The following is a 144,179-nucleotide window of genomic DNA, read 5'->3' on the forward strand; positions in this document are numbered from 1 at the left end:
CATTGGAGCGTATATCATATTTCCACTTGACGCTTCAATCTATTTTCCTCCAAATCTTTGTAACAACGACACAGTGTCGTGCACTTTGATGCCATTCCAATTTCAGTGATGGCAAAGGGGCAATGGCCAATGAAACCCACAGGAATTGTTGGCAGATGTCAAGTCATGTCTGTGTCATAAACCAAACATATTTATGTATTTATCTCTTGAACTTTTTCTACCACTAAGTTCTGAGCAGATGCGCCCCAAAGAGATTTGTAGTGTGCAATCTTTGCTTTTTCCTGTGGGATGCACACAGAGATTGTCTCAAATAACTGTAAAATAAATTCCATCAAACATGAGTTTGTTGTTTTTTCTTTCAGCATTTATCTTCATAAGGGTGAACAGAAGCCTATCCGGACTAGCTTTGTGTTAGTAAGACAAGAGCCCATTTTGCCCACATTTTGCCATTTTGACTTTGGGCGCATGAGGCCAAGTAGATCCCGGATTGGACTCCAATCAAAATTACTTCTGTAATGCTACAGAAAAGGAGGCACGTTGTCGATAGAAACTATAACAGGGACATTAGGACAAAAGCGCAATTTGTCAAATTAATTGGATGTGACTAAAGTTCACTGTTGGGATTTATGCATTACAAGAATAATGTAATTACTGTAATGCATTACATTTTTGGTGTGATGCAGTAGTGTAATGCATTACACAGAAAAAAGTAGTATTATACTCGGTAGAAGTGAATTAACGCAATTCATTTTTTACCTAAAAGTGGTGTTTTTTTCCGCAAATTCGCCAAAAACATGGAGAAAAGTCTGGGCAATATGTTTACTTCCTGGATGAGTGAGGCAGCAACAGACGACCTATTGAAAATGAACAAATATGTACACAAGTTGGCCATACGCCCATCACTTTCAGTTGGTCAGAGATTAAGACAAGAAGAATAGAATAGTTAAGTGCACTTTGTGAGCGACACTGCACTAAATAGCACCAGTAATTTGACAATCCATTTAGAGCAGTGAATTAGAAGCATATTATTAGTGAAAAGAAAACATGTGGAGGATTGAGAGTGGGGATTATACAAAGCAGGCAAATACTGTATATAGTTCTTTCACCCAGGGATGCCACTTTTGCTACTGTTTTTTGGCTGGAGCTAACCTTCCACTGGATGTGTAATGAGCGTAATGAGCTACATATAGAATGGCAAATCCATATGTCCAGTTACATTGGTGAGAGTAAAATGAAAGTAATGCATTAGTAGTGTAATGCATTACATTTCAAATACAGTACATTGTAATATTGTAATGTCACTAATGACTTTGTAATGACAGTAATAAGTAATAAATAATGCATTACAGTTTCGAAGTAACCTGAACACTTTTTCAATACACTCAAATCCATAGCATAATACTTGAATGCACTGTAAACTACAATGTCAGTGGTCCTTTGACGTTTTGACATTTGCTGTTCTTGTTGAGAGAGAATCTAGTGAAGGCAAAAGAAATGTGGTGGCAAGAAGCAAATACAAGAGCAGTCTTTACTGGAAAAATGCTGGTTGCCCTTCATACTGTAATGGTAAAAGCCACACACTGTGGGTTACAGTGGTGCCTTAGTCATGTGTGGTTTTTAAAAGCTTTCAGCTGACTGGTCAAGTTGAAGTATCAGTCAGTGGCTGACATCTTTATTCAAAGCATTCAAAGTTGCCCTTTTTTCAATATATACGTACCATTTTTCATGTTTATATTATTGGTACAATTGTAGCTCGAATCAAAAGTTGTTCGCATTTATAGCGAGAAAAAAAAACGCATGTTCTGATATAAAATTGTGTACTGATTGCAACAATTCATCACATTTGTAGAACATGGCAAAAACAAGACATTGTAAGCATTAGAACTCATATTGATCTCTTGTTAGTTCATGGAAGAATGGCATAAAGACCAATCTGTGCACATCTTATCTCTCACATGTTTGTGCTGGCTTTTTAATTCATAAACTGTCAAATTTGAAGCACACTAAGCAGCTTCACTTGCCCTCTGACTTATATTAAGCATACTTATAGTGGCTCACAAAAGTATAGTATTTTTTCTTAAATGTACTGTCCCTTTAAAACAAATCAACATAACCATTAATGTCTAAACCACTAGCAGCAAAAGTGAGATAATTCACTTGGTGTACAGTACTTTGTATGATCTATTTTAAAACACTAACTTCATGAGGAGACAATTACAAACAATTCCGATGTTGTCAAATGAATGTGCCACCTATTATTTTTTGTTCTGTGGTGGTGACCAGTGATGGTTTTGGTAACTAGTCTATTGTGCTCCACTGCTATATGTCATATTTTGTTGACATCGGGGTAAAGTAAAATCAGGTTGTTAAAAAACCCTCCTCTGATTGGCTTAATGATCATTAGTCGAACTTGTAGGCATGTTTTGATGCCTCTTCAAAATAGATTGGTGACGGTGAGAGGGGGCAATAGTTTTTTTTTTTCTGTATGTATATGCAGGCATGTAAATGTGTGCATGCATGCATGCACGTATGCATATATGTATGCATACATGTATGCACACATGTATGTATGTATGTATGTATGTATGTATGTATGTATGTATGTATGTATGTATGTATGTATGTATGTATGTATCTATGTATGTATGTATGAATATGCATGCATGTAAATATGCATGCACTCATGCGTGCATGCTTGCACGTATGTATGTATGTATGTATGTATGTATGTATGTAGGTATGTATGTATGTATGTATGTATGTATGCATGCATGTATGTATGTATGTATGTATGTATGTATGTATGTATGTATGTATGTATGTATGTATGTATGATATATGCATTAATTAATTAATTAGCCAAGGCAAATTTATAAAACGTGTCATACCTCCAAGTTGTCATTTCAACAAATAAATATAACATGGAGAATGTACAGTGGTTCTTTCTCAAAGGACAGAAACTGTACTGTACTTTATCTACCCTCACAATCCCTTGTAAGTGATACACACATAAACACATACTTAATATGCTGTGGTTCACAAGAAGGTAAGTGATACACACATAAACACATACTTAATTTGCTTTGGTTCACAAGAAGGTAACGTCTATCCCATTGCTTATCTTGAGCTTCATTTTCCCCCTTACATACCGTCTTACAATTGCTGTTGATGAATTCAGCATTTGATGAATTACAACTGTGTTTTCCTATGCCTTTTTATGCATTCTCTAAGCATGTGTGTGTGTGTGTGTGTGTGGGGGGGGGGGGGGGGGGGTAATACAGCAATACTGTTAATAGGTGAAGGTAAAGGTAGGTAGGTAATAGGTTAATAGGTAAAGCCACAAGATCAGCCACTAATCTAGTTTAGTATTGTGATCTAGAATCATATCCTTTTCAAAAAAATACAGTAAATGTGACCGTTTTTGTGTATGTGCCTAGTACTCAGGTTTGTTAATTAGGCTAACAATATTTCTGTCATCTGCAACTGCTCTCATTCAACTATGCTGTCAATGGCACCTGTCTTATTGGCATCAACTTCGTTCCACCACTACTACTATTTTCATACATTTTCTTAACTGGTTATTGTAGGCTACTGTAAGACTCAATCACGGACATTATTTCAGTTCCCATAAATAAGAACACATCCTTTTTTCTATTGTCAGATACCCACTCCAAAAAAAATAAGAAAACATGAGTCCAAAGCGTATTTATTCAAGTTCCAAAAAAGGCAATTGCTTCAGCACCTTGGACTGAAGTCTGATATGAATCCAAGGAGCTCTCCTCTCTTTCCCTGTCCCCAGTAGCCTTTTGTGTCTTTAAACATTAAATTGCAGTGTCTGCAGGTGATGAGGCCACATGGGATCCTGTATGTTTCTCTGAAATCTGAAGAGAAATTTCACAAACACAAAAAAATAAAAGCAAGATGGAAAAAACGTGTTGAACATCTCCCTTAAACTAAAAAAACATTCATTTTCGTGTCGGTAATAATTGGTTCGCATGACAATAAGATATTGTTCCAGTCACAAGCTCTACTTGAGTAACACTGGATTTAAAACTCAGACTCTGTGATGAATAATTGACTTGTTATGAGTTTGCATATGTGAGACAACATATGCATACTTGCTGCTTTTGGCACAGATGCCGCAATAATATGTTGAACCTTGGATGATAGGCACTGGTGTCCGCCCATCTTTATATATGGTTGATGGAACCTGAGAACAAACAAAATGAGGAACATGTTATTTTTACACACAACTGAATTTAGTCAAAAATTCAATTATATGTGTGTTTTGGCTCAGGGGGTGTATCATTAGTTGCAAATTAAATCAAAGTGTTCCAGATAAAAGCAGAAATAGGAGGATAGCACGACTGCTCAGAATCTGCTGAGAAAGGCGCCAGCTTTCCTGAGACCCAAGTGAGGATAAGTGGTACAGAAAATGGATGTATGTATGTGCATTGCAGAGTATGCTAGATGCATCAGTTTCCTTCTATAAGTTAGTTGTTTTCCTTTTGCAGAGTGACTTCTATCTGTCAAAGTTATACGAAAGACCTTAACTTTAAAATTAGCTGTCCTCCCTGCTTCACTGTAAATTTGCACAATTCAAACTCATATCACCTTAACAACAACAAAATGCATTTGAACATTTTAATCCACCGTTTAAAATCATGTTATTCATGTTCTATTGTCACATTAAAATAATGTGAATGAGTAGCTACGCAAAAAGTGATTGCGACCACACCTGTTGTAATATATAACTCTACAATCCTATACTCATAGTTACACCGTGCTAGGAAATACAATCTCATAACATCCACTGAATTGTATTGCTAAATGACCCATATTTATTAATATGCCATTTAAAATTGTGCAACATTCCTGAAGTCCAAACAATTTTAACTTACAATGCGCTCCCGTTCCGCTGTTTTCGGAACCACATGCCCCCATCCTACATCCTGCAATTAGACCCCTCTCCATGACACAGATGTGCTTCCACCATATTGAGCAGGTTGCATTTATAGAAAACTTAGGTTGAGGAAATTATAAAGGAAGGAGGATTACATCGGAATCCTTCATGAAAATGGAGTCTGCTAAGAAACTCCAGCTTAGCCACAATGTGGATGGTCCAGAAGGACAATTATCCAAAAAAAAAACTGCCAGGGAAGAAATGGACAAGGACAATGATGTGAATGTATTTAAATGGTCAAGTCAGAGTCCTGACCTGAATCCGATCAAAAAATTGAGGTGAAACTTGAAGATGAGAAAGGTGGCTCGGAAAGCCACCAACTTGACCCATCTTGAGGCCTTTGCCTGTGAACAATGGGCCAATATTCTACAAGAGGAATGCAGAATGATGGTTGACATATAGAGGAATGCAGAATGATGGTTGACACATAGAGGAATGATCTGTGGGTAGTTTTAAAAGACAAAAGCTATGGTATTTGATTATTAATTAAGACATTTGACTAGGGTATGAATAATTTGGAACATACCGTTGTTTTGGTTTTCCATCAATAAAATACCTGTTAGATTTTGTGTTTCTTCAAATGTTTGTTGTTTTCATTCTTTTGCTTGTTTGTCACATATAACTCATGAAGAAACTCATAAAGGTTTTGTTACAAAAATGAAAAAAAAAAGTCTAGTTTATGAATCATTTTGAGGACAAGCCTAGTCATACTATGTATCCATAGGGCTGGTGCCACTGAACATGTGGATGTGTTGAAAGTAAACATATATTTATATTTGACAATGTTATGACCCCTTCAAAGTCAGTCCAAGTTGGGTGATAATAAGGCCAGGCTAGTGAAAAATCCGCGGACACCCAAGGGTTAGTCATCTCGTCATATTTTTACATGTCCAGTGCACAACAAAGTCAAAGTCAAAGTCAAGTTTATTGTCAATTTCTTCGCATGTGCTTAACATACAAAGGAATCGAAATAGCGTTTCTCACTATCCTCTGCGTTTTACATGTACAATAACAAAGTGCAGGTGCGCAAGATGAGACAAACCTAAAAAACTAGATACTTATCTATAGTAATGTAAAGTGCAATATGTTTGATCTACTTTGCCTAGTGTTGCTAAACTACTAAACAACTAACAACTAAAACTGAAAACTAAATACAAAAAAAACAGGTATGGCAAGAGTATCCCAAGACAAGACATAAGTAGCAGCGTATGACAGGACAATCCAACAGTACGAGACAAAGCAGGACAACTCTGGCTGTGGTTGTCCCAGTTGTGTGCATTGAGGTAGTTGTTATAGTTCTAAGTGTAATCGCTAGTGCAATAGAAGTATAATTATAAATTAAACATGGCAGCATCAAGTCTGTGCAAATTTTGCAAGTGCATGAGTAAAGTTTGAGTTTAGGTGGGGGGGCCAGCTAGGTGTTTCTTCTGGCTGGGGCTGAATGTGAGAGAGAGGAGTGGAGAGAGAGAGAGTTCAGCAGTTTCACGGATGGGAGGGGGGAGCGGGGGGGAGTTCAGCAGTCTCACGGCCTGGTGGATGAAGCTCTTCCTGAGTCGGGTGGTGCGGGAGCGGAGGCTCCTGTACCTCTTTCCGGAGGGCAGGAGGCTGAAGAGACTGTGTGCAGGGTGGCTTGTATCGGTGACAATCGTGACGGCTTTGCGGCCAAGGTGGGTGGTGTACAGGTCTTGCAGGGAGGGGAGCGGAGTACCAATAATCCTCTCAGCTGTCCTCACGATGCGTTGTAGAGCCTTCCTGTTGTAGTCGGTGCAGCTCCCGCCCCACACAGTGATGCAGCTGGTGAGGATGCTTTTGATGGTTCCTCTGTAGAATGTGGTCATGATGGGCGGCGCGGCACTTGCCCGCTTCAGTTTGCGCAAGAAGTAGAGACGCCGCTGTGCTTTCTTGGCCAGAGATGCAGTGTTGGTGGTCCAGGAGAGGTCATCGCTGATGTGCACCCCCAGGAACTTGGTGCTGCTCACCCTCTCCACTGCAGCACCATCGATGGTCAGTGGGGGGTGTTGGGTGCGGCCTCTCTGGAAGCTGACGACCATCTCTTTGGTCTTGCTGATGTTTAGCAGGAGGTTGTTGTCTTTACACCATCCGGTCAGAAGCTCCACTTCTCTCCTGTAGTGGGTCTCGTCGCCGTTGGAGATGAGACCCACCAGTGTTGTGTCGTCAGCAAACTTCACGAGGTGGTTGGAGCTGTGGGTTGCTGTGCAGTCGTGTGTTAGTAGGGTGAAGAGGAGGGGGCTGAGCACACAGCCTTGTGGGGCCCCCGTGCTCAGGGTGATCCTGCCTGAGATGTTGTTGCCAACTCGCACCGCCTGAGGCCTCTGGCTGAGGAAATCCAGCAGCCAGTTGCAGAGTGAGGTGCTGAGGCCCAGTTTGTCCAGTTTGCAGGTGAGCTGTTGGGGTATTATGGTGTTGAACGCTGAGCTGAAGTCTATGGACAGCATTCTGACATATGAGTCTTTCTTGTCCAGGTGGGTGAGTGCCGGGTGGAGGGCAGAGCAGATTGCGTCGTCTGTGGACCGCTTTGCCCTGTAGGCGAACTGATACGGGTCCAGGCTGGGGGGCAGGATGGATTTTATGTGTGACAGAACTAGTCGTTCAAAGCACTTCATGATGATGGGTGTCAGTGCCACCGGACGATAGTCGTTGAAGCAGGATGGGGAGGATTTCTTTGGCACAGGTATGATGGTGGCAGCTTTGAAGCCTGATGGCACAATGGCTTGCCTCAGGAAGGTGTTAAAGATGTCTGTAAAAACATCTTTCAGCTCCTCTGCACAGTCTTTCAGCACCCTGCCAGGGATGTTGTCTGGACCTGCTGCTTTCCGGGTGTTGATGGCGGAGAGTGTCCTCCTCATGCTGGCAGCAGACAGGCACAGAGGCTGGTCGTGCGAAGGTGGTGGTGTTTTCTGTGGGAAGGTGATGTTCTGTTCCTCAAAGCGTGCAAAGAAACTGTTTAGGTTGTTGAGCAGAGTGATGTCGCTCTCACAGCTTTGTGGTGTAGGTTTGTAGTCTGTGATAGCCTGAATGCCCTGCCATAGGCTGTGTGCATTCTTGCTGTCCTTGAAGTGAGAAGTTATCTTGTTTGTGTATTCTTGTTTGGCTTTCCTGATGCCACGGGACAGGTTGGCTCCTGCTGTTCTCAGGGCTGATTTCTCCCCAGCTTTGAAGGCCTTGTCTCTGGCCCTCAACAGCCTGTGGACATCTCCTGTTAGCCATGGCTTCTGGTTGGCCCGTGTGGTGATCCTCTTGATGTGGGTCACGTCGTCCATGCATTTGGTGATGTAGGAGGTCACCGTGTCTGTGTACTCCTCAATATCTGTGATGCCGTTGTAGCTGGCTGCTTCCTTAAAAATTTCCCAGTCTGTTGACTCAAAGCAGTCCTGTAGGGCTGAGGTCGCCTCCTGTGGCCACACCCTTACTTCTTTCAATGCAGGTTTGATGGCTTTCACTCTTGGTCTGTATGCCGGCATTAGCATAATAGTGAGGTGGTCAGAGGCGCCGATGTGGGGGAGGGGGGTGGCTTTGTACGCTCCTTTGTGCTGAGTGTAAACACAGTCCAAAATGTTATGTCCTCTAGTTGCAAAGTGGATTTGTTGATGAAACATCGGGAGAACAGTTTTGAGATCAGCATGGTTGAAATCCCCCGCGAGGATGATGAAGCCGTCTGGTTGCGCTGTTTGTTGTTCACTGATGGCCTGGTACAGTTCGTTCAGCGCCGCACTTCTGTTGCTGTTGTTAGTTGGGGGGATATAAGTAGCGACCAGCAGTATTGAACTTATCTCCCTTGGCAAGTAGAAGGGGCGACACTTCACGATCATGAATTCCGTCAGAGGTGAGCAGTGTTTGTATACTACAGTGGCATCCCGGCACCACGCTTCGCGGATGTAAACACACACGCCGCCACCGTGCGACTTCCATCCCTCTGCGAGAGCCCTGTCGGATCTGTAGCATGTTAGCTGCTCTAGATGTATAGTGGAGTCCGGAATGTTACTATTTAGCCAGGTTGCCGTGAAAACTAATACACAACAGTCACTCATTTTTCGGTTTGCTGATCTCAGAAGTCGGATATCGTCCATTTTGTTGTCCAGTGAACGAACGTTCGCCAAAAGGATAGATTGTATGGCCGGGCGAGTTGGGTTAGCCTCTAGCCTAGCTCGAATACCTCCGCGCTTGCCCCGCTTCCTCGTCCTGGCGCACCGCTTCCGGCGCCTCCTTTCCGGGGGAGGGGCAGCAGGCGAGTCCGGTGAATTAGCAGGCCGGCGTAGCAGTCCCAATTCCCTTAGCGAGTTCTCCAGTTCCGCGTTTAAAAGTTGGCAAATGTTGCTTCTCCGGATTTGTAGGAAGACCCGTCGACTGTACACGTATTTTGGCGTAAACTGACCGGAAAAACTTTCAGACAAACACTTGTTTGATGAACAAGACAACGCATTGTCGGGAGAGCGAGTGGCCGCTGCGTCTACACGCGCCGACATCTTGTGACGATGATGTACATCTAGTTTCCATGATGGATGGATGGATGGATGGATGGACGGATGGATGGATGGATGGATGGATGGATGGATGGATGGATGGATGGATGGATGGATGGGCAGACGGACGGACGGACGGGCGGGCGGACGGGCGGACGGACGGGCAGACAGGCGGATGGATGGATGGATGGATGAATAGGCAACTCCGTGTGCTTTCCACTCCGCTGCCTCCCATGATCTAAATCAAAATAAAGGACAATCCATAGGGAATCATGACAATAACCAGAGAGGTCAATATGTCAACGTGAGAAGAGCCAAAAGAATAAGCCACGTCCCTGTAGGATTCAAAATGAGAATAAGTGTTGCAATCAGCCACAACGGAATGAGAGTTGCTTGCTCAGCCAAGTATGAGTACAGAGGAGTAAATGTTGGTTTTCATTGCAGGGTGACAGGAGCAACATTAACTAATATTACAGTAACTGAATTGGTACACTATATCTTTGATTATAATTGCATGTCTGGCCACAATTGAATTCAAGTCCAGTTATATTAAATTTGGGGATTTGATGAGTAAGCTTTGTTTTATGCGGGGAAGATGTGAAGCATGGCCTCACTTAATTTTGTGTTGATAACACAACACAAAAAGACCATGAAACACACACGCACACACACAGACGTGTGTGTACTTTTGTGCACGCTGTAGTTGCTAGGTGTAATTCACTCATAAAACATTTATTTTTATGTGATGCCCTGGTAAAATCAAACGTCATAAAAAAATGATTAAACTTATATGTGAATATTCAGCATTTTTGGGTATAGGCTATTTTATTTCATCTGGCACATTCTGCTCATTATTGGGAATGGATAAACTGAGTGGCTTGTGGCAAATGGAGCCTAATTAAACATTGCTAACTGTTTTAATAACAATGTGTCCTAAAAAAATAAAATAATTAAATAACATGAGATACTAGACTGATTGCAGTAATACTGTGAAGCCTGACCACCACACCACCACACCATCTAACTGTGTAATAGATTCTATCCACCAACCTTTGGGCCATCGTAACATTTGTTTCTATGACATTGTCCCTACCTCTGTAATGGCAACTAGGCATTGTGCCGGTTAAGGCGTACCGGCGCACATGTGGTTGCTCCCATCTGACACATCGGTAATTGGGTCACAGAAAGTAGACTGCTTGTCAGAAAAATGGGCGCATCCTAAATTTTGTTCCAATGTAAGACTAATTAGACATGTTTGTGAATTTGGTCAATTTTATTGAATCTATCAATTAAATTAAACAAAAACAATCTGTAAAATTCAGTTAATTGAACTCAGAAATATTTGAATGACGGGCACAGTGCTACTATGGGATGGGATGGGGTAGGGTGGGGTGGTGGGACACAGATGTGATTGCAAGGGGATTTTCAAAGCATGCACTCGTCAGATACTCAGTCATCAGCCACAAAGGAATACACCAGGTATTGGTAGTTTGTGCTCTGTGGACAGGAGTGAAATCCTGCTGTAAAATATAATTGCATAGCTTTGAAAATGCTCGTCGGCAGTGGGAAGGACAACGTGCTTTAAAATTTCCTGGGAGACCGGTGCAGTGACTGTGGACTCAATCAGACGATAGACCCACATGTTATTTTATGTGGTTCACTGAATCAAATGAATTGAAGGCAGGGGTGTGGTGGCCATCAGGAATTTCAGGAAAATTTAACAACAGACTCTTAAAACAGGGCTAGGGAACTTCAGGTCCTTGAGAGCCGTATCTTGGCTGTTTTCAATGTGTCACTCTCAAGGAACCAAAGTTCTCCACGCATTATTTAAAGGCATACCAACCTAATTAAGCATTTTTCAGCCGTTAAAAGTTCATATTTTATCCATACTTAATTTGATTGAATTTGTTGTAATGTACAATTACACCTTGAATTTGATTGAATTTGTTGTAATGGAGCTACAAGTACACCTTGTATTGGTTGCCAGCCAATCGCAATAAACCAAAAATGATTTAAAGACCTATATACATGTGTTTTTAATTGCAAAACAACTGAAAAAATGTTGTAAAAATGTGTACGCCATTTTATCAGTGGGATTTGGGTCCGTGTTCAGAATTAACCACGAGCAGACAAGCTCATGATAAGATCACTCAACATATGTCTTTCCCTATTTACCATTTAAAATGCCATTAAAATAACTCCATGGCAGACCAGTGGGATAGAGGTTAGCATGTACGTCTCACAGTCCCAAGTTCAGTTCGAGCCCGCTCTCGCCTCCCTGTGTGGAGTTTGCATGTTCTCGAGATTATACAAAAATGTTTCCTCAATTTAAGAAACTGTTCATACCACTTGAGGAGAAAGAAGTATTTCAACTGAGCCGACTAAAAGCAATGAGCAAAAGCCCATTGTTTCACATGATCTATCGATCAAACCTTTCTAATGCATATCTCACAGCCTGCCTGTCCAGCTAGCTCATTCTCACTCACCAACCTTTTTGACCACATTCCATTCCATCAACCCAACATCAACAGGTGCAACCAATCACCCAACAGGCATATATACTTGCCTCTTCCCGCCAGATCATCTTGCCCACTCTGCCAATTCTTTTAGCAGTTACTCCTGCCTTGCCTGCTCGTGATTCAACTCTGCCTGTACCTGACCATCTGCGTGCCTGCTGTTTTGTAGTGTTGGTATGATGAACCATCAAAACTCTCAGCCAACTGTGCTGAAACGTGGACCAATACACAGCGACATCTGGTGAATGTAAAATTCAAACAGGACACTGTTTAAATAAGGAAAGTATGACTATTTTACACATGAAGTCGCATATATATTTTGCTTGGATATTTAAGTGAATAATTTTGCTCATTTTTTTTTCTTTCCAACAGATACAGAAAACACAAATAACAAAAAAAAAAACTTTTAATACAGAATCCTTGCATCAATTAAAACAAAACAAAACAAAACATTTATTTGTTAATTTTGTCTTTGTCTATTTTGAATGTGACCCTCGAAGGACTTATATCACTGTCAAAAACGTGCCAAATCCCCCAGCTGGTTGATTAATCAGTCACATGTGCTCTTCTTCCAAAAACAGAGCTTCTGACCGCGCCAACCACGGCTAACTCACTGTTTAGGTGAAACAGACAGATGCTGAGGACACTGAACACTCCAATGGAAAAAAAAAACGAGCTTGACTGTCAAACTGGCAAACTGTCAGAGCCATATTAGGCTTTGATCAATATAAATATTAAATTGGGGTTATGGTTAATCATTTCTATGTTAAGCTTGTGTTTTCTTTTACAATGTAACTGCAGGGAGTGCCAATATTTGGGTTCATCTTCAATATAATCACATTCAAACAAATTACAGCATAGTAAATTATTTTTACAGTATGGAGGGTGCCAAATCAAATCTTGCCTTGGGCCCCACATTGGCTCAGGCCGGCACTGTAGCCAATTAAATGTTTTGGTTATGAATTAGGCTTGTCCTATCATGGATCACCACAAGTAGACACTCGTACCATTTGTTTGAAACGGTCTTTACGCTGGATGACCTGGTGTTTGGGGCACTGGCCAGCAACTGAACTACAGTAGTGGGGTCCAAGTAAAAGGCAGCACAACATCAATGCTGCTTGTCTAGGTAAAAATGTATTTTACCCCAAATAAACACAATTACTTCATGGGATTTAACCCCCCAAATGGTACAGACAGTCTTGTAGTCGTATCTCGTCGTCCATAGTAAGTTCCTGTATGAGTTCCTGAGAAGCGCAAAAGAATCCAATCATGTCACGGCTCTGAGATGGCGGACCCAAAAGCACACACAGGTAAGTGAAGGTAAGGACAGCATGTTTATTTTCTGAATGGTACTTGCAGGGGCGAAGACAAATGAGGACGGACCACGGTGGCGGGGCTCTCTGGGTCGTAGAAGAGGGGACGCGGTAGCCGAACGGATCAGAGAGGAGGCGGATAGGACGGGATTTCGAGCAGGGGGCTTCTTTCGGCAGGACGGATAATCTGGTAGGAAGTATTGCTGGAAGGCTCTGCTGGACGCATGGAGACGATCTGGCAGATTGTGAAGGGAAAAGGCCGGGCTTAATACTGGGTGGTGGATCGGTGACAACCGATGCTGTTCAGGGCTGATTGGCAGGAGGGGTGAGCCGGTGAGATGTGTTGGGCAGTGATTGGCAGGAGGGATGAGCCGGTGCGATGTGTTGGGCAATGAGTTGCTGGACCGATGGCTTTGTGACAGATCGCTTTGTGACAAATCAGCAATATTACCGAGCAGTAGAATCTCATGTTGCATTTATTTCAAATGGGGATTTTGTGAATTCAAGTTTTATTTTATTTTCTTTTCTTTCCTTTTTATGCTAAGTAATTTTCCTAATATGAAAAAAAAAAACTGTACAGAAGCGACCGTGTCTCAAGGTTTCACTATTTTTATAAATTATAACAAGTTCCTTTTGATTTTTGCCATATTTTATTCACCAACACAAGCGATGTCACTGATCAGTTTGATTTACAGTTGAAGAGCAAAAATGGCAGAAAAAGAAGAGTACAAAGTGGTGCGCAATAGTCATAATATTCCTGCCACATCAGTGACATGCGAAAGACTATTCTCAATTGCTGGGTACTGTACATATTAACACAGTGAAGGGCATGCTTGAGAAAAAAAAGTGGACGTTTTTTTTTTTTTTTTAAAGAATGTTTAACGTGTACGAATAGTTGTCATTGGTGTATGGATTCTGAAAAAGAATATGTCTGTTCTAATCATTTCCTTTTGTTTCTTTCAGTCATTGTTACTATATATGCCATTTTAAAAACATGGCCCAATATATTGCAATACGCCTTTGCTATTAAGACACAATACCCAGCACTAATTGGCAAGACAGTAGCAACAACAACTGCTGATATGTTGGTTTGGTGAGAAATAGAGGAAAATAGGAAAAATAAAAAAATAATTCTTCTGTGCCTTTTTCTTTTTAAATAAATGGTGCGGTTCTGATAAAATTGCACTCACTGGCTTGCTGATCTTTGTTCATATAAAAGTTGATACTCTGTGTGTATGCACTGACTGTTAAGATGGACAATGAGAGAGGAAGAAAACCAATGTAAGACCAAAAGGTGTATAATAAATCCGCTCTGACACTTGTCAAGAGTCACTTCCCTGTAATAACCAAAAAAAAAAAAAACGAACGAAGTACACACACGCATGCACGCACTCATGGTTTCTCTTGATAGTTTGCTGGTACGATATCCGTAGGCAATATTGATTCCAATATTTGCAGTATTATTTAAAGGAGCTAAAAAAGGATCAGTGTGCCTTTGCTGGCACAGTACAAGTACAATTCATTTAGTCACTGTGCTTCTTTTTTGGACAGCTGTTTTTATTTGCAATGGTTGTTCTAAAACCTCTTGAGCAGGCTGTTGTCATGCTAAGCTGCTTTATTATTCAACATTTTTACTTTTTTTACGTATTACTACTATGTAAGGCAATTGCATGACCTGTATTCATCTAATTTGACAAATAGTTTTATTAAATAGTATCATGGATGATATTGCCCACGTTTTCAGCCAAAAAAATGTTTCTCGACCTGCTACAATACACAACTGCAATAAACAAATGCTGAATCTCTCCTCACTTGGGCTCCTTGAAATCCACAAGTTGTTCCATGTGATTGTTTCACTTCCATTTGTCTTTTACCACCTGACAGCTTCCATGATGTATTATGATTTGCCATTGCGCAGCTGACTATGTAATCTCCTCGGAGAAATCGTTAGGCATGCTGCCAAGTGAGCAGTGATTTGTCTCAATACCATTGTGGCCTGACAGTAAGGCATTCCAAGTGGAATTTGCAACTTTTTCACATAAACAAAAGAGTGGTGTCCAAAGCTGTTAAAAAAATGAAGCTGTCCTTTTTGTAATTTCTGTTGGAGTATTTCAAATGAATTTTAAAATCTCTATTTGACAGCTTTAAAAAAAAAAAAAAAAAAAAAAGATTATATGGATATTTGCGCAGGGGAAATTATCAGTTGCTTTTGTCATTTTTGTGAAAAGCTAATGACCAAGTCTGTTTGAACCCTGTCATCCCCCCCCCAAAAAAAATAAAAATAAAATCATGGCATAAACTGTATCCCTTGTTTATAAGTCTAGGATTTCCACCAAATGAACACCACTGGGACTGTATATCCCGTAGACACTTGTACAAAAAACATACAAGAGAGGTTAAAGGGATCCCCAAATGTCTACAATACATAGAAATCCGTGTAATCTATAATAAGACACATATATAGCTCATATCAATACTTTTGTGCAGTACTAGAGTACTAGGTACTAGGTTAACTCACAATGCAACCTACCTTGGTGACAGTGGGCCCAGCACTGACTTGCTGTGTATGGAAAAGTTGCTAAGTAACATCTAGAATGTGTAGATAAGTGTGTAATGAAGCGCTGGGATGCCATTTCATCTTATTGCTCCAATACCCACTGCCATTTTTTTAAAAGCGCAGGGACGAATTGTCCCAACAGGAGTGCAAGGATTAATGACAACATTCACTTGTCAGGTAATGAACTGACCCCCTGGCCAGTTCACAGATGCAAACAAGTAGCATCTCAACTCATGAAGGCTGTCAAATGTCCAAAGATGCAAGTTATCATGACTTACCCTACAGTCAAAACAATTTTGGCATATGGAGCCTCACTTTGAGTTAAAGATGTTCTTTCACCGTGATTGCATAGATCACAGGTGTCGAACTCCAGTCCTCGAGGGCCGGTATCCTACATGTTTTCAAATCTTTTCCCTCAAAAACACCTGATTCAAATGATTGGGATCATTTTAAAGCTCTTGCAGAGCCTGCTAATGAGCTAATCATTTGAATCAGGTGTGTTGGGGAAAGAAAACCGGAAAACATGCAGGATGCTGGCCCTCGAGGACTGGAGTTCGACACCTATGGCCATAGATATTTGGTATGTTTACCCTCTGGGAATTAAATGGATTAGAATCAGTAAATATTACATTTATTGTAACTGGATAGTGTCACGGTCTGTTGGATTGTGGGTGGTGGGTTTATTTTGAGGGTTTCTGTTCTTCCGGTTGCGTTGTTCCTGTTTCTGTTTCCAAGACATTCTGTGTTAGCTTTGATTAGGTCCACCTGTCTGAGTCTACCCGCCTCTCGTGTTTCCACCAATCCGCTTGCCCTGCTCATTGTTTCCTCCTCACCTGTTGCGCGTCAGTCATTAGTTTGTGTTTGTGTATTTAAGCCGAGAGTTTATTACAGCCCGTGTCGGATCATTGTCATATAGCTCACGTCTCTTCCCCATGTGACTCTGCCTGCTTGTGATTTTTGCTATCCGGTTTTTCTGCTTTTGTTCCTCCCTGCCCTTCAAATAATATATATGGACTACACGCATTCCCCGCTTCGAAGATTTCCTGGATTTGGGTCCTCCACCACCTCTAACATGCCCTCTATCTCCCTGCCCCGCCCGACCGTGACTGAATGATCTGACCAAACCAGGATCCAGCGGGAAGCTCGCGGCAGCGGACATGACGCCGTTGCCTCGCCCACATATGCACTCAGCCCGCCGGCCAGCCCCGTTCCCCCCGTGTAAGACCTTTTGTTTTTTCCTCCTTATTCTTTCCATCCAAGCCCATGACTGTCCCTGCTCTGGGCCCCTCCCCGGCGACTGTTTCTCCTGCGTTTCCCTCGTGCCCCTCTGCCTCTGAGCTCCCGTACGACACCATTCTGCCTCTGCATGTTTTTCACGATTCCGACTTTTCAGATATAGATAGTTCAACTTCCGTCCGTCCACCTGAGCACTCCGTCTCTCTTATTCACCCCCCTCACTACATTTTGGATTCCGATTTTTCAGATTTTGTTTATCCGCGTCCCTTTCCTGCTGACACTTAATTTAGATTATGATATTCCGTTTTCTAGCTCTTGCACTTATGACTATGATTTCCATTCAGATTTCGATTATCCCTCTTGCCAGTCTGTGTCCACTTCCTCCTCGTACGATTCTGATTCTGAGCCCCCCATTAGCAGTGACCTTTTCGTGGGCACCCGGTTGGCATTTCATGGCTGCCGGTGGGGTGGCCCGCGAAAAGGCCACCGCCCAAATTTTTGTCAAAACCCACCTGTACAGTCTCCCTTCAATTCTGGTCTGCTCCCTTCTGGGTCAGTGTCCTCCTCTTGCCGCGCCTGGTCTTCTTGCACCCTGTCCTAAGTTCCTGTCGCATCCGTCTCTGCTGTCTCTGTTCCTCAAGTCTCCCGCCGGCGGGCTGATGCGGCGAGTACACCTGTCCCAAGGCAGCTGTCCGCCCCTGACCCTGCTAGTCAGCGCCCGACCTCTGTGAACCCTGCGAGTTGGCGCCAGACCTCTGTGAACCCTGTGAGTCACCCGTCTGCCCCAGTCTTCCCAGCCAGTCGCCCGTCTGCCTCAGTCTTCCCAGCCAGTCGCCTTTCTGCCCCAGTCTTCCTAGCCAGTTGTTAGTCTGCCTCAGTCCCACCAGCCATGGCGCAGCCGCCAGACATCGTGCTGCAGCAGTTTACCAAAACTCCAGTCAGCCACCAATGGTCGCCTCTGTCGCTGGTCAGTCTCATGCTCTCATTACTATCTGTGGATTGCTCCCATTGGCCATTTCCTGAGGGCGTCAGCCGACGCCTCCGTCTCTGCCTGGCGACGTCCTGCCGACTCCTCTGCTAGACGGCCTCCTGCCGACGCCTCTGCCAGAAGGCGTCCTGACGAGGCCTCTGCCTCTGCCTGACGACGCCTCCTGGCGCCCATGTCGCCCGCCTGATTCTCCCTGCCGGGCGCATCTTGTCTGGTGCCTGGGTCGCCCGCCTGACTCGCCCCGCCGGTTTCATCTCTTCTGGTGCCCGGGTTGCCCTCCTGACTCCCTAGGGTGCATTCCATTTAGTGCCAGTGACACCTTTTGGACTGTGCTTGGTTTTTTACAAATTGGTGTATTTTGAGAGGGAAGAAAGAGAGAGAGAGAGAGAGAGAGAGAGAGAGAGCGAGAGAGACAGAGAGAGACAGAGACATATTTTCCTTCTTGACAAGTGTATTATTAATGAGGCTCATCTATCGCCACACATGCACATTACACGTTACCTGCAATTTCCACTGCATATTATCATAATGGTTTCCTGCGAGGATGGTAAAGTTCATTAGTAATAAACCCAGGCTCATAAATCACAAGTGAACTTTTATTTATGATAACAACTCAACAAATAGTCTTACAACATGTTTCTATTTGTAAAACAGAAAATATATGAGCTGAAAATAAATGGGGCAGAAGAAACATTGTATTATTTTATGTGGCTATGACATCTGCTGTTATTGACTGATGATTTCATACGTGATCAAGCACACATGTATTCAACAACAAATGGACTGGAAATAATTTGAGTGCCGCTCTGGATATGTTGCAGTGATATTTACTGTCTCTTAAGTCAGATATACCCACACTTTTATGTTCAAATCTACACAAGACATATATGAAATGTTAATATATGGAAGCAAATACTGTATTTCAGACTTGAACCAAAAATGTCATAATGTTATGACACCTGTACACCCACTTGAGTAATCAAGCCAGACCCATAGCCAGACCTCACTCTTAAGGAAAGCCCAATTATTCAAGTCAATTATTACCTCATTCACTGTTGGCCCAGTTTATATGTCATTTGACAAATATGCTATCTATGTTATATATGTGTTATAATTGCATTAAGGTTACCCCGTTTGTAATGCAATCACTTAATACAGGGGTTTCTTCCTCCTCCTAAGAGCCTGAGTGTTTTCTGGTTGAGATCGGCGCGTGTCTCAAACAGACATGGACATTGGGGCAGAAGTACATTACATTCCTGCCCTCATGGGTTGATAGTCAGGCCGGGAGCTGATCACGTGTCATATAGAAGTGCCAATCTCCCTCCTGAAATCACGTTTGAGTGCCCTGCAAGACGCACGATTGTCCCCCAGCGCGACCATCGACCAATGAAGGCAGGGGTTGTAATCTATTCCCGCCCCAACTTCCGCTTGTTATGTAGACGAAAGCAAACAGCTTGATTTAAAAAAACACCCAGGCTCTTGGGAGGAGGAAAGCGGCTTCACCGTGCTGTTGGAAATCTCTTACCTAGATTTATTTTGTAATAAATTTGGGAGTTAAAGTATAAACGGCGACTGTTAGTCATGTTTTTTACAGCGTTCACTTTAATTGGACTTTGCCGCCGTGTATATATACATACACACACACACAGTAGACCCCCAGGTTACAGCGTCCCTGACTTACGTTTTTGTTTCATGTTGCGATGTGGAATACAGTGGTCCCTCGCTATATCGTCGTTTGCCTAACCCTAACCCTTTGATGTCAGCGGCAAAGTCCAATACATATATATATATATATATATATATATATATATATATATATATATACAAAAGCAGTTAAGAAAATGGAGAAGTGGATGGATAGATGGATGGATGGACAGAAGGATGGCTGGATGGATGGATCTTTCAAAGTACCACAGCAACCAGTAGCATCGGTTAAAGATATTGACATCAAACTTTCAGGAAGTGTTGAAAGACCATTGGAAGGGAAATTCCAATATATGTGCCAAAAGGATCATCATGTGTGAAAAAATTAAAATGAGTTATTCATAGCGGCTCAGTGGAGCAGTGGTTAGCACGTCCTCCCCACCAATTCTAAATTAATATAGAGGCCTTGATGAAGGTATATATGGAGAAATCACCATTTTTTTTTTTTTTTGTCCACAAGATCTATCGGTGTCATTGAAGTGAAACTTTATCCACCGACTTGCAAACTTTTTTGTCAGTGTAGGTCACATATGTTAACATCTCTAATTATTCTCATGTTCCATCCATCTTCTAGAGCCGCTTTTCCTCACAAGGCTCACAAGCTTGCTGGTGCCTATCCTAGCTGGCTTCGGGCAGTAGGCGAGGGACACCCTGAACTGGATGACAGCCAAATGCAGGGCACACAGAGACAAACAACCATTCAGGCACCCAATCACACCTAAGGACAATCTAGTGTGTCCAATAAACTTGTCATGCATGTTTTTGGAGTGTGGGAGGCAGTAGGAGTTCCCACAGAGAACCCACGTGGGCTCAGGGAGAACATGCAAATTCCACGCAGGACGGCCGGACCGAAATGGATTTGAACTCGGGTCCCATTAACTGTGAGGTGGACATGCTATTCACTGCATCACCAAGCCACCCTTTTCTCACTTTAAACTGAAAATATGCACCCAATATTTTGGATTTCATAGGCAAAATGTGTTTTGCACTCACTGCTGAAGTTTATGTTTCTTAATGAAACAAACCCTTCGTCCATAAAATCCAAAATGACAATGCAATTGTTTTGATATTTTCAGCGTTGGATGTGTGCATAAATAGAGATGTCTAGATCTGTGTTGTGGTGATGAGTGATAAATAAGATGAATAAGTAAGACTTTCTCCAGGTGTAAGTTAATGTAGTGACCTCAGCGCTTATTATTTTTTCAAATGTGTCTTCTACTTCTTTCAGCTTTTCCCTTGAGGAGTTACCATGGCGAATCAATTACCCCCATCTAAGCCTGTCTCCTGCGTCCTCTTCTCTCACTCCAACTACCTTCATGTTTTCTTTTACTACATCTATAAACCTCCTCTTTGATCTTCCTCCAGGCCTCCTGCTTAACATTCAAAATTCAGTATCCATCTCTCTGCAGTATCTACTGTATTCATTATCTCTGAATCGATCTTTATGTCAAAATCATCTCAATCTTGCCTCCCTGGCTTTATTCTTTTTTGTCTCTTCCTATGAACACATCCTCTTCCCTGAACAGTAGCAGAATTTCCACCCGCACCTTGTAGGGTGAACAGTGCCAATGGCGGTTGCTGTTAACCTGGTCCTTGACCAATCATGTATGGAAGTCATAGGTTTGATTTGTTAAAAGTTTTATGTCAGATGCCTTTTTTTGAAACAACCCTCTGTATTTATTCAGGCTTGGGACCGGCTACATTTTATATACAAATGTGTACATAGCCTATTCTTCGAACGGCACTACACATTGTCATACAAAAAACTCCACTGATTCACTTCGAGAAATGTAGAAATGTGACTGCTGTAGGCCATCATTAACATATTTGTTACGTATGGGCCAACTAAAATTATTTTCAGTAGTGCTAGTAATGGAAAGTGAGAGTTTCTGTCACTGTGATTCCATGCACATTGAACCTTCCATTTATCATGGGCATTACGTTCCAGAAATAACCCACAGTCGGCAAAATCCATGAAGTAGTCTGTTTTTTTTTTTCTACAAATATTAATATAGTAGCAGAATTTTGTTTTTAATCTATGCTAGCCGTGAATTAACTCACGGGGAACTGCGACCAGATGACAGGGGAAAAGGAGAGACGATGGGGTAAACATAACAGCAACACAAATGGGAAATGAAGAAAAGACATCAGCAAGGTAAGATATGCAATGGTGTGTGAAATACTACAAGAAGACAGGGCCTTAGATACAAGTAGACTAAGTAGGGAAAACACACAACAGTTGGATGGGAACAAGAGGCAGAGGAACCGGATTGGCTAACACACGAGGATAACGGGCGGAACAAAATATACTAACGAGACCGACATAGGAAGACATAATATGAACCCAACCGAAATGAACCAAAACCCCACAAAAAAGAAACCCGACACTCATAACAAAACCCCAACTAACCCACAGTCCCACATCTGTCATTTTCAGTTAGGGTTTTTGGTTGCGGGTTTATTTGGGGGAGTTTCTGCAGCTTTTCATACGCCTTCTGTTTCTGTACATCTCGCATCAGCCCTCGTTAGTATGATTTTGTCCACCTGTCTGTGTTACCTGCCCCCCTCCCATGTGTCTACCAATCAGCTTCCCCTGCCTATTGCCCTTTTCGCTGTTGTGCGTCTGTCTAATTTGTGTCCTTGTATTTAAGCCCCAGTCTTTGTTGTCGATCCATTGTCTATATCCAATATAGTTGTCCCTGTGTTGCTGTTTTCAACACAGTATTTTGCCAGTCCCTCGTTGTTCTTAGTGAGCTATATTTCTTTAGTTTTTTCTGAGCGTTAATACTAGTTTTTTGTAGGAACTTTATTTTCGTATTTTTGCTTATTACTATGCATTCTTGTCTGCTACCCTGATTTTAGTCCTCTTTTCAAATTAAACATCTGTTCTTGAGTCCACCATGCTTCCGGCTTCCCTGTCTTTGGGTCCACCTCCGCACTCCGCCATCCCTTGCATTCCAGACACCTTCACCTTGAACTCCTCTATAAAACCCACAGCACATCTCACCACCGCTTGCGTTCCTGACACCTTCACCTTGAACTCCTCTATAAAACCCACAGCACATCTTACCATGGATTTACTATCCTCGTACATGTACTGCACCGTTCTAACATTCTTCTCTGCCACCCCAGACTTCCTAATACTGTACCACAGTTCATCCCTGGGCACCCTGTCATCAGCATTGTCCAGCTCTACAAAGACACAATTCAGCTCCTTCTGACCTTCTCTGTACTTTCCTATCAAATCCCTCAATGCAAATACTGTATCTGCTGTGCTCTTTTTCTGGCATGAAACCATACTGCTGCTCACAGATGCTTACTTCGGCCCTCAGTTTTGCTTCAACTATTCTTTCCCATAATTTTGTATGGTTCATCAACTTTACTCCTCTGTAGTTACCACAACTCTGCACATCTCCCTTTTTCTTCAAAATGGGCACCAGCATGCTTGCCCTCCATTCCTCGGGCATCTTCTCGCTATCTATGATACTGTTAAAACAACCCTACCTCTCTAAGACACTTCCATATATAATCAGGGCCAAGCGCCGATCTTGTCTTCATTTTCTTCAATGCCCTCCTCACTTTATCCTTACTAATCTTTGCTACTTCATGTTCCACAACAGTCATCTTTTCTGCTCTTTGTTCTCTTTCATTTTCCTCATTCATTACCTCTTCAATATACTCTTTCCATCTTATCCATCCATCCATTTTCTATTAATATGTTGGTGCTAAACATGCAGGCATGTTCAGTCTGTTGATGATAGAAAGTTGATGTAAGCAGGCAATTACAATTAAACGTTTATATTTTTTAAGCAACTTCCTTATCAAAATCATTTTCATTTACTTGTGTGAAAAACATTGAACTTCATCACATCTGAACTACATAGATGGCCTCAACTTGTTCAGATGTGATGAAGCACAATGCTTGTGCAGCAAATAACGCAGCAGATGTGTGAAGAGTACAATGAAGGACCCACCAGCTGCTCAACAACAACAAAGTGCCAAAAGCTTAATCAAAGACTGTGTGTGATGGAGAGTCTGCTCTTGATTTGCAGCGTGCTTGTGCATAGTAACAACATTCAGGAAGTCAAGTGGCAACACAGAAAAATGCAACAAATAGTAGTTTATGTGTGTGCGCGTGTGTGTGTGTGCGCGTGTGTATGTGTGTGTGTGTGTGTGCACTCGCTAACGAGTGTGTGTGCATGCGCACGCACACGCACACGCACGCACACGCAGACACACGCGCACACACACACACTCAGTGTTAGCTAGTGCCTTCTGTGGTTAAGGATAAACCCATTTCCAGGTTTTTCCTGTGGAAGACGAAATTGACAGGGTGGATGTGAGCTTGTTCAGTTGTGGATTCTTAGATGTCATTTGAGGTTTGAAAAGAATGTCCCAATCCAAAAATGAGAGGCAAAGGTAAAAAAAATCAGACTTCCTTTATGCTGCTAAAAGTTACTGTCAAAGTGTACATGTCTTAGATTTTATAATTATCACAGCCCTCAGGAAGATAATATGGTGTAATCTCAAAAATTGAGGGTGTGAAATGTCAAATTCTTTTGTTCACATCTCTGTGACATCTCTGTAATATCATGCTGCAAAAGAAATAATTAAGGGAGCTCATTACAATAAGTCCATCCATGTCCTATTTCTATAGTGCTCCTTCTCTTCATGGATCATTTGGAAACCAAGAGACTATATGAAGTAAAATGAAAGTTGGACGCCCCAAAAGAGTTATTGTCCTTCATTGATGCATTTCTAAGAATCCCTTACTTATTGAGTGCTCTCAGTTCTGGCCCTGCCCGAGCAGATAAACATGACTTGCGAGAGACATGATGAGGATAACAGTGCCTTCTACCCCCTCGACATGGCCCCCTTACTACCCATCCATCCATCCATCCATCCATCTTCTACCGCTGTCTTCCGGGATCGAATCGCGGGGGCAGCAGCTTGAGCAAGGAAGCCCAGACTTCCCTCTCCCCGGCCACTTCATCCAGCTCTTCTGGAAGGATCCCCAGTCGCTCCCAGGCCAGCCAAGAGACATAGTCTCTCCAGCGTGGTTTGGGTCGTTCCCGGGGCCTCCTTCCAGTGGGACATGCCCGAAACACCTCACCGGGGAGGCGTCCGGAGGGCATCCTAACCAGATGCCCAAACCACCTCAGCTGGCTCCTCTCAACACGGAGGAGCAGCGGCTCGATGCTGAGCCCCTCCAGGATAACCGAGGTTCTCACCCTATATCTAAGGGAGAGCCCGGACACCCTGCGGAGGAAACTCATTTCGGCCGCTTGTATCCGGAATCTTGTTTTCTTGGTCACGAACCACAGCTCGTAGCCATAGGTGAGGGCAGGAAAGTAGATCGAGTGGTAAACAGAGAGTTTCGCCTTTCGGCTCAGCTCTTTCTTCACCACGACATACCAGTGCAGAGTCCGCATGACAGCAGATGCTGCACCAATCCGTCTGTTGATCTCACACGCCATCCTACCCTCACTCTTGAACAAGACCCCGAGATACTTGAACTCCTCCACTTGGGGCAGGACCTCATCCCCGACCCAGAGAGGACATTCCACCCTTTTCCGACTGAGGACCATGGTCTCAGACTTGGAGGTTCTGATCTTCAACCCAGCTGCTTCACACTCGGCTGCGAACCGCTCTAGTGAGAGTTGGAGGTCACGGCCTGAAGAAGCCAACAGCACCACATCATCCTTAAAAAGCAAAGATACAATGCTGAGGCTCCCAAACCGGACCCCCTGAACGCTTTGGCTGCGCCTAGAAATTCTGTCCATAAAGGTAATGAACAGAATTGGTGACAAAGGACAGCCTTGGCGGAGTCCAACCCTCACTGTAAACGAATTCGTCTTACTGCCGGAAATGCGGACCAAGCTCTGACATTGGTCATACAGGGACCGGACAGCCCGTATCAGGGTGTCCAGTACCCCATACTCCATACATTCCCAAGGGACACGGTCGAACATCTTCTCCAAGTCCACAAAGCACATGTAGGCTGGTTGGGCGAACTCCCATGCACCCTCGAGGACCCTGCCGAGGGTGTAGAGCTGGTCCACTGTTCCACGGCCAGGACAAAAACCACACTGGTCCTCCTGAATCTGAGACTCGACTTCCTGACGGACCCTCCTCTCCAGCATCAATGAATAGACCTTACCGAGGAGGCTGAGGAGTGTGATTCTTCGGTAGTTCGAACACACCGGTTCCCCTTCATAGAAAGGGGGCCCACCACCTCAGTCTGCCAATCCAGGGGCACTGTCCCCCGATGTCCACACGATGTTGCAGCATCACATATAATGTGTTTTGTGTAAAAGGTTTTAATGGCTGATGCGGGTTTATTGACGTTTAAAAGCTACGTAAAATTGCCTCTGTAGCCCTGTAATGCGTTCGTGTGCGCATGGGCGCTATTCGAGAGTCTGACATCACAGAAGGCGTACGTGTGAAAGTCACGGCCCGCCACTGGTTTTTTGCTACATGCAGGCATCTTGTGTAGTGTCCTGTATGTATTTATTTGTTGTGGATTTACTTCAAAACGAGCTGCATTTCAGATTTACACAACCTTAGGATTGTTCCGCTTCAAAGACACCATTGTATTTAACCCTTTCGTCGCCGTTTTTTTTTTTTTTTTTCAATAATATGTTATATTTTCGTATCACTATTTGAAAAGGTTCTAGCTTGAAAATGGTTTGCAATAAAGGGATACTGTGAAAGTTGCTTGGTGCGATGTTGCTACTTCGGTGTTTAAAGAGTTGTGGTACCCTGCATTGTGTTCTCGCTGGTATTGTGTTTCAGAAAACGGAATAATATTCATATAACTTGTCTCGCTGTAAAGCCTGGTAGATTTTGTTTTACAGCTCTGAGATCTGAGCTTTGACAGTTGAATATGACCCTCCTGTGTGGAATTTACATGCCACTGGCAAAGGGGCAGAAACCTCATAATTTTTTTTTAACTTTTCTGACATATTCTGCATGGCCTGATTTGTGTTATTGTACACATAATTACCAAGATGTTGCATGAGAAATATTATTTACAAAGGCTGAGCAAATGTGGACAGATGACTGGAATTTTGATAACATTATTGCACAGCACACCATTAATGTTACATCATCAGAGTAGAACCACAGGAGATGGCACCATAAAACACAGCACATGATGTTGACATTTAAATGGTCAAAGAGAAGTGTAGATAAGAAAACTAATGTAGTGTTATCACAAATATTGTACTTACAGTAAATAAAGGTATATTGTTCAAATTAATATTGTCCTGACACTGTCAAAGCCTTTGTAAAGCTGCCTTTGTGGGAGAGTGCTTGCATTTGATTCCATTAGATTGTCTAACTGTGCCGAATGTTACGGTTGCTGAGTGTATTTGTCTTAATGTGTTTACTACTTGCCATCACAATGCCAAGTGTGCAACCTGGCAGCCGTCTCCAACATGACGCTACCAACATGATGTGAGGTTGTTGGACAAATCTATCAAGTGGACATAGTTACATATGCAGTGCACATGAAACAGTGGAGCAAAATATTAATTATTCTATTCTCTGTACTTTCTACAAATGTGTTGTGGATAAATAGACTCATTCACTAGGATGCTAGCATCCATTGTTCCCATTAATTTTTCATGTAGTTACTAAAATAATCTCAGGTAATGAGTTGGTTTCTTTGCTGCTGACAGGTTCATTCACTCAAAAGGATTTCATGAAAAATTTAAAACGCACATACAACATTCAAGGGTTTTATTGTAATATGCATAGTGAAACCACACAATGAAATTCTTTTTATGTTCACTTCCCTAAGCAGACTACATTCCATAATTGAGCAAATAATAAGGTAGTTATTAAACAATTAAACAAAAACAAAAAAATAGAGCAAAAAGGCCAGTAATAATGAACCACTAATAAATGGACTTACATTCAGCATATTACCGAGTAGACTGATCGAATAAACTGTAAACATGTGAGGAAGATAGTGTAAATGAAGTGTGAATGAAGTTAGAGAAAATTAAACTTAAAATTTAGTGCCAACATCAATTTTCTGAGTAATAATGACAGTTTACACACCCCCCCACCACCACCACGCACACACACACGCACACACGCATACACACTCAAATGCACAAAATCCCCTTTTTGCTTACTGAATTATAATTTAACTGACATGAATGCATAGCTGCTATATTTCTGCATCTTTATTGTACAAACTGCTATCAGCCTGCAGTCAATGTGACAATAGTCACTTTACAGCACCACCAAGCAGTGGAGAAATATGTTCAGTTGGGTGAATAATCTTGGGTTGGTTCAGTTCACTACTTGTCATTCACAGCTATAATACGATAGATTAGTTGGGGGTTACTATATTTTTTTTAAACGTGTAAAAGATCCATTGGTCAACAATAAAAGAAGAAGCAAACAACAAAACAACAACATGATTTTGTTTCCCGTGCAAAGGGCTATCCACATGCATGCATGAAAACATTCAACCATTCAAGTATGGCAAGATACCTGCTGAACAACAAATTACAAGCGCAAGAACTTATTGTGTGAATTTATTCACAAAAATCAATTCATTTTTTCAAGGTACTCACTTAATCCTGCATGTCCTTTCAAATTTGGCAAAAATGAGGCCGACCCAGATTGTAGTACATGGCATGAGACCTGATCCAAGCGCCAGTAAGCCTTGCTTGCTATCTACTATGAAACCACCTTTCTACTATTAATACTCTTAAATCTTTTTTTTTTTTTTTTTTAAACAACAATATCGTAGAAGTCTGCCATTTTGGGGAGATCGGGACTGGAACAGCCCATGAATAGTAGAAATCTGCAAATAAATTGGAAATTTAAATGTGTAAAAGAGATTTAAAATATTTTGTTTTTGACTGTTTTTTTGACTCAAAATGATCTTTTAAAAAATGCTAATAAACTTCCATAGCATTTTTTTTTGTTCTTTTTTTCATTGTTTTTTTTTTTTAATATATCAATGTTTTTTTTTTTTAAAAGAGTGTTGTTGTGAGCCGCATGAATTAGCCCATTCTTGATTTAGAATCTTCAAATAATCAAACGAGATTTTGGAATGTGAGATGAAGCCAGACAAAACCCACGCAAGCACAAGAACCACAGCTAGGAATTGCACCGGCAACCTTTAGAATTATGAGCTAAATGTGCTGACCATTCTCTGCGTCTTGCAACAATCTCACTTCATGTTTAATCTTTTACAACAATGACATGTTTATTTCTTTGACACCCCAAGCAAAATACAATTGTACTTTATTGTACCCTTTTCAATTTGGAGTCGGCAGAATCCCAGTAATTTAATAGAAATAATGTTAATAGTGGAAAGTGTCATGTGGACATGAAATGGGAAGAGTGCTGCTCCGACACACAATCTCATTTTGTTGCCCCTCCAGGACGTGCCACTAATGAATGTTTCTACTGCAATAAACGGCATGGGATAAATTGCAGGCAGTTGTCCTGTTGTCTATCAGGTTACCAATAATAAAACAACGGCAGTTTTCATAACATTGGATAATTCAGGCTGAATCTTTTATTAAGCGCATCATCATACTGCACATTCATGAGAGGATGGTAAAAACTCATAGTGAGACTTGATGTCAGTACATGACATGTCTGCTTTTAATCTTTTGCAGACTCAGAGATACAAGCCAGTTAACATTCTTTGAAGGCTGCCATGTGGCCTTTTGACTTTCTGTTGGCATTAGACTCATAAAAACACATTTGTAGTTCAAAAAGTGTATGCTCTATCGCCATCTCAACATCTTCCAGTTATGTCTAACTAACCCTTATTTTGTTTTTCAACTGTTTTACATGAAGAAATTGCTTGCTGATAAAAGCATTCTGGGATGTGATTCCACTGTAAGGTGGTCAGTCTTTCAAATAATCACTTGATGAAGAACACATTTTTTATTTTTTCTCCCTTTTTCTTCCCTAATTAAAGACGTTTTGAGTAAATTCAACCTCAGCAATACTTTGATTTACTTGTAGTGTATGCAATAGATGAAATTTAGAAAATTGTCGACAAATATGAAGTTTTGAAAACCTTAATCGAAAAAAAGTTAGCCAAATTGCAGTACCAACGTATTATGTGCAAAAGTGCTGCCCTAATGAAAAATACAAATATTTTTCAGTATATTTATGACAAACAAGGTATGAAAATCAACTTTTTCAAGTGAGCAGCTAAATTGAGAGCATGGACCATGAAACGTGTGCAACTGCGAGCATGTCGTGAACATTATCAGTTCCAATTCTAACGTATTATTTAGTACAGTCAGTATTTTCTTTCAGGCATGTATGTTAGTAATGTGCTTGTGAATTGATTTGGGGTTTCCATACATTGTTTTACATTTATCTTGTTTTAGTTTGTGAACATGCTGAAGTTTTGTGTTGATTACAGACCATTTGATTTCTGTTCAGTATGAATATTTGTTCCTGGTGTTCGCGCGTTTAATTCACGTGAGTGTGCGGGATATATAAAAGTGGATTAGAACAAGGATAGTCACCCGCGAGGTGAAGAGGAAAATTAAAGACATAACTAAAACACTATTCTTGTCATTGAATCTGTTTAGTAGGAAGATAGCAAAAATATGTATCACAGCTTCCCCACACCAAGGAAAAGCTTCTTTGAATGCTTGCACAATCAACAGATCAGTCCAACTTGGTTGGTGGCGGTGTGAAACATTGCACTCACTTTCCCACTGGCTTTTGTACATCACACAAGACTGCTTTCAATGAGGATGGTGCCTTTGAAATTCCTCCATTGTATTGTGTGTCACACACATCGTTTTGACTTTCCAAAATGGGCTGTGTGGTGCCAGTGTGCCTTTGACATTGTAAAGAAGCAAAGGAGTAGATCAATTTCATTTCTAAATTATGCATAATATCGATTTACAGACATTGATTTAAGTCATAATACAGTCAATGAGAACCCCGATTCTGATGAAAACCTAGATTGTAGGGACAGTGTGTAAGATTTGACCATTTTTCATTAAGAAGGAATAAATTAAATGATTGTAAATTTCAAAATCTTGCAAATGATTGTGTTCTTAATGACTAACAGTATGTTTTAAAAATAATCATAGGTCTAGTTATCATTACATCTGGGGTGGCACTTCTCTGGAGGCGGCCATGTTTGTTATAGCTACGGACATTGGAAAACGCAGCCTCTGCAGCACCTCTTGCTGTCGGTAATGAAAAACTGTCTAAATCTTACACACTATCCCCTTAAGAAATTGCAGCATTTGTATCACTACCCCACTTCTCCATAAGTTTATAATATTTTTGTAATATAAACTAACTTGTTAGATGGCCTTTTTATGATTATTCAATGATATGTATGTGCATGCATGAGTGCGCTCAAGCGTGTGTGCATACATTTACTTAAGTACAGTATAATGCACAAATATTTACATACAGTAGCTGCATATTACTTTATAATTGTGTGTGCTGGTCAAGCAATAAATGCCTTTTTTGTGTTTTCCCATCTAGCGTATAATAGCAGCTATGAGGCCAACTGGAAGACAACATGAAGACTTTACAAGACAATCCTAGATGGCTGGGATGAGGAGCCCATTGGGAGGTTTGACTCAGGATCTGACATCTCAGATGCAGAGGACCCAGATGATTAACATGAATTCTCATGAAATACTGATGTAATTATTTGGTAAGCAAAACATGTAAATCAAAGTGATGTACTCTCATTTAGATTCTTTTGTGCAAGTACTGTACATTTTGCACATCTTCGTATGTTCTCATCTTTCTGATGTGGATGATGTTTTATGACCTGCAATGACTTTTTGTTCACAGCTGTGGATTTTCAACATTTTATTGATTAAGTTTCTTGGCATAGTCGGTCACCTCACTCCAGTTAGTTCGCCTTTACCGAGAAGCCTCACCCTCCTGTTCCCGTTTGACCCCAGTGAGTTTGTTCTTGTTTTTGTTGTATTTTGTAATTTTCTTGTTCCATCTCCACATGCCTCAGTGTGTGATTAAACCTTCATTATTTGAGTCTCATCCCTCTCAGTCCTGCATTTATTTTCTTGGTTACACCTTTCCCATGTCCCCCACCTCCTCACGCCGCTATGCAGAATCGTGACAGAATGACCCGACCAAACAAGGAACCTACAGGAAGCTCGCTGCGACAAACCAGATGCTGTCACATGACTTGACCCACTCTCAGCCTGCCCGCCAACCCTGTTCCTCCCCAAGTAAGTCCTCTTACTGTATATGGTCCTCTTTGTACCTCTCAAACCCCACCCCCCTCTCCAACACTGCCCTGTAAACATCCTCCATACCTCCTTCTTCCGTGTCCACTAGCCCCGCTGTATACCCGTCCTCCACCCTTCCTTCTTCCGCGTCCGACACCTGCGTTTCCGAGCTCTACTATCCCACAATTTTTCCAACCCACGTCTTTCGCGAGTACGATTTCTTCGACCTCGAAGATTATTCACCGCCCTTGTTTCCATCTGTGCAGCCCCCATCACCTATTAACCCTCCTCACTGCACTATCGATTCAGATTTTTCTAATTTAGAGGATTGTTCCCTTTTTGTTAAATTCAGTTCAGAGTCCGGTTCTGAATTCGTTTATCAGAGTTCTTTTTTGTTTGACAATTTTGATTTTGACGCTGATTTTCTTTATACTAACCCTTGCCTTTCCATTTATAAGAGTGATTTTGATTCTGATTTAGAAAATTTTGATTTTGAGCCTTCCGTTAACCCTGACCTTTACTGGAGCACCCGTTTGGCTTTCAGCCCATCCCAGGGCGGCTGACGGGGGCGCCCGAGTAAAGGTCACCAGCCCTCATTTTTTTCACACAATGCACCCGTCCCAGAGTCCATCCTGTGGCGGTCCCCATGTCACCTCGCGTTTCTTCTTCTTCAGCCCATCTCGAGCAACACCCTGGTCCGCACACGGCGCACCTCTCATGGGTCCTCCGTCCAACCGTGGCACATGCTTTCCAAGTTCCCCACCCAGCCATTGCTATTGCCTTCCGAGCCTCTGCAGCCGCCATCTCCCAAGTCCAGCTGCCATCTCCCGAGTCTCAAGTACGAGCTGCTGCAGCCGCCGTCTCCCGAGTCCCAAGTCCGGCCGCTGCAGCTGCCGTCTCCCGAGTCTCAAGTCCTGCCGCTGCAGCTGCTGTCTCGGGAGTCCCAAGTCCAGCCACTGCAGCCACCGTCTCCCGAGTCCCAAATTCGGCTGCTGCAGCCGCCGTCTCACGAGTCTCAAGTCCGGCCGCTGCAGCCGCCGTCTTCCGAGTCGCCAACCAAGCCACTGCAGCCGCCACCCGAATGGCCAGCCATGACACTGCTGCAGCCTCCCAAGCCACCCATCAGCCCTCGGCAGTCTCCCTTGCTTCAGGTCAGTCCCATACAATTATGAAAGTCTCTGGTCCATCCCCAGCAGCCGTTGTATTCAAAGCGTATTGTATTCACGTTCTGTCAGTTTTGTTTTGTTGTGACTTAAATTTTGTGTAGTTTTACTTGTAGCTTCTCATTGTGCTCCCCCCGCGTTTGTTGTTATAATGATTTGCCTCACTTGTCATCCATGTGTTCCAGCCTCGTGTCTTAGCCAGTCAGTTTTTCCATTGCCTCTTGTTGCTTCCCAGGTATTGCGCGTCTCCTAATTATTTCTGCTTGTTCAAGTTTAAGCGTTTTGTTTTGTCCTTTGTTGGGTAATTGTCTTCACCTCGCTGTCCTCACTCTTTCGCCTTTCCCGAGAAGCCTCACACTCCAGTTTCCGTTTGTCCCCAGTGAGTTTGTTCTTGTTTTTGTTGTACTTTGTGTTGTTTTTGTTCCATCTCTTTTTGCCCCAGTTTGTGATTAAACCTTCATTATTTGAGCCTCATCCTTCTCAGTCCTGCATTTTTTTGTTCCACCTTTCCCACGTCCCGCACCTCCTCATGCCGCCATGCCGAATTTTGACAAGGAATATGTTTAGACTATTCGAATTTAAAGATGTATCCATATTTGACTAGTACAGTATATACTTTGAAGCCTATTTAAGTTGATTGAGATGTTTTTACAGCGTGAAAAAGTTTCATTCCTTTCAACTAAAATCTTCTTAAATGTACTGATTTTTTCATCCTAGCTTGTCCAAATCTCTTCAACTTTCTTGCGTCTTCTCTGGGTCCATCTGTCTCCTCTGAGCTCGTTATCTAGGAGTCAAGTTATTAACTGTCCCTTGGAATACTTATATATGGACGAATAATTCCTTTGCCGCGGGAACTTAATATCAATGTACTTCATAATGTTAACGTAAAAATTGTGTCTAAATGTTTAAAAGAAACAGTAATATTATTCCTATAATACACAAAGAGACAGAAAAGATCTTGGAACATTGAAAGCAGCCAGACTGAGGGATAAGAGGCGCTTTGCTGGCTTCCTTTTGTGAGCCAAATTTCACAATCTCGCTGTCTTGCCGAGTTGCACACGCTCAGCTTTTGGACCAGCTGGGTTCACTTTGGCTGCCGCACTGCCTCTGTGTGGATGAATATAATCATTGCACGAGTAGGTACTAATGGAGTTACACAATTTCGGTTTGATATGTTCGGTAACGGTGGACCTTTACCCAAGGATGTTTGTCTTACTTTTGGTAATAGGAACACATTTGCTGAAGACGCAATTAACCATGAGGGACGAACATGATGCAAGATGGTGTACGACAGGGGTGTCCAAAGTCAGGAAAAGAAACCTGGAAAACATGCAGGACAGCGACCATCGACGACCGACTTTTGACACCCCTGGTGTACGGTATTACAGTTAAATTGGCGGAAATGCAACGCGATCGTAAATTGCTTCCCAGGAGAGGGTTAACATGGACGTTTTCAAAAAGCACCTGGTCAATTTGTGGCCCCGCCACTCCAAAATACGAGTGAGGTATGACTTTTGCGCGGACGAAACTTTGGTAGCGTGGTGTTTATTCATTCCCCCGCGACCTTCAAATCCCGCTCTTGACACACCTTTTTATACTTTTTAGATGTTCACGAATGTTTATATTTTCTTGCAGACAATAGGGAGTGGAAAAAGGCCGCTTTGTTTCGCGTGCGTATTGATTAACAGGACAGTTAGGCAGTTTAAGAGTTACACTCCAGTTTGCTTGAGACGAATCTGTTGTCAACAATCGACCAACATCTGGAATCGGGAGCCAAACGCCAGGTGTTGTTATAGGCCGCTAGGCTAGGTGGCGCCACAGGACCACTTTCTAACTATTATGTCAACTGTAGTTATTAATTTGTTATTCCATCGTCTCATGTGAGCTTCTTTTCACCATTGTGCTTTTTCGTTTACCTTTACCGAATGCATAATTAGACACACACAAGACCTTATAATTCAACTAATACTATCGTTCAGAAAGACTTGAAATAATGCTTAACTTTTATCTTCTCCAAAAGCCTAGTGAATTACCTTCTCAACAAGCCTTCCATCAATTCTTCAAACAACAAAGCATATACAGGAATGCAACATACTTTATGTCAAATGTTTGCTTTGTTATTGCGTTGTGTTGTATATGGAGTTAGACACACGGTTAGCTCTCCAAATTCCCAATTCCATTGTGCACATGCTGGACAATTACAAACCTTCATTGTGTGTACATTTTACTCCACTGCGTTTTTTTGTTTGTTTTTTTTTTTACATTTAATGCATAATTAGGGTCAAAAATGACCCAAAAGGTTGTTCTCTCGAAAATCTCTAAAATGAAAACTGTTTACATTTTCATGTTCCAGTAATCCCTCAAAAAACATGTTTATAACATATTACCAATGGATTATTGTTTAAATTCTTCATACAGTTTATATGGACAGTGTGTAAGATTTGACCGTTTTTCATTAAGAAGGAATAAATTAAATGATTGTAAATTTCAAAAACTTGCAAATGATTGTGTTCTTAATGACTAACAGTATGTTTTAAAAATAATCATAGGTCTAGTTATCATTACATCTGGTGTGGCACTTCTCTGGAGGCGGCCATGTTTGTTATAGCTACGGACATTGGAAAATGCAGCCTCTGCAGCACCTCTTGCTGTCCGTAATGAAAAACTGTCTAAATCTTACACACTATCCCCTTAAGAAATTGCAGCATTTGTATCACTACCCCACTTCTCCATAAGTTTATAATATTTTTGTAATATAAACTAACTTGTTAGATGGCCTTTTTATGATTATTCAATGATGTGTATGTGCATGCATGAGTGCGCTCAAGCGTGTGTGCATACATTTACTTGAGTACAGTATAATGCACAAATATTTACATACAGTTGCTGCATATTACTTTATAGTTGTGTGTGCTGGTCAAGCAATGAATGCCTTTTTTTGTGTTTTCCCATCTAGCGTATCATAGCCCCAGATTGGTTACAACTGTACAAGTTTTAATTACTTTTAAAAGGCTTCACACACACAGTATACAGTATATGTTCTGAATATTTTGTTAATGCAGGGGTCTCAAACTTCAGTCCTCGAGGGCCGCAAAACTGCATGTTTTCCATACTACACTCTTAAACACACCTGATTCAAATTTTCAAGCTCCTGCAGAGCTTGCTGATTATGGCGTTATATTTGTGCCACAATTGCGCGCGCGCGGAAAAACATTTTGAGCGTTGAAAATAAAACTGAGCGAGCGAAAACAGATTTTGAGCGCAGAAAAAAAGTTATTGAAAAGAAGTTTCTCGCTCAAAATTCCTTTTTGCTCGCTCGCAATAGCATTCTCGCGCTCATCTCGCTCTCGTTCGCGATACTCCTCCCTCCCTCGCTCAACATCGTGTTTGCTCAACATCGAGCTCTCGCTCGCTCGAGTCGTCCTCTGCGCTCGCTCAGTTCTGCTCACGCGTTACGTTTGTGCCACAAAACCAGCCAATCAGAGCTTGTAAAAGCACTTTGGTTGACAGCTTGGTATCCAATGAGATTGCTTGTTGTGTTCACCCTGTGTTAATGTGTTTAAATGTAGTCAAGCTATCAGAACAACTTAATTTAAATGCCATCAAATAAAATGTTGTTCTCAAAAGAACTTTAGGATTAAGGATTACATGTATGCAGCAAGACACAGTGCCCACAAATCGAAAAAGATTCCACTTACGCATACTTTCAAATCAATTTGCGTCCCTCGGACGCATCCGCTGCAAAGAAACTGCACTGTCGGTAAATTGAGCCACAACATGTTAGAAAGATTATTATGAATTGAGTTAAAGTGTAAGTCCAAGATGGATATCAGGAAGTTATTCGCCTGCAGCAGTGAAGACTGACAAGCATCACAAGCCTGTTTTTTTAAGTTAGCTAACGTTATTTCTTGTTGTCCGAGCTGTCAGGGGGAATTTGCAGTGAGTTTCAACAGCATGAAACGATGATCATTTTTGCATTAAGCTCGTCTTAGTTGACAGATAATGCGTCTGGATCAGGGGTGTCAAACTGTTCTGGCCCGCAAATGGGTTTAATCCGGACCGCAAGATGGTTTTGTGATGTATAAAAATGAATTATTTTTTTTTAATAAATAAGTAATTTGAAAAGGTTTTATGATCAATAGTAACGTTGACATTTTATTATTAGTATTCATGTTGTACTTGTTTTAGACAGTTTTTTTTAATTGAAGTTGTTTTAAAATTACATAAATTGTTTTATTGGAATAGATTTTCTTTCATGCGCTCGCAATCTTAAAGAGTCTGACACTCCTGCTCTGGGTAGTGCAGTGGTTCTCAAATGTTCTACCTTCAGGAGGAAAAACATTTTTCCCTATCATCAAGTTGTGGGCCAATTTTTTAAACCAGTCACATTTATTTCACAGAAAATTGCCCAGTGTCCTGACAACGATTCTGGGATCTGTACCCCCTTTTCTAAAAATGCTTTCTAAAAAGTATCTTTAGGCCAAAACCAAAGTAAACACTGCAATGTTTTTACTATCAGTGACAAACTAAATAAACGAACACTCAAAGTAACACTCAAAGTGGTTGTGATATGAAGAAAATGATGGACACTACATGTACATTCATTCTGTCTAAATACATTTTCCTGTGATATTTATTAATATCTGATGTTCGTTTTTGCTCACGTCTTGTAAATGCAGTTTGAACCTTGGCCTTGCTTTGTTGTTTTCACTGCGCAATTTTTGGGACTCCAAATTGTATGATTTTTCTTCTGCAAAGTAAAAACAGGCACCATTCTTTTCCAGAGCAGACATATTTGTATTTCAGTCTTTATTATTATTTTTTTTAAGAGAGTACAGTTCTGTAAAATACTATAATCTCTCCCTGAAAATAGTTTGCTCTCCTTAAAACAAATATATACTGTATGTATGAATTCTTCATACTTACAGATCTTCTTCTTCTTTAAATTAACATGAGTAAATAAACACATTCAGTAAAGCACACAGATGTACGTACCTTTTTAACATTGTTCCCGAATAGGTTTTGAAATAGACATGACAGACCAAATTCCCCGGAATAACTTATTACTGACCCAGAAATAAAAATATTGCTAATGTGGTATTTTGAAAAACAAAAACAATACAATTCATATCATTTTATAATTAGTCTGTACAATATTCTATTATGAGCATTTATGTACTCCATAGAGAGTACTCGGAGAGTTGTAACTGTGGCTCTGAGCAACACAACTTTTTCAACTTTTTGATGCCCAACGTATTCAGTCATTAGTACATTTTATGCTTTCTTACCAGCATCCTAATTCTGTCATAACATCACACAGTATTGTTTTGCATTGAAATGTTGGATGCCCTGGATGAATAATTCTGTCAATTTCAGACATAGTGCTGATTTCCCATGAACAAATTTCAAAACTGAAGATATTTTGTACAAAATAGGCTTCATGACACATTCAATTTGAGGCATAATTAATACAAACAATGCAACAAACCAAAACAAGTCCACATAGTTAACAGCTACAGTTGTTTCGCAACAAATTGTGTTCATCAGGTGTCCTGCTCCCACCAATCAATTATTCAACTTTTACAACAGAGACACTGTTCAGCTACATTTGCGAAATCTCCATGCAGTTGTTATTCTGTCTATTAGTACTACAGACAACTTTTTTTAATACAATTTAAAAACGCAAGACAGTCAAATATTAAAACAAGTTAACATATTTTAGGCACATACGAACATTCAATGATAGCAAAGCACCCACACTAAAACAGCCAACCTGAAGACAATTGAAGACAATTCCCAATCAAAACAACAAACAAAAATATTGTTTCCTCAGTGGCAAAGAAATGTTTTTGTCTACCAATACAGCAGAGTGACATCAATTATATAATCACACCAACCAAATGGCCTGAATTTAAAAATGACAGGATCTCAACTTTCTGTGTTTTCTTTTTGCATATTTATCACTCGCAAAGGTACACTCACACCAGCGCTCACACACACAGTGACAGTTACTGTGACTAATCACAGTTTTGGGAAAGCAAAATCGCAGGCTAGACCCAAACTTGATTGCCACAACATTTGCTGAATCACTTAAATAGAATGTTGGACAAAGTGCAGTAGGCTACACAATCCCGAGGACAAACACATCATGCCACCATTAAAAAAAAAAAAAAGAGAGCTTTTTTTTTTTTTTTTAATTGAAGTCCATCAGTCGAGAATAGGTTAAAAAGCCACATCCATATGAGGATCGAAAGGGCCAAAATTAATAATTAATTAAATGTGTTATTTAATTTATGAAACATTTAATTAGTTAATAAAACATTCATTTAATCAATGACACTTTTAAGTAATTAATGAAAGATTTATTTAGTTAATGACTTTTAATTAATGACACACTGTTGCCACGTTTCATGTATTTAGTTTATTTGCCAACCTTACCCGTCAAAGTTTGATTGGTGGGCTCTAACACCTGATTGGTTACCTTGCTCTGTCTTGTTTTAAGAGAGCAGGGTAACTAATCAGGTGCTAGGACCCACCTTGGCTTGAAGAGCAGGGTAACCAATCAGGTGTTAGAGCTCGTCCACCCGCCCATCAAACGTTGACGAGTGAGCTTGACTAACTAAATGCATGAAATGCCACAACAGTGAGTCATTAAGTAAATCTTTCATTAATTAAAAGTGTCATTCATTAAATAAGTGTTTAATTAATAAAATGTGTCATTAAATAAATGTCATTAATTTTAATGTATTTATTTATTTAATTAAAAGTTTTATTTAATTGATCAATTAACAAATTGATCCGTTTTATTTTTTTTATGCCACTTTTAATTAATTAATGAATCATTTAATTATTTAATTACACTTTTATTTAATTATTGAATGGCACATTTATTCATTGAATTTTGGCACTTTCGGTCCTCCATATTTCCAAGGTTGCGAGGCTCCAGCAAACCATTCTTAGAGCCATTAACAACAAACTGGGAAAACGATGAACCGCGGCAAACCTTTCCCAGGGGCAGTCGACCAACTGTGCAAGAACATCTCATCCAGTCACAAAAGACCCAATAAAAACATCTAAAAAATACTGTAAGGCCTCACTGGCCACAGTTAAGGTCACTATAAGAAAGACAATGGCCAAAAATGGCATTTGTGGGAGAGGGTTCTCAGGCAAAAACCTCTGCTGTCACAAAAGAACGCAAAGGCTTCACTCATATTTGCCCCAAACCATCTGCAAAGAGCATCGGTCCAAAATTCCTCCACAACTGCAATTATAACTAATGTTTGATTTCAGCTATTGCTGTCAAAGGTAAAGGTGGCACAACTGGCTATTAGGTTGAGGGGGCAAATACTTTTTATAAAAAATTAATAAACTCATCATTTAGAATCTGATCTTATTGGGTTGTCTCAATGTGATATTATTATTGGAAATGAAAAAGAACCTTTTGTAGGTGATAAATATGCAAAGAAATAAAGAAATCAATAAAGGTGCAAAAACCTTTTCACAGCATGGTAGACATAAACACATAAATCAAGAAGACCTTAGCAAACAAATCAATGCGTAGTGTCATACTTACAGTGAAGGGAAAATGAAGATAGAGAATAAAATGATACTGGAGGCATTTAGACACGTATACACATGAACCCTAATTAGATGAATACGTTGCATGTGTGCTCGATTTGCTTGAGGGTTACTGGACTTGAACAATCCAAAAGCATTTTGGGATTGTAAGCAACACGTAACTTGGCACTTTAATCTTACCTGTGCTCCAAGTCAGTCATACTCAGATCAGAATGGACATTGGAATCTTTCTTTTTAGAACTAGTGCAATTGTTCAAGTTGAGCAGGTAAGTGTGAAAAATGAAATTCTAAAATGAAAAGGTATCACTGCGTTTCATTGGATTATAGCTCTTTCATCAATCATTTGTTTTGAAATAGTAAACTGCACATGGAAAGGAAACATTCTTATGATGGACAGCAAAGGACACAAGAAATGGCCCACATTGTTTTGCCACTACAATTTACTTTACTTGATTTGGACTCCAATAGTTATTCTTGGGGAAATTCATCATATAGGCGGGATGGGCTTTCAGACTTCATCTTATACATTCGTACTGAAGTAAGGTATCACGGGTCTTAGAAATACAATAAATAGGTATTTAAAATAGTGTTTATGCAGTAGTTTCATCATCACTCCCCATTGTTAATGGCTTGTGCCTGGTTTGTGGTTAGTGATGAGTCAGTGCTCAGTGCTTGTGTCAAGACAAGGTGATTCATTTGTGTTTGTCTTTTGTCATGTACATGCACTACCGGTGGAGTTTGTGGGCCTTGCCCTGAATGTGGTATGAGGATGTCAGGAGGATGGTGGCCACCTGGATCTTTCATAGCCATACTGGCTCCTACCATGACAGGATAGCTTCTATTCCTCCTCAGTCCCGTGTTCAAACCCAGCGCAGTGCTCCCAAGCCCAGTAGAGCAGAACGGGGCTAACAAACTACTTGCAGGTGCGAGGGAAGCGGTGTGAGGAGGAAGAGTGCGGAAGCGTTTCAGTTTTTCCACGAGTTTCAGGTTCAACATCACAGACTGACCTTGGTCATCCGTCTGGCCGCCTCGCTCTCTCTCTGCTTCACTTAGAATTTCCCTCAGAATGGTGCATGCTGGCTTGGAGGCTAGGAAGGTGTCAAAATATGGTGGATCATCATCAGTGGGGCTGAAATGAAAATCAGGGCAGGCAGTAGCAGATTTGGGACAGGAATGGGGGGAATTTGGTGGCGTCGAGGGCCCGCGGTCCCAACTGCTCGGGTCGTGTGCTGACGCAGAGATACCGTGCTCTAGCAGGAGCTGTCCCAGCCCAAGTGACATGCAGGTGGTCTTGGTGGAGTCTCGAAGGTTGGTGGAGGATTCAGCCAGGGAGAGGGACAAGGAATGGCGGCGTGGGGTGCAGCAGGGTGTGTAGGAAGGTGTGTGCGGAGAAGAGAAGACAACCGGAGTCGACAATATACTGCTTTGACAAGAGGATAAAGTTGAGCTGCAAACAGACAGGGCAAAAACGATGGAGGAAGGGAAAATATGTAATGGTGTAGGAGTATGTGTGGAGGGACAGAAACAGACAGACATAAGATCAATTTTTAGAGCTGAAATCTAGAAAATGTAACAATGTGGAATTAGTAATCAGAATATTAATCACCCAGAACCATTTCAACCTTCTGCAAACGTTGATTTTAAGGAAGCTGTTCTTACATTGTTGTGACTTCCAAGAAGCGATATTTTCCTGTTTATCCCGCATTGAGCATCGGTTTTTAGGCAACTACAAGCTTTGTTAATAAAATGCCCCTTTGCATTGCAGTCATTTTGACAGAAGAGTTACTAGTATGACAGGTACAAACAACAAAATGTCAAAGACAAACTTGAGGTCCAGAGAAATGTGTTGTCAATGGCTTGAATGAAAATCAAAATTGATGTCATCCATCATCCTAAAAGATGGACAGACAAAAAAATAAGAGGCTGAGGACATATCAAACAGCAGCCTCAGCATTTTGTGCAGTGCTGGACAATATCAGCAATGAAAATATTCCATCTCTTAAGCAATGTGTTGTATTCAACAAGAAAACTGAGTTTCTCATTCAAATTGTAACAATTTGTTGCGGTCGGTGCAAATTGAATGGTAAAAGAGTCGTTAGTTATTCAACTGCTGACAACCCAGAGGCAAATTCCAACATGCAGCTCTAACCTAATCAACATTTTAACATGATTTGGGATTTCAAGCTAGTCTGGGTTGTCATCAGTTCCCATCTAGATTTGCCTCAAAGGGTAGAATCACACAGCAAAACAATCCCATGCCTTCTCTCACGCACATGCGACCCAGGGGGTGCACTCATTGGGTCTGGTCTACGCCAGCCACGACAACCATATGATACAACTCCACTTCTTCTTCTTCATTACATGATCTGCCAAAAGCAGTAAAAATCACAGAGACAAGGTAAGCGAGATGTACAGCTTTGGGAATTTGGGAGAGGGGCCCTTAACTGATTCATTTATAGGTACTGTACATTTTCAAGTGATTTTGTTTTTGTTTACCTTGAGCTTAGCTGATCAGAAGGGTGGAGAATCCTGCAGGTGGTGAATGTGTAGGTGGAGCTGGTGTGGGACATACACTTCCCGGGGAAGTTAACTAAACGAGAGAAAAGGCGAAAAAAGGGTTGGGGTTCAATTTATGCGTTGTTAGCATATAATCTAACCAACATCCCCAAATACACAGGGTTGAGCAAAAAGACCCAACACTCAGAGCAGAAACCCAAAGCAAAAGCTGCAGCATTTGTGTAACCCTTATAGCATTTTCAGTATGTTATAACAGCTCTTTGAATTTGAGGTCCATGTTCAAGTCATGTAGTGACACAGCAATACAGTGATGGTGGGATAGGGGAGACTAATCCATTTGGAAATTTTGCATTGTGTGTGGTAAAACAGGTGCTATTCAATTGGAATTAGGAACAAGGACTGTGCTTGTGCTGGTAAGTAAGCCACAGAGCAAATTTACAAGGTCAACTCCAATATTAACCAGCAATGAGTGTCATGCCTTCATGTGACTTGGGACAGCTGCTTTACAATAACACCTGATATATGAGCTCACATGACACTGAGCAGTGTCTGTGAGCTGAGACTTTTAAAACTATGCTATTCAAAAGCTAGTTGCTCTGACATTCATACATACAAAGGACATTTTGGCTTGAAGATTCAGAGCGAAGATTTGTTTTCCAGTACACCTACATGTACCTGCACCTACACATACATGCATCACTGAACATCACTACAATGCTAGTCTGTTAATGGTCGGCGTCACGACTCCCAAAGATGCTGACCTGCTATTGGTCGGCGTCACTCGCTCCAAAATGGCAAAATGTTAACGCTTTGTTCTCCTGTGAGTGCTTACAAAAACGTATTTATAGTGCATTTTAGTGCTTAATTCAAATTTGAATTGGTTAGCCATGGGTCCAAAGATTGCTGGTGATGTTAAAGAGAGAAGTAACACTCATTGGCTGATTAACATGGATTTGGATTGCCCGCCACACAGCGAATCAGCGTTACGATCCCAACTGTGGAACGGATATAAATACTGTGTGTGTGTGTGTATATATATATATATATATATATATATATATATATATATATATATATATATATATATATATATATCAGTGGTTCTTAACCTTGTTGGAAGCACCGAACCACACCAGTTTCATATGCTCATTCACCGAATCCTTCTTTAGTAAAAAATATAAAATATGATTTTTTTTTTCTGGTGCACGAAATGAATCGTGCATTAATATCACCTTGTTCAAATAACAAAACCAACACACAGCAGGTAAAAGTACCAGTTCCCCGCCGCCACGTCGTGAGTCCGTACGGCGTCGACCCTTTAGATCGCCGGCCGCAGGAGCTTATTTGCCTGGATCGGCGCTCAGGAGATAACGGGCTAATTCCGGTGTGTGTTCCCGACTGAGAAGGAGGTCTCACTCCGCTGCTTATCCAGCACTCTCAAAGCGGACCGGTAGGCAGTCTCACTCAGACACATATACAGCCCTCTCTAAGCGGTCTAATAGGGAGGTCTCACTCTGCTGCATAAACCAGCGACCTCAAAGTGGACCGGTAGGAAATCTCAGAGCAGGACGCTTTCAATGACTGTGCCCATTAGCTGCAGACTAGACTGAGGGGTGGACCTCAGCAGCGGAGGCTCCACCAAACCCCTGAGACCGACTCACCGAGCCCCTAGGGTTCAATCGAACCCATGTTAAGAACGTAAGTATGTGTACACATATATATATATATATATATATATATATATATATATATATATATATATATATATATATATATAGACACATACATACATATATACATACACACAAACACACACACAAAATTTAAACCGTATACAGTGAGCAGTAACCAGTGAGCGTAGATGCTTCTGCTTCAAATAACAGTAATAAAAAAAGATTGCATCAGAAAGGAAAGTATGAAAAAGAATGAAATGTTTGAAGTTAAGAATAAGGTACAGAAAAAAAAAGTACTGTGTTTTGACGGTTTTCGACGGCAGCACATACTCTGACTGCAGGTGGGATGGACTGGGGTGCTGATGTGAGTGATGCACAGAGATGCTGAGAAGTCCATTGTTCCCTGAATGCTTCCCTCCCACACCATTATTAGATTATACCCCTACCCACTGACCACCCCATGCTCCAGGAAGGGACGGGTGAATGCTAAGAGGCTACCTCACCAGACATGTGGTCCAATGTGCTGAGTTCCTTGAAGTCCACATGTGTGTTCTCCGAGAAAGGTGTCGAAGTAGAGGGCGGTGGGCTTGGAATACCATCTCTTGGCTTAATTTTCACCAATGTCCCTGATCTTTCACCATGCCCTGTTTCAGAGTGGCTTCCGTCTTCAGTGGTGCCATTTTTGTTGCAGCAGATAGATAGTGAAGAATTGGAGTACAATGGGTCCAAAAGGCTCTCGCCTGACAAGCCTGCACATGAGTCATTTGAGACATCGTCTTCCTCTGGCTGGTCCAGTTGCCAGGTATCGTCTTTGTCCTGCTCATGTAATAAAGTGCGGAAGCCCTTTGTGACCACGCCGGGCCGATCATCCAAGAGAGCCCCCATGTGGGGTTGAGCTAACTGCTGCCATGCATAAAGTGTAGCTGAACCTGGGGGTCAGAAAAAACAAGAAAATGTTACATTTTGCAGAATCAACAAAACAGCAGATTAATCAGCAATGGCTACTTCCACCCGATATCACCAGCTTTCCCTCATTGTAACAATTTTGATAACGTATGCTGTTTTTTTAAAAATCAAAATTCCAATACAGTATAAGTGAAACATCAAAACTACCCAAAGGTCCTTGAGAGTTTAAAAATAATTATGACCACTATTTATTTGTACCAACAGAGGCTATGGTAAATATTTTTATCGCAGTAGGTCTGAAGAGTATGTGTAATTTGGATATATTTTCATGTGATGCCCACAAATTTTAAAAGATACCAAAACACAATACATCGTCACAAAGGAAAAAGAGGAAATGAAGGTATAAATATTAGGAACATTTTATTCAAGTCTTTCACAAACAGAAGGGTAGGACAGAAAAAAAGAGTGCAAAGACAAACTTAAATGAAGAAAAAGAAAGAGCAAGGCATGAAAAGGACAGAAAGTGCAAAGAAGGGCACTAATGTAACACTTTTTTTTTTCAAACACTAGTGCAGTGGTTCTTAACCTGGGTTCGTTCGAACCCTAGGGGTTCGGTGTGTTGGTCTCAGGGGTTCGGTGGAGCCTCCGCCGCAGAGGTCCACTCCTCAGTCTAGTCTGCAGTTAGTGGGCACAGTCATTGAAAGCGTCCTGCTCTGAGATTTCCTACCGGTCCTACTGAGCTAAGCTAACGATAGCGCAGCATTGTCAGCACAATAATAATTATCAGCATGGTCTCGGCCACTGCGAGTTTGCGACAGCCATCCCCCCACGGTCCACAACATAAATGTAAGGGTTCGGTGAATGAGCAAATGAAACTGGTAGGGTTCGGTGCCTCCAACAAGGTTAAGAACCACTGCAATAGTGGAATGGTGCACTTAATAGTAAAGCAGACAACGATGTGGACTGTTGATTGGTCACAAAAGCAGTGTTGACTGTTAACTTTGTACAGTCAAGAAAGTGTAAGTTATTATAAGCTGTGCTTGATGTTGTATATTGTTTTTGGATTTCTATATCCGTGTCATGAAACCAGTCCTGGGTGTCCCCTGCTTACTGCCCTAAAATGGCTGGCATAAGCAGGATAAGTAGCTATAGAAAATGGACGAATGGATGGATGAAATTTGACATTGTACAGCTGTACAACAAAATAAAGTATTTGAAGACTTCAGAGACTCACACCTGTGGACGCCACCATCCAATAGCGCTACTACAACACTGTAATAAAGACATGTCCAAAGTCCGGCCCAGGGGCCAAATGCGGCCCGTGGTCAATTTCCATCTGGCCCGCAGCCTCCGTCATAAAATCAATAACGTCTGGCCCGCATGGAGAATTAATACATTGTGCAGTAGCGCTGTTACCTGCGTGTGCTAAATGCTGCTATCTATAGGCTCAATTAGGAACAGCAAATTAGTATATGAGTAATTTGACTGTATGAGACCCTAATTTTCTAAAATGGCGACAATCAACTAAAGGAGGAAAGTTGAGCTGCAGTGTGACGCAGTGAGCTGCGATCAGCACCAGCAGTTTTACTTTTACCAACAGCTGGATAAGGACAAGTACCCGAGAGATTCCAGCATTATGATTGTTACTTAGTTTGATGGGACCCAGCGGGGAGTTTTGAGCATTTTCATTGTCTAGGGGAATCAAATTGTCTTTGTCATTGTATGGATTATCGGGATTGTGACTCTGTGAAGAATAATCACCTTCCAGCGGCTTCACAATCTGCAGCTTCTCTGGGAGGTAGGATCTGGTGGTGAACGAGTATCCCGACCACATACTCCCCAACGATGGATGCGAGCAGAGCGAGAACAAACCCTCTGTTGGTGTCCCAGGGCCTCCACTACATTCGCTGCCTCCTTTTTCCTCCTCTTTGGCCAGGAAGGCCAACTTCCTCTCCCTTTCCTCTTCAAAGAAGAGTTTTTCTGAGAGGTAGTTGTCACGGCGTAGAGACAGACGCCGCAGGGCAGCCTCCAGGTCCAAACTGCCAGGAGTGCCCGGGGTCCCATGGGGTCGCTTATTTGAATCCTCTGACCTGGATCGACAGACACAAGTGATCATTAAAGCTTGTCATTACAATGACATAGAGCTGGGTGATATGGCCTAAACATATATTTTTCCTTTTTCTTCAGCCATTCTGGATGACTGATGACGACTGTAATTAATTTAAATCTGAGGCATAACCCAACAAACATCTATTTTAAGTTGGGTTTTTTTCAAATATAAATATTGTGCAAAATGCAGAGACAACAATAATATATGCATTTTTTTAACATCTGTTTTAACATAAACTTAACATTCACAGATTATAGAAAAATAGCAACTCATAGCTTGTATGTAACTTACTCAAATGTCACAATCAAGTAGTTAGTAACTATTGAAAACCGCCAATCCAGTATTTTGTCATGTGTAAATCCCCAATGTCAAAATTTTGCTCATTTTCAAACCATCAATTTTTAAAATAACAATCACATTCATTTGATTCATGGCCCAGTACTAAATTGAAATAGAAAGGTACATTGTTAATTACAATGTTGTCATGAACAATTACGTACATCTAGAATTTTCAGAGGCTTTACACATTAGTGAGTAATTTCTGTCATAACTGAGAGGACTGAATTGAAAAATCCCCCACCAAAATTGCAGCTTGACCTAATTCTTTAAATGGTGTAACATCAAGAGAAATATGACCAATATGACCTAAATTTTATAAATGGAAAAAAAAAAAGAGTTACTGACAGATTTTCCATGATCTACAAATTTAGTACCTATTATCTGGGGTGTCCGGGATGCAATTACTTCTGTTATCCAGCATGATTCCACTTCCTGTTTCGCTGTCATACATGGAATTGGAGCAAGGAGTGCCGACTCTGCTGGAACGGCCCGAAGTGAGGCATGATGACTGATTGGAGCCTGGGATGTTGAGGGGTGATGGGACAAGTGACGATCGGTGTTGACGCATGAGGTTGAGGTTTTTCACGGTCTGGAACACACGCTTTGGCTGCAGTCTAATGTGAAAATCATGTGGAAAAAAATTGATTACTTTACAAATTACAGCTATCATTTCAGACAAAGCAGATTTTTGATTGTACCTTAGCTCCTCAACATCTGGGTCATCCATCTGAAGTTCTTTCCTCATGGTTCCCTCTATTTCTGCTGCCAGAGAGTCCTAGAACAAAGCCACTTTTTATTGATGTGTTATTACAAAAGACATGCAAAGCTTATATGGCGCTATGATTTCAAAACTTACACTAAGACAAACCTTAAATTACGGTAACTTAAAATTGACCTTTTTATTTATACACTATACTACATTACACAAATTACCATTGGAAACAAGCCTAGAGAATGGAAACGCCTCTGTGTGTTTGATGGGACAGCTTTATTTCTCAGGTTTTTCAGTTCCTCCTGAGCCTCATGAAGCATCTCCATGCACTCTGCATACTTGTCCTGCAACTCACGCAACTGGTGGAGAGGCAAATAAAAGTGACATGAAAAATAAAGTCATAAATTAAAACAGACAACAGAAATCGTGATACAGTGGACCCCAGGTTACAGCGCCCCTGGCTTATGTTTTTTTCATGTTGCGATGTGGAGTTTTTTTTGTTCCCTTTAAGCCTTAAACCTTAAACCTTAAACCTTAAAGGTTAAGGTATTTTCCCCGCTTTGCAAAAAAACAACTGTCATGACCCTAGGGGGTTGCCTGTATTTGTGTTGTTTTGTCTACATCTGCAGGCATTTTAAGGTAATTGCACTTTCTTTCTGTTGCCGTCAAACTGCCCCCCTGCAACGCATCACTACAATGCTGGTCTGCTATTGGTCGGCCTCATTCGTTTCTAAAATGACGGAATGGTAAAACTTTGTTCTATCGCGAGTGGTTACAAAACCATGTTTAGAGTACATTTTAGTGCTTAATTCAAACTTAAAAAGGTTAGCCATGGGTCCCAAGATTGCTAGTGATGTTAAAGAGAGAAGTAAGAAGATGATTTATATGGAAGCGAAGCTGGAGATAATCAAAAAATAGCTAGCCTAAGAAGCTAGCCTAGCCTAGGCTACCCTTAATAGTGAATATGGGCATAACAAGTGCCACGCAAGCCCTTCTATTTTTTTATTTATGATGTTTTCTGATTTTATACATGTATATTATATATACGTAGCACTTACTATACTGTTTTGGTACCATTTTTTAATATGTATGAACAATTTTGATGTTTTTACCTGGTGTTCTAAACGCATTAGCTATTTAACATAGATTTGGATTGCCCGCTATACGGCAAATTCGCCTTACGAGCCCAACCGGGGAACAGATTAATCTCATAACCCGGGGGCCCACTGTGTATATATATATATATATATATATATATATATATATATATATATATATATATATATATATATATATATATATATATATATACAGTGGGCCCCCGGGTTACGAACTTAATCCGTTCAGCGGCTACGCTCGTATCTCGAATTGCTCGTATAGCGGGCAATCCAAACCCATGTTAATTCGTGAATGCGTGCAACGCGCGCAGTAGCCTTAGGTAAAAACATCACGCTGTATACATATGTTAATATTGAGTGACATAATCTACTGTACAGTTGCATTATATAACAAGTTCAAAGTTAAAATGACATTTACCTTTGGAAAGACGTGACTTGAGCTGAGATAAGCCGAGAGGAGCAGAAATGAACGCTCGAAGTCAACACGGTAAAGCCGATATGCTATTGGTCTTACAGTGTCACAGTAACTTTTTCAGTCAGGGTTTTCTCTACTGCTTTCCATCCCAACCAGCTGTGCCATCAAGCTAGATAAAGGCGTTCGGCCAATAGCATATCGGCACTTCTGTGATTGACGTGTGACGCCGGCCAATAGCATCTCCGTGAGTGAGACCGGGTGACCTTAATCGACCAATAGCATATTGGCGTCTCCTTGACTGACTGATACTTATTGGCACGTTTTTATTAAACTTTAAACGGTTGGAATGTATTGACATCTTATTGATTAAAACACATTTAAACCTGTGACGATTCTTTGTCCTGCAATCGGCACGTTTAATTTCATGTCAGCTGTTTTTCCCGACGTGAATTGAGCTGGGTGGAGGCGGAGGGGAGGGTATGTGTGTGTTGTATTAACCATGTGTGTGTTGTATTATCCAGGCGCCACACTTATAGCTTGTTCGAGCAACAATGCACTACTGGTTTCAACTCACAGAATTGCAACAATGGCGCTGTCCCAAAGCATGCCGGGAGATTGCCGTCTAACATGAGATGCAGTTATGTTGAACAACTTTTAGACAGCACTGTAATTTCACTTGTAACAGGATCAGAGATTAACTCGGCAGGCTATTGGTCTTACAGTGTTACAGTAACTTTTTCAGTCAGGGTGCAAATCACGGAGATACTAAAACATCATCCTCTTATTTCTTCCTTTACCGCTGCTAGTAATTTTAGAAGCTATGTCTAACAGATAAAGTTTGCAAAGTCTTCAAAACATTCCGTTTTTCACCCATTTTCTCTACTTCCTTCCATCCTGTCCCATCAAGCTAGATAAAGGCGTTCGTCCAATAGCATATCGGCATTTCTGTGATTGACGTGTGACGCCGGCCAATAGCATCTCCGTGAGTGAGACCGGGTGACCTTAATCGACCAATAGCATATTGGCGTCTCCTTGACTGACTGATAATTATTCACACTTTTTTTTAAACGGTTGGAATGTATTGACAATTAATTTAAAAAAAAACACACATTTAAACCAATGACAATTCTTTGTCCTGCAATCGGCACATTTAATTTCATGTCAGCTGTTCTTCCCTTTAGCTGTACAAACACTACACTTAAATGGTAATTTATTTAGACACCGTGAGTGAGACAGTCAGTGTGACGTTGTAAGACCAATAGCGTTCACGTTACCGCCACAAGTATCTGCTGATGATTTTAGATGACGCAACTGCTAAATTTGTTGACGCAGTTAGGCGAAAACATTTCTATATACTCGAAGGCTGGATTGTCGGAATGCTCGTAAGGCGAGAGGTTTGTTTGTAAGCGGAGGACAAAAATCTCCCTGATCCACGCTCGTAAGGCGAATTGTTCGCAAATCAGGGTGCTCGTAAGCCGGGGGCTGACTGTATATATATACATATACAGTGGGCCCCCGGGTTACGAACTTAATCCGTTCAGCGGCTACGCTCGTATCTCGAATTGCTCGTATAGCGGGCAATCCAAACCCATGTTAATTCGTGAATGCGTGCAACGCACGCCGAAGCCTTAGGTAAAAACGACACACTGTATACATATATTAAAATTGAGTGACATAATCTGCTGTACACTTGCATTATATGATAAATACAATGAATAAATAGCTTTTACCTTTGAAACGACGAGACTTGCGACGAGCTGAGTGTAAGCAGAGGGGGGCAGAGTTTAACGCTCAATGTTAATACGGCGATAGATATGCTATTGGTCTTACAGTGTTACAGTAACTCTTTCAGTCAGGGTGCAAATCACGCAGATACTAAAACATCATCCTCTTATTTCTTTCTTTACCGCTGCTAGTAATTTTAGAAGCTATGTCTAACAGATAAAGTTTGCAAAGTCTTCACAACATTCCGTTTTTCACTAATTTTCTCTCCTTCCTTCCATCCTGTCCCATCAAGCTAGATAAAGGCGTTCGGCCAATAGCATATCGGCATTTCTGTGATTGACGTGTGACGCCGGCCAATAGCATCTCCGTGAGTGAGACCGGGTGACCTTAATCGACCAATAGCATATTCGCATCTCCGTGACTGACTGATAATTATTCACACTTTTTTTTTTAAACGGTTGGAATGTATTGACAATTAATTAAAAAAAAAACACACATTTAAACCAATGACAATTCTTTGTCCTGCAATCGGCACATTTAATTTTATGTCAGCTGTTTTTCCCTTTAGCTGTACAAACACTACACTTAAATGGTAATATATTTAGACACCGTGAGTGAGACAGTTAGTGTGACGTTGTAAGACCAATAGCGTTCACGTAACTGCCACAAGTATCTACTGATGATTGATGATGTCGCTACTGTTAATTTTATTGACGCAATTAAACGAGAACATTTCTACATACTCAATGGCCGGTATGTCGAATTGCTTGTAAGGCAAGAGGTTAGTTCGTAAGCGGAGGACAAAAATCTCCCTGATCCACGCTCGTAAGGCGAATTGTTCGTAAATCAGGGTGCTCGTAAGCCGAGGGCCGACTGTATATATAACCACTTCATAAAAAAATAAGTAGAAATAATAAGAATGGTAAAAAACAGTCCATTAAACCATCCATGTATCCACATGGGCAAACAACCATAAGTGCGCTCAAGAGGGTAGGACACCATAATATTTATTCAAAGGGGGTTGATACTTCAAAAAATACAACGTACCTCAGCAGTGAGTTGTCGCTGGGCATCTTTGGCAGCTCCTAGGTGTTGTGTTAGTTCTTCATTTTCCACAGCATACTAGAAAATGTAAATAAAATGTGAAACTAATACAATTACAAATATTGCAAGCTGGCTAAATGCAGTCAAGGAATGCACACCATCTTGGCCTTTTTCTGGAGGTCTACTATCTGAGACAGAAGATGAGTGATCTCCTCCTGCTGTCTGGAAGCATCCTCAGACTTCCTTGCCAGTTCTTCGGCCAGAGAGGATATTTGCAGATTGGCAAGACCTATGAACATCAATGGGTGTTCATCAAAAGGACATTACTGTCGCCAAACTAACAAAAGGTAGCACAACCCTCACAAAACGGTGACCATACTCTAACTGACTCAAGGTGCTGAAACACTCACGAAGTTCTTTGACACAATCATTGACCAACTGTTGCTCTTTTTCTTCATAGCAGAGGGTTTCTGTCTCCAAGTGACTGGCCTGGAGCAGAAAACGATAAGAGGAGACAATCAAAATTAATTACTTACACCAGAGAGGATGTTTCTTAAGAAATGCACGCAAAGCTGAGCAAACCTTCCTGCATTACTATCTGAATCATTAGTTGATTCAGATAGTTGATTCAAATACATACCATACATACGTGTAAGTCGCACAAGCAATACAATGCACAGACTTATCTGGTAAAAGGTATGTAATGAGTAATGAGGTTGCACAAATAATGCAGAACATTTTATATTTTCCAGTGTGTGTGGATGAACCTTAAAGCGCAGAGATTTATTTTCTTCCTCTAGATCTTTCAGTTTCTTCTGCAAGGAGTCCAACGGGAAACAAGTTGGTGTTGACACACTGTTCTCACTGGGTCGAATACTATTTAAACACATGCATGCACATAATTAGAAATAGTGCAGACATGACATTTTATTACCCTTAAAATACATTATACCAGGGGTCACCAACGTGTTGCCCGTGGGCACCAGGTAGCCCCCAAAGATCACATGAGTAGCCCGCAGACCTGTTCTGCACAAAGCTTACAAGCGATAGAACATTGGTGATTATCTATGAATTTTACAAACAAGTATACATGTATACATTTACATTACATATTACACTTGATTTACATATTTACTACAGCAGTTATTTAATAATTGTGCAAAATCATTAACATGATCGGTGTCTTCACATAAACTGGTAGCCCTTCGTATTACCCGGTACCATAGAAGTAGCTTTTAGTTCCAAAAAGGTTGGTGACCCCTGCATTATAAAGTGAATTGAGGCTTTGTCCTGGAGATTTCCAAATAGAAAATGCCTTGACATAAATTTTGTTGTGAATTAGTTTTACAAGTACAAAATGAAACTACCCCCCCCCCCCCAAAAAAAAAAAAGATATTTACAATACATTCATTACATTTTCAAATTTTATAGCAAAATCACACATTAGAAGGAAGGCAAGATGTGATTTGACGGATGATGAGCAGAAAAAAAACGGATCTAATGAAAAGAGCCTCACGGTGTTGTAGCAACCGACTCCCCCTCACTTTCCTCAGCAGCGTTGGTATAAAACTGCAACAGCTCATCTTTCATGGACACGTCATGACGCAACTGAGAAACCTAGTAGTGTAAAGGTAGGAAAAAAAACATTGATTAAGTGTTGTGAAATCCCACCATTGCAATCTAATGCTGAAGAATATCCTTGAATTGCAATCTATTCTAAAATTGGCCTTCATAGTTTGAGGGCACTGTATGGAATTGACTAATGACTTTAACAATGACAAATATGTTGATAACAATAAAAAGGCTTGACACTTTGAAACATCACACACCCACCTCCTCTCTTATGTGCTCAACTTGCTCTTCCAGCAGTTCATTTCTCTCACTAAGGGCCTTGTTTTTCTTTAGTAGTGACTGACCAATGCGAGCTGCTAATTCCAAGTCACGCTCTTTCTGCAAAGGATTCAACACAGATTAACAAACAATTCAAAAGTCAAAGACAAACAAATAATTTAATTAAAAAATACAAGAATTGCTGATATGACAATATAGTCAACACTCCCTGATTAGGTAGTTATGCAACACTCCTTGGCTTAATCATTTATAATGAGTGCCAAATGGATGATAAACCACTATAAGACACAAAGCAATAACCTCCTTTCATGAACCAAAACTTAATAGAAAGTCATCCTTATGTTGGTGGAATTATTATTATTATTATTATTACTATTATTATTATTATTATTATTATTATTATTATTATTATTATTATTATTATTATTTTATATGAATCAAGCCATTAGAGATCTCAACAAGTCGACAATGTGGATCTATGTGATTTGAATAAAAAGCAACTTAAGTTTCTCACCTCTTCCAGCAGTCGAGTGACAGCGTCAATGTCACTGTAGGTCTTTGTCATCTGTCCAACTCTATCAGCACACAGCACTGCACAAACAAGGAAGATTTTACTCGTCTTTTAAACACAAACCAATCCCAATGTCAAAGGAAATCGCTGCAAATAAGAACATACATGTATACTTTTACAACATTAATTAGGACCTACCAGTGTGCCCTCACCTAACGCCCAGCTACAATGAAATTAATAAATATAAACAAAAAAGCAGAACAATTACATTTTAATGATGCCATCCATCCATTTTCTATCGCCGCTTACGCTCACTAAGGTCACTGGCCTGTACAAGCCAAGACAAACAGGGACCAACAACCAGCACAACTATGGACAATTTCCGGTTACCCACCGTGAATTGATGGCCTGCCAGCAGCAATATAATAATACTCTTTACTTTATTAATGTGTTCTAATATTACTTTTGTTCCTATTTAAACAAATATTGGGGGGGGGGGGGGGGTATGTATGTCTAAACTTGCAGTACAGTATGCTGGGGCTGGGACATAAAAATAAATAAAAAAAATCAATCAAAATAAAATCTAGATGTCTTTTCAGTCTTTTTAAGTTTTCAGTCTGTGTAACCCTTACCCCAAAGTACTGTACACTGATTTTAAATCATTTTTTACATCCATAGCTTGTACTAAACTTACTTAAATGCCACGATTAAGTAGTTCCTATTGTAAACCAGTCTTGTCCAACCATCCAGGATTCTGACACTGCAAAAAGCTTGATTGATTACATGATTTAGCTAATTTTCAAATGATCCATTTTTGAAATGACAGATTTTAGGTTTAAAATGAGTCGGAGTAGTTTGAGTACCTCAGTTGCTCAAGGCATTTTTTTCTTGCCCCGAATACATGCTTATTAGTGTATCCGTCAGAAAATGTCAAATTAACTGCAGAAAAACTTGTTAATGGTCAGCATTACAGTAAAACATGGCAGAAACACACTGAGAAGACCAGGTAACAAAATAAACCTTAACAAAATATTTAATAAAACAAATACCATAGTATAAAGTAATCCATCGTTTATCGAGGGGGTTATGTTCCAAAAATAAAGTAAATCCATGAAGTAGCCAGGTTTTTTTTTTTAATTATTCTACAATGCAATACTAAACTATAGAATAAAGCCAAAAATCAAAACATGTTTTAAAGCCCCAAATTTGTCAATCATTTTAATATAGTAATACAAAGTTGGAATCATTGTTACTCGCGTATTTCACAGTCCCAGCTATGCCTCTTCTTCCTGAACCCGCACATTGTTATGAGTAGTTGTTTGAGCTCTTTCTTTTTCTGAGCAAGAAGATTTTTGCCCGGACATCGAATTAAAGTGAAGCCTCTTATTTCATAACAATACACTTGAAAGTTCAATTTATTACAAAAGAAATCTAGGTAAAAGTCAGATTTCCAAAGCTGTGCATTTCTCCGTTGCTCTCTATGTAGGCACACAGACCTGGTGTGTGCGTTTGCTCTCGGCACACCTACGAGTCACATGATCGGCTCCCAGAGACCAAGGTGTCTATCAATGTGCTTACTAGCACGAAGTTAAAGAAAATGAACATTTATCGCGTGTCTCGTCGCGTCAGCCAATTAGCTTCGGGAACATTCAACGTCTGAAGCAGGGGGCAGAAACGAATCATGGTGGCTGCTTTGCGGTCACCGGGAGCTATCAAACACGGCCAGCTGAGCTTTCAATACAAAACGGAGCCAAGCAAGAGCACTCACCTGGCTTGTAGAAAGGCGGAAAGGAGAACTTGGGACAACTGGTATGTGCAGCGTTTGCTTCCTTGTTTTAACAGTTTTTGAACCGTAGTTACGGTCCTAAGCTAACGATAGTGCAGCAGTGACAGTACAGTATTTAACACGGTTTTGGCCACTTGATTGCGACATTGAAACTTTTTTTTTTGGGCAGACGAGTATTGCCGTGAAGCAAGGGACACGCAGTGTAAAAAAAGAATAATAAAAGTGCTGTCGTAGAAATCATTGTCTCTGCCATATCCCGGAAAAGAGATATGGCAATCCTTTCCGGATCCACTGTAAAGTGCACAGCAAGCTCACTCCCCTCCCCTCGCGTGATACTGTTGTGTGAAAAGTGAACTTCATCTTGACCTCACGACAAAACGGCACGCGTAGAGCGTAAACGATGTGCTCCATCTGAACGCAACACGTGATCGGGGCATAAAAGTGGACAGTTTTGTATTGTAGTCAATGGAGTTCGGCGATGGATGTGTATGGAGCAACGTGAGACGCCTCGCGATGGCACGCAAAGCTGCATGGCGAGTAATTTCGCCTGTCGCATGAAGTTGAAAAATTTGAACTTTTGACACGTATCGCGTCGCGACAGCCAACCAACTTCAACGTTTTGCACATGGGGCAGGAATAAATCATGGAGGTTGCTTTGCGGTCACTGGGAGCTATCCAACACGGCCAGCTGAGTTTTTAATACAAAAAGTAGCCAAGCAAGAGCACTCATCTGGCTTGTAGAATGGCGGAAGGGAGAACTTCGATCAACTGGTATGTGCAGCGTTTGTTTCATTTTTTAACAGCTGATGAACTGTAGTTACTGTGCCAAGATAACGATAGTGCAGCATTGACAGCTCAGTATTTAGCACGGTATCAGCCACTTGATTGCGACATTGAAATTTTTTTTTTTTTGGCAGACAAGTATTGCCGCAAAGCGAGGGGACACGCAGTTTTAAAAAGAATAATAAAGGTGCTGTAGAAAATATTGGCTGTGCTACATCCCAGAAAAGTCAAAGTTTTCAACAATGCTGTTCTTTCCTGATCTACTGTAAAGTGCACAGCGAGCTCACTCCCCTACCCTCATGCTACAAAAAGTGACTTCACAAAAGTGATCATCTTGACCCCGCAACAAAACACCTCGCATAGAGCGTAAAGGACACTCACTGTCACGTTTGGTGCGCATGTAGCAATAGACCAAAATTTAGGGGTCGTGATTTGAAAGATGAGGAAGAAAGTAGTGTGCCAAGCACAGTTAAGTAAAGTTAAAGTACATAAAAATAATTAAAATTTAAAAAAAAAAAAAAGGTTGACCAAAAATGTATAAAAGTTGGTCATCTATGATGTGTTATTTGTCCTTCTGTGCAAATAAATATTATTCAGCAATGCCCTTATTCCCAAAACTCAATAGTCAATTGGAAACTGCTGTAGGATATCCCAATGCCAATAGTTGCCTCACTTGTCAAATTACTGTATTTTCCGCACTATAAGGCGCACTGGATAAGGTGCACCCTCAATTAACGACATATTTTGAAACTTTTTCCATACATAAGGTACACCGGATGATAAGGCGCACCCTCCATTAATGACATATTTTAAAACTTTTTCAATCACAATATAGTAATACTCAAAGTAATAACAATAATAACAAGTAATAACTCTAAACTCTCAATAGCATAATAACTCAATGTCAATATGACCAACCTTGTTCAACTGTAAACACACAGAAGAAACAGGTAAAGCTTACTTTATCAGTTCATTCCCCATCTATGAATATCAATATTGATCTATATATAAGGCGCACCTGATTATAAGGCGCACCATAAGCTTTTTTCTTTTTAAAAGACTTTTGGGTGCGCCTTATACTGCGGAAAATATGGTAATTCAATTAATGCGTTTCGTTGCCCAGTCACACAGTGTTCCGTAGTACAGTATATTGTTGACTAGATAACAGACCTTACCCCTGATAAGCAGAAGAAAATGGATGGATGGGTACTTTTTTAACGGGATATGTTAAGGTGGAGATCTTCCATAATGCAAAACAGAAGTAAACAATGCAAATAAACCATTTCATTTGCTTGTGTGTCACAGGTGGCCCAGAAGCACTTTCCACCGGGACAACGCAGAAAACATTCAGCTTGAAAAAAAAAAAAGAACAAATATGTGAGAAGGGAGTTGACACTTCATAATAAAAGAACATTTTGGGGATTGTGTATTATACTTGCTACTTGTAACATATGAAAATAAAGATTGTAGTGTGTTTGTTTATATGGCAACACTTTAAAGTTAGAATGAAAAAGTTGAGTAGAACAGAAACTGAGCTAGATGCTACTACAAAGAATGTCTGGTCAGTTATAAAACTTACAAGTTGCATTGATTTCATAATAATGTATTTATATGTTTATAATAATAATAATAATGATTGATGATGCAAAATGTGTGTAATATAACATTCAATTCAGTTAATTGTTAGGCTGGATGATTTCATACAAAAATCAACACGTGGAAGCCAATAGACAAAGAACATAAATATACAGCAATGTAGATACACTTTTGAGTATGTTTTATTTTGCCACACTAGTTTATCCTGTTTAATAAAAGTTCTAAATATGGGTTATTCTCCTCATTGCAGACACCTGTGACTTAATGAATGATGTATGCAATTATAATAAAATGTAAATAAATTATCATATTGTATATTATAATGTCATGTAATAAGTATGTAAGGGGTAATGTTTTTTTGATGATTTTACACACAATATATATTAAATTCTATACATTTGCAAGTTGGACATTACTTTGGTAGACACAGTAATAATTTAACAGTTAATCCAATTCAGTTAATTGTTAGGCTGGATGATTTCATACAAAAATCAACACGTGGAAGCCAATAGACAAAGAACATAAATATACAGCAATGTAGATACACTTTTGAGTATGTTTTATTTTGCCACACTAGTTTATCCTGTTTAATAAAAGTTCTAAATATGGGTTATTCTCCTCATTGCAGACACCTGTGACTTAATGAATGATGTATGCAATTATAATAAAATGTAAATAAATTATCATATTGTATATTATAATGTCATGTAATAAGTATGTAAGGGGTAATGTTTTTTTGATGATTTTACACACAATATATATTAAATTCTATACATTTGCAAGTTGGACATTACTTTGGTAGACACAGTAATAATTTAACAGTTGGGATCATATATTTAGTTAAGTCTAACAAAAACGTAAAATCTTGTTTGTTAGTACATAATTAAATTCTAAAGTAAACGTTTCAGCTCAGCTGACTGCTTCACAACAGAAAATCTAAAAGAATGAAAAGTTTAAAAATGGTGCAGGCTAAAAATTTGGGTGCTGGGCAACAGTCAGTTGCACACAGTATACAGTACAAACCAAGAAAGCAAGTAAATGAAAACACGTCATTTTACGGATTATCCATTTGGCAATTCCCTCTGACTGATAACGGTCATGACAGTGAACGACAAAATACAGATATTGCTTGTAAACCAAAGTGTCAATAAATGATTATACTAACTTATCACTGCCATGATTAAGTCAGATTTACTCAATGCACTGCTCATGATGTGCTTATTAGCACTGCACTAAGCTTTACGAAGAAGTGAAATGCAATTCTTTGTCTAACCACATTCAAATTTTTGAGAGTATGTATAACAACATCCTACCAACTCAACAGCTCGATGAGTGACAAAGTGGAATAACTGATAATTAAATACAATACATTGCACTTTGCACAAAGAGACAGTGAGACTCAAAGTTCCATTTAAAAATTGATTAAAATGTCAGAAGCAGAACCATGGCCAGACAAGCCAAAAAGCTTTATTGTAGCAGGAATTATGATAGTTCAATACAAGTGCAAACTACCTTCAGAAAGAACTTGTTGCTCTTCATCCATCTCCTCCAGCTCTACCTGCTCTTGCTCAGTCTGACTTACAAGATGAACAGAATCCATTTCCTCCGCTTCTCCTGTGTTTCCTTGTCCAGGCAAATGAACAAATTCTGTATCGCTCCCATGCCACCACTCGGCTGCTTCACCAGAACCATCAAATGGATGAAATGCCATCTTCAAGTGTACAGGCTAAAACTGTTGACGTACAAAGGCTGAAGGTGCAATTCCATGGAACCTACCAGTGTTACAGACATTCTACTTCTTGATACACAAAATGTGCCAAGTCCATAACAATTCCAGGATTAGTAGAAAAAAGGGCATTTATTTTGATTTGTGAGGTCACAATGACTCTGGAGTTGGTCCGTGAAATAGAAAACAACAACGTCAGCTCTGTGAGCTATTAAGCCTGTCTGATGGCATTTGTATCCTGTGGTGTGTGTGAGTGTGTGTATGTGTGTGTGTGCGCGTGCGTTGGTGACAATCAGACAATCCAACTCCTCCTCTCCTCAGTGATTGGTCAGTCAATGGCCCAAGCTATCATCAGATAACACATGGGTTTCTTTCAGCTCGCTATCAAATGTTGAAGTTTCTGAGTCATATGAAATATAAAAAAGAACACTCCTTAACCCCCTCTGACTGAAAGTAACTTGGTACAGTCTTGTTCAGTCTCTCTGGTGACAATAGTGCCAGCAAACAATAACAGTCTCACACCTGTTTCCAGGTCTAGGGTGTGGCCACAGTCTTAGTCATAGTTGAGGTTTTGCTACATGCTGCATAAACTGCACACCATAAAACGAATGTGGGTCACAAACAACAAGACCATGCTCATGCTCATTAGTGGCTGCTGATTACTGAAATTTCTCTACAAACTGATGCCATCTTAGTGAGTTTCTTTTTGGTTGAGTAACTCTACTTATTGGAGGTGAACATGTAATGGGTAACAAAAGGCAATTTGGACAGTTTCACCTTGCCATATATTTTTACGGCTGCTTGTTTTGCCGGAACACCAACGAATGACAGGAACTCTTAAAAATAGATGTAATACTAATGTCAGAAGTGTAATCATTGCAATCGGCGGCATAGACATCTAGGCAGATGTCCGTTGAGAGGTGCCCCTAAATGGCATTATTTAGGAAAATCAAGCTCGGCAAAACCTACATTTAACTTGTAGTGTACTGTATGTGACGGATGACATTTAGACACGTGTGACAGTTTTTAATAGAACCGTCATCAATAAAGGTTGTTCAAGCAGTTCAAATTGGACAAACAGACCTGGAAGGCTTAGATGTCATGTAAAACAATGGTCCCCAACCACCGGTGCCATCAACTGGTGTCGGACCGCGTGGGCTGCACCCAAAATAATGTTTTGGAAATGATTTAGTTAAACAGTTCATACGTTTGTGCTTGAGCTTTGTTTTTTTTTTGGCACCGCTTCTGGCCGCTGTTGATATTACATACATAGTGAGAAGGATGATGTAGTTTTTAGAGTAGCCAGCAGCAGCAGCCCCCCCACGTCCGTCCGTGGTGATATTACATAGTGAGAACATACATAGTGAAAAGGCTGATGTGTGTCCTCCGCCTAATGCCTGAAGTCAGCTGCGATCCTTGACCGAAAGGAACTGGCATAATAGTTTAGGCTTAAATGTTAAAATTTATTGAAAGTTTATTCATATTGCTTTTTTTATTTTGTTTATGTAAAAAAAATGTATTCTTACACATTTTTTATACATGACCTGATTTATAGTCACTGCAAAAAGTGAAATGATTTCTCTTTCCTGAGGGGGGACTTTGCAAAAAATGATAGAAAAGCACTACATTAGAGTAACTGAAGCAAGTGGAAATGTGAAAAAAATGGCCCAATAAGAAGACATGGAAGAGTGTCACAACAGGAAAACAATGAATCAGAGAAAATACACTAACCGTGGCTAAAAACTTTGTATAAACAACAATCTTTAGTCCATCAAAAGGGTCACATGAAGCATGTTCTTCATTATATCAGTATGTTGAACCCCTCAAGCAAGATCAAATATTGTTTTCCAACAACTCAACTACCCTTACTGCTAACTAACTACAATATACCTTTATGTAAAATTTGAAACAAAAAATATGTAGGTGTTCACATGCTACAATATAGTATGCTCATATAGTGTCAAGGGTTGCCTACCACAGCCTGCAGTGACTCAGCTAAATCTACTATAAAGAAATCCCGCTGCCCGTGGTAAATGTCAACACAATAAGAGGATGAAATTATTATTGTACTTATTTTTCTCAGAAAAGCACTCCAGTTTACAAATACACATTAAACCTGTTCTGTCCCTCACTCACCTCCATGATGCATCTATCCCGCCAGATCAAACATTACAGCACACATGCAGAAGGGGTTACAATGAGGTCATCCCTTCTGAGATACTCCCTTCTGTCTCAGTATTACAATACAAAATAAACAGAATAGCCAGCTGGCAACTAGGCTGTTCTATTCAATTCTAGCACAATATCTGACACAAAGTCTTTAAAAATTTGTCATCTTACCACCTGTGCAATTCCACCAACTTCCATTCAGCAAACAGTTTGACAAGCCACATACAAGAGACAAGAATGTTATCTTACCATCAGTACACTCTTCGTAGTACCAGTCCAATTCATAGTAGTCTGCCTTCACAAATCTCTGGCCTCGTCTCTTCATCCTCAGAGCTCAGAGACACAGTTGTGTTGTATGGTCTCCAAAAGCTCCAGCTAGTCCAACGCCCCAGCATGCTCCAAGATGACCTGTTGTCACTGGGGTCTTGTATACTCTAATGGGATCCAATCATCGGCCTATCAATAAAAGGACCAGTTCTGCGATCGCAGGATAGTTTGTGGGAACTAGCTGCCACAGTGTTATCTCTCCACAAAAGAATTGCCCCAATTTTTCAAGGGTCATTTTGGTCCCACACTCATTAGCAGCTTGCTGTCAGGGTGGTGTGCTCCATTATGTTTCTCGTTCCATGCTGCTAAACAGTTCCCAGACCTGTTAGTCTGTTGTTCTGCAATATTACATCAATATCCAATTGTTGCACCGGTATGTGTTAGCATATTTTAATCAGTCTATGCCTTTCTGCCTAGTAGCTCCATCTTTTTGATTGTGTTTTGGTTTTCCAGTCTCTGAAGATGTGTCGGTATCTTTTTGTCGGTCCCAATCGTTCAGTGGCTTCCTGTTGATATATCATCCAGTCTATTTACTAGCAGCATCTTGTCTTGTAATTAGCTATTAGCACTACCGCCTTCTCTTTTGAAGCATTCCCTGTTCAGTACAGACACTTACTTTGCATGTGGGCCACTTGCATCCTTTACAGTGGCTCAATAAATCCAAAGATGCAACGTGTGACAGAGCAAGCAGGAGCAGTCACGGGTTTTGCAGCAGAAACGATGACAAAATGGAGTGGGTTGGATGAGCCAATTCTAACAACCAATGAGAGGGTATATTGCAACTCTTACTGCCACCCACTGAAGCTACGTCAGCCACCTCTACCACCCAATCCCTCTCCCTTGACTTGTCCTTGTGAGTGGTTGCTATAGCAGCAGGCTCGGACTCCAGAGCCCATGGCAGAGCAGCATGTATAAGCAGCATGAGACTGAATAGATGACGTGGATAGATGAACTAAATACGCAATATTATGTAATATGGTTCAAATTAATGTAGTATATTAATGTTATATTTTCCAAAGTACAGTACATGTGTATCTCAAAAAAAATTTGCCCTTCTTACAAACATTAACTCCTCACATAAAAAAAGACATGTTAATCAACTAACTTTCAAGCTAATAGTTCAGTACTCTAACAACAAAAAACTGAGTGACACCAAACATTGCCTCATCCTCAGATTCTCCTCGACAATCGACACGGGCTCAGTGGGCCAGCTATTACAGCTATAGCACTGCAAATATTGTTCTATATTTAGTACACAGCTCTCTAATATTGCAGCCAAGTAGTGTATGTGAATAGACTTAACATAACTATTTGACATCTTCACCTTTATGATTAAAGTATTATTGTTGGTGCATAGTTTATGTATATTTAACAAGTTATTCCTGAAAAACTAATGGAACCTAATGGAACAAATGTCATGATGTGTCCAGTCCTAATCAGTGGGCCAGCTATTACAGCTACAGTACTGCAAATATTGTTCTATATTTAGTACACAGCTCTCTAATATTGTGGTCAAGTAGTGTATGTGGATAGTCTTAACATAATTATTTGACATCTTCACCTTTATGATTAAAGTATTATTGTTGGTGCATAATCTATGTATATTTAACAAGTTATTCCTGGAAAACTAATGGAACCTAATGGGACCTAATTGAACAAATGTCATGTTGTGTCCACTCCTTGTCAGACAATGACACATTGCATATTTCAGTTTTGTAGAGGATAAAATTATGGAAGTGTTACACTAGTAGCTACAATCACTGGAATAATTATTTAATAAAAACAAGAAAGTCCAGGTGGCTGAGTGGAAAGCTGAAAACAATCATAGCCATCAGAGCATAAGCAATCTGATACTTGTGTGTTGATATCTGACCATTTGTTTCAGGCAATGAGCAGCAACATGACTCCAACAGGGACAAAAAATGTCTGCTATCATCAGGACAAAAACAAGAAATGTTGAGTCACGCTGCCCACACTGCTCTCACTGTGAGCTATTTATATGATTTCTCAGCTAAAAATAGGAGCAAATTTACACCCTACTCATTGTTGAAGTAGACCCGACCTAAAACAAATTATGAATGATGAAAATTAGTTTTACAATTTCCTATGTGAATAATAAGTTTTGTGTGCATTTCTGAATGAATACAAAATGTTAATACTACCAAAACTCTTGTAGTTTCACTACAAGAACAAAGGCTGGAGAGGGGAATATACTACCTTGCTTGGACTCAAACAACTTACTTTTTAAATAGCTGACTCCAACACTTTGTCATAAATCCTGCACACATCACTTGTATCATTATGGCTGCAACTGACACTGTAGCAAACACTTTGTCGTTATTTTTGAACATATCTGTTTTATCTGTATTAGTTCATGAATTATTGTAGCATTGCTATTTTACCTTTATATTTGCACTTTGTGTCTGTTGTCTGTTGATCATCATTGCTGCAATATTGCACATTTAATTACTTCATGGCAGCCTGTATTTTGTACACTTAATGCACATTTTAAATGGATTTCTTGTCATGTTTATTTTAAATTGCTGTAGACTGCAAGATTGACTGGTGACAAATTGTTTGTGATTTACCTTAGGTGGCAAGGTTTATTTTGATTATTGTACTAGCATGACAAATACAGACTGAGAACAATACTCTTTGTACTGAGAACACTAAATTTAATATGAAAGGGGAGGGAGTGAGAGAGCGAGCGAGAGAGAGAGAGAGAGAGAGAGAGAGAGAGAGAGAGAGAGAGAGAGAGAGAGAGAGAGAGAGAGAGAGAGAGACTGGAGCAGTTACGGTCAAGGTGAAGCATAACTTCCTGATTATACCAGTATTTGTACATTTAACAGTTATCATGATAATCCCCAAGTACAGTGATCCCTCACCCTACTGTGACGGCTTCAATACATTTCAGATTTTTGAAAAATTCATATGGCTACTGTCATATATTGATAATCCTGCCGATGCAGTGTTTACCACACTTTGAGTCATTGTAGCCCATCTGACGTACTATAATAACAATCCTATGATCAGTCTAACGTGGTATTTTCACCTCACATACCAGCAACGCAGCGTGACTGACCCGCCCCAAGCTATTTGATCTATAAAATACTTCTGTTACAACATACTTTTTTTTTTTTTTTTTTAATGAGCTATGTTGTGTCTAGGTCCCAATAAATATTGGTGTAAATACACCTCTGAAGAGAGTCCCCCTTATGGAACTGCTTATCTTCTTGGAACTAAGATATAAACATTCTAAGTAACTTCTGCAACAGGGCCACAGCTAGATGGTGGCCAAGGGTTGCCAAGATCACCCCTCGTCACTCCCTGGACGAAAGACACAGCTTGGGGAAAATGTTGATATCAGTGGTTTTTCAGCAAATTGTACATGCATGTAGTTTTCTGAGACCCTTTCACAACTGCCATTATTCAAATCAACTGCACATTTAAAAGTATATAATAAAAATGATTGTATTTTATAATATGCCACGAATGGCCACCACTAACTGAGGTATTGTGACACTGATCACTCCATACAAAAATCTCTGGCCCTTGCTATGTCCGAATGACTAAGTGGGAAACACTGCAGAAAATCAAATCTTTATTGTTATTATTTAGGATGTCTGGCAGACAGACGAATGGAAGAATATATGGATGAACTTTAACAATTTAGCTGTACTTCTAGATAAGAAAGTACAATTTACTGCTATGATTGTAAGAAATAAAAACTGTTGCAAATGTAAACAAGACAATTGTGAATATATCTTGAGTCAGTGCAGCTATACTGCTAAAGGGAAGTACTTACAAAAGTACTTGAGGGTCTCATCTATCTGTTCTGCAGTCAGGTCGAGTGAGGAGTTAGGGTCCACCAGAGGTGTGTGAAGCCAGTCATCTTGCTCATAGCCGAAAATAGTGTCGGCCCTCAGCTTGTAGACTGGCAGCTGCTCTTCCAAAAGGCTAATAATTTCAAGTTCCGGCAAGTCAGTATTGTTACACACATCTGAAAAGACATACACAAAGTCATTGTTTTGTCATTTTTACTTGGCTTAGGTGAAAAAAACATTTACGTCTTTAAAAAGTGTGGTCTTGACAAGTTAACATGGCATACTGCTCATATCAGTAACTAGTTTTTTGTTTTGTTTTTTCAGTAACCAGTTTGTATAAGGCTATAATGGAAAACACAGCACCCCATCTAGTGGTGAAAATAGGAAATGTCTGAAGGGAACATCTGTATTCATTTTTTGAATGTACGTATCCCTTTCCTTCATTTGTGTATTTGCGTTCTCTAACAGCTTACTTTTCAGTTAGTACACAGACTTCCTGGTAACATAGCAATCCTACAACGTCTTTTCTTTACCTACACTATTTTAACCTCCATGAAACCTTAGCTTTACTCATTTATATTGAGTGTTAAATAATATCATATAATTGGTATGAGAAGATCTATTTTTGACTGGCTCTGGCAAAAGGGTTCTCATGGGCTAAAAATGTAAGACAAAAAGAGTTCAATCATATATTAATTATACACCTAAACCCCTTTACAATAATTTCTAATACATGGAGGCACCTCAAACATGTATGCATTTTAGGCAATTTGATTAGTGTCAATTTGAAATCCCTGCTTTTGAGAAAACTGTGTTTTAACGTGGACATATACATCTTTCAAAGACCCATAGTAACTAACACCTCAAGAAAACGACCTCAAACTTTGAGAAACTGTAAGTACTTGTAAGTACATCCAATAGAAGGTGAAGACGTCATCTCAGATTTTAAGAAAAGAAAAAGGAAGATGTTTGACCTCTCAAAAGATGAAATTGGGCAATTATACTTTTTTTTTTTTCAAATCCGGTCACAGGGGAAATTTGATTAAGAAGTTTGAGTCACATGATTGGTGGTATATCTGCACCAATTTTTGTAGTAGAGTATAACAAGACAAAGAATTAATATTTTATCATGGGTATTATATCTCAAATGTGTTTGGCCACAAAGAGACGATGGGGCTACACCCTTTTTTGGATTCCCCCAGACTCTAGCTATAAAGAGGCTCTAACAGGATGCATAATACTATATTTACTATTCCCATATTTTCATACAATTCAACAACAATTTTACCCTCTAAGCAGGTATTTTGAAGAGGTTTAACAATATATTTTTGTCTACACAATCTATATTTATCATCTGCATGAAACTTTATCCACTTACTTACAGACACTTTTGCCAGAGGGTGTCACATTTTTGGGGCGAAAGGCAAACACAACTCTCCACAGTGCAAAGTCTGGATTTATTTGGGGCTTCAACACCATATCATACATATTATACGCCCACTGCAGTGGAAACAATAAATCATAGTAAACTCCTGAGTTATGTGCATCTGTTCAAAAATCACTTCTCTGTAATTAAAACTATTAGGATGGGGGACTTGTTTAGTGGATTGTCACTTCTTTTTTTTTTTTTTTTTTGGGGGGGGGGTAGTTTAGAAAATCTATGACACAGAATAATGGGAGGGTACAGAATATTGTATATTGTGATAAATCGCTTTTTTTGTCCAACAATTTTGGTCTGTCCTTTGTCTGTCCTTTTCCTGCTGTTATGTTGTCCTCAAATCTGCGCCTGTGCACGCCTGTGCTCTCTAACAATGCTGTCTCACACATTTTGCTCATTCACAATGAAAGCCTGACTGTGCTCAAGAAACCTTCAGCAAAAACAGCCATTTTATTACTCTGTGCTCATCGAGGTTACTAAGTAATGCCTTTCCAACCCAATAGTTAGGATTCAGAAAAATCTTGAAATAATTGATGCAAACTAAATATATACTCATCAGTCACAATGTTAAGTTACCTGCAAAATTTAGGAACCAAAACAAGACCTGCATCATAATATTGGTCCTATTAGCGATAATAATTTTGGTGGTTTGCATACATTGTTTTATTGTAAGCATAAATTGCAATGATGTCATCTGCAATTATTCACGAGGTGCACTATATTTCTACAAGGGTTTTTAAAATGATTATTATTATGCATTTTTCCCATCATAGTTAGCGATTGGGGAGCTGTTGTGTGCCTTATGTCTCGAGCTCAGATGTGAGCTTTATGTGATGACATCAGAAGGCCTAAAATTAGACTCCTTTTGAAACTTGCCTAAAACTGCTTAAGTAGTCATTCATGGTATCCTATTGCCTTTAGATTGTAGGCTTCACATGATATATTGTCTTTGCATGAATGTGAAAGGACAAGCTATTTTTTTTTTTTTTGTTACAGTATCAAGCTGTTGTCTTTTGAATTGTATACTGTACCTCCACTCTTGACTTTGCTTAAAGATAGCTTAAAAATGGTCGAAGTACCGTAGATTCATGATCTAAAGTTCACGGCCTTTTAAAGTACTGTATGTGCACACATAAGACAACCTCATAAGGTCATACAACATTAGCAGCAGTTTGCAGCTCCACCAAGAGAAGTTCAAGTTCAAATGTAAGAATAGTCCACTGTCACATTGTCATTCAGAGCAATAAACAAACACTGTCAGCCATATATATATATATGTGTGTGTGTGTGTGTGTGTGTGTGTGTGTGTGTGTGTGTGTAAAGATAAAGTAGAACCCCGTGTTACAACGTCCCTGACTTACGTTATTTTCATGTTGCGACATGGAATACTGAGTTCTTTCATCCTCTCTTTATGGTATTTTCCCGGATTTGTGACAAAAACAACTGTCATGACTCTAGGGGCTTGGCTGTATTTGTGTTGTTTCATCTCCATCTGTAGGCATTTATAGGTAATTACACTTATTTTCAGTTGCCGTCCCTGCAACGCATTACTACAATTCTGGTTTGCTATTTGTCGCCGTCTCCTCACGGAAATGGTGGTCTGTTATTGGTCGGCCTCACTTAGTTCAAAATGGCAGAACGGTAAAGCTTGGTTAGATTGTGAGTTGTTACAAAACCTTATTTATAGTGCATTTTACTGCTTAATTCAAAGTTGAAAGGGTTAGCCACGGGTCCCAAGATTGCTAGTGATGTGAAAGAGAAAAGTTAGAAGATAATTTATATGGATGCGGGTAATAAGCCTAATTAGGGAATATGGGCATAACAAGCGGCACACAATGGTAAATAAATCCTTTCAACATTTTTTATTTATGATGTTTTCTGATTGTATACATGTATATTATATATACACATATACATTATATACACTTACTTTACTATTTTGGTACTAATTTGGAATATGTATGTACAATTCTGATGTTTTTACCTGGGGTTCTAAACGCATTAGCTATTTAACATAGATTTGGATTGCCCATCATACAGTGAATTCGCCTTACGACCCCAACCCAGGAACACATTAATCTCGTAACACGGGGGCCCACTGTGGGTGTGTGTGTGTGTGTGTATATAAAAAAAAGGGGCATTACTGTTCTACATATATATATATATATATATATATATATATATATATATATATATATATATATATATACACATAGAGAGAGAGAGCGAGAGATAGATAGATAGATAGATAGATAGATAGATAGATAGATAGATAGATAGATAGATAGATAGATAGATAGATAGATAGATAGATAGATAGATAGATAGATAGATAGATAGATAGATAGATAGATAGATAGATAGATATACACACACACACACACACACACAAATTAATCTGGATTTAGGAAGACATTATTTTGCTTCAAGTTTTTTTTTTCTTTAACATTTGACAGTATGCAGCTAGATCAGAGTGCGCTAAATTCACTGATCCTTTTGTTGCAGGATCAGTGTAACCGGAGTTTCATCAGCAGAATGGGACACAACCAAAATGGTTTCAAAACCACTATACAGTATGCCATGTAGGTGTAATATATTTTACACAACACTTTGGCTAAGTTTAAACTCTTTGAACAGTAATGCCCCTGTCCAACCTGTCTGACCTCCATGAACCAATACAGTACAGTGCAGGGACACTGCAGAAATCTATGAAAAATTTTCACATTTTCAGTGAATGTATGACTCTGTGTGAACTTTAAAGTTATTAACATGCAAACAACTTCAGAGACAATAATCAGCATTCCAACTATCATAACATTAATGTAATCTTTTACACAAAGTTTTTCAGGACGAATGCAAGTAAAGACTCTGACTACGACTGCGATTCATGACGAGAGGGGACAAAAATAGAGTGACAACCGTGCAGTACATGTGGATAACTGCCCATGTTGTCAAATATGTAGCTCACCACACACACATTCAAACAGCACAAAGAGACCAGCATACTCACTCATGTTGCCTTATGCCTGAACAAAAACCTCGAGGCCTCGACCTATCACATTTTCCAAAAGTCCCGGACAGGGCAAGGACACAAAAGATTCCACAGCCAGAGAAGAGTAAGAAAGAACATTGGGAGGGTGAGACAGGAAGTGCAAGGCAGAGGGTGCAAAAAAAAGTCAAGAGAACAGCACTGGTTGGAAGAGCTATGGGAAGTGAAAGAGAGAGGGAGGAGTGAATAGGAGATGAGAGCTGAGCCAAACTGGTTCACCATGCCTCACATGCCAATGACGATGTCCACATGGACCGCCCCACACCAACACTCTTTGTCTTTCTCTCTCTCGCTCCCCAACTCAACTCTTTCTACTTTCAGCACAAGCAGCACATGCTTTCTCTCTCCAATGCATCACATTTAGAGGAAAACTCTTCCAAACATGTTTCTCCGTGCAATAAAATTCTTACTTTGCTGTCCACACATAAAAAAATAAGTACCTGTACCAGGCTGAGACAAAAAAACAAGGTATAAACAACACACAAGGAGAGCACAAGTATGAACTGAAAATGGAAAAAAAAAATGTGTATGTGTGCATGATACGTTAGGTACAGATATTTACAATTGGTATACAAAACAAGCAGCACCATGAATAGTGCAAAAAAAATCTGAAACAAGTTCCAGTACAGTATATGCAGTTAACCAGGTTCATACACAGATCTATATATGTACCAAACATTTTTAAGCTTTTTAAAAACGTAATTGCTTAATTTCAGCTGACACATTTACTGAAAACAAACACACACAAAAAAAAAACTTTCTGATAGAGGGCAGGATCATAATGCAACAAATAGGTTCCATCATGAATAGAAACCAAAAAAGCCATGTTATTTATAAATAGTGCAGTACACCAACAGCATTACAGTACATCAGACTGAAATTTACATGCTGAGAAGACAACCCTTAAAGGAATACTAAATTTATTTAACCATTTCAGAGGTAAACCATTAGTATTTTGGGCTATTATTTTGTTTTCTTAATTATTTTTTATGTAAAATGTTTATATTTTAAAACATATTTTGTTGATTGCTGTCAATTCATCCCAATCTGATAATGATATTGGATATTGGTCTGACATCACCCAAGATCACAGTACTCGATCAAAATCGATCGATCAAAATCTAAAACCTCAGATGTTGCACTCATATTAAGTAGAAAAAAAAGAATGTAAAAAAAAAAAATCTTGAAAATAGTGAAATTAATTTATTATTTCCCTATTATTTATTATTTTATACCAGTACTTCTGTCACATCCTGTGTCCCTAATGAGTTGTCCTGTGCTGCAGATTGGGGAGCAGAACCACTGGCCATACACCTTCTCCTCATTCTAATCAGGGAACTATTTAGGTGTGGTCAGAGCTGGAGGGTGTCGCTGGATTATTGCGTCTGCAGCCTTCCAGTGCCCATGACAGTTCCTCGTTCCCTCAATTCCTAGTGCTTTTACGCAAGTGTTTTATTTGCGACTTTTTCTCCTAGTCTCTAGTCTGCAAGTTGGTCAGCACTTTGCTTTGTTACTTTGTATTTTTGGCGAAGTCCTCCTGCTGGTTCTGCCCCCCAAGTCTTAGTAAAGTTACTTGCACTTCTGCATAGTCTCATTAAGTTGTACTTTGAGTCTCTGTATCATCTTTTTGTTGTACTTTGAATAATTTTTGTTAGAACTCCACGTGGTGCGTGCTTTTTGTGTTAATAAACCTTTTTCTCAATTCCACGTTGATTCCTGTGTGTCCACAATCAAGCTGTCCAAGTCACGAACGTGACAACTTCAGAGGGAGTAATTTGACTTTATTAGGGTTTTCATCAATGTCATTTCTCAGTGCTCTTTATTTTCTATTTATTTTATTCCAGTGCAGTATATCTTTACATGTTTGAGGTTGGAATTAATGTAACTGTAATGCAATGGAAATTGAGCTTTTCTCACACCTACTACTGCTGTTTTTTTTGTTTAAAGAATAACTTAAGTTCTCTTTAAAGGAAATATTTTTTTTTAAATCCAATGTATCAATAAAATAGTGTGTTCATGGAACTGTGTTATTCTAACAAAGATTGAGACGACGTTATGTTAGTATGAAGAATATATAGATAAATTCGTCACTTCCAAAAGGAACAAATGGCATCCCCCGACACAAATTTACACCAGATACAAAAGGCCAGTTGTGGTCATCAAGAGAAGATATCAGTCAGGGACTATGGTGCTCAGACTTCCTCCCTCTTCCAAAGAAAGACTTTTGAAGACATCATCCCCACGCACACACACACACAAACACACACACACCTGCATTCCACAGTGGGACTACATGCCCCAAAAGGGTATTAGAACTGAATGTGGAAAGTGAAAGATTGCCATTTTCTGCTCCGACCTGTGGCAGGACTGGCCCGAGGCCTTGTGTACTTTCCCACTCTGTCTGGATTAAATCAATTGTTTCATTACGTTGTGGTATGTGCGATCTTTCAACAAAAATGAACACGATTGGAACTAGTTTCATGCAAGAAGTTTTTCTAGGTTCCTTTATCCTCTAATCTTATACTGAAAAAATAAATAAAAGCAAACACCAATACTGCTAATATTGTATCATATCGATATCAGTGTCAGACAGTACTCTAGAGTATAGACCAAGGGTGGGAAAAGTTTTTGACTTCTGGATTACAATAGGTCAGAATATTTGGATGGACCATTTGGGCCATATATACAAGTGCTAAAGTGCAGCATGTAGTGTGCAAACCTCATAGCACAGGACCACACACAAATGTACCACTTGATTTATTATAACGGTCTGCACTGAGGACTGCACTTTTCAAATGTGGAATATTTACGCGTATTTACACACAGCAGCCTCATCCAGCTGCTGTGTGTAAATACGCGCTTAGTTAAAAGCACTTTCAAACACACACACACACACACACACACACACACACACACACACACACACACACACATATATATATATATATATACATATATATATATATATATATATATATATATATAGGCTTATATATATATAAGCCAAATACCCAATAGCCAATATATATATATATATATATATATATATATATATATATATATATATATATATATATATATATATATATATATATATATATATATATATGGGGGGTATTTGGCTTATTCTTAGGGTTTTGGGACGAGAGGGAGGGCGGAAGCGAACACAGACATTTGGGATTCGGGTATAAATGATTAACAAGCATTTAAGATAAATCCCCCAAATTTAACAAAATAATTTATTTAAAAAAACGACTGTTGTAGTGTGATCATGAAAACGTCATTGATGTGCCCAGTGATTTTGGACTCCTTATACTAAACAATATTGCAGCTAAAGATTAATATTTAGTTTATTAATGATTATTAAGAACAAAACTTGTCCAAAATTAAACAAACGCTTTTTTTATCCAAAAGCACTGTTCCAATATGATCATGTTAATGTCTTTGATGTGTTCATTGATTTCACAAATCACAATCACAAATTGTGGCGTTACTGTTTTTTTCCCCTTCCTCAGCTAGTAATTTGCAGACGGTCCCTTGCGCACTCGCCCAGCCTCTGCTGCTCATAGAGATTAATTGCTTCTTTTCAGCGAAACAAACGGTTTAAATATTTTACAAATGTCTTTTTTTGACATAGTAGCAAGTAGTCAGTGTTGTGAAGGAGGCACAAAGGCAACTTTGGTGTTTAGACAACGTTTTGGCTGAGAGGTATTGATCGCGAAAGTCCGACTCTGCCAATATCTTGCCAACTCTACTTGCGTGCGCATACTTATGTTGATGCCATGATAAGTCCTCATCATATCCAGTATCACGTCATATGTCCTTTATGTCCTGACTCAAAATACTCTTTGATAGCGCCCACGTCAGAATCGGTGTTGACGTTCATTTTTTTTTTTTTTTTAAGGAAATGATTACGTCCCGTGAAATAACTTCCTGCTGAAATACAAAGTCAATTTACGTCCAATTAAGTTGCCCCTCCTCGTCCAATCAGTCGTGAGTCCACTATTCCCTCCCGCCCCCACGGTTTGGTCTTTAAATAATAGTGTTTCTCGAAATGCTTCGTTTTGAAATTGCGTTTTTCTTTTTGTTGTTTTGTTTTGTCTTTTGAAACGCGTTTTTCTTTCTTTGTTTTGTTTCGTCTTTTGTAAATGTGTTTTTCTTTTTTAATTTTGCTTCGGTATTTGTTTTTTTCCTTTGCACTTCAGGGCCACCGTAGTCCAGGGATGTGGTGGCAGACTAATAAAGGTTTTTGTGTTAAGAATAGTCCACTGTAAGTGTCTTACTGGTTGCTGCGTTACTGGGGGGGACCAGCTTTGAACCTAAGACTTAGACTTGAACAGCAACATGTGTTTGTCTTGCCTCAGGTATGTTTTTAGGTTGATTTTTTTTTTTTGCACCTTTTTTTGTCTCCATTTGTTTTCTTTTGAAATTTTTGCATTTTCTTGTTTGCAAATTTTTGGTTGTTTGCTTCATTACTACATTTCTAAGTTTGTATATTTCTCTGGTTGTGGTGCAATTGCCTTGCTCAGGAATTTTTCACATTCACGACAGACATGCTCCACTTGTGACCTCTCTAAGAAAAAACACCGCAGGAAGGTGAAAGATTCTAAATATGTGTGAAAAACATGTTTTTGGGGTGACAGGTTGAGCTTTGCAAGATACCAATAGGTGGCAGCACAGCAGTTGCAGTAGTCCATCAGTAAAAGCTGGGATTCATTTTTACAGTACTGTACGTAATTGTAACATTACTTGATGTTGTAACAGTATCTTATTCAACAGTATCTTATTTAATCCACACAACATAAAGCGTTTCAGACCACTCAACAAATGAAAAATCGGTCAAAGAACATTTCAAGGACAAGACAATCACAGAAAAAGTAACAAATCTTTGAATATTAATTCAAAGATGAATCACTGAATATGAATATTTGAAATTACAGCAATTTATTCCTCGCGCCCTAGCATGCATATTTTCATAGTATCTCGAGAATACTGGCAAGACTAACCAATGTGACCTTAGTCTCCACTACATTTTGTTATTATGCACTACATTTTAATACATTTTCTATGAATGCACTGTGACATAGATTAGGAACAGACCATAGTCTCAGAACCACAAATTGGAGAAGTATTGGCCAAGTATGGAATCCAAAACCCATAAGTAATCACACTAATATTAATTTTATCCCTTTCCCCACTGTGATGTAAAATGCATTGTGTTGAAATGACCTCATGTTTAAGGGTGCTGCCTTTGGTAAAGCCTTTTCCTGTCTGTTGTTTGCATAAGCAAACCTTCACCGTCCAAAAGTTTGATTAATTCATTCTTATTCTGTGTATGTGCTAGTATTGTCTCCTCCATGCTCGTCAGTTGAACTCTGGACTGCAATCACAAAACTGGTTCACAGATATTTATTTTCTGAGGGCTTAAAATCAATATCCATTACCATGTCATGTGACAAATACTGTGATGTGCCAATTTAGACTGTTGAATCAAAAGTGCTGAAGCTAGATTTTGGCTGAATAAAATCCCCTGGAGTTATTACTGACAGAATGTGACACTATGACAGTGCCCCACTGAGGAGAACGTTCTCATAGGTTCTCAGCTTTTAAAGACCCAGAAATACATTGCTGTGTGTTGGTAAACAATTAAAACAACTTAGATGTTCAAATTCAAAATACACAGATGTAGAGACACAGACATTTGGAAAGGAACCATTTGTTACTATTAAAGCATTCATTTATGAGTTGCTGTTTTCGTGATTAAAAAGCACTGAATGTTTAGCCTGATAAGTGCAATAAAATGAATGTGCAATGGTACCAGTAATGGTCTCTGCATCTCTGTGAGTGGCTACAACCCCGTCGAGCGAAGCCTGAAGCCGTGCCTCACTGACATACTCGTCTTCCTCTCTTTTCTCCTCCTGGCTGGCAAAATGGATCCTTTGGTTGGGAAGACGAGCGCTATGCTGAGACACTGTTCCTTGGGATGCGATGGAGGTATAGGAACCGGTGCGGGGTGGAAGATTTTTCGGGTCCAGCTTGGCACAGAGTAGCTAGCAGGATGAGGAAGGACCAGTCATAGACAAGCTCAAACAGCACAAAGGCTGAAGAAGCTTAGATTACGTAACATTAAAAATAGTGTAGGAGACCACACATCCATAACTACTGACAGCAAAGTCAAACATTCGCTGCCTGTGAACCTGAAAGAGGACAAAGAAGAGAGAATTAGGGCATTAACTTCTATTTTAGATTACAAATTTAGATTACAAACAAATGGTCAATGTCTTCATTTAAATATGACAAGTATAGATGCAAGCTCATTGTTACTGGTGATGCAGTAGACGCCTGCGTGACTTCAATGCAGGCAGCATACTGTATGTTCAGAACCCCACGCGGTTGATGGTATGAACATGGCACAAAAGCTACCATATGTGCTTTGTGATTGACTGTCGGTCGGTCCAAGATGGCACACCTCTAGATTACCAATCAATTATGTATCCAAAAATGTATCCTTCCGCTCTATGTGTAAGTATCACTTTTTCCTTTGTTTGATTTTAAAAAAAAAAGCAGAAAAGTTATTAATACGTAATGGTCACACAGCGTTCCTCAAGATGATAAACCGTATCCGGGCCAAAAACAGAAACTGATCGAGAGAGTAAAGAGCAGATGGTTAATGTTAAAGTTGGGATGGAATAATAACTGCTATGTGTATGAAGAAAATTGAGTTTCTTTTGTGTTAAGTAGAAGTGTTGCTAAACTTCACTGCTTATGCAAACGACTTTCTCAATGTTGTTGGTTAATCATTTACTCAAGATGAATTTTATAACAGCCTTTTAAAGCTAAGGTCAACTTAAGAGAGAATATCAAACCAAACTGTAGCCTGGGAGTTATAGTGTCTCGTGGAAAGCAGGACACAGAATATAACAGAAAGTCTCAATAGAGGAAAATCCATTGTTACAACAGGGAATATTGGAATATTGGAATACTGGACCTGGAAAACTACTTGGACAACTCGTTAAAGGTTATCTATGTTTCCCCTGCGTCATCACTGTAATTAGCCTCACCTGTCACCCGTGTGTTCCAGCCTAGTGTTTCCACCAGTCAGTTTTCCTCGCCTGCAGTTCCATCATCCTGGTGTTAGGCTACTACACTTGCTCTGCTCTCTAGGATAAGTCACCAAGATAAGCAAACACGTATGTGTTCCAAGAGGATTTTGTAAGACTAATTCTTCATAGCTCATTATGTATTAGATTTCAATTCAAAAGTGTTAGCTTGACTGTTTCTCCCAAACCCTTAGGGGTTACCGGTCACAACACCACCGCCAAAATGGTACATCTCAAGCAGGTCACATTCAGCTGTTGAGTCTGCTCCATCACAAGAGATCAGGTGCTGAATTTTTTCAGTGCGTCTGTAGCCATCCTCACTAGGCTTCGAACTGGGCTCAACATTGTGACTGATTCACTCATAAAAGCGTCCAACTTTACAGTGTGCCCTGGTGAAGACTAAATCTGGTTGAACTTGAGCATCCAAGTACAATCGGCCCCCGGTTTACGAACACCCTCTTTACGAACACCCTCTTTTACGAACATTTCGACTTACGAGCGTGGACCGCGGAGTTTTTTGTCCCCCACTTACGCACAATCCTTCCGTCTTACGAACAATACGACATGCCGGCCACTGTATTCGTACATTTATTTCCGCTTTGCTACGTCAATTAAATCAGAAGTTGACGCTCATCACGGCACCGTTGAACGCTATTGCTCTTACAATGTCACAGTCACTGTCTCAGTCACGGTGTCAGTCACGGAGTCAGTCACGGAGATGCCAATATGCTATTGGTCGATTAAGGTCACAGTCCCGGTCTCACTCACGGAGATGCTATTGGCCGGCGTCACGTCAATCACAGAAATGCCGATATGCTATTGGCCAAACGCCTTTATCTAGCTTGATGGCACAGCTGGTCGGGATGGAAGGAAGGAGAGAAAATGAGTGAAAAACTGAAGGAAGGAATGTTGCGAAGACTTTGCAAACTTTATCTGTTAGACATGGCTTCTAAAATTGCAAGTGGCGGTAAAGGAAGAAGTAAGAGGATGATGACAATAGAAACGAAGCAGGAGATAAAAAAAAAAATACGATGCATAGTTAACCTTGCTCGTGAGTATGGACGGAACCACTCGGCAATCTTCTAAGGGCAAGACTTTCCTTGCCAGGGGACGGACCTCGCTCGACAACAAAATGGAGAGGCTTCTTCTATTATGGATTAAAGAGAAGGAAATCGCCGGTGATATGTTTTAGTTTTAGAAAAGTTCTTGTTTAAGAAATAAATACAAAATTCTGCGGGTTGTGTCTCTGCTCACCTCCGTCTCCACTCAGCTCAAGTCACATCGCCCCAGAGGAAAATGTCATTTATCCTTTGTATATCCATGTTAATTAAATTAACTGTACAGTAGATTATGGTACTAATTTTAGGTATGTGTGTAAATTCTTGATTGTTTTAACTATGATTTCACCACGCGTTGCCAATCAATGTGTACGTACAATTGACCTCGCTTTGCTACATCAACGAACTCGTCTGCTCACGCATGACACGATAACACTGATATGCTATTGGTCTTACAATGTCACAGTCACTGTTTCAGTCACGGTGTCAGTCACGGAGATGCCGACATGCTATTGGTCGAACACCTTCATCTAGCTTGATGGCACAGCTGGTCGGGACGGAAGGAAAGAGAGAGAATCAGTCAAAAACGGAAGGAAGGAATGTTGTTAAGACTTTGCAAACTTTATCTGTTAGACATGGCTTCTAAAATTGCTAGTCGCGGTAAAGGAAGAAGATGACAATAGAAACGAAGCAGGAGATAAAAAAAATACGAAGTAGGCGCACGCATGGTTAACCTTGCTCGTGAGTATGGCCGTAACCGCTCGGCAATCTTCTAAGGGCAAGACTTTCCTTGCCGGGGGACGGACCTCGATCGACAGCAAAATTGAGAGGCTTCTTCTATTATGGATTAAAGAGAAGGAAATCGCCGGTGATATGTTCTAATTTGAGAAAAGTTCCCGTTCAAGAAAATAAATAAATAAATTCTGCGGGTTCGTCTCTGCTCCCCTCCGCCTCCACCCAGCTCAAGTCACGTTGCCCCCAAAGGTAAATGTCATTTTTCCTTTGTATATGTTATTTAATTTAACTGTACAGTAGATTATGTTACTCATTCTTAATATGTGTATAAAGTCGTGATGTTTTTACCTAAGGTTTTTGCACGCGTTGCACGCATTCATTAATTAACGTAGGTTTGGATTGCCCGTCATACGAGCAGTTCAAGTTACGAGCGTAGCCGCTGAACGGATTAAGTTTGTAACACGGGGGCCCACTGTACATGTTTTCATTAGTATGTACATGCGAAACATGAGACAACATTCCTATATTTATTTATGTGATGCACACTACTAGGAAAGGCTTACCAAGGAGGATTTACCAACATCAGGCCACACCTCAAAAGTGTTGCAAAGGCCAACTTCAAAATAAACACACTAACTAATACATGGATGATAACTCAATAGCCATAAAAAAAAAAAAAAAAAAAAAACATTCTGAAGTTGGTTGTGGTAGCTGTTGTAGCTACGGCAGCTTGCTCATCCTCGCGACTGTTTTTTCTGGCCATCACATCACAGTTACCAATATCAACACACCACCAATAAAAAAAAAATTGTATGAAATCTCTGATTGAGTATGTTTAAAAAAAACGCTACTCAATTGGGCTGTCATTGTATAATACGGCAGCGCTAGCCGCTAACTAACAATAATGTTGTGTTCATGATCAAATTGAGTCTTTCGAACTACAGTGGTACCTCGGTACTCGACCGCCTCTATACTCGACCAAATCGGTGCTCGACCAAAAAATTCAAGTAGATAATGCATTGGACCTTGAACAGATTTTCGGTTCTCGACTAGCCGAGCCGACTCGACCCGAACGCGCTCCTCGGCCCTTCTCGGCCAGCGGGTAAGCGCCAGTTCAACTCAGACCGCCAGCGGAGTAAGACGTTTGTTCGAGTATTTCTTCCCGGATTTAAACTTTTTCGTGTTGCTCTAGCCCTTAATAATGGCTCCAAAGAAAAGACAGTGATAAGGGGAAGGCAAAGAGGAAAACAATGAGGACCACTATTGAACTGAAGAAGGAAATTATAGCAAAATATGAACGTGGTGTACGAGTGTCCGACCTCTCGTCGCAGTTAGCTAGCGTTTGTTCGAGTATTTCTTCCCGGATTTAAACTTTTTCGTGTTGCTCTAGCCCTTAATAATGGGTCCAAAGAAAGACAGTGATAAGGGGAAGGCTAAGAGGAAAACAATGAGGACCACTATTGAACTGAAGAAGGAAATTATAGCAAAATATGAACGTGGTGTACGAGTGTCCGACCTCTCGTCGCAGTTAGCTAGCGTCATCATGGAGTAGCCCTCCCTCCCGTCCTCTCCACATTCATTCCTGTATACCATCAACCACTCTCCAAAACGTAAGTAAATTATACAAAATGGTTTATAATGCTTTATTTATCTTTATCTTTATCTTTATCATGTACTGCTTGTGCACATTTACTTGTGCACACATACTTTCTATTATTTCTTATGGGAAAATTGGTTTCGGTGTTCGAACAAATCGGTGCTCGACCACCACCTCAGAACGGATTATGGTCGAGTACCGAGGTACCACTGTATATTCTTCACTGTGAATGATGTGACTCCAGTCTTTGTAAGAACCCATTCATTCCCGCATATATAGAAAAAGGCAAATTCGGAAAGCATATAGCAAGAACGCAGGCGTTCACAGAACCTATAATAACCTGCATTTACAGACAATATTAGAGGGAATTCTAAATACCTATTTTCATTCAAGTTTTCAAAAACTGCTAAATCAAACCTGAAAGGAAATACTACAGAACTAGAGATCTGCAAAAAAAAAAAAAATCTTGGACTCAGTGTATTTAGCATGTCATGAATGATTGGTTTAAGATGAGCTAAACCGAGTAAGTTTAACCGAGTACGTTTTTTTTTTTTTTTTTTTATCAGATTTTTACTCGTGAAATGCTCATTGTCTAAGCCTATATCCTAGAATGACTTCACCTAATGTATCTGATAAAAGACTCTTGTGCAAACTGTCTACATTTGTTATTTAGCCCCTAACTCTTCTATAACAAATTTGCAAAAGGAAAAATGTCACACATATTCGTATACTTAGAAAAGACCACATGACATATGTGATCTTTGTCAAAATATGGATAAGTGGGACCCATAAAACCATAACCATTCAATTTTGCTCTAAGTAATGAGCCTGTTGTAAACAAAAACAAAACAAAATAACAACAAAACAGCAGTTTACACATGAGCTTGCTTAAATGTCTTCACAGGAAGTTGATGCAATGATGACACAGAGCAAATGCACTTGTACTATATGTAAATGACTGGAAAGTCAGATAATCAGTTTGAGTAAGCTTCCAATATATAGCTGAAATTGCAGATGGAGTCTTGGTGCCATATTGCAAGAAAATGCATAAAATTCGAGCAAGCAGAAAAATATGTTATGATACAAATGACCGTATTTTTCCTTGTACATAATATCTAAACTTGAATAATGTAGGTCCAGTTTGCTGTGTAAAACAGGCCAAGTCCACAATTTTCACATGGTCAACCCAGTCGTAGTCCACTTCATTTACCAGTAGTCTTCTTAGCCCAAACTGTTACGTGTTCAGCCTCTCCCTTTCTCATGTGGTTGGTCAGTTATAATATTTTTCTAACAGAATTATCTACAAATCCATGAGCTTCTTATCAGTGGTCACATGCAGTCAGTAATTATTGCTACTCAAAGATGACAGTGAGCAGATGTTTCATGGATCATGTGATAATGACAGCAAACAATACGAACTCTCATTAAACTTCTCGGCAATCAAAAGCTGTACACTTTTAGAATGTTTGACTAGGGGCAGTTAAGAATGCAGAGTTCCTTTTCAGAACAGCTGCCACAATTGGGCAGTTCTTTTTTGTTAAAAAGCATTGTGCACTCACACTACGCATCTACCGCATAGTTTGTGAAACGCAATAATCGCACTTTAAACTGAAAGAGACCAAATGAAACGTTTTACACCTGTTCTAACTTTCAATAAAAACAAACTTCATTGGACAAACATTGACAGACCGGCGGAGATTTACCGTTTTGGGAAGACAGTGTGGTACAAAACAGTGTATAATCCACGTTTCCCGTTTTGGTAATCAGTTACTTGACTGTCGTGTTGTGTTGTTCGCGAACGAACCGGCTCTTAGAGTCGGTTCTTTGAAGTGAACGGCGGGAGCCGGCTCCCTAGAAGGAGCCGACTTTTTTTTCTCTTGTTTTTCCCCAGAAGAGGGACACACACACACACACAGACACACACACACACACACACAGACACACACACACATACACACACAGTGAGGAGGAGGGGGAGGGGTTAGAGACACACAGCAGCACACGAACAGGAGAGACAGGGGGACGAGAGCGAGCTCGATAGCGCTACAGAGAAAAAAACAACACGGTGGAGAGTGGAACATGGAAAAGAAACGCAGTGAAATTTGGATTCATTTCAACTTAATTGATAGTTCAAAGATAAAGTGTAAACTGTGCAAGGTTAAAACAGGGCAAATATTAACAGAGAGGAGAGACAGGTTGAACCCCTCAAAGCAGAGGCACTTGGTTTTTCTTAATGCCAATCTTCGTTAAAGACTAGCTAAAATGTTTACCTGGATGCTGCTTTTTTAATTTTTGTTTTGCAGATTTTAAGTTGAAATTTGTTGTGTGGTAATCAAAGCTTACTGTTTTACTGAAAATAGTTAAAAGCTTATAAATATACACAATCAGAAATGGGAACTTTTTGTTGACCTTGTTTTGAGATGGGTCTTTGTTTTTGTACTACATAATTTATTTTTTGTAGCACGCCATGTTGTACTCCATGTTGAGTATGTTCAGAAGAATATAAATGAAGCCATACAAATAATACATATTTGATGTACTGTATATTTTTTACATTAGTAATTCGTTTTACACATAATTTTACGTTATTTTTGGTAGTTAATTTAAGCAAAACGAGAAAACAAAAAACTGAGGAGTCATTTGAGAGCCAAAAGAGCCAGCTCTTTTTAGTGAGCCGAGCCAAAAGAACCGGCTCTCTAAAAAGAACAAGAATTCCCATCACTACTTGACTGCGGTCAGGCCGTGACGCTAAAGTAGGCTTCACGGAGCGCTCCAGTGAACTCAGTTTTCAGCTTCCCATTCCACCTTAAAAGACCCCAAGTGTGCTTTCTCGCCTTTAGATGTGTGAATATATATATATATATATATATATATATATATATATATATATATATATATATATATATATATATATATATATATATATATATATATATATATATATATATATATATATATACACACACACACACACAGTGGGCCCCTGTGTTACAAACTTAATCCGTTCAGCGGCTACGCTCGTAATGACGGGCAATCCAAACCTATGTTAATCAGTGAATGCGTGCAACGCGTGCAAAACCCTTAGGTAAAAACATCATGACTTTATACACGTTAAAAATTAGTAACATAATCTACTGTACAGTTAAATTAAATAACATAAATATAAAAAGGAAAAATGACATTTACCTTTGGGCCGACGTGACTTGAGCTGGTGGTGGGTGGAGGCGGAGGGGAGCAGAGACGAGCCCGCAGAATTTATTTATTTTTTCTTAAACAAGAACTTTTCTTAAACAAGAACATAATCACCGGCGATTTCCTTCTCTTTAATCCATAATAGGAGAAGCCTCTCCATTTTGTTGCTGACCGTAATTTATATTGTTTCTGTGTTTGGTACATGCAACATCCACTTCAACCTGTGGACCTGGAAGGGGGCTCCTCTCACCTGTGGTCCCTTCTGGAGGTTTCTGATTTTCCCCAAATTGGGGTTTTTGAGTTTTTCCTTCCCCTTCTGGGAGCTTTGACAGGGGATGCTGTTGTATACCTCATACTGAAAAGATGTCTTTGTACAACTTCTTTTCTCGAAAGAGGTCTCCACATGACCTCTTTTCATCTGTGAAGCCCTTTGAGACTTCGGTGATTTAGGGCTATATAAATAAAATTTGATTGTTAGATGATTGACCGAGGTCCGTCCCCTGGCAAGGAAAGTCTTGCCCTTAGAAGATTGCCGAGAGGTTACGGCCATACTCACTAGCAAGGTTAACTAGGCGTGCGCCTCCTTCGTATTTTTTTATTATCTCCTGCTTCGTTTCTATTGTCATTGTCCTCTTACTTCTTCCTTTACCGCCACTTGCAATTTTAGAAGCCATGTCTAACAGATAAAGTTTGCAAAGTCTTCGCAACATTCCTTCCTTCAGTTTTTCACTCATTTTCTCTCCTTCCTTCCATCCCGACCAGCCGGCCAATAGCATATCTGCATCTCCGTGACTGAGACCTTATAAGACCAATAGCATATTGGCGTTTCCATGACATGCGAGAATAGTTATATTTGTTGATGCAGCAAAGCGAAAAAAATAGTGCGGACACACTGACAGGCATGTTGAATTGTTTGTAAGACGAAAGATTTGTGCGTAAGAGGGGGACAAAAAACGCCGCGGTCCACGTTCGCAAGATGAAAAATACATAAGGGAGTTCGTAAATCAGGGGTCCACTGTATATATATATATATATATATATATATATATATATATATATATATATATATATATATATATATATATATATATATATATATATATGTTCCAAAGATTTAAAAAAAAAAGACAAATATTAACAGGTATTCAATGCTGCAGATTTCACAGATGGGAATATGGGACGGAATATAATGTTATGCCTTGCATGAAATAAAACGCTTCCCTGTAAAATAAAAACTTTCTTACAATATTTAGTTATTGGATCAAAGCCTTTTGTCCCACAATGCATAGCATAGAACATTTCAATGTGTTAGTCAGGCTAAGCCAATCAATGAAGTAATTGAAATCCTTGAAAATGACAAAAATTTCTGTTGCACTCCGTTTGCGAGTTGCCGTTAAAAGGATTAATGCAAAAGATCAAGGCAAATGTATGATAAAACATCAGGTTTTTATTAATATGTCCAAATTGACAATATATCCAATTTTTTAATGGCAGCAAATGAGCTCGACGTGCTATATTTGACATCCGCAGGGTGTACCTCTCCACCTCCCATTCACAATTTGGAAGAGACGGCAGGACGGCATATTGAAAGTCGACATGTTTTGACAATCATATCAATATTTTACCCTCCTAGTGTTTATTTATTTACAGTATTTATTTATTATTTTGGTATAATTTCCCTTTGAAATCACACAATGACTGTTTTATGACTGTTTAGCATACACTCTTCACATTTCAGGTTGCGCAGAGACCCATTTTGGAAAATCCAATTGGCAAAAATTGGAATACATTTGTTTTGAAATGCCCGGCATAGCCATTTTGACTCCAGAAGCAATCATTTTTTTGGGTCATGCTGGTGACTTTGGCTGCCTCCCATCAGCACCAAAGTAAAATGGCGCTGAGTCTTTCACCTGTATCTCATTGCGAGCAGCCGATTGTGACCTATTTTGGAAAATCTGATGTGCAAAAATTAGAACAATTTGTTTTCAACATTTCCAACATACCCATTTTGACTGCAGAGGTGATCATTATTTTGGGTGGTGCTGATGATTTTGGTTGGATTTTACACTGAGAATGTTCCAATCTTGGAAGCTAAGCAGAGTTGAGTCTGGTTAATAGTTGGCTGGGAGACCAGGGTTCACCTGGAACAACAGGTGTTGCAAGCGTTTAAGTGGAGCCCACCTTAGGCCTCTTAGGACTTCGGTCCGTGGGGACCAGGCCTCGGGTGCATTGGGGCAACCACCCATTCGCCTTAAACCCTAAACAGTAACGGAAACAGAGAGATAAAAGCAACAGCAAGTATCTCTGCCCGATGCCTCACTCTGAGGCTAAAAGGAACGATTATTACTACTGATGATTTTGGCAGCCTTCTTTCAGCACTGAAGTAAAGTGGTATTGTTTCTCATCTGTATCTCATTCTACAGTCTCACTCTACACTCTGAATCTTTAACATATGTTGTATATGCCCCAACTTGTCAACTTGACCTCTTCCTGCACACCAAGGAGCACCACAGTCAGTGGACTCTTTAGAGATGTCTAAAAACACGTCTTTTCTGCAAGACTTTTCCATAAGTTCACGGTTTTACTAGCACTTATGTTTTTATATTCAGCACGATCTGAGATTCAGCTGAATGTAAAATGCTTTATAAATAAAAGCCATTATTATCATTATTATTACTAATTATAAATGTCTTAACTGTATTGATTGCCCTGAATAGGACCATTTAGCTTATTGTCACACATAATGTAAATCCTAGTGGCAAAACACAGAGCTTTCACAAATAGCAATAGTATACAAATCCCTACATGTCATTTGATCAAGGCTGAACTTATGTGGAAAAACAAAGAAAATTACTTCGTTATAATGCAGAGTACATTTAAAAAATCATCAGAAAAGTAAATACTTGTGATGGCAAATAACCCTGGTACCTGTGTCAAACCACGCTTATTTCAAGGGACAAAACAGAAATAGTTTTTCTGGAATAAGTTGCAAAAAAAGCATAACTTTGATTGTAGCTACACTGATTATGATGTCATTTCAAAGTCATAAGTGTCTTCATTGACATCTATCCACTTACTACTCAGAAATGTGAAAGACCTATCAGTGCTTTAAAGGTAGAACACATTCTTTCTCTGTATTGATCGGATTATGGAGAAAAAAACATGTATTCTATACTTTACTGTCCTGGTTTTCTTTGGTATTATTTTAGATCAATGGCTTAGAAGTGCTTTCATACAAAAATATGACTAATTAGTGAAGGTTGGTGGTAAACTACAGAGCACTACCAAAATAGGTTAGCAAAAATGGTTAATTTTCATGTTACTGTGGGTTTGCAACACTACTCCTTTTAAAAGTATATACTTGCTTACGCTACATACAGAGCTTGAATTTTATTTAGGACATTAAAGAAATATGAAGTTAAAAGATTACGAATTGCTAACGACGCAAAATTTGAAGGCAACTGAGAAAAATAGAAACAAAAAAAGGTTCTTTACTTATTTTAGTAATTAGCCAATACAGTACAAGTTCAGCTTCAAGCCGGCTGGATTAGTGCCTGTTATATGGAAAACCTAAATTGTGTTTGAAAATTGAATGAGTTTATTGTTTGTCATAATGAGCAGCCAGACCCTACAAGTATATCAAAGTAAGTTGCAAGGACTACCTATGATGTTATGTTATGTTATGTTATGATGCACCCCCCCCCCCCCCCACACACACACACACACACACACAAAAATACATAGAGACAATTGAAACGCAAAAGATTTTCTGATAAACTCCCTTGATTTGGATGACATTTGAGTTTGAGGCCCGTTTTTTCCCCTTTGGGACATTTGAGACGGTAATTTTACTATTTTCATCTGATCCAAAGATAATGCCGAATTAAATATTTGTAATCTCATAATTTTGAAATGGTCTATTTTACAAATAATTATAAATTTCCTGGGTTGGTCAGGTCTGTGCTTGTCTAAAAGATACAACTGATGTATTTGATCTTGATGTATTTTGAACAAAGGTTTTGCATTAAAACTTCAACTCTTTTTCCCTCATTTCTTTTTTCATAGCAGATGGAGAACATTAACCTATATGAAGAGCTGGGAAGAGATTCAATGTGTGTTGTCTATAAAGGAAGGAGGATGGGCACTCTGAACTACGTAGCCCTCAAATGCTGTGACAAAGCCAAAAGGCCCGAAATCACAAACCATGTATGATGCTTTCATTTTATGTAGCATTTAAATAATTATATACACGCATACACTACATCAGAGGTCCCCAACCGCTTAGTACCGGTCCAGATCAACTGGTACGGGTTCGCATGGGCTGCCGCACCTGAAATAATAATGTTTCGGAACTTATTTAGTTTATCCTTGAACAGTTTGTTCATTTGTGCTTTAGTTGGCTTGATCTTTGTTTTTTGCGCCGCCTCTGGCCGGTGTTGATATTACATTTTGTAGTGAGGAAGGATGGTGCGGCGTGAGTCGAGAGCAGTGACACACACATGTTGTTTCAGTTTTTGTTTCTCTGTGAAATCTGGCCCACAAGTGTTTGTAAGTTGTTCTTTGTGAGAACGTTGTCATGTATTTGTTGATCCAACAACTTGTGACTGTGGAAGACATGCTAGCTAATGTTAGATCTTATCTTCAGCATGGGTATAGTTTTGCCTTATTACAAGTTTAGCTTGTTAGCATTTTTGTTTGTGCCAGATATTTCCCTTTGATATATGTTAGCAATATGCAAAGTTAAATTATTGATTTAATCTGCCACCATGTGCTATTTTATAAACATGAAAACCACTTGGCATTAGAACAGCAGTAAATGTACTATTTACATCTACTGTACATTTTCAACAGCTGTCTTGTTCCTTGACATTTTACGTGTTGTGAGAGAAGTAACATAAAATGTATGGTCTGTAAGCATCTTGAACGTTTTACTTTTTTTTTTTTTTTGCCTGTAGGTGCGTGTTTGCCAAGATCTGGATCACCCAAACATTGTACACTTTTATGAGTGGTATGAGACCAGAAAACACTTGTGGCTTGTGGTAGAGCTCTGCACAGGTCAGTTACAGTTCTCACACTAAGTAGTTCTCAATCACTGTTTTTTTCTCATTTTGAATGAATCTTCATAATTTGAATTTATGCACAACTTTGTTTGGATTTTTTTTTATCTGTGGGTCATCAGTGTTGTACATTTCAACTGCAAATGTCTTCTTTTTAACTATTAGTGGTAATTCTTAGATTTTTGATTGTGACTGTCTTAAATGTGATAGGTGGTACCTTGGAGTCTATGATTATTCGGGATGAATGGCTGCCAGAGGACGTTGTGAGGAAGTTTGGATGGGACTTGGTCAGAGGACTGGATCATATCCACAAGTTTGGAATCATTTTCTCTGATTTGACACCTGCTAAGGTTTGGGCATGTCACAAGGCACCAAACTATACAATATTCATGATATTCAATATATTCAATATTTATTCAATATTTGTATTTTTCCATTTATTGTATAATATATGATTACGGTATCATAATTCTCTCTCCTCCCATAGATCCTGGTGGATAGTAGTGGAATGTTAAAATTGGGTAATTTCTGTTGTTCTAAGACAAAGACAGACACTCTTGAAGATTTCTTTTCATTGTGTTCTACATGTGAAGAAACAGGGAAACGAAAATATGACACAGGACATCACGACATTAATGTCAAGAAAAGGTTTCAAGGTTAGTAGTTAATTAGCAGTTGATTCCCTATTAATGGAAGCTTGTCCATTGAAAAAGTGCTGCTGTTAGTGACATGGTTCACGTCTGATTTCTATTCAGGCAGTGTGTGTTAAGTTCCCACTATCTGTCTCTACGTTTTTTTGTTATTAAATGGTGTCCTGTCCAGGCCTGTGGTGGTCTGCCTATTACCCGAGGTCAGCAGAAATAGACCATGGCGTCACTGGACCCTAAAATTGGATGAGTAGAGTTTGTGGCGCGATGACCAACAAATATACCATGCCATTTGATGCCCTGATTCTCATAAATAATTCTGATATTACTCCATTCGATTTGCGTAAATGTTGTCTTCACATGAAAATGAGTACCATTTGTGGTATTTAGGTCGGCTCATTCTCAGGCCATGATTACAACTATCTTTTACCAGGCTCTCCAACTTACATGGCTCCAGAGATCCTCCAGGGTTCAGAAACTACGGCAATCTCTGATCTCTGGGCTCTTGGATGCGTTCTCTACTACATGTACACTGGTGTGGTTACTTTTAAGTGTCTACGTATTGCTAATATGTAGTTAGTTACCTTTTCACAGTACATTGTTGTCATGAAAATGTTTTTTTCAATGAAGTACATCTGGTTTTCTAGGCAAACCACCATTCTACTCTAAATGTTACAGTGAACTAAAGGAAATCATTTTGTGTCAGGAGCCATCGTTTCCTACACAGAAAGGTTTGTACACCAACAAAAGATACAGTATATTGCTTTACATGTTAATGCTGGTGTAATTTTTCTAATTTAAATGATTTAGCCATCTGTGTTTTTGGTTATTATATTACTGACGCTGACCCTCTTTGATACAGTGACCCCATTGAGTCCTCCAAGTCAGGATTTCCAAAATCTTCTGAAACGTTTACTCAACAAAAATCCCGATAAGAGGTTAAAATACAAGTTTGATCCAATGCAATCAATCCTGTTATGACGACTTTATTCCAACATTGATTCTTTATTGTTTTCTGTTTTCTTAAGAATGAATATGACAGAGTTACTGAAGCACTGCTTCTGGACACTGCAAGACAATGATTAAAGATGAATAAGAGGACCCATATCTCTTATATGTGATATTCTTTTTTTCAAATTACCCCAATTTTACTTTTGGTACACAGTCTATATCAGGGGTGGGCAATTCCAGGCCTCGGGGGCCGGTGTCCTGCATGTTTTCCTGTTTTCTCTATCAAACACACCTGATTCAAATGATTAGGATTATTCTCAAGCTCCAGCAGAGCTTGTTGATGAGCTAATGGTTTAAATCAGGTGTGTTAGGGAGAGAAAACTGGAAAACATGCAGGACACCGGCCCTCAAGGGCTGGAGTTGCCCACCCCTTGTCTATATTAAAAGGATGAGAAATTGGAGTATTGTTTCAATTTTCAAATCATCCCCACAAAGCAGAGCAATCGTTGCTATGTCTGATCACCAGGTGAAACCAAACTTCCTACTAATGTGTTGTGTGTGGCTTTGCCCTCAATGCCAAAGACAAAGAAAGTCTCATGGCCTGTCTCATGAATCAGATGTCATCTTATACATGCCATTCCAGAGGCCTTTACTTAATCCGAGCATCAAAATACACTGGACACTTATGTCCATGACAGCGCTCTGAATACAGACAAACTGTATATTAGTGCGGTGTTTTGAGTGAGTGATTTACTGAAAAAAAAAATTGAGTGAATGCTATCAAATGAGTCATCCATCCATCCATCTTCTATATCCTCACGAGGTATGCTGGCTTGCTGGTGCCTATCCAAGCCATAAATAGGCAGGGAGAGAACTCATGCGGGCACAGAGAGAACATGTAAACTCCACACAGGAAGGCCGGAGCGAGATGGAATTAAACTCGGGAGTCAGAACTGTGAGGCGAACGTGCTTACCACTTTTCCACTATGCCACCCTGTGCGAATTATCAACATTTTTAATTTATGGCAACACCATTTTCTTTTCTAAATCACGAATAATTACTGATTTACTGTGATTTCGTACACATTTTTTTTCAGGTTAAAATGTTGTAGATAACTATTGGTGCTCATGTATTAATGTTCTCAATCAATTTACATTCATTAATGTTTTTTTCAGCATCAAACGGTTCAGTTGGTCAAGAATATTTCTAGCTGAATTAAGGATAGGCTTTTTCTTTTCTTTTCTTTTCTTTTTTCCCAGGCTTTTGCCTGGTAGGTGTATTGAATGCAATTAAAGGTCAGGATGTTTGTTTGTGTGTCTCCAGCGATAGGCTGGCAACCAGTTCAGGGTGTCTCCTGCCTACTTCCCGAATAAACCAGCACGCCAGCAATCCTAATGAGGAAGATCAACAATAGAAAATAAGGGGATTTGGTTGCGAAACGCTCCAACCTCGACAGGTTTTGTTTAGTTTGTATCATAGCAACGCCGGAATAGACCATGTCGTATTGCTGTCATACAAATTAAAATATTGAACCCCTAAAGCAATGCCTCAAAGAACATTTGTGCTTAAAAAACGCGTCTATATATAGGTAAATATGCATTTAATTCGACTGGTGTGATTTGTTGCAACTAAATATTTCAATTGTACCCCTCGGTTGGTTGGCGTTACCCGGTATCATTTGACTTCCGGTTTGGAGAAAGCTGTTTGAAGCGCCACTAAGTTATCAGGTAGGTCAGCAAAATATGCATTTTGATGAAAATTTTGATTACCTGTATACAACTGTCTATATACTGTCTATAACTATAACAATCGGCAGATCTAGATGAGTTTGTTGTATTTTTCACCAACATTTCACCTTCCATTTATCAACGTACAGTCAAGACAATAAATGCCACTTTTATTTTCATTTTCAATTGTATAACGTAAAATCTATTTTCTCATATCAGATGGAGAACTTCATCCTTTATAATGAGCTGGGAAGAGGCTCAACGTCTACTGTTTATAAAGGAAGACTGAAGGGAAATCTAAACTATGTAGCCCTCAAATGCTGTGACAAAGTCAAGAGACTTAAGATCACCAACCATGTAGGGTATTACTCGCTTTTTATTGCAGTGTAAAAATAGGGGACGTTCCAGAAATGGAGGACATTTAAAATTGTTAAAAAGTAAACATTCACTTCTGCTACATATTCATCAATAGTAATGGGTAATCAACTATCATGGGATTGATTATTTCATTTTACAGACCAATGGTACAATTTTTATTACATTATTTAATAAATTTGCTCTATTCCACAGTAACGAGTGCAGGTATCAAGCTTGAAAATCTGTGTAATGTTAGCTTTTCCTCAGGAGTAGAACTGATCTGTTCAGCTGTTTTTCCTGACCAAGAGGGCAAAGTTACATGGTCTTATTCTGATTATATGCATAGCATAGTGGCATGGAAAAGAGGGAGACGTTCAAGTAAGGCTAACTATCATACCTTTGCTTTACCCATTCTTTTGGAAAGTTGTTTGATGTCAACTTCAGTGTATCATGTGATTCACCATGCTAACATGTTTATAGTAACAGGGTTGCAGGCATGTTGTGCGTGGATGCATGAATGAGAATTGTTATTGAAATGTTATGTTTATTAAAACCACATTTGCAAGAGACAGCGATGAAACAAATACCCTCTCCCCCAAAACAAATTCTATGTGAACTGTTGAGAAACATGTCGTTTTAGGGGTTAGAGACTATGTGATTTAAAAACTATTTTCTCTTAGTTTCTCTTATTTTTTTTTTTGTTAAGATTTAAGTTTAGTCAAAAAACTGTGTTTTAGTATTTTGTATGTTAATAATTAAAATTTTGATGGGTGAGATGTAAAATGTTCTCCAATTCTGGAATGACCTATATAAAAGTATAGCTTAGAATGGAGCAACTATAAACTTTGGCAAATGAGTGAGTAGTGAGACATTTGCTCCCATCACCAAAGTAAGAATGATACTGTCTTGTTTCTCTTATAGGTCTGTCTGAGTCAAGATCTTGATCATCCAAACATTGTGCGCTTCTATGAATGGTATGAGACAGAAAAGCACTTGTGGGTAGTGGTAGAGCTTTGCACAGGTCAGTAGCTATTTAATTATCCACAAACTTTTTTTGTGTGTGTCTCTTCTGTTGCTTCTTCTGCCTTTTCCCAGCTGCGTCTTTAACTGCTTCTCTTTTTGTTGTGGAGGTGGTTCCCTGGAGTCTGTGATTATTCGGGATGGATGTCTGCCTGAAGAGGTTGTTAGGAAGTTTGGGTGGGACTTGGTCAAAGGACTAGAACACATACACAAGTTAGGAATCATTTTTTCTGACTGGTCACCAACGAGGGTTTGTACATGTCACCACCACAATTTATTGACTGCTTAATGCATATATATCATGATTATTATGATTATTTCTGATTGTCATATTTTCTTTGATAGATCCTGCTAGATAGTAGTGGCACTTTAAAGTTTAGTAACTTCTGTCACTCCAAGACTGAGAGAGAAACTCATGCAGATTTTCTATCATTGTGTTCTTCATGTGAAGATGGAGAGAAATCCTTTAAGTATAAGGATATAAAAAAACAGTTTCAAGGTCAGAGTTGTATTATTCCTTGACTTACTATGTTATTCTGAGGCACATCTGATATTCTGCACTGCTGTTTGATGCATAAAATCAATTAAAGGGACTACAGTACTGTATATGTATTTCCAGGCTCACCAAGTTACATGGCTCCAGAGGTTCTACAGGGATACAAAGTGACTTTTATCTCAGATCTCTGGGCCCTTGGCTGTATTCTCTACTACATGTACACTGGTATGGTACCCACCTATGTCAAATATCATTTGTTTATATAACCTGTATATACCTAATCCCTGCAATAGCTAAAAAAATATTTTTAAAAATTCACACATTTTGTTGTTGTAGGTAAACCACCATTTTTATCTGCTAGCCACAATGAACTCACTGGAATGATCATACATCAAGAAGCTTCATCTTTGATGCAGACTGGTACTGTATTCAGTACATTGACTATTCCTTAGAAATTTGAGATGTTGACTCAATATTTTTTAATGGCTATATGACTATATTTACAATGAATGGCATTTACAGTGACTCAAACCAGTCCTCCCAGTCAAGTTTTCCAAAATCTCCTTAAAGCTTTACTCACCAGAAATCCTGACGTGAGGTGAGACCACACACACATGCACACACTCACGCACACACACACGCACGCACACACACACACACACACACACACACACACACACGCACGTAAACACAACAGACGGGCAAATACACACACGCATGCACACACACACACACACACACACACACACACACACATGATGGAAGCCTAACCTACTGACCTTATTAAATTTGAAAACACATATTGACATATGGTTTGTTTTTCAGGATTAAGTGGCCAGAGTTACGAGGTCACCATTTCTGGACACTCGGTCAAATTAAAAAAGATGAGTTAGAGGATGTAGAGGTCGATGTTGACGCTGACGATGATGATGAGGAGGAGCAGGAGAAGGAGAAGGAAGAGGATTTTCTAGGGAGAAAAAATGACCGAAACAACGTTTCAGTTGTGTGGGGGTGTGTAATTTGAGATTATTTCTGAACGTGTTTACTTTTCAATTATTTATAATGTACTTATTAATTAAGATGCATGTGCACACACAATTACAATTATATTTACAGTATATGAAAAGTGTTCAGTGGACATGCTTCCATTGCTTAAAGGGACAATGTGTAAGATTTAGACGGTTTTTCATTATGAACAGCAGGAGGTGCCTCATTTAGCATTGTCCATAGCTATAACAGACATGGCAGCCTCTGGAGGTCCCAAATTTTTAATTATTAACTCTAAAATTTAGAATCATGTAATTTATTCCTTTTTAATGAAAAACTGTCTAAATCCTACACATAGTCCCTTTAAGGACTTTGTTTCATTTTTTTAATTTTATTTTTTGTAAACTCCACAGACACAAAAGGATCCCTGACCCCTTTTCATTAGAGGGACAGACAGAAAAATGTCCTCTCAATAAAATGGCAAGTAGTTCAGCCACCTGGTTTTTGGAGAAGGCCACCTCACCACGGACAATAAACACAACAACAAGCAGACCAGGAAGCATGACAGAGATACACACTGCCAATGGAACTGTAAGGAAAGGTCAGAGATCAGCCAAATTATTGTTAAAGCCCAAACAAGGTGAGGGGCATGAAAAGGCAGATAAGACTGTGGCTCAACAAATGGATCAAATACAGCTACCCGAGGAGTCATTCACACAAGGTAATACATGTATGTCATTGTGAATATGTGAGTCTCTGTGTGCGCACGTAGGTGTGCGTGTGTGTGCGTGTGTGTGTGTGTGTGTGTGTGTGTGTGTGTGTGTGTATGTCAGTGTGTATTAAATTACATAAGACTGGAGTAATTCTGGTGAATTGGCTGTAATATACTTTGTTTTCATACTCATCAGCCACAAGTCATTAGGTTCTTCTGTATAATCAAATCAGATTGATGCAAAATAGTGCTTATGTGAGGGGATTTCAGGAACTGCCAAATGTCACAAGTAAAATAATTAAACATAATGAAAAAAATGAAAGCATGAAAAAATAACTTCTATTTTATGTATTTGACAAAAAAATAATGTTTCCTGAAGTGAGAGCCTGGTGGGCGACAAACTTGGAAATGTGACATCAATTACAGGAAAGCGATGGCAGTGCTAAACAAAAGGTCTGCAAATCCAGTCAGAAATGGACTCAGAAAGTGATATTTCAACCGTATCTGAGTGGATCCTGGTTTTTGAGTTGGAGGACGAGGAGGTTCTTGGCATAATGCAGGAGTATCCAAGCTTTTTCTGCATACAGAAAAATGGACGGATACACAGGACACTTTAACATTCCATGACTAATTTATTAAACACTTTATAATTGGCTAAGGGTGCAATTAAGTATTGTTTGAATTTTTTCAATTTAATTTGATAAACTGCTACAGACCAGAATTATGTTAAATGTGATGAGGCAAATAATTTCGGCTTTTTTGGGAAACCTATGGCCTTGCATCCCACTTGACAGGGCTGTACAAACTCAGTCCTTGAGAGCCAGTACCCTGCATGTTTATGAAGTTTTTGTCCTCCAACACACCTGATTCAAATGACCAGCTCATCAACAAGCGCAGAAGAAGCCTGATAACAATCCTGATTATTTAAATCAGGTGTCTTGGAGGATGGAAATAATCGAAAACGTTCAGGATAGCGTCCCTCGAAAACCGAGTTTTGACAGCCCTGCACTAGACCTTGATCCACCCCTGCACTGAACAGCAACCCAATGCCAAAACAAATTGCAGTCAGCTGACCAATTTGAAATCAGTTACATAAAATGGAGCCTGACAAAGAAAATATTTTTTGCTTCTAAAACCAAATTACTTTTACTCACCACAGTGTGTTGAATATAAATGGTAATCGTTTCGTACTTTTTTCAACAGCGATGTCCAAACTTGGTCCTCGAGGGCACTACTCCGCATGTTCATAGGTTTTTTTGTCCTCCAACACACCTGATACAAATGATCAACTTATCTACAAGCCCAGCAGAAGCCAGGTAACGATCCTGATCATTTGAATCAGGTGTCATGGAAGGATGCAAATATCAAAAACATGCAACCTTGGGCCCTTGAGGACTGGATTTGGACACCCCTGCTTTACAGGTTATAAACCAAGTAATTACTAGTGTTGGTACCTATCTTTTCTTTATACCCTCCCTTTTCTTTTTTTTCAATAGCCTTATCATTTTTAATACATGCTGCGGGTCGCTGAAACGTGCAGTTTGGACACTCCCTGCTATATTGAATGTTGGACTGTGTGTGTACAAGACATATGTTCAGGAAACCAAAAATGGTGTGCCTGAATGTTAGGACATGGAGTGGAGACAAGATCCATTGAGATTACAATGATAAACTATAAAGGCTGCGGTTGTTATTCTAGTGTTAATTAGATGCTGTAAATTACGCACAATGTGATGAACTACTTGATCCATTTATTCTGCGAGCACTAAGCTAGTCTCCAGCAAAGTGGAGATGTTATAGTGGCGGTATAGTTGGCGGTTCAAGTGGCAACTTAGAACAACATGAAAACACAGTCAAGACCAGAGCTGGGTAAAACTGTTTTTACCTCAGCCTGTTGTTGACCAGTGCCCGCATTCAGCAAGCCCTTCCGTGTTTCCAGTATGTGCTTTGTGACGCGCAGCCTCGAGAAAAAGCAATACTTGGACAAAGCACTGGCTGAAGCGGATTTACGAGTGTCAATCTGGGCCAATGGAAACTGTCGTTCTCTGTCTGTGGCTTTTTCCGAAGCTTCCCATCCAAAACGCACTTGCCAAAAGTGCTGAAGCGCTCGCCGAAACGTGGGAGTCCAACACTGATCATGTTCCTAACTCTGGTCAATACAGTTTTCTTTTTTTTCTTTTTTTTTTTTTTTTAATATATTCCGCTACATAAATATATAACAAACATTATGCCACAAAAACTCCCACAAGTTTCCTTGTGAAGCACTCCTAACAAAAACAATTCGTTGATATTGTCATGGAATGCATTCACTTCGCACAGACAAAACTGTTCCACTTACATGCTTCTGTTCATATATTTTCACTACTCACTCAATATAATCATTTTACATCTTGTAAATTACATGATATTACTTATTTCACGTTTTTGTTACTAAGTGTGATTCTATGGGTCTAAATAAGAACCTGGGTGTGTTCTGTTAAAATATAAAACTAAAAACTAACAAAAGCATGTGTAAAATTGTTGTAGTTGTTAATATTAATCAAAATATGGTTGGCAATATCTCACATAAGGTCTTTAAAATTCTGTCTTCACAAAGATAGTACTGATCAGCTTTTGAATAAAACTATCAGAAATATATTGACAATTTTATTGTTTTTGGGACTTTTGGCTTATCAAGTGTGTCGTTTTTAGTAATGTAGAACGGCACTATTTTTTACCCAGTGTCAATGAAACTTACAAAAATAATATTTAAAGTCGGTTTTGCATTTATTAAAATGCGTCTTGACTAGTGAAACTTCTGATATAATTGTGTTTTTGTAAGGAGCTCATTTCTAAAGTGCTTTGAACCTATGCCCCCCCCCCCAAAAAAAAAAAACAAAACCAAAAACTTTCCCAATTTTCAAATGTGAATTTTATCTTGTTTTTAAGCAAAGCCTAAACATGATTAGTAAAAATCATCAGAGATTCTATGACATGACAAGATTTCTATGTATTAATTTGAAATCTTTTTGCAAAACAGCTATTCATGTACTCTTTCCCCCAGTAGATCATCCATCAAAGGTCAAACCAGTGAGGGACATGGATGATAATGCTGAGACAGTTTCTCAACTCAGGTACTCAGCCTTAGCCAGAATTGAATAGCCCTCTTTTAAATTTGAGATATCCAACAACTGCATAAAACGTTCTGTAAATGCTGTTGTTACAGCTCCTGTGAGATTTCAAGAGGAGCCTGCATCATCCCAGACTCTTTGGATTGTAATCTTTCTCCTGAGGGGACTGACATCCATATTGTTAAGGTACTCACAAACTGGCATCTTTTCCCTTATCACTGTAAACCAATGACAGAACCAGGCCCTTGTGGAATGATTTTTGTTTGTTATCCTTTCACACATCCGTTAATCTAGCCATACCTGGCTGTTCTTGTTGAAATAAAAAAAAAGAAAAAAAAGAAACTTAATGAGTGTTAAGTATGGAAAACGGTGCACTCACAGATTACTCAAATGGCTAAACAATCGTAAAACCACTTCATCAAGACTGGTGTTAAAATTATGTCATTGCAAAGCCTCAAGGTCAATGTCAATTTTGTCTGCACGGCACATTTCATATGACAGGCATTAATTTTTTGGGCTTCAAGATAAAAAGCTTGATCACAATGCATTTATTGAACGTCCAAACAGATTGTTGGGGAATACTTAGCAAAACAATAGTGCTTACTGTAAATCAGTGCACTACCTTTCAAAGGAGACAGTTTATCACAATAATAAAGTTCAGAATTTGCGTGATGATTGGACCTGGCACCTGTTTAAATTACTACAGCTATTTAAATAATTATTTTATTATTTCTGTTTTTGTTGTCAACAACTTTGAATCATTACATGGATATGATGAATTTTGTTTTGGTCTTCTTTTTTTGTCTGCATACTGACAGACCAGACTTGTTGGCACATTTTAAAGTATGGTACGCTAGTATACTTGAAAGTATTGCTCCTGAAATGAAATATGAAGCTTTACTAAAAAAATTTTTGTAATGAACCGTACTCATTTACGGTTGTATTGTGACAATAATTCATTTTTGATGGTGTAAAAAAAAAAAAAAAAAATCCGTTTTTGTATTTCAATTGATTAGAAGCTCATTATGACCAATGCGCATACAGTACAATATTGTACATCAGATTTGGCTAATTCTCACAATTGTCTGACTATCTGCTGAAAAACTGGCTCATATTTAATCCCACAATAAATCAGTTTTTTCTTTATCCTTCAACAAGGCCCACAACCAACATTGAGGTCACATCTTGTGTGCATGCGCTTCTGCATACTGAATCAAGCCAAACTATCTCCCCACTCCTAGACAATTCCATGCTACAGTAATGCAATATATTTACATATAACTCTTACTTAAAGGGTAAACAATTGCCACTGTTTTCTTTTGTGAAACTGAAAGTTCAAGATTTTTACAGTGCGTTGTTTTTTTTTTTTTTTGCCATTTCCAGATTATTAATAGTCCTGCAGTTCGATTTGATTCCAAAAATCTGGGTTTGTAACCATTTGCAGGTATTGTGAGGTCAGAATCATCTTTTAATTGGTGTTTATTAGTTCGCCCTATAACTAATCGCACTGTTTTTCTGAATTACACCACTAGATGGCACAACTGTGTCGTTTACTCGGACATCCTTGAATCAAATTGAGAATCATAGCACTGGCTTAAACAGATACACGAACATGTATTCAGAGTTAATTGAATAACAATTTTGGACAAATTAGGCAAACCTTTATTATTGGTATTTTATTATTTCCTGCTGCGCCCCAAATTATTGCTTACATCCACAATACATTGAGTTGGGAATCCCTTATGTACCTTGTTTTCCAAAATGAATCAAGTGGAGTCTGACTGATTGGGGTTTTTTTTTGTTTTGTTTTTTTGTTTGTTTTTTTTTTGGGGGGGGGGCAATGCTGCTGATGTATCGCTGACAAAAATACAGAATACTTGTTTAATTTAAAAATATATATATAATGCGTTTTATTGGAAATCAATTATACAGGGATCCTGGTTCTATTCTGTGGCCCATCCGGTTTTTATTCCCTGCATGAGGTGTTGGTTGTATAGTATTTATCTTTAAAATTGATTGAAATTAATTTTAAAAACAGTTTTCTATAATAGGACTTCACAGAAGCAGGCTGGTTAGCACACTCGCCTTATATGGAGGTCCTGGGTTTAACGTGCGCATGTAGGTTTTTTCCAGTTTCCTCCCACATTTCTCCAGTTTCCTCTCACATTACCAAAGCCATGCATGGGCGGTATATTGGACACTCCAAATTGCCCTTAAGTGTGTTTGTGTGAAATGTCGTTTGTCACTGTGTGCCCTTGGATGGCAACTAGTTCAGGGTTTAGACTGCCTACTGCCCAAAGACAGACACCAGCAAGCCCACAACCCTTGTGAGGACAAGCAGTTAAAAAAAAAGATGAATGGGTTTTCTTTTTTTTTATTTATTATTATTATTGTTATTATTTGTTGTTCTCAGGTCTCCCAGAGTTCGTTGAAACTGCCACAAAAATCACCTTCAATCATTTCTGAATTTTCATTGAGGTAGAATTATGTCAATTTCAATTTCACATACAGACCTATAATATAAGTGCCAATTTTCAAAGCAATGAAGTTCACCACAAGATGTCCAAGATGTCCCACTTGCCATAATAGTTGCTGAGACTTAGTTACTAAGCAAGTCAACTAAAAAATGGCAGGAACCAAGCTAATTCACTCTTAAGTTTCTCATTAAACGAAACATTTTCTGTAATTGTTTTATAGGAACTATCGTTTTGAAAAAGTCTTTTCCATCCTTTGTCATTCCTAAAAAAAAAACAAAAAAAACATTAAGTGTGCAATCTTCATCATGAGCATCTCACTTAGTGAAACCACAAGTTTTTCCAACATTTTGAGTTACCGGTATATAATTTTGGAGGGGGGGGTGAGCGTTCATTAATCACAATCTGCATGTCTCCAACGCATATTATGGCTACATTGCATTCACATGTAAATTAAATTTGTTGCTTGCTGCTGCTGTCTATAAGGAATGACACTAATATCTGCTAAAAAAAAAATAAATAAAAGAAATCAAGAATTCTACTTATTGAACTTTTCATAGATTTTTTTTTTCCTGTTATACCAAACGTGTACTAAACCATGAACCCAAAACCAAGGTACATGTGGAACCATGATTTCTGGGTTCCCATTGGGACTGATTTGAAAGGAGGAATGGGAGTTAGTGAGAGTAGTGTATTGATGATGTTTTGAATTCTAATGTCAGTAAAAGGACAGATTTTAGCCCAGTTATTCACTCTGTTGGAATAGTCTCCATCACCCATGGGCCTCGTGAAAATGAGTGGTCAAGATGATAGATGAATGAATGTTTTGTGGCTGGCCGGCATTGAACGACGTCATGGCAGCCATACGGTAAGAGGTGCAACCACTGTAAAAAAGACGCTTTACTTCCTTGGTGGAAATATCAATACAATAAAACTCATACATAATAAGACCATATATCACCTAAGTGCCAAATGTAAATTATATGCATATAGTTCTTTAACTGTGGAAAGTGGAAAAATACCATCATGTAGGCCCTTTAAAATAGAGGATCTGAAAAATTATATATTAAACAATTTACCCTAAATGGTTTCTTAATGATTGAAATAGCTGTCAATGAATTTAATGATCGATTAGTTTGTGATTAAATCCTTTAACTTTGTTGCGTTTAATCATTCAGAAAAAAAGAAAACTAAGTCGTTGTGTGATCAACTCCCTTTTTACAGATCTGTCTGGAACTTCGTTAAAGCAGAGAACATCTAATATTGAACAGGATCGGACAAAATACCAAAACACCACACACGTGTTAAGAAAGAAAAAAAAAACTGTTTAAGTTTAATGTTTCAATGATTGTTTTCAAACTTGACAAATACTGACATTTAATGTCCATCCATCTATACATCCATTTTTATTCACTTATTCATTCTCAGCCGTTTATTTTCTGCCACTCATCATCACCAGTGCGAGCATACTGGATCCTATTCCAGCCGTCCTCTGTTACTCTTTGAAGCTAGATTTAAATTGAATAACTTTGTAGTATAAAATGAGATGAAACAAAAAGAAAAAGGTACAACAAGATACATTGTCATTTCATGACAGCACCAAAAATGTGAAAAACTGTTGCCCAAACGAAAAATAACATTTCTCTGTACATCTATGACAAACGATGCAAAAATAAACTTTTTCAAGTGACCAGCTAAATTGTATGGGCAAAACATGAAACGTGTGTGAGTTTGTTCATCTCTGAGCCTTATGAGTCACAATTGTAACCTTATTTAGTAGAGTATAGACATTATTTTAATTCATTTACATGTATGTGAGTAACGTGCATGTGAATTAATTTGGAGTCCACCTACATTGTTTTGTATTTTTTGTTTGGTTTTATTTTGTGGACATGCTGAAGATTTTTGTTGTGTTAATTACGGATCATTTGCTTTATGCTCTGTATAAATATTTATTTCTGGTTAGCTATTTTTATTCACATGTGCACGCGTGAGAGAGCGCAGGGATAGTCATGGTGACAGCCGCCTTCCTAATTAGAATCTATATAGTAGGAAGGCAGCATACATTTATCACGGCTTCAATGTGATGTGAACCTGAAAGGAAAAGCCACTTTTAATTGTTACACAATCAGCAGAACCATGACTGTCAAGCTCTATTTGTTAGCAGCGAAGTGAAACGTTTCATTTACATTCACGGCTATGTGGCTTTCATGCGTCATTCACGTTTGCAAAACATGACAAGACTGCTTTCAAGGGTGTTGTTTGGGTTTCCTTCATTTTTTTTTTTTCGCACAGGCTTGACCTTCCAGAAAGGCCTGTATGGTGACTTCATTGCACAGTGCGCCTCTGACCAAGTATGGAAGCCGATGGGAAGCGTATTGTTTTCTGTTTTATTAAATACTGATTTAGTGATGTTTTAAAGTGATTTAATTTTAAACCAGTATCTAAAGAAAACCCATAGGGCATGGGGAGAAAATGCAAACTCCACCAAGAAAGGCTGGAGCTGGACGCTCACCCACAACAGCTGCTCTGTGAGGCAGATATGGTCACCAGTCTTGTCACAATGTTGCCGGATGTCCCAACATCTAAAAATTGTTCATAGTAATGTTACAAAAGCACTGTAATCTTAATATTTACAATTAACTTCAGAAGACCCAACAAACCACTGTAATTTACATTTAGATGAAGTACTCATTATTTTCCAAAGCCCGCACAAGTCCCAGCAGAAGGATGAAAGTAGCACATGCAGCTCTGGGGCCATGGGTTGCAGACCCCTGGTGTACTGTATATAGCCAAAAGGCTCTTGGTTTCAATATGGGACCGTAAAGCAGTTGTTGGTGAGGGTACAATGCCAATTGTCAGACAGTGTTGTGTTCAGTCACTTGTGCTAATGTTTTGTCTGTAAAAAAACAACTCTCTCTCTCTCACTTTGACTTGCACAGAAGCCTGTGGATTCACGTACTGTACATATTGTACACACGCACACCTACACAGAGAAACACTTGCACACAGTCAAATCAAAACCAACAAATTAAAGTTATTTTTGTTTTCATTTTTAGGATCTCCCTTTCATTCAATCTAATCATAGCCATTAAACAAAATATACACTGTAAAATTGCTCTCACAGATCAGCAACTTCGCAATTCTTGCTGTTCTTTGTCACTCCTGTGGCAATTTAATCTGTGAAGTTGTTGTGATTTATAGAATAAATATTGTAAAGCTGCAGTGTCTTTCCCGGCGTGTGCTGTTTTTAATGAAAATGCTGTAACACTTTTTTTTTTCCCCACAACCATCTGCTGTATACAGTACATCTGCTGAATGACAGCCCCGTTCACACCAAAACAGCTTGGGATCCTGGTCGAGGGGTTCCGGGTCGGAGGTTCCTGGTCTTAGGCCCATTCGTTTACGTTCATACCGAGGGGACTGCGGAGGGGGTAGGTTATTGAAATTGGACTGATGACTGGTGGGGAGGGGTTGCACTCCCGCTGTGGTCACTAATAAGGTGAATGACAAGCAGGATGCTGAACTAAAAAAGCTGCTACACACTGCATGAGAATGGAGCCTAATTAGCTTTTTCTTTATTTGCAGCTGTTAACTTGATACTAATAAATTCGTATACATTATTCGAGCTGAACAATCTGGAAACTTTAGAAGGGGAAGGAGGAAGCTTCTCGGATTTCCTAAGGGTAAAACCGTGATTCTTATTACTGCTGTCTTCCTAACTAAATAGCACAAAACGACAGGACCAGTCACGTCTTTTCATTTCTTTCCCCTTTCACGTCAGTCTCGCTCGGCCACACCCCTCCCTCTCTCTCTCGCTCTCTCTCTCTCTCTCTCTCTCTCTCTCTCTCTCTCTCTCTCTCGCACATAACTCAAATGCGTTAACTAAGAACACATCCTTTCCAAACACAAAACAAATGTAAATAAATGAAAAGACCATTCATACTAAATAACATGTTACACAATCTATCAAAACTACAAGTCACTGTTGGAGCGAACACTCTCCCAATTCCAGCGAGTACTTTGTGACTAAAAGCCAGCTAAAAGTACACAATGAAAAGGACCATCTGCACTAAAGCAATCGGCGAAGTTGCTGTGTGTTCTTTTCGGGAACTCCCATCGTGGAGAGGACGCTCGGCAAGACGGGTACTGCCAGCGGGAGCGATTTCCCTGTGTTCCCCTTTGAGATGCAGAGCTTTCGGGGCAGTGCATGCCGTGGCCTCGGCTACAGCTGTCTGCTGTCTTAAGTCTGCTTCAGTGTATTCTTGCTGCGTGATTCGGGTTTTCGGTGATCCAAAGCCAGTTTGCTTCAACAACGAGAAGTAGAAGGGAGGAGAAGTTGCATTGCTGACGCCCGCTTTCGCCTGGCGGGCTGGTGTTTCAGTGTCTCTCGGCATGTTGTTTATGAACAAAAGCTATACAAAAGAATATACAAACTGAGCACTAAATGTTGTGGATTTCTGATCCAGGTCACCGGGAAGTAAATCTCCTTCAGTCGGTGTTCTGTCCGTGTGTTTTTAATTTTTTTTTTTTAAGCTTCGCATGTCAAAAACGCGCGAGCTTATGGTGGGTATTCCGGTCAGCGACTTGCCTTTTCTTGTAGTTGAAGCAAATTGGAGTTGGATGTCCTCTTATACGTCAATACGCAGTAAACAAAGCGTAGTGGCGCCCCCCCCCCCGAGTTTAACCAACCAATCAGCGTTAGTTAGCACAGCACACCCCCCTCGAGCTCTCTGAAGACCCTAGTCGCAACTAGGAGCTGAAATGGTTCAGGGTAGAGGCTTAGCGGAATCTTCCCTACCCGGGACGATTTTTGGTGTGAAGGGAAAGGGGAACTAATGCTACCCGGGTAACGTGGAAGAGTTCCTGCGGTGTGAAAGGGGCTCATTGAGAAAAGGACAAAGCGGTAAATTTGGGCCGACGGTTGTGCTTCTGTCTGTCTGTGATTGCATGAGGCTCAGCAGGAGTTTCCTCTGTGGATGTGTGCATCTATTCTACTATTGTGATGTAAACAAATGACCGTGTGTCTCAGCAGGGTTTCCCCTGTTGCAATTCTGATGATTGGAGTGTCAGAACTGGTTTTAGTTACTATGGTAACTGTTATACAGTAAGCTTCAATCTCCACACCCAGCACACATGCACGTGCAAATACACACAAGTCTATCCTCACCCCACTCGTCTATTTGTTTTGATTCTCTTTCCCAAGACGAACGATGCACAAACATGCACGTGCGCACACACGCACACTTCTAATATCTTCCCCAAATAAAATTAAATGGGAGCGGAGTTTTGTGGGTTAATGATATGCAATTTAGGGAGGCTGGGCCTTTGCTGCAAACAATATATTTTCATTTTACTTATTACTTCTTAAGTTTTATGTGGCTCCTACAGGGGCTTAGCTTGAGAGACTTCCACTGTCCTGGATTTTTAAAGGGGATGCACAGTCTTAAGGCATTCTAAAATTCACAGTGCTGTAATCTTAAACCTGAAGAAACATGCTGCTGACGCTCATTCAGAATGAAAATGCTGTGGTAAGCACACACTGTTGTCAGTGTGTCAGAATATTATTATTATATTATATATAAGTGTTGCTTTTGGAAAAATGGGTTTGAACAACTGGTGTTTCTAAATGAAACAATAAAGATAAAGAAAACGTCAGACAACAAATAATTTGATCAAAATGTTTTAAAGATGCTTGATTTTTATGTTGTAAAATACTGTGCATGTACTGGTCACAACTTTTAAGAAATGCCCTCATTTAAATCTACCTGAATATATGAACATTGTTTTATGTGTTCACTAGACAGTAGACTGCAATAAGCAATCAGGTCCACTAGAGTATATACATAGTTTTTCAGACAGCCTTCAATTTTTGGAGTATTTCAAAAAACGTTTACAGAAATGGTTACATGAAACAGAATTCACATTTAAGCATGTCATCTGTCACATACACTACAAGTAAAGAGGAAGGTTTGACTGAGCTCAGTTGACTAGACAATGACTTTTGGGGGTAGGAGGTTGTAAAACTTTAAATCTTTTAGTGACAAGCATTGGAAAAACACACCAACGTACTGCAGGAAGGTACCCCAGAATGCCTAGCTCAATTATGTGCAAGCAATTTATTCAATCAAATGATAGCTTGGCTATCTCAATAAGAAAAATTATGAATTAAATTACCTGTTCCACGAGGCTCAGTCCGTTATTTTTAAAATTATTTCATCAATCGGTAGTCCCTCTGCAAAACTGATGTACTGCCCACCTGTGTTTTCAGAAAATCAGGCTTATGTCTCAGAAAATGAAAATTCATATATTGATGTTTTTTAACTCAACATTTAATTTCTTAAAGTCAATTTTGGAGGTAGCGCAAAAATGAACTTAAGTTACAACAAGCTGAATGTTGCCTAGTTGAAATTCCTTGTTTTGAGAAAAAAAGTGTTTAAAGTCGTGGCTCTTTCATCTTTCATCTTACCAAAACTTTAATATTGTAAGTGGTGTTAGCTTTTTTATATCACCAATCTCCCCAGCTTGTCATGACTGTCAACAGCTGGTAAAAAAGTGAAGTAAAAACATAAATTATTCCAGTTCCCCTTTCATCATTCTACAAGCAAGATGAGTGCTCTCACTTCGCTCTGTTAATGTATTAAAAGCTCAACTGGCCGTATTGTACAGCTCTAGGTGCCCGCAACCTGGACACCATGATTCATTACTGGCTCATGTGTGACATTGAACCTTCCCGAAGTAGATTGTCTGTCGCAATGATTGACCAAAGTAAAGTTTTTTTTAACTTTTGCGAATAGGTGAAATTTCACGTGTTGCCTTGCTGCATATGCATCCTTCGCATCGCCTAATACATGTTCGCGTCATGTTGCGTGAGCTACAGTACATTGACTGCTGTTCAAGCTTGTTTCACTGTTTACACATTTGGTCTGAACGGTCTGAACACAGCATTATGCACATTTCACTCACATGTGAGGTTGCCTCGGAGACTCCTACTGGAGCATAGTATATATATATATATATATATATATATATATATATATATATATATATATATATATATATATATACTCCATATATATGGAGTCCACAGCATGGACAAAACTAACAAGAGAACCAGCCCATCAGCTCACAGGCATTCCTACAAAAAGTGTGTTTTACTCCCAGTGAGAAATGCCCACCCCCGGGCCGGGGTACGGTTTGCAGGGTTTCTGATGGGGTCCAGGCATGCGTCGGTCAGGGAGGTCAGTTGTGAGCTCTGCAGTGAGGACCAGTGGACAGGGGATTGTTGGCGAGCGCCACGGCTCTTTTCGGCCTCCCTCTACCCACCGCCAGCATGCAACTCTTGTGAGGCCAAACAGTTAAGGAAATGAATGGATAGATGATCCTTTGCCAAGTTTAGCCATGTGATAAAGCAAAATGGCAACACTTCCAAGTGGCCTCAAAAATGTACCTGAATTCAGATTTCAACTCTTAAACTCAGAATGCAGACAATTCATTGAAAAATCAATCAATCAAGCAAATACCAAAATCTTACCTTTTCCCTACTTTGCCAGCCATTTTAGATGAGTAATCTAGGCAAGGTTTGGTGCAATCCAGGCCAAAACGTTGGTTCAGTGGTGAAGTAACTCTGTCACAGGACACAAAATGGAGCACCCTGAACAACCAGCCAGCCAATAAGAATGGTTGCACCTCCAGTAATCATACTGTATGGGCCATGTCCTGTTCTTTTGTTACTGCACAGCCAACCATTCAATCAGAATGTGATGAATGACATCATATAATAATTTAAAAAAGAATGTCAGGCACTTAGAAAGTTGGATTTTAAATTTTAATTCTGTTCTTCAATTTAAAAATAACAGCTACAAAAATCAGCTGAGAACACTTTTGTAAGCCTCCTTTTGTGTATACAGTGGGTCCCCGGTTTACGAACCCCTTGTTTTACGTATTTTTTATCTTATGACGTGGACCGCGGTGTTTTTTTGTCCCCCTCTTACGCACAAACCTTTAGTCTTACTAACCATCCGACATGCCGGTCAGTGTGTCCGCACTATTTTTTTCGCTTTGCTGCAAAACAACTTTTCTCACATGTCACGGAAATGCCGATATGCTATCGGTCGATTAAGGTCACAGTCACGGTCTCAGTCACGGAGATGCCAATATGTTATTGGTCGATTAAGGTCACAGTCACGAAGATGCCAATATGCTATTGGCCGGCGTCACATCAATCACAGAAATGCCGATATGCTATTGGCCAAACGCCCTGATCTAGCTTGATGGCACGAACTGGTCGGTGTGTTGTGAAGGCTTTGCAAACTTTATCTGTTAGACGTGGCTTCTAAAATTGCAAGTGGCGGTAAAGGAAGAAGTATGAGGATGATGACAATAGAAACGAAGGGCCAAACGAAGGGTCAAAGGGCCAATTCGAGTTATGAGCCTAGCCGCTGAACAGATTAAGTTCGTTACACGGAGCCCCAATGTATATGCTTCCAGACGGCTTCGAAGAAATTCTGATCCACCGTTCGGCGTCTCAGAAGGGGGAAGCAGTGCACCATTGACACTGTGTACAGTGGAGATGGGGCACTGCTGATCTCAACTCGGGATGTTGTGAACCGGTGGGCAGAGCACTTCGAAGACCCCCTCAATCCCACGACACGTCTTCCTCTGAGGAAGCAGAGTCTTCGAGCACCGAGGTGCGCTCTCCCATCTCTGAGGCTGAAGTCACTGAGGTGTTAAAAAACTCCTTGGTGGCAAGGCCCCGGAGGTGGATCAAGTCAAAGTCAATTTTACTGTCAATTTCTTCACATGTGCTTAACATTCAAAGGATTGGAAATCACGTTTCTCACTATCCTTTGCGTTTTACATGTACAATAACAAAGCGCAGGTGTGCAAGACGAGACAATCCTAAAATTAGATTCTTATCAATATTAATGTGCAGTATGTTCGGGCTACTTTGCGGGAGTGGAGGCTCCTGTACCCCTTGCCGGGGGGCAGGAGGCTGAACAGACTGTGCAGGATGGCTTGTATCGGTGACAATTGTGATGGCTTTGCTGCTGAGGTGGGTGGTGTACAGGTCTTGCAGGAAGGGGAGTGGAGCACCAATAATCCTCTCAGCTGTCCTCTCGATGCGTTGTAGAGCCTTCCTGTTATAGTCAGTGCAGCTCCCGCCCCACACGGTGATGCAACTGGTGAGGATGCTTTCGATGGTTCCTCTGTAAAATGTGGTCATGATGGGTGGCGCCGCACTTGCCTGCTTCAGTTTGCGCAGGAAGTAGGGACGCCGCTTTGCTATCTTTGTCAGAGATACGGTCTTGGTGGTCCAGGAGAGGTCATCACTGATGACCCCCAGGAACTTGGTGCTCCTCACCCTCTCCACTGCAGCACCGTCGATGGTCAGTGGGGGGTGTTGGGTGTGGCCTCTCTGGAAGCTGACAAACATCTCTTTGGTCTTGCTGGTGTTTAGCCGGAGGTTGTTGTCTTTGCACCATCTGGTCAGAAGCTCCACTTCTTTCCTGTGGTGGGTCTCATCACCGTTGGAGATGAGGCCCACCAGTGTTGTGTCGTCAGCAAACTTCACGAGGTGGTTGGAGCTGTGGGTTGCTGTGCAGTCGTGTGTAAATAGGGTGATGAGGAGGGGGCTGAGCATACAGCCTTGTGGGGCCCCCGTGCTCAGGGTGATCCTGCCTGAGATGTTGCCAACACGCACCACCTGAGGCCTCTGGCTGAGGAAATCCAGCAGCCAGTTGCAGAGTGAGGTGCCGAGGCCCAGTTTGTCCAGTTTGCAGTTGAGTTGTTGTGATATTATGATGTTGAACGCTGAGCTGAAGTCTATGAACAGCATTCTGACATATGAGTCTTTCTTGTCCAGGTGGGTGAGTACCGGGTGGAGGGCAGAGCAGATTGCATCATCTGTGAATCACTTTGCCCTGTAAGCGAACTGGTACGGGTCCAGGCTGGGGGGCAGGATGGATTTTATGTGTGACAGGACTAGTTGTTTAAAGCACTTCATGATGATGGGTGTCAGTGCCACTGGACGATAGTCATTGAAGCAGGATGGGGAGGATTTCTTTGGCACAGGTATGATAGTGGCAGCTTTTAAGCCTGATGGCACAATGGCTTGCCTCAGGGATGTGTTAAAGATGTCTGTAAAAACATCTTTCAGCTCCTTCGCACAGTCTTTCAGCACCCTGCCAGGGATGTTGTCTGGACCTGTTGCTTTCCAGCGGAGAGTGTCCTCCTCATGCTGGCAGCAGACAGGCACAGAGGCTGGTCATGCGAAGGTGGTGGTGTTTTCTGTGAGCGGGTGGTGTTCTGTTCCTCAAAGCATGCAAAAGAACTGTTTAGGTTGTTGAGCAGAGTTTTGTCGCTCACTGCTTTGTAGTGCAGGTTTGTAGTCTGTGATAGCCTGAATGCCCTGCCATAGGATGTGTGCATTCCTGCTGTCCTTGAAATGGGAGGTTATTATTTTATTTTATTTTTTATTTTATTTATTTTATTTTATATATTATATTATTTTATCTTATTTGTGTATTCTTGTTTGGCTTTCCTGATGCCACGGGACAGGTTGGCTCTCGCTGTTCTGAGGGCTGATTTATCCCCAGCTTTGAAGGCCTTGTCTTTGGCCCTCAACAGCCTGTGGACGTCTCCTGTTAGCCATGGCTTCTGGTTGGACCGTGTGGTGATCCTCTTGATGTGGGTCACGTCGTCCATGCATTTGGTGATGTAGGAGGTCACTGTGTCTGTGTATTCCTCAATATCTGTGATGCCATTGTGGGTGGCTGCTTCCTTAAAAATTTCTGTTGACTCAAAGCAGTCCTGTAGGGCTGAGGTCGCCTCCCATGGCCACACCCTTACTTCTTTCAGTGCAGGTTTGATGACTTTCACTCTTGGTCTGTATTCAGGCATTAGCATAATAGTGAGGTGGTCGGAGGCACCAATGTGGGGGAGGGGGGTGGCTTTGTGGATGTGATCCGCCCGGAGTTCCTGAAGGCTCTGGATGCTGTAGGACTGTCTTGGCTGACATGCTGTCAGAGAAATCTCAGAAAAGAAGACTAGGACAAGCCTAGCTGCTTAAACAGCAAAAAGAGTAACTCAGACCAGCCAAGATTGACTTTTCTATGCCGGGCATAGGGAAAAAAGCTTGGGCAAATGTAACTCGTGGGTCTTCCAACGCTAGTTTTTCACTGCCCAGCCGTCCCCCCCTGGCTTTTATTGAGCAAAAGCATAGCAGATTACAAGACGCAACAAGAGAGCCAGCCGGGCGCCACCGGCAGCTGGGCCAAGGTCCCGGCTCACACTTTCGTGCGTCAACAGCTCTATCTAAGGACAGGGTCAAGATGAACTAGGATTGCATAAATGGGTAACAATAAACTAAGCACATAATGATAACAACCTAATATATGATTCCCTTCACACATGCCTCTGCAACATTGCGTGGACATGGGGAACAGTGCCCCTGGATTGGCAGACTGGGGTGATGGTCCCCCTTTATAAGAAGGGGGACCGGAGGGTGTGTTCAAACTACAGAGAAGTCACACTCCTCAGCCTCCCCGGTAAGGTCTATTTTGGGATGCTGGAGAGGAGGGTCCGTCAGGAAGTCGAGTCTCAGATTCAGGAGGAGCAGTGTGGTTTTCGTCCTGGCCGTGGAACAGTGGACCAGCTCTACACCCTCGGCAGGGTCCTCGAGGGTGCATGGGAATTCGCAACCAGTCTACATGTGGTTTGTGGAATTGGAGAAGGTGTTCGACTGTGTCCCTCTGGGATCTCTGTGGGGGGTGCTTCGGCAATATGGGGTACCGGACGGCGTGATATGGGCTGTTCGGTCCCTGTATGACTGATGTCAGAGCTTGGTCTGCATTTCCGGCAGTAAGTTGAATTTGTTTCCAGTGAGGGTTGGACTCTGCCAAGGCTACCTTTTGTCACCTTTTCTGTTCATTTCATGGTCCTAGTGCCCGCCACACAGCTCCCCTCCGAACAGCCAGAAAGGCATAACGAAAACCCCACAGGGTATTCACCAGTCTGACACCCTGAGTACACAGTTCGGTCCTGGGCGGTGTATGTGACACCAGGGACCCAGGTGCGACAGGAGTAAGGGTGAGACCCTCAGCGTGACGTTGCCAAATGGATTTTCTGAGGTTCCGCAGGAGCTGGAGCGGCAGCGCTGACCTGCATGCTGGCAAGCACAGTGGGTTTCCGAGGGACGGCAGGTCTCTGCTACGTCCCAGCCTGTGCCTGGGCCAGAACCTGCCACATTGGTGACCCCAGACGTTAGAATGTTCGTCAGGCTGTTGAAGAGGTCGTCTTGCCACATGGGTGACCCCGGATGCTATAATGTTTCAGCAATATGTTGAAGAGGTGTCTTCCTCCGCTACACCGCCCCAACACTCGCAATCGGCAGCCTTCGTGACATGGGGCAAAGTGCCTGAGTGATCCGGCCGCATGGTTTTAGCTTATTGAGGCGCTGTTCCACCTACGAGGAATCCCCGCAGACGTCCTACATGGTCGTGGCATCCCTCGACCGGCCTACTATCACATCGGGCTCACCAATGTGGCAAGATGAAGAAACACACGATGCTGTTCTAGTATACGTCCCTACTCTTCACTTGTCACACAAAAACTCATACAACATTGTCCAAATCAGCAAAGACAAAGCCAACAGGTTCAAAGCATCAAAGGTTCATTTCAACATGGGTGAGAGACATGGTCCTAGTGCCTGCCACAATATATTACACAAAAAATAGTAATATTTTACTCATTACAAATGAAAGTAAAGTAATGCCCTACAATGCAAATTTAGCCTGGAATTGTTTTATTTTTTCCCTCAAATTCACCAAAAACACAGCAAGATATAAGGAGAAAAGCGAAATGTTTACTTGCTCATCTACTAGAGCTAAGGTGAAACACCAGGTTGCATATGGACAAAATGTACACACGATGGACACACAACCATTAATTTCAGTTCGTCAGAGATAAAGACAAGAAGAATATAATCGTTAGGTGCATTTTATGTGCAACGCCTAAAAATCTGTCCACTTATGCGAAATAGGACCAGTAATTTGACAATTTGACAAACCATTTAGAGCGCGGCCATAGTAACGTGAAGTTAGTGAAAATAAAACACATGGAGGATTGTGCTCTCTAGATGAGGGATGACACTTCAACATCAAGAGGTTAGAAGATTCGTTAGGAGATACTCTGCCGCTATCCACAGTGGCTTCACCAGCATTTGGAAACCTTGTCAGCAAGAAATATCACTGTCGCAACTAGCAATGACCAGGTAAGCTTACACTAACTTTCACTGTACAATTGCTATTAATAATAGTTCATAAATAGTTGTGGTCAATGTGTATCAAGATGAAGCGTACAAAACTCATGTTAGCCTGTATGTTAAACACCTTAACAATGATGTAGGCTAGCTGCTAACGCTAGCCCTACCTAAACCTGGTACCTAGCCAACTGATCTTGAATTTAAATATTAGCATTACAATTGTGAAATGCCCTAAACATTTTCCCTACAGCAGGGGCCCCAACCACCGGTACCGGTCAATGGATCAACTGGCGTGGGCTGCACCCAAAATAATGTTTTTGAAATTATTTAGTTTAACAGTTCATATGTTTGTGCTTGATCTTTGTTTTTTTTGGGCACCGTTTCCGTCCGCTCTTGATATTACATACATAGTGAGAAGGATGACATGGTTGGGGACCGCTGCCCTACAGCATAAACAATGCATCACTATGCTGTGAAGCTAAATTATAAAGGGATTAAAAAAAAAAAAAAAGATTTTGTATCTTATCTTTAAAGGTTTACAATACAATACAGAGTAATTGATTTGTACTGGTTTTAGGTACTGGTTTTAATCCAACCTTTCACTGGATGATTAATGAGCAAAAAGAGCTACATTTAGAATGGCAAATCCATATTTCCAGTTATGAAGGTCAGAGTAATATAAAAGTAATGCGATAGCAATGTAATGCATTACATTTCAAATACAGTAATATTGTAATGTATAATTACTTTAAAATGATAGTAATAAGTAATAAATAATGCATTAGGTATTTCCTTTTGGTAAATGTTAGCAAATTCAAATGTGTTGCATTGACGCACATAGTTGTTTGCACCTAATTAATGTTTTGTTTTGTTTTGAAAGTAATATCATTTATTATTCAGATACTGTATATGATTGATTTAAGCAACACAATTTGTGTACATTTAGTAAGATATATAATTTTTGCATATGTCACTTACCTGAGTTATGTTTAGTGTATTTGGTTTCTTTACAGTTAACAATATAAATAAGTGAGAGCTGCACCACTCACATAACTAAAATAAAGTTACACTCATTCTCCATTCGCTGTCTGTCTACCTACATAAAAGCAGTTTTAACATCTAGGAAGAACATTGACTTATTCATTAAAAAATATGTATATTTGTGTTTATTTAATTTAATTTTATATTAAATTGTGAAAGTATTTATGACTCTACAATAAAGCAATCAATTTAAGTTTCATATATTTTTTTAAAATGTAATTTTGAAATTTTCTCAAAATGCGTTTTGTGTCTACAATTGCTTGCTAACGAGGCAATGAAGCCAGAAAACCTAAAGCGGTGTTTGATTTTATAATGCTGTTTTTGACTAAATAATTGGCAGCAATCTTTTTAGGTTAAATTCGTCCTGTTTGTTATAAGGAGGCGTCATAACTGCACACTGTTAGCATTGTTACATCATATGAATGGAATGTACAGTCTTGTATTGTGGCAGATTTCTTCTCATTCTGTGTTTCTGTGTACCTGAAGTAAGGACATGTGTATTTACAGCACTTTAATGAAATGCCAGACACATCTTTATATAAAATCCTTAGTTGGAGTTGCTGTTTGTAGGACAAACGGTAATCTTTTTTATTTGTTGTACTGCTCTGGCTCACTATGTGTTGTGTGTCATAAAAGAAAATAAAGTTCGTGCCCAAAAAAAGACGCATGCCAGTTTCACCTCCGTACGACAATTTGGAGATCACTCGGCATCTGAAAAAATGTAGGCAAGGTTTAAATAACATACTCGTGTATAAGGTACATAGGGGCGTAAATCCAACTTTAAGGAATTCACTTATCACAGGGGATTTCTGGTCCCCATTGACCGTGAAAAACGTGACGAAACTGTACAGTAAATCATATATTTTTCCTGTTATTTTATGGAGATTATTGGATGAGTTTCATATATTCAGGCACAAGTAGTCATCCTTCTCCCCTTCCTGACTTGACCCTGTCTCGCCTTTGTTTTTTAACTAGTCCATTTATAGTTCTATCTCATCATTGTGTTGCCTTTCTCTCACTCTCAATTTGCTCCTCAACTGCCCCCCCCCTCCGAACACACTCATACACACACACACATACACACGCACACACACACACACACACACACACACACACACACACACACACACACACACACTCTTCTCACCAGTGCTTCATTTCTTCCTATGACTCTCTACCAGGAGAAAACAGGCTCCCCAGAGGCCTGTGGTTCATTCCTGGTGCCGCCTACACTGGCTTAATGAGGAGCCTGCGGGAAGGGGTGAGTGTATCTGTATATGTCTCAGAGTGTCTGTGTTTGTGTCTGTGTAAGTGTGACTAAGTCTTGGTATTTGTGTGTCTGTGTGAGCATGATTGTGTGCACTTACCTGCCTCCAACGTGTGTGTGGGGGGGGTGGGGGTCCCTATGAGCAGTAATGATGAGGCAGCTGCAAGTCAAGGGCACATACAGAGCAGTCAAATACACACTTCCATACAAACGCACACATGCACGTACACACTTACCTGCATCAAAGACAGCCTGTACTGCTTGGTGGTTTGACCTCTGTTGTAATTAGAGCCCCAAGAAGCATACAGTAGATGGCATAGGCAAACATATTGGAATTTTGTTTGATTTTTGCACTCTCTTTTATTTTCCTCTGTCTATTGCATCTCCTATATTTGAATATACTCTTTATACTCTTTGAATTTACTCATTTTTGACATAAAAATGAAAACATTTGAATTGAGTTTACTTCACAAACATGACTCGTAATACAAAAAGTGTTATACTCATCAAAAATATCACTGTTTGGGTGGCATGGGTATATTATTTTTTGGTGGGTCTGACTGCATTTGAGAATCTGTAGATGGATGGATAGATGGTGAATGGATGGATGAATGAATGACATAAAATAGACAGAAATTGAAAAGATGGTTGTTGTTGCATTCATATAACTATTATTTTGAGATACTGTATATGTGACTGAGGAAATGAGGAGCAGACAGACAGAAGAGAAAAAAAAATTGTTCTGTGTCTCAAAGGTAAAAGCGGTCTTATTTGGGTGGCCCAGTACCGCAGAATGAATATAGATGAAACTCTGGTCTACACAGTTGTCAAGTTGTATCTACTGTTGCTTCATTACTATTGGGACAGGGGTGGAAGTAGATAAGGAGGGGTGACATAAGCAGAGAGAGGGGAGGTTGACTTATTTATCATTATTGAGCTGTGAGTATGCTGGGCACACACACATTTGCGCACACACAGCTGAAGGGACCAAACCCTCATCCTGAGACCCAACTGTCTTTGTCTTTCTCTCACTCCTTATGTGCTTGTTCACCCCGCCTTCCATCATGTCTCCCTCTCTCATCGGTGTGCTACTTTTCCCATAAAGATACACTCATTCAGTCACTCATTCATTTTCTACTGCTTCTCCTGTTCGGTATTGCAGTAAAGTTGGATATTATTCCAACAGACTGGGCGAGGAATGGTGTACGCTCTGTACTGGTTTGCCAATCACAGGCCACATATTTTATTGGCACGCGTTCACCCATTTTCAGGGCACTGGTAGAGTTGAGGATCCAGATGCAGAGTTATGAGAGAATGGATGGTTCACAGATTTAAGTTTTGATGTACAATCATTTGATGTAACCCTCCAATACACTTGATTCAAACGATCAGGATCAGGATTCTGCAAACATTGCTGATCAGGTGAATCAGGTATGTTGCAGGAGGTTTGCATCAAAAACAGACGTTTCTCCCTGCTTTGTTGCTCTTTATCCTGTGCTGTCCTCTGTTTAACTATCTTACAGTATTTCTTTTCCTTAAAATCTAACCATGGAAATAATCAGCTGGGATCTTGACTCAATTGACAAAAAAAAAAAAAAACCTCAACGACAAGTGCAAGCCCGTTCTGTCGCATCCTGATGGACCTTACCATCTGTCTCCCTCTCTCAGTCAATTGTTTCTTGGATGATTCAACCTAAATAAGTACAATATTTGTTGCCTTGTACTGGTACTGGTGTAATAATAGTAAAGATCTATGTATATGTTTTAATGTTACTATGTGAGCGTGTGTGGTTTTAGTCAAATTATCAGACAGAAATTTGATTTAAGATTTTTGTGGCAATTTAACATGACTTGCCATTTGGTGTGGCCGAGTGGTGACCAGTTTTATCATGGATATTATATCTAAAACGGATTTGGCCACATGAAGGAAATACATTTTCATGAGATTTTAATGGTTGAGCACAGTTGTGTTTTGATTTCCGTGGCCTTTTTTTCCTCAACATCAGCATTACATGACTTAGAAATCTCGAAAATATGATTGTTTTTCGACTTGGCTTTCAGAGGAGGCTGATGAATTTTGGTCTTCTGCTTTCCTTGCTATCTCCACTGCTTCCTGCACTTTTTTGCGTACTGTCTTCGTCTTTTTATTTATCAGTGTGGCCTCTTGCAGTATTTCTTGCCCGTTAAATCTAGGCATGGAATTGGTCAGCTGGGCTCTTGACTCAATCCACACATTTTTTTCAAGAACTGTAACCAATGAGGAGCCTTCTTGTCCGTCCAAAACATTTGCGGGACTTCACTCGAGATAAGTTCACCACAAACAACATTAAATGAGCAGTATGAACAGAAAGATGAAAACATTACAGCTTTACTTGTCATGTGAAAGAGTCTGGGCTGATGCCTCTAGAAAAGTGCTTGATGAAGCGAAATACACTTTTTTTGTGAGTCAGCCTGCTTTGGAGGAAGCAACCAATGTCCCTCCCTTGGACATTGACATTTTAGGAGCAGTAGGATAAATCGTCGAATGGTATTGGTGAAGAAGTTGTCATTGTTGACAAGGACATTGTATTCAGACATATCTTTGCTGATAATGCCACTTAAGATGTTGATGACACCACACCCATGGAGCTGTCGGTGGAAAATCTGGCCCCAATTCGAGAACAAAGTAACAATTAAGCCACTCAGGGAAAACATTTTCAATTAGTTCATTGTAGACTTTCACCACATCACTGTAACTCCTGATGATTTTCTGCTGAGGTCTTGAAATGTACCAGCCCAATGGTTCAGTGGAAAAAGGAGAAGATAATGGTAGTGTGTTACGTGATGCATTAAGTGAGTACTGGGGGACATTTATCAGTAAATGTACACATGGAGTTACCCGTGACATTACGCGACATGCAAAGCGAATGGTTTGACATGAAAAAGTCATGGTCCTGTCATGGTCGCCGTGCGTCGCTCCATCGCGTCCATCGTGTCGCCCGACGCATCATCAAGCCCGTCGCGCGAACTCCATTGACTACAATACAAAACTGTATGCTCTTCGTGCTCCACCTGAACGCAGCAAGAGAGGGTTTATCGCAAGCGAGCAAAAAGGAATTTTGAGCGAGCAACTTTTTTGGTGTTCAAAATCCATCTGCGCTCGCTCAAACTCTTATCATTACGCGCTCAATAGTTTTTCCTGCGCTCAAAATCTGTTTTTGCTCGTTCAGGTTTATTTTCTGTGCTCTAAATGTTTTTTTGCGCGCTCGCAATTGTGGCACAAATATAACCATAATTTTCTAGCTTTGTTGGCTAGTACCATTAAATGCAGATATTGTGGCTAACCACCACAGGTAATGTTTGACAATTAATAGTACAATGTGAATTCTGTAATTTTACGTCTTTTCCCCCACGCATCCACGCACACAAACAAACTCTCAAAGTCACGCGCTCTCTCCCATTACGGCAAGTGGATGCGATCAAACAATGCTCGATCGCATTTGTTTTGAGTTACACCGTATGCATTTAGAATGCCGTTGTTTACACCGCTTTTTACGCCTTGTGGAATCTTGACGCCGCTCGAGATGCCTTGCAGCGACAACGTTTTTTAGACGCCTTTTGTAGCATTAACATTAACCAACAGCAACGCCAGTCAGCGTCAAGCATAAAATGCGCCATTCCTCACGCCGTCTGGTGTTTTCAGCATCAATATCGGTCACCACTAGCTGTCTGAAGTAGTGTTTCACTAGTGATTAAAAACTGCATTCCAAACGGCGTGCGACCCACCACACGCAAATTATGGAGTAAAATCGCTGTCAAAAAGGCGTATCCGTGTTTTCAAATAGACATAGGCATGTTTTCAGATTTGTATTCGTGTTTTCAGATTTGTATCCGTGTTTTCAGATTTGTATTCGTGTTTTCAGATTTGTGTCCATGTTTTCAGATTTATATCTGTGTTTTCAGATTTGTATCATTGTTTTCAGATTTGTATCCGTGTTTTCAGATTGGTATTTGTGTTTTCAGATTTGTATTCGTGTATTATCACTCGTATGAGTACGACTCTCGCGAGACACGTACGTGAATCTTCCTTCGGACGCATGGATCTGCCTTTGCACGCATGGATCTATGGAGTAAGATGGCTGTCAAAAAGACGCTTGAGTTCGTTCGCCAAGCTATTCTCCCTTTGCCTGGGCAGAGAAAAGTCAATCTTGGCTGGTCTGAGTTACTCTTTTTGCTGTTTAGCAGCTAGGCTTGTCCTAGTCTTCTTTTAGAGATTTCTCTTGACAGTTTGTTGGTGAGCAAAGCCCGTGTTGCGCACTGAAGGCTTTGATTTTATTTGCATATTTATTTTAATTTAGCATGGTAAATGTTTATTATCTTAACAAATGCCGTATTACATATTTTGTCTGAAAATAAACCTGTTTTTATAAAGTAGAAAAATGGCAATTTGATTTAAAAAGTATATGTTTTGGAGCTGTAATTTCAATACCGTGACACTGATACGGTGATATTTTTGCTCAAGCACATCATACCGTCATAATCTGATCTCGTCCCATGCCTAATATATACACAATTACATACAGTATATATCAAATTACACGCTCCAAACTTTCATACAAGGTCTTTTTCATTTTATACATTATTTCAATCTTTTTTTAATGTTTAAAACTCTGGTTGAATACACCCATTGATTCACGTATTTTCAGTTCTATTTCATAGTTGTTCCACAAATTGAAATATAGATACAGACATTTATTTTACTGGTGGACTGCCTCCCGGTGGCTAGCAAAATCAAACTGCATATTAGCGCACTGGACTATAAGCTGCAGGGCTCAAATCATAAGGAAAAATTGCGGTCCGAAAAATACAGTAATCTGTCTTTCATTTTATCTATGACTTGTTTGCCATTGTCTCTGTATCCTATAATGTATGATATGTCTGGTGTTAATGGAATAAAAATTAAATGCTTGTGTTTAAAAAATAGATTACAGTACAAAAGGACAGTGAAAAAAATGCAATAAAATCACATTCACTATATTGAGGGAACACACCCCAATTTGATAATACAGTACTCCTAAAATCCATCAGTGCTAGCAGTGTAGCACTAAATCATTAAATCCTTCACCACCTGAATTTGAATGTACCCATGCGCACTCACACTCACAGATTTCATCATAGACAGCAGAAGCAGCATTTGAGACTCATAAAAATATTCTACAGCTTGCGTAAACTAGAAACTTGCCTTTCACTTCATACAACCCCCCTCTTGTACGGAAGTAGAACTCTCTTTGACTTCCTGACATCTACTTCCCCTCTCCCAGTACATGAATCTTTCTTCCGCTTCCGTCACTCCCTTGGATCCCCACTTCCACTGGTAAATCCGCCATGTTCTTTTTGGACGTGTGCCCTTCGAGCAAAACAATACCTCAACTGCCCTCTAGTGCTTTATTTATAAATGAGGAAAACTCTAAACAGCAGTGGAGTGGGGGCAGGTGTGAAATGGTGGGTCAAAGAATCCATCAAAACCACACTGCCTGGACCTCATTAAACAAGGCCTTGACACTGTCCAGCTCATTGCTGCCATTTAGTGACGCGCTGGATTTGTATTCAACATGTTCAATCTCATTCTGCATAGCCATTGGAACATGTAACACGCTTAAGTAATGATCCACTAAATCCGAATGAGATTTGTGACACTTCATTATTGTAATGTAATGTAAAAAGAAAAAAAACATTAAGTAAGCAGTCTTATGTGACAGCATACACTCATGGGCTTCAACATGAAGCGTATATCTAACAAATAAGTTCCTCTTTTACGAGCTAGAATACCACCTTTACTCAAATCAGTTCAGATTGACACCTTTACTCGGTTTAGACTGACACTGTAAGGCAAATACAGTACTAATATAACAGTGTGCTGGATATTGCAGATGTCTGTGGGGCAAAACTTCATTGCATTTTAATAAATAAAAGTATCTAAAACAACTCTAATATTCAGGCACGTGGGATTCAAGAGTTTTTTATGGTCATATTTATAGTATTATACCACACAATGAAATTCTTATTCCGTTAACGCCCAGAGTAGCAGACTACATTCTATGTTCGAGCAATAAATAAATAGATAAATAATAAAACATAAACAATAATACCATAAACAAGAAAACAACAATAGAAACAATGGTGGGAATAATATAGTGCAAATATCATGTAGTGCAAAAAGCTCAGAGGGGACCGTGCCTTTGCTGTTGCAGTCCCAAAACTCTGGAACAACCTGCCTCAGCACATTAGACAGGCCTTCTCCCTGCCTGTTTTTAAATCCCATGTCAAAACCCACCTCTTCTCCTTGGCGTTTAACACTTAGTCAGACAGTGGACTTTTTACTTTTATTTTATTCCTTTATTCTTTTATCCCAACCATTTTTATTTGCTTTTTAATTCTTTTTATCCATTTTATTCTATTCTTTTACCCTTACTCATTTGTCTTATCAGATTTAGCATTTTATGTCCTGGAGCTGTTGTGTCTGTTTTCACAATGTTTTTATTTCTCTGTACAGCACTTTGGTCAGCTGTGGTTGTCTAAAAGTGCTCAACAAATAAAGTTGGATTGGATTGGATTAGTGCAAAATATTATTTATGGATGTAGTAAAATGCAGATTAGTGCGTGGGAGATTTGTTGTGAATTCGGATGGCTTGTGTGGGTTGAAGCGGTTTGCTAGCCTGGCAGTTGTTGTCTCCAGGCTCCTGTAGCGTCAACCGGATGGCAGTAGTTCAAACAGATCATTTTGTGGATGTGTCTTGTCCTTGATGAGGTTGCGTGTTCTCCGCAGAACTCCGCAGAATAATTGAAATAAACAGAAAATTGTTACATTATGTAAAGGTTACTTGAATGGAATACCTCGATGCAAACTGAATTCCACCGCAATCTGATGGATTATATAGTTTTAATAACAAAAAACAGCACTATCAGTCATGAGGAGATACAAATGGTTTTAAAGTACCAACAAAAATCTACGATGTAACACTAACTCAAAATTGGTGCATTGATGGATGTGAATGGCTCACATATTCTGAGTTCTCCTGCATAGCAAGGTATGACAGGCTCACAATTACCCACTGTGTTTGAGATTGAACGCAATGAGTGATCTGGCCAGCTTCACCAGAAACTGAGTGTGGTTCGCTCTGACCAACCCATGCACACCTTTGGTTTACACATGCGGTTAAATCCCAAATGTTGGTAGTCAGCGCAGTCATGGCTTTCATGTGCCTGTGCATGGATTGTTCATGATGGCTCTTGACTAATGACCTAGTGTTTATGTTACAAGTCTGCGGGATCCATAGTAATCCATAATAATTTGATTAGATTCGTGCCAAGATACAAACAGATTCAAACTACATAGTAGTTCAACGTACCAAAAAAAACATGAGTTACAAAACGTCTGTGTAAACAAGCTAACAAAAAGGCAGGAAGTCAAACAAAGACTGAGTCTCCTCTGAGGGAGAGAGGCGGATAGAATCTACAAGGTAATAAAGAAAACAAGTACCAAAATTTAGTGATGGGTCTGGTAACAGTTACACCAACATATCAGTGCGTGTGTTGCGCTCATAGAGCACTCTAGAGCCACTATCCAGCCTGGTTTCCATGTAACCCTCATCCGGTACACCTGATTCAAGTAACCATGATTGTTATCAGACTTTTGCTAAGCTTGCTTGTTAGTTAGTTAGTTACTTGAATCAGGTGTACCGAATGAGGGTTACATAGAAAATGGGCTGTATAGGAGCTCTTGAGGACTTGGGCACCCCTGCATTAGATTGATGTCATGGTGGCTGGTGCCAGGACGTTTAGCTCAATGGCTGGTGCACTATGCAATCAAATCCGACATTCAAACTGACCATGTTGGTGTTTCCAACTTCATTTAAGTTTATCAGTTGTTTTTCATGGCGTTATTTATTTATTTATTTTAAACATCATAATTCTTTGCATTGGCTAATGCCATGTTCAGATGGAGCGCGAAGAGTGTGTGGTTTTGTATTGTAATCAAGGGAGTTCCCGCGACGGGCGCGATGACACGCCGAGCAACGCGATGGACGGACTCACTGCGTGTAATTACGCATGGCGCGACAAGTGTCGCGTCGCGTCAGCCAATCAGCTACGGTAAGTTCAATGTCTCAAGCAGGGGGCAGGAACGAATCATTGCGGCTGCTTTGCGGTGACCTGGAGCTATCCAACACGGCCAGCTGAGCTTTCAATACAATACGGAGCCAAGCAAGAGCACTCACCTGGCTTGTAGAATGGCAGAAGGGAGAACTTAGGACAGCTGGTATGTGCAGTGTTTCCTCCCTTTTTTTAACAGCTGTTGAACCGTAGTTACTGTGCTCAGCTAACGATAGTGCAGCACTGACAGTACAGTATTTAGCACAGTATTGGCTACTTGATTGCGACATTGAAACTTTTTTTTTTTTTGGGGCAGAGGAGTATTGCCGTGAAAGCGAGGGACACGCAGTGTAAAAAAAGAATAATAAAGGTACTGTCGGAAAAAATATTGGCTCTGCCATATTCCGGAAAAGTGAACGTTCTCAGCAATGCTCTCCTTTCCGGATCCACTGTAAAGTGCACAGCAAGCTCACTCCTCTCCCCTCACGTGATACTCTTACGTGAAAAGCGAACTTCATCTTGACCTTGCGACAAAACGCCTCGTGTAGAGTGTAAACGACGCGCTCCGTCTGAACGCAGCATCTCGCTCAACATCTCGCTCTCGCTCGCAATAGTCCTCGCTCAACATCGCGTTTGCTCAACATATAGCTCTCGCTCGCTCAAGTCGTCCTCTGTGTGCGCTCAATTCTGCGCACCCGTTACGTTTGTGCCACAAAACCAGCCAATCAGGGCTTGTAAAAGCACATTGATTGACAGAAAATGAACTGCTGCGGCAGAGGAGGACTCACGCATTATACACAATGAGAACTTCACACTGCAGCTGTCAGTTAAGGCAAACAAAGGGAGGGGGGACAAAAAGCCATAATACATATCTTAAAAAACACATCTCTCTGCGTAAACATCTGATGTTATGACTTGCGGTTTATTCTCCAATGTGGCTAATCCATGACAAGAAAAAAAATCCTCAATTTTTGCTTGGTGTGGTTTATATGCCAGTGCAGTTTATAGTTTAAAAAATGTTTTTATGTTTATATATTTATTTTTAGAATAGTAAGTATTACATTAATTGCGTCTTAATATTCTTAATTTCCCCTTTTAAAATGCAATTATGATCTTCAAACTTTGTTTATACCTTACTAAGGTACCTGTTTTTTTTGGTCAAATTGTTCACCGCTCCTTCTTTTTGACTTCTTTATCGTGTAGCTGTTTCTACTGTGTGACATTATCCCCATCTGTCTGGTTCCTCTTCCTGTTGCTCTCTGAGCTTTCTTCCATTTTTTTTGAGGATATTATGTGTGTTAGATGTAATGAATGAGGATGATAGATGGTGTCTGTATTTCTGCCGTTGAGGGACAGCCAAAACCCTGTGTGCTGCCTTTTAAACAACTTTAATTAAAGAAGGAAAGCACATCAGATGCCCAGGCATACATTCAAAACTTGCATCAAGTCATGTGATGTGGCTTTGCTGGGATATGCAACTCATGCATCTCATTCTGCGAAGATAAGATAAGACTCTGAGGCCAGGAGCTAAGATGTTGACTTGATATACAGTATCTACAGTATGATCTAATTGCCAACACGTGTCAACACTGAGATTTTCCAACTCTATTAAGCAAACATTCAAATTGTGCAAATAAATCAGTCATGAGAAGCTTGACCGTTTTGGTTCAACACATTTGCCAATAAGGCAGGCTGTTCCGGTGAAAGCTGACAATATACTATAGCTGAATATGGTGATTTAAAAAACACAGAAACAGCACCAATATAAAAGTAAATTGATCTAATAAATGTTTCTGCTTTAATGTTGCTTGTGCACATTCAAACTTCTGTTCAGGACTTTAATTAGGGTGCACGTTTTCCAGAATCTGCCCTTGAGGTTGGAAATCAATGAGAGGTAATTAAAAGTCTACAAAGACACATCCAAAATAATCCACTTTTTGTTGTAAAGCTACCTGTGTGTTCCTACTCCTTTTATCTCCACCAATTTACCAATACATGAAAAGGATGCAGATTCAGAGAAGCACAGCTAATTACAAATTTGCACACACTGAGCTGAAATTTTACAAAACTTTAGAACAGATCTTTTACCATCACTCAGTCTGGCAAACATTCACAAACTGTTTTGTTGGTTCCCACAAGTAATCAGAAGAGAAGCACTGTAATTGGCATTCAAAACATTACTTTAAATCATCTGCATCATGCAAAATCAGCTTTTTTTAGCTTGTTCTTAAGCAAGTTCTATACTTACCAAAGGCTTTAAAAGTTTTTTTTCTAGTTTTTTCTAACCCTATCCCATGCCCCCACCTTTTACTTAGAACATTTTTTCCCATATTGTTTTCCCCACTTTGCACAGTAGGAGTGTTCATTGCTGCACTCTCAGCACCAGCCCCATCTAATTCAGGAAAACGACTGGGCCCTCATACCTCACTAATTGCGTATGCTCCCCGTACCACACATGCAGATGAAACACACACACACTTTCTGGAGCAACCAGTGGGTCACCAAGAAGTGTATCAGGAACTGTTGTGAACAAATAGATTAAAAAAAAAAAAAGATATCCCCTACCGTGGCAGCACATACAGTTTGAGTGAAAGTGGTTTGATGTTGCTTGTTTGTTTTCATTTGGAGACATTAAGAGCACACTTGTATTTTTCGATTTTATTTTTAAAAACAAAGGTTGGAAATAATAATTGCTTGTAGTCAACGATCATGAGCTGTGCGAATAAGCAAAAGAAATATGGCGTTATATTTGTGCCACAATTACGCACGCGCGGGAAAAAAAATTGAGCGGAGAAAATCAAACTGAGCGAGCGAAAACAGATTTTGAGAGCAAGAAAAAAACTATTGAGCGCGTAATGATAAGAGTTTGAGCGCGCGCCGATGGAGTTTGAACACAGAAAAAGAAATTGCTCGCTCAAAATTCCTCTTTGCTCGCTCGGGATAGCCCTCTCTCGCTCAACATCTCGCTCTCGCTCGCGATACTCCTCCCTCCCTCGCTCAACATCGCGTTTGCTCAACATTGAGCTCTCGCTCGCTCGACTCGTCCTCTGCGCTCGCTCAGTTCTGCTCACGCGTTACGTTTGTGCCACAAAACCAGCCAATCAGAGCTTGTAAAAGCACTTTGATTGACACAGCTTAGTATCCAATGAGATTGCTTGTACGCTATCCGTTGACGCACTCTCGTTTGCCCTGTGTTCACCCAAAAAGGGCAAACGAGAGTGCGTCAACACGGACTTGGGCTGGAGAATTACTTTTAATATTATTATTATTACTGTATTGTATCATTTGACAGAAATACCTTGTTAGGTTTTGTACTTTAATAATAACGTCGATGTGACGCACTCTCGTTTGCTCGTTCCGGGTGAACACAATAAGCAATCTCATTGGATACCAAGCTGTCAATCAATGTGCTTTAACAAGCTCTGATTGGCTGGTTTTGTGGCACAAACGTAACGCGTGAGCAGAACTGAGCGAGCGCAGAGGACAACTCGAGCGAGCGAGAGCTCGATGTTGAGCAAACGCGATGTTGAGCGAGGGAGGGAGGAGTATCGCGAGCGAGAGCGAGATGTTGAGAGCGAGAATGCTATTGCGAGCGAGCAAAAAGGAATTTTGAGCGAGCAATTTCTTTTTCTGTGTTCAAACTCCATCGGCGCGCGGTCAAACTCTTATCATTACGCGCTCAATAGATTTTTTCTTGCTCTCAAAATCTGTATTCGCTCGCTCAGTTTGATTTTCTCCGCTCAATTTTTTTTTCCGCGCATGCGCAATTGTGGCACAAATATAACGCCATAAAGAAAGCAAATGCTGTACTCACTCGCATTTGGCAGTTGATTTGAAATGCATTAAAACACCGCCTACTAGAGCTCTGTGGGAGGACCAACAAATATATCCGGGAAGGAGGCGGTATTTTGATTAAAACTCTGGTATTCCCGGCTTGAGTGTCACTGACATTTTTTCGTGTGCTTGTTCTCACAACTGTGTGTGATGAAGGGGCACTGATCAGGCTCACAAGCTGGTGCTAAAGCCCCATCCTTCCCGATGTCATCTATCCTACAATACAACAAAATAGCAGTTTCCGCTGAGAAATCTCCTCGACTCTTCTTGAACCCACTCTTTTTTTTCTGGTACCTGTTGCATTGTGGTTCCAAAAAAAGATGCCGGTTAACAAGACATAATTACTAGTGCTGGGCGATAACATCGATATATTGCGATACAAATGCTCATATTGCAATACGACAGTTTCCAATATATTGCGTATCGGTTTTGACATGATTTCTGTCATATTATGAATTATGGTTTACATGTAAATTATTCCAAACGCTCCAAAAACACCACATTAAATATAACAATACTTTACCTTTCGAGTGAGGCGAAAACTTTATGATACGCTTGCCGTTGTAGTCATATCTCAGGCTTTCGCACAGTGTTCAACATCCGTAGTAAGCTTCTGTATGTGTTCCTGAGAAGCACAATAAAGTCCGAGCAGCCAAGTTAACGAGCAGTGGAATCTCATGTTACTCTTAGCTCTTCAAATCTTTAATTTCATTGTGCTCTTGTGCTGTCACAGTTAGTCTGCATTCCACTTATCACTTACCAGCTCAGCATAAAGCCTGCCTCTCCCTACCACATTCCAATCAATCAGTCCAATCAGCACTTACCAGCTCAGCAAAATGCCTGCCTTTTACCTGTCAATTCAGCATAAAGCGTCACGCTTCCTGTCGTGCCTTCATCAGATCATCTCACTATTGATAGAGAAACCAAAGCTTTTTGAACCACTGAATCAATCTTAAGCAATTGTGTTTGAAATGGGTCAGTAGTTCGAAGCAGTTCACACGAAACTGTGTCATGACACTGTTTCCTGAAACACTAATGTGTCATTCTTACAAAATGCTTGTGCAACTGGATGCTGTGATTTAAGTATATGAAACACTTGTGACACAAGTATTCACATATTTTTATTCAAAAATGAATGAGTTTCTGCAGCATTTGGTTTGAGGCTGTTCTTTTTACTAATGGACCTCTCCAGGTTTGGAGAAGACCCTTTCAAATGGCCACCAAAGTTGCAGGCGTATGCAAATACACTTTAGATAGCTCTCAGAGATGGCGGTATTTTGCCACTCTTGGGTTTCCAGTATTTTAAAGGGTCTCCTCTGGAGAGGTGAGGTTCAGTTAAGTAGCACTGAACCCCCACTGTTGCATCAGCTGAGGCATTGTGGACAGTCTGTATTGCACCTGCAAGAAATCATGAGCGAAAAAGATGAAATCCATTGTTTGAGTATCTGGCTTAAAGGAGTTTCCAGACTTATGCAACCAACCAATTTTGCAGTCCAGAAGGGCCCATAAATTTTCAGTGTCAGCCTCTTGGGTTGACAGCCCAGGGGTCTCCTCCATTGCAGACTGCAAACAAAATTACACAGAAATAGACATATATATTTTGTTAGGCCATTTAAACGCAATGATAAAATGAGAGGAAATCCCCTTTGATGTCAAGGATGCAGCTTGTTCTGAGCTCCTTATCCTCAGTTCAGCACATTTGGCTGTCAGCTGAGAAACAGCCTCATGTGCATATGTTTGGTTCCAAATTGCAAGTGTTTTAAATCTTGGGTCCAGAATGCTTGCAACTGACAGAACCAGGATATGTTCATCATTGCACTGTGTCAGTAACTAGTGCAGAAGTTTCTGGCTCAGCAGTATTGCACAGGGATGAACTAGTGATGTGGATTTTAGGCTCGAAAGCCTTTGTTCTCAAACACAAAAATAGGCTGGCAGCTCTGCACAATTACAGTATGTCCACCAAGGCCCCATCCACCTCAGCCTTTCCTCCCTTGAACAATGTGAACAATGTTTTTATATCATTAAAAAAAAAAAAAAAAAATCTGTTGACCACATACACATGACAATTGCCAAAGGCTTACCTTGTCTAGTTAGTCCAGATGAAACAGCAGGAGCACCTAGATTTGGTGTTAATTCTGGTGTTATATCTGGATGTTGAGTGCCTCAACATTGATGACGTGGGTGTCTTAATACTGCCACACAAACAGACTGACAAACAAACCATCAAACAAACAAAATGACAAACTAACAAACAATGTAATGGACATTTCCGCCTCTGACATGTCCAATCAGAAAGAATTTCCGCCTCTGACGTCACCGGTATCCGTGTCTTCGGTGGGAAAAAAAGGCGTTGACGCAAATCCCCGTTGAAGCTGGTCACACGCAACCATGAAACCGGAGGCTTGGGCAAATCTTCACTTTTGCTGGAGGTTTTGAAACATTTGGCTTGAATGAAAAAAAGGCCAGCCACATATAGCAAATAGGGCAAAACTTTGCATGTTTGCAAAAACCTTGGCTAGGTGTAGACAAGGGCTCAATTATATATACAGTATGCATGTATGAAGGCGAGTACAGAGCTGTCAAGTTTGAGTGAAGATCTGGATCCAGTGAAGAAAATCTTCTTTTCATTATGGATTCCCTTGAGCTCCTGGTGATCCAAAGTTTATTATTGGGTAGACGGTAACTGTTTATTTCGGGATAATACTGTCCACACAAAAGGAAATGTATGCTGTATCTGTGTCAACATGTTCATTGTTGTCATCAGAGGACGAAAGCAGGCTATCTCAGTTAGTGACTTTGAAACACCCTTGAAGAGTAAGCATACTTTCAGATGTTCACTGCTTGATAACTTTTGTGACCTTCTCGATCCTCCCGCTGACTGGAATATAATTAGTGGCAAGCAGGATACTGCAATTGTCCGCTGGTCCAAGTGATGGGGGCCTCTGAATGCATCTGGTACAGCGACATTACCATGATCGAGGAGTTAACCCAGGTGCGCGCACAGACAAGTAAGAGGTGTAACTGCCTTTTTATCTTTACAATTTTTAAGATAGAACTATATGGATGGCAGGAGGCAGGAATGCTGAATTGAGGCGGGACTGGTTGTCCGTTAAAGAAGACTGGGGGACGCGTGGACAAGCAGATGAGACAGTTGGCATTGGAGAGGTCAGGGACAAGCTCGAGACATGAGTAGAACCGAACAGGTGACAGTCAGGTGAGTGGTCAGTGGCAGGCCCGGTTGAGGCGCAGTTTCAGGCTGACCTGTTAGACAATTTGTAAGAAACTATACACAACAAAGGAAAAAATACATTCTTTTTCAGCTCATGCATCAGGAAAATGGAGAAGGACTGCTCAAAAACAATTCCACTGCGCTCTGAGGCAGCCTCTCCACACCCTCTCTTTTTGATTCAGAGTCTCTAATTACATGAAAGTTCCCACCCTAGAAAGAAAAAAAAATCATGGTTGGAACCCAGTGTAGTTGTCCTTCTATCTGTGTGTGTGTGTGATTTGTACATGTGTGTTAAAGCATTCTGTGTGTCAAGATATTTTGCAGATAACAAGTGAAGTGATATCTGTCTGCTGTTGAACTTGAGCAGGCCGGTCAGAGCTGTCCTTCTAAAGGCGAAGTTCGAGACACGGTGCTCACGGCAACCTTCTAACATTTTTTCATTGAGAGCAGTACAGTGATCCCTCCTACTTCGTGGTCTCAGATATCGCGGTCTCAGTACTTTTTTTTATGTTTTTTTCCAGGAAAAATTAAAAATATTTCAAATTAACTTTTGTTTTAAAAATGGGCAAAAATGTTAAAAAATTGAAAAAAAGCAAAAATGTACATTATACAGTACTGTATTAATCAAATAGTTAAGTAATATTAGTTAATAACTATGTTAAGAATTCTTCAAGCGTTAGAGTTCGTGACGCTTATCTTATTTTGAAATGCATGCTTTTAATTTGTCGGGTCGCGTTGCATTTCCGTTTCCTGTTTTACGTTGTCTGCTCGTCATTCGGCTCGTTACGGTGACGTAGTGAATGACAACGTAAGCTCATATAGTTTATGATCATTTATGTTGATAACGCACGCTACTGCCTATGTTTAGTAAGCGATGAGTGTTTATTCTGTTTGTGTTCGTTTGTGTAGAGGTTGCACTTTATAGTTAGTAGTTGTTAGTTGTTGCTAACCCGCTAATGTCGGCTAAAAATACAGTAAATTCATAGATATAGTGTTTATATGTTAGTTTACTGACTTTAAGATCGTTGTTGATTTATTATTCAACAGATACTACATGATACACCATACATGAGCCAAAATAAATGTGAAATTCAACGTAATGACTTGCGTACTCTTTCACCGGAGTCTCGGTGCAGATAGCCAGTCCTGAGAACAAATTCTCAACAAACTAAGTAATATTAGTTATTTAATGAATATACAATAATGATAATAATGTTAATAAGGATAATGTAATGTTAAATAATAGGAGAAAGGAAATAAAATACGCCAAAAATACCCCCCAAAAAAAGGATTGTTTATGGTTACTGCGGCTATATTGGGGCGTACATAGAAATCTAGGAACTGATACCCTACGTCGCGGGTTTCAGACTGCGGGGGGTTGACAGTCCCCATTAACCGCTAAGTAGGGGGATCACTGTACATCCGTTCTCACATTTCTTCATTGCAAACTGTTACAGTGGAACCCCTGTTTACGACGTCCCTGCCTTACGTTTTTTTCTCCTTACATGAACAGCCACGTTTTGTGTCCCCTCTTTACGCCATTTTTTGACTTTTGAACTCAAAAACAACAACTTCTAATACATGGAGGTCAATGTGCGTGTGTGTTTGCCAGGCTCGTACGTCACTCCACGCGTCACTGCTTACATCACTACAATGCTGGTGTGCTATTGGTCAACGTCACGACTCCCTAAGATGCTGGTCTGCTATTGGTTGGTGTCACAGAGTCACTAAGATGCTGGTCTGCAATTGGTCGGCCTCACGGTGTCAAAATGGCGGCATGTTAAAGATGTGTTCTTGTGTGAGTGCTTACAATATCATAGTTATTGTGCATTGGTCAGTCATTGGTCTAAAAATTGAGAGTGATGTTAAAGAGAGAAGTAAGAAGATGATCAGTATGGAAATGAAGCTGGAGATAATCAAGAAGTACAAAGAAGGCTAGGCTAGGCTACCCTCACTTAATCCTTAATATATTCTTTATTCATGATGTTATTAAGTTGTATACATGTATATTATGTATAAGTAGCACTTACTATACTATTTTGTTATCAATTTTTAATATGTATATACAATGTTGATGTTTTTACCTGGGGTTTACATGCATTAGATAATTAACATAGGTTTGGATTGCCCGCTTTATGGCGAATTTGCGTTACGATCCCAACCTGGGAATGGATTAATCTTGTAAACCAGGGGCCCACTGAATATTGGTTGTAGCAAATGTATAATGGGACAGTCACGGTGGAGGCACGAGCAGGCAGGTGAGTCTAAAATGCTGGAAGGCTTGGCATGGGGACACGGGACAATCTGCAGTGCAGGGAAATTGTTAGCAGTTAGTGATAATTTGGACTGACTAATTGGAATGTGGTTGAAGAAGGTTCCTAAGAGAGAAAATGAGGTGGCTGGAAAGCGGTCCTTGAAGTGAAGTGGTCCTTGAGGTTCTGGAATGCCTCATCGGCTGTAGAGATCCACTGGAAAACAACCTTAGAACTAGTGAGTGATGGCCACCGCACCGCACTGTAATTTCTGATGAAGTGTCTGTTAAAATTAGAAAATCCAAGGAAACATTGCAGCTGCTTTCTGGTCTTGGGCCCAAGCCAGAGACACCAGAGAGCTTTGTAGGGTCCATACTGATACAGTCTTTTGAAATAATAAACAGACAGTGTGGAACTTACATTTCTCTGCTTTGGCATATAGAGAGTTCTCCAGCAGACGTTGCAGAACTGCACGAACATAGTGGACATGCTCCTCCAGTGTTCAGGAGAAAATCAGGATGTCATCAAGGTACACATAGCATGTCATGTAGGACATAATAATATGTGTTTGGAAGATGGCTGGGGCATTGGTAAGTCCAAAGGGCATGACCAGATACTCGTAATGTCCCAGTGGAGTGTTAAATGCAGTCTTCCAGTCGTCCCCTTCTCTGATCCTCACTAGATGGTAGACATTGTGTAAGTCTAGTTTAGTGAAGTATGAAGTGCCCTGAAGGAGCTCAAAGCCAGGGGTCATAAGAAGGGGATATATGTTTTCACAGTGACGTAGTTTTGAGCTTGATCGTCTATGCGGTGACAGCGGGTCTGATTACTTATAAATGAAGAAGAATCTTGCCCCTGTGGCAGGAGGATGATGGATGGATGATGCCTGCCTTTTCCCTTGCCTGTCACTCCAGGCCTGACAATGTGTGACGACGGACCTTTGGAGGCATCGTCCCAGGTAACAAGTCTATTGAGCAGTCATATGGTTGATTAGGAGGCAGGGAAGTGGCGCAGGCCTTCTTGAATACAAGGCAATGTTCATGGTGCTACGGCGGAACACCTGTGATGACCAACTGGACAGGTAGTCTCACCTGTCCAGTGGTGGGATTCATGAATGGATGCTTATCGGAGACAGGACAGATGACAGGATGGTCCGGACCAAGGATGCCAGTCTTCCAGTTAGTGTGAGGGTTCCTGTGATGCATCCAAGGCAGACCCAGGATTAGGGGTATATTATTTTGATTAAGCATTTTCCTGGTGGTTACCCGACAGGTGCAAGAGGCACCAGTCATTGCTTTTTCAACAATAAAAAAGAATCCAGAAAAGTAGGTGAATACTTTCCATTTGAATTATAATTTGAGGTTCACCAATGCTTAGTTTTACTATTAGTCTTTCAAGTATGCACAGTGCCTTTAATCGACTTTGTCTAATTGTTGACCTTTAGTTACTTGAGTCAGGGACACATAAATGAATATATATGAATTCTAATGTACGTAGTTTTAACCTGGTGCTTAACTCGGCACTAAAAAGAAAAACGCACTGCTCCTCCTGAATCCAAGGTTCGACCTCCTAACAGACCCTCCTCTCCAGCACCCCTGAATAGACTTTACCAGGGAGGCTGAGGAGTATGATCTCTCTTGAGTTGAAACACACCTTCCCTTGTCAATATCCATCTGTCCCAAATTAGTAAATTTTCTATAGATGTTAGTTTCGAATATGAAAAGGTGAACCTAGTTTCATGGCAGATTAAATCATATTGATAGATAACAGAATGAGAATGATTCCCTTGTTTTGCAAAATAATAGAGGTTTCATCTAATAGTGCTCTAAATAAGCAGATTCTTTCTTTCTTTCTTTCTTTCTTTCTTTCTTTCTTTCTTTTTTTCTTTCTTTCATACTCCTTGGCAGGGAACCATTCGACTAAACACATTCATAGTGGGATCTCACCCTTGGGCTCATTAGTATACTGGCCTGCACAATCTAGTGACTGCTGGAAAAGACCGTTGTGCTGAGTCCCAAAGGGGTGTCAGTGGAATTATTACATGTGGTGCAGCATAATCCCAGAGTGTTGATTACAAAATGTGATGGAATTCATTGTCTTAATAGGTTGGTTGTTGAAAAGTTGTGTCGTGTCTAAATAAAGATGGATCACAGCCTGATCGTTGAAGCGCTGTTCAATGTCAGATGTGTTCAAGCAAGCTTTCTTTGCAATGTTATTGCTTTAGAGAGTTTCTGCCTCTTTTCTTTCAGTTCTTCCCAAAGGTATTTGATTGAAGTTGAGGTCGGAGCTTTCAGGTTTTTTTTGTTTTGTTTTTACCTGAACATATCCAAGCAGATGTTTTATGGGACTTGAGTTGCCCAATGTGCATTATGGTTAGTCATGGTCAAGCCATACATGGACCTTACATAAAACGTCCCCACAAATTGGCAATTAAAAGTCAATTTGTTATTTTAATAACACACACCATCATAATTTTTAATTCGACAGCTATGATATACTGTATGTAACAACTACAGTAAAGTCTGGGATCAACTTATTCTCAGGTTTTTGTCAAAGCTAGAAAAATATTGTGGTTTGTTATGGCCATATTTCCTAGTGAGTTTAGCCTAGCCTTCTTAGCCTTCTTCGTATTCTTGATTATCTCCAGCTTCTTTTCCAAACTAATCATCTTATTTCTTTTTTTACCTTTGCTATTTTGGGACCCATTGTTAAGCAATTTAAGTTTGAACTAAGCACTAAAATGCACAATGAATACAATACTGAAGCACTCGCACACAAGATAAAATCTTTAGGCAGCCATCTTTATGACATCATGCGCTGACCAACTTAAATAAAGTGTCCTGTGCTGCGTACCACTTGTTTGCAGTAAAATGAACCACTTCATCCTACCCTGTCGCCTCTGTGTGCTGTGTTCATGACAGGACGTATCCACATAAAAAAAAAAAAAAAAAAAACCTATAACAGCAGTTACATATTGACATAAGGGCGCGTTGCCCCTAGCAGACAAGCACGCACACTGACCGCCATGTTTGAGAAGAGTTTTGAAAAAAATGGTGTAAAGAGGGGACAAAAAAAAGTCTTTCGTGATTGGACCCCTCATGCACAAACATACGGATTACTGGGCAACGCAGTCTATTCTTCAGAGCATTTAAACATCAATAAACCCGCATTAGCAATTAAAACATCATTCTACAGCCCAAAATTTAGAATAAGTAAAAATCTCAAATTAGTTGGCCACATAGTTTTATGAAGTCCATGAAGAGCAGGCAAGCTTTAAAAAGATTGTACGCTGAATTACAAATGGCAATTTAATGTAAGTGTCACGTCTGGGCATGGTGAGTTGGGAGGAGGAAGGAAAGGGACCCAAATGCGCAGGAAAACTGAGAAATATGTGGCTCAAAAACGAGGAAACGAGGCAGGACCGAACCGGGAGCAAAACTGGACAAAGTATCACCAGGCATGTGGACCAAATCAAACTAACGAGAACGCAGACAATAAAAGCAGACGCGAGTGTAACAGAAACAGGAACTAAACCCCACAAACTCTCAACAACCAAACCCAACCAAACATGAGAACTGAATATGAATGACATCAAATGACAAAAACATATTGACTCACCCAACACGGCTGTCCCAAAATTATTTCAGTACAAATCACATTGTTCTGTTTTTCCTCAGAAAGACTTTCTTCCCAAAATATATCTTTTTGTATTGAAATGGACGTCAATGCTGAAAGTCGCCTCGGTCCAATTTACATTTTGCTCTTCTTCAGCCTTTGTGGGTTAAAAAAAAAAAAAGTGTCTGCGGGTCTGGCTTCGATGTACTCTAACGCTAAGGCTACATGTGTTTTTTTCTTTTTAACTACTTCCTCCGTTAAACATTGTGGATCGATATAGCACTGCCTTCCTGCAGTGAGCCTCCACTTACGTCAATGTGAGGCCTCTAGATAGCAGCAGTCTATTAAAAATATGGGCCCGTAACCAATATGTCATTGCACACTGCACAGAAGCCTCCGACTGTTCAAGCGAATTCCCAGTGCCTCTGATCTCAGGCAGACATGAATTCTGCCTGGTGACACACGTTAGCTGAATTCTACATGGCTAAAAAGTCTACAGTGAAACTGCACCACTTAGGAGGAGTGTAACTATATGGCTAGAATATGACATGAAAAGAACAGAATATGAATAATAATTTTACAAATTTTGTGTATATATATATATATATATATATATATATATATATATATATATATATATATATATATATATATATATATATATACAGTCAGCCCCCTGCTTACGAGCATCCTGATTTGAGAACATTCCGCCTTACGAGCGTGGATCAGGGAGAATTTTGTCCTCCGCTTACGAGCAAACCTCTCGTCTTGCGAGCATTCCGTCAAACCAGCCATTCGCCTAACTGCGTCAATATATTCAGCAGTTGCGTCATTTACAATCATTAATAGATACTTATGGCGGTAGCGTGAACGCTATTGGTCTTACAATCTCACACTGACTGTCTCACTCACGGTGTCTAAATATATTACCATTTAAGTGTAGTGTTTGTACAGCTAAAGGGAAAAACAGCTGACATGAAATTAAATGTGCCGATTGCAGGACAAAGAATTGTCATTGGTTTAAATGTGTGTTTTTTTTTTAATTAATTGTCAATACATTCCAACCGTTTAAAAAAAAGTGCGAATAATTATCAGTCAGTCAAGGAGACGCCAATATGCTATTGGTCGATTAAGGTCACCCGGTCTCACTCACGGAGATGCTATTGGCCGGCGTCACACGTCAATCACAGAAATGCCGATATGCTATTGGCCGAACGCCTTTATCTAGCTTGATGGGACAGGATGGAAGGAAGTAGACAAAATGAGTGAAAAACGGAATGTTTTGAAGACTTTGCAAACTTTATCTGTTAGACATAGCTTCTAAAATTACTAGCAGCGGTAAAGGAAGAAATAAGAGGATGATGTTTTAGTATCTCCGTGATTTGCACCATGACTGAAAGAGTTACTGTAACACTGTAAGACCAATAGCCTATATGCGTTGCCGAATTAATTCAAGAGGTTAATCTCTGCACCCTATTACGGGTGGTGATACAGCGCCATATAATGGTTGCTAGACAAGATTTCATGTCAGGTTAGTCGGCGATCTCCCGATATGCATTGGGACAGCGTCATTGTTGCAATTTTGTGAGTTGTAACCAAAGGTGAACTGGCGCTCGAACAAGCCATAAGTGTGCTGCCTAGTAAATGCAACACACACAACCACCTCTCCGCTTCCACCGTGCTCAATTCACGTCGGGAAAAACAGTTGACATGAAATTAAGTGTGCCGATTGCAGGACAAAAAATCGTCACAGATTTAAATGTGTTTTAATCAATAAGATGTCAATAAATTCCAACCGTTTAAAAAAAAAAAGTGCAAATAATTATCAGTCAGTCAAGGAGACGCCAATATGCTATTGGTCGATTAAGGTCACCCGGTCTCACTCACGGAGATGCTATTGGCCGGTGTCACACGTCAATCACAGAAGTGCCGATATGCTATTGGCCGAACGCCTTTATCTAGCTTGATGGCACAGCTGGTTGGGATGGAAGGAAGTAGAGAAAACCCTGACTGAAAAAGTTACTTTGACACTGTAAGACCAATAGCATATCTGATTTACCGTGTTGATTTAGAGCATTCATCTCTGCTCATCTCTGCTTATCTCAGCACAGGTCACGTCTTTCCAAAGGTAAAAGTCATTTATCCTTTGTATTTGTTATTTAATGCAACTGTACAGTAGATTATGTCACTTAATATTAATTTATGTATACAGCGTGATGATTTTACCTAAGGCTTCTGCGCGCGTTGCACGCACTCACGAATTAACATGGGTTTGGATTGCCCGCTATACGAGCAATTCGAGATACGAGCGTAGCCGCTGAACGGATTAAGTTCGTAACCCGGGGGCCCACTGTATATATATATATATATATATATATATATATATATATATATATATATATATATATATATATATAGTAAAAATTAAGAATGAATATAGTTACTATCATATTAATAATAATACATATTATTATTATTAACTTTGATAATACTTATATAATATTATATTATTATAATTATTATAGTTTATTAGATTATAGTTTGTTATATTTATGATCATGTCAGGTTATATTAGGCCAGAAGAGAAGGTATATAGGTACATGTGTGTGTGTGTGTATATATATATATATATATATATATATATATATATATATATATATATATATATATATATATATACACACACATATATGGCATGACACAATATTCCATCACCTCGCTGTACTACATGCAAAGTGTGAATTTCATTGTACAGAGAAACTTGGTTCTACACTGTACGCATGACAACACTTTGACTTAATACTTGATACTCAATTCCTACATTCATTTTTGTCAAGGAGCTTTTCTAATATCATGAGTGTTTGCTTTTTGCTCTGTGGTATTTTTACACTGGTCCAGTGCCAATTTAATCATAAATACTGCAATAGGATGACTTTGCAACATCGAAAAGAAGGAAAACAATTATGTCTTTGGACATGTTCCGTTGTCTCTGGATATACTGTTGTGTACTTTTGGCAAAAATTGTAAGTCTTAATTACCACTACTTCTTATATCTGACTTTGCAGAAAATTGAAACTGAATCACTACTTCATATTTGATCAGTTAAATATGAGGCTCTCTTTATTTGTTGTGTACAAACCATCTCTCAAGGACCAGAAGTGCTCATCCCTTGTGTAGATAAACCTGTCGCTCTTCTTATGGACAGATTTAATCAGTAGATTAAAAGGCCTCTAAAATGAGTTGAACATTGGTACTTATATAATAGGTCTGTATGTAAAAAGTGCATGGTCATGTGATGTTCAGAAATTGTTGTGGTAATCTTTGACTGTCTTACAAGTTGTTTCAATTCTGATTTTTGAGTCTTCAATTCTTTTCAAAAACTATTTTTGATTCAAAACAATCTGATTCAATAAATGATTTCTGCTTCAATCTGTAGACATGTAAAGAACCATTGTACAACTTGTCCTTACACCTCGTTCTCCCTTTATTTCGTTATCTTCGCTTCTTCTACTATTGTTGTTTTGTTTTTTCTAATCTGCCCTCATCTTTTTGAGCGCAGAATTATAATGTTTGTAGCTTGATTGTCAAGTGCGAGTTGGATGAATGTGACATGGCCGTGCATACAGAAAGTGGCATATTGGATTTAGTACCATAACTACTAAGTACTTGGGTCCTATTTGAAAAACTGAATCCGTGTCACATTGTGTCACAATGACGTCACACTGCCATCAAAAAATCAGATATAGGTTGGATAGAGGCAGAAAAAAAATCTGAATTGGGTCATTTAAGGCTGCAATGTGAACCTCGCCTATATATGTCGGCTAGCCTGGGAATACTTTGGGAGCCCCATCTTGAGGAGCTGGACTAAATGGCTGGCGGATGGGGAAGTCTGGGCTACCCTGGTAAAGCAACTGCCCTTGCGACATAAGCCCAGATTAGTGGAAGAAAATACTGTACATTTGGTAGAGTGATATCTTTTATTCA

At 39.9% G+C, this 144,179-nt stretch overlaps 3 protein-coding genes across 11 annotated transcripts; 2 read left to right on the forward strand and 1 right to left on the reverse strand.

The window, feature by feature from the left end:
• Positions 1–4,081: 4,081 nt before the first annotated feature.
• On the reverse strand, positions 4,082–72,551 carry trak1a (trafficking protein, kinesin binding 1a). Of its 2 annotated transcripts, XM_088410225.1 has the most exons (18): positions 72,304–72,551; positions 67,837–68,031; positions 55,648–55,724; positions 55,116–55,232; positions 54,799–54,899; positions 54,050–54,158; positions 53,693–53,771; positions 53,441–53,571; positions 53,286–53,360; positions 52,244–52,270; positions 49,202–49,339; positions 48,967–49,043; positions 48,643–48,882; positions 47,581–47,909; positions 45,417–45,842; positions 43,220–43,313; positions 41,731–42,170; positions 4,082–4,210 (listed from the first exon to the last, which is right to left on the reverse strand). In XM_088410225.1, exons 1-18 carry the CDS (start codon positions 72,305–72,307, stop codon positions 4,191–4,193), a joined length of 2,679 nt encoding a protein of 892 aa, XP_088266351.1. In that variant the 5' UTR covers positions 72,308–72,551; the 3' UTR covers positions 4,082–4,190. The 2 variants fall into 2 exon arrangements, with proteins under 2 accessions (XP_088266351.1, XP_088266350.1); XM_088410224.1 differs by lacking the exons at positions 4,082–4,210; positions 52,244–52,270 and having other exon boundaries at positions 37,862–42,170; positions 72,304–72,546.
• A 15,761-nt stretch (positions 72,552–88,312) lies between these two features.
• LOC148425821 (inactive serine/threonine-protein kinase ULK4-like) lies at positions 88,313–92,835 on the forward strand. Of its 8 annotated transcripts, XM_088410233.1 has the most exons (10): positions 89,769–89,866; positions 90,090–90,230; positions 90,980–91,079; positions 91,292–91,431; positions 91,569–91,602; positions 91,675–91,737; positions 92,162–92,263; positions 92,376–92,459; positions 92,591–92,666; positions 92,757–92,835. In XM_088410233.1, exons 1-10 carry the CDS (start codon positions 89,816–89,818, stop codon positions 92,812–92,814), a joined length of 849 nt encoding a protein of 282 aa, XP_088266359.1. In that variant the 5' UTR covers positions 89,769–89,815; the 3' UTR covers positions 92,815–92,835. The 8 variants fall into 8 exon arrangements, with proteins under 8 accessions (XP_088266356.1, XP_088266357.1, XP_088266354.1 ...); XM_088410230.1 differs by lacking the exon at positions 89,769–89,866 and adding an exon at positions 88,313–88,415 and having other exon boundaries at positions 91,569–91,737; XM_088410231.1 differs by lacking the exon at positions 89,769–89,866 and adding an exon at positions 88,319–88,407 and having other exon boundaries at positions 90,093–90,230; positions 91,569–91,737.
• A 1,549-nt stretch (positions 92,836–94,384) lies between these two features.
• LOC148425822 (inactive serine/threonine-protein kinase ULK4-like) lies at positions 94,385–124,180 on the forward strand. Its single transcript, XM_088411237.1, has 13 exons — positions 94,385–94,407; positions 95,686–95,785; positions 95,895–96,034; positions 96,130–96,283; positions 96,404–96,505; positions 96,617–96,700; positions 96,803–96,878; positions 97,106–97,291; positions 97,681–97,988; positions 101,023–101,092; positions 101,185–101,275; positions 119,050–119,129; positions 123,138–124,180. The coding sequence occupies exons 5-12, from the start codon at positions 96,418–96,420 to the stop codon at positions 119,107–119,109; spliced, it is 963 nt and encodes a 320-aa protein (XP_088267363.1). The 5' UTR covers positions 94,385–94,407; positions 95,686–95,785; positions 95,895–96,034; positions 96,130–96,283; positions 96,404–96,417; the 3' UTR covers positions 119,110–119,129; positions 123,138–124,180.
• Positions 124,181–144,179: the final 19,999 nt, after the last annotated feature.

Source organism: Hippichthys cyanospilos, chromosome 3 (assembly GCF_059441005.1).
Source record: "Hippichthys cyanospilos isolate Australia breed blue-spotted pipefish chromosome 3, RoL_Hcya_1.0, whole genome shotgun sequence".
Classification (NCBI taxonomy): Eukaryota; Metazoa; Chordata; class Actinopteri; order Syngnathiformes; family Syngnathidae; genus Hippichthys; species Hippichthys cyanospilos.

What these genes read in the sequence shown, in the direction of transcription:
- trak1a (XM_088410224.1), bottom strand. An exon ending in TCACTCGACTGCTGGAAGAG is followed by an intron (nt 55,233 to 55,647) that starts GTGAGAAACTTA and finishes AATCCTTTGCAG; the next exon opens with AAAGAGCGTGACTTGGAATT. An exon ending in GAGTCGGTTGCTACAACACC is followed by an intron (nt 54,159 to 54,798) that starts GTGAGGCTCTTT and finishes GTGTTTAAATAG; the next exon opens with TATTCGACCCAGTGAGAACA.
- LOC148425821 (XM_088410226.1), top strand. Translation starts at nt 89,816, where the DNA reads ATGACATTTGAGTTTGAGGCCCGTTTTTTCCCCTTTGGGACATTTGAG. An exon ending in CCTTTGGGACATTTGAGACG is followed by an intron (nt 89,867 to 90,089) that starts GTAATTTTACTA and finishes CTTTTTTCATAG; the next exon opens with CAGATGGAGAACATTAACCT. An exon ending in TCTCTACTACATGTACACTG is followed by an intron (nt 92,264 to 92,375) that starts GTGTGGTTACTT and finishes CTGGTTTTCTAG; the next exon opens with GCAAACCACCATTCTACTCT.
- LOC148425822 (XM_088411237.1), top strand. Translation starts at nt 96,418, where the DNA reads ATGGCTCCAGAGGTTCTACAGGGATACAAAGTGACTTTTATCTCAGAT. An exon ending in TTCATCTTTGATGCAGACTG is followed by an intron (nt 96,701 to 96,802) that starts GTACTGTATTCA and finishes TGGCATTTACAG; the next exon opens with TGACTCAAACCAGTCCTCCC. An exon ending in GAGACAGTTTCTCAACTCAG is followed by an intron (nt 101,093 to 101,184) that starts GTACTCAGCCTT and finishes CTGTTGTTACAG; the next exon opens with CTCCTGTGAGATTTCAAGAG.